Source organism: Capricornis sumatraensis, chromosome 2 (genome assembly GCF_032405125.1).
Source record: "Capricornis sumatraensis isolate serow.1 chromosome 2, serow.2, whole genome shotgun sequence".
In the NCBI taxonomy this organism is placed as follows: Eukaryota; Metazoa; Chordata; class Mammalia; order Artiodactyla; family Bovidae; genus Capricornis; species Capricornis sumatraensis.
The window spans coordinates 113,750,714-113,893,190 of record NC_091070.1 but is presented as its reverse complement, the minus strand read 5'-3'; the positions used below and the strand labels follow the sequence as shown (position 1 = coordinate 113,893,190).

Here is a 142,477-nt window from a genome sequence, read left to right as displayed (position 1 = left end):
CAGCATTTGGAATATTCCCTAGAGAAGGAAAGGGCAACTCACTCCACTAATTCTTGCCTGAAAAATCCCATAGACAGAAGAGACTGGTGGGCCTGAGGTCCATGGGGCCTCAAAGAGTTGGACACAACCAAGCACACACACACGCAGCGCAACACAGCCTGTGGGATATCAGTTCACCAGCCTGGGATCCAATCCACGTCCCCTGCATTGGAAGGCAGATTTTCAACCATTGGGCTACCCCAGGGAAGTCCCTATCTATAACTTATTTGTAATATTGTCTATTCACCCCAAGATAAATGCAGAGGCTTTTGTGGGGAGGGGGTTGATTGGCTAGTTAGCTGGTTTGCTTCCCTAATAGCTCAGTTGGTAAAGAATCCGCCTGCAATGCAGGAGATCCCAATTCGATTCCTGGGTTGGGAAGATCCCCTGGAGAAGAGAAAGGATGCCTACTCCAGTGTTCTGGCCTAAAGAATTCCATGGACTGTATAGTCCATGGGGTCACAAAGAGCTGGACACGACTGAGCAACTTTCACTTTCTTTCACTTTTGTTTTAATCACTGCTGTTTCTCCAATGCTAGTACAATACTTAGGACATAGTAGGTACTCCATAAATATTGGATGACTAAATGAACAGATCTTTGTAACTCTAGCACCTAGACAAACATTTGTGGGACCACTATTATAGCGGTGCTTCTCCATTGGCAGCAAGCACCGCACATTTTCAAAGCATCAGCTGCCACTCCATTCACATGTAAATACAGAAACACAGCCTCAAGCCAAAGAGAAATTACTTTTGTGTTCTCCTGTATGTGTGGATTGCCTATGCCTCTGTCCCATCTTTCAGAGAGGAGGACAGACAGTTGACTGGAATGTAGTTCACTTACACAGAGAAGAAATGACTTGAAAACTAGCTACTTGATGAGTAAAGTTCTGGAAAATGCTCTCTTCAAAAGGAGAGAGGCAGTTTCTCGCTCACCTGGGAGGAAATTTCTGGTTTATTGTGTTTCTCTCCAAAGTTATGGCTTTCCAATCCTGCCAGAAGCCACCAAGGGAACACTGCCTTTCAGAATGGGGCTTCCAATTCTGAAAAATTAATTTTAAATAGAGACACATTACACCTCCCGACAGAGCACTTAACAGAAAAGTGCTACTTAGACTCAACTTGGCTGCCAAGTCTGCTCAGGCTGGGGGACCATTGGTGGGTGACTCTCAGTCCCACTAACCCATCCCTATAGACCAGTCTGGCTCCCAGCCCCTCCTCCCTCCCATAATCACTACAAACAGTCCTGACTTCTCTTTTAAATGGTTGATATTCCTCATCACCCATTTAAATTCCACACAAATTTACTAATGCCTGTTTTTCACCTTGCACTGTACTAGGTACTGGGAGAAAGTATGAAGACAGAATGAATGTTCCATCATTTCATGAATTAAACTTGGAGAAGCTATATCATAGGATCCTTCAAGAACCACTATATTCGTCATTAACTCACACTGATTAATTGCAGCCACAGAGCCAAGAACTGTGTACAAGTCAGCAGACACAATGCATATATTTATTAAACAGATTGGATACTAAGAAAAGGCTTTAAATGCAAAACAAGCCAAGAGGCAGTTTGCTGTAATGGCAATAACATGTCATTGGGATTCTAACAATCTGGGTTCAGGGTCCATCACTGCTGTTTCTATGCTATGGATAAGTTTCCTTGTTTTCCTCCTCTGCAAAATAGAAATAATAACTCTACAGCCTACTTCACAGGGCTATCATTTACAAGGATGGATGTGTCATTATTTAAATTGCTATTGCTTCTAGTACAACTGCTGCTGCTACCAGACACAATCATTATTCCGGGAAGGGTTCCCCAGGAAGGCTTCCTGGGGGAGGTAGAGCTTGGAACCTGGTCTGTTGCCATCTCAGCTTAACCATTCCTATCTACAAACTGACCTCTCCCCACTGCAGGCAGTAAGCTTTCTAACCACAAGCCTGCTGTTTAATGTCCGTATTATGTACTTCCCTGGTGGTCCAGAGGTTAAGAATTCGCCTGCCAATGCTGGGGACATGGTTTGATCCCTGGTCAGGGAAGACACCACTAAGCCAGTAAGCCACAACTTCTGAAGCCCATGTGCCCTAGAGCCTGTCCTCCACAACATGAGAAGCCTCTGCAGTGATAAGCCCGTGTACTGAAACTAGAGAGCAGTTCCCACTTGTTGCAACTAGGGAAAGCCTGTGGGCAACAACAAAGATCCAGAGCAGCCAAATATAAATAAATTATTTAATTTTTAAAATATCCTTATTACAACACAGATCACTCCCCTGCTTCTAGCCTTCTAACTCCCCTTCACCATCAAGAAAATCCAAACACCTCCAATGACTTCTGTGATGCTGGGTAAACCCTCTCCAGTCTCAGTTCCTGCCAAAGCTGTCCTTGTATCTGCATTCTGCTTTTCTCAAGATGCCCCTTGCTCACAGACCTAGGTCAGCCCATGCTCCTCTCCAGATGAAGCCCAGCCAACTGCTCTCTTCACCCATCTCACATCTAGTCAACTTTCAAGACATGGCTCAAGAGCCACCTCCTGCGGAAAGCCTTTCCTGACCCCTAAATTGAGTTCTGCACTCCACCTCTGTTATCCCACTGTGCCCTAGGCTGACATCTGCTGGTAGCTCAGCACTTACCATGGTGCTTTGTTATTACTTGCTCGTCTGCAAACTTCTTGAGGACCTGGAAGATGACTTACACCTCTGAATCCCCAGAGCACTCAGAAGTCTCTTAAAAAAAAAAAAAAAATTACTAAGTGAAAATATTAGCAATGGAAAAGAGCAGAATCAGTGGAGAGACATGGAAGAGGTATTCCAGGCAGTGTGGTCAGGAGAAATAAAGATGTGCAAGCTGGAATGGGCTGATGGGGTGAAGTGGAAGAGGAATAGGCAGGCAAGTGAGTCCGGAGCCTCTGCTCTAAGGGATGATTAAGAAATAGGACTGGGAGGCACGAGAGTGCTGGTCACAGATGCTGTGATCCCATAGGATTTAACGTGGGCCTGACAAGGCAGCACTATTCTTTTTTTTTTTTTTTTTTTTTTTTTGGTAAGGCGAACTGATACACGCTATGCTTTTTTAAATTTTTTATTTATTTTTATAAATAAATACAAATAAATACATTTGATTTATTTATGATAGTTCTGCCGAGGCTTCGTTGCTGCACACAGGCTTTCTCTAGTTGCAGTGAGTGGGGCTGCTCTTCATTGAGCTGTGTGGGCTCCTCACTGCAGTGGGCTCTCCGGCTGCAGCGCATGGGTTTTAGTAGTTGGGCTTAGTTGCTCCGAGGCATGTGGGATCTTCTTGGGATTGAACCAATGTCCCTTGCATTGCAAGGTGGATTCTTAAACCACTGGTACTCACCAGGGAAGCCCCAAGGCAGCAGTATTCTGAGAAATTTAAGGAGAGAAGAGATGGGACCTGGGTGCCTGGCCTGTGTGCAGGAAGGGTATCTGGAGAAGAGACTTGGTTGGTACCAGATTTGGCAGTGAAGAGGGCAGGTTGGACACAAACTTGGTAAAGAGATTTTGTGGATATAATTAAGGTCCCAGATCAGTTGACTTTGAGTTAATTAAAAGGGAGATTATCCTGAGCCTGCTTAATCAGAAAAAAACCCTTAATAAAGGAACTGGGCCCTCACTGGAAAAAGAGATTCAAAGCAGCAGAAACAATCTCCTGCTGGCCTTAAAGAAGAGGACATTCATAGTGTGACTAGCCTATAGAGAGAGCTGGCTTCTAGGAGCTGACTGCCTCAGTCCCACAATCACAAGGAATTGAGCAGAGAACCTCTTCACAGTCTCCATGACAAAGCCCTATAGACTTCCCTACAGTTGGTAAAGAATCCTCCTGCAATGCAGGAGACCCTTGTTCGATTCCTGGGTGAGGAAGATCCCCTGGAAGAAGGGAAAGGCTACCCACTCCAGTATTCTGGCCTAGAGAATTCCATGGACTGTATAATCCATGCAGTGGCAAAGAGTCAGCTTTCACTTTCACAGACTTCCCAGGACACTTTCCCTACATCCTGGACTCTAGACCCCCCTGGGCTAGTAATTACCTACTCCTACTACCCTATTCCAGCTTCATCCTTTTCTTTCTGCCCAGACTTCTGACCTACACAACTGTAAGCAAATAAATGCATGTTGTTTAGAACTGCTAAGTTTGTGGTATTTGATTACATAGCAATATATCACTGATCTAAGGGATCTTGAGTCAGCAATGTAGCATCAAAGAAATGTGTGCAGGGTGAGCTTCTATAGAGTCTTTTTCATAAAGAAGACTCCACAGAGAAGAACAACTACAGCTCTCGTAGTTCACAACATCCCCAAGGGCAGAGACCACGTCTCCTGCCACCCATGGATCCTTTCTGCACACCCCACTGCCTTACCTCCAGGCCCCTACATTTCTCAGGTATTACAAAACTGTCAATTGGTTGAGGTTTCCAAGGCTCTCCTCTCAAGAGAACAGGCACTGGAAACAACCCAAGGGTCTCTCTTTAGAGGATTTGTTAAATAAATTATGTTATATCCACATAAGGAAGTACTATGAAGCTATTAAAGTGGAGTGGGGGAGGAAGCTATCTTTAGAGCTATGGGGAAGATCTTCTGGCTATATTGTTAGGTGGAAAAAGAGAGGGGTAGAACAGTAAACACCAGTGTCTAACAAAAAGTGAAAGTCACTCAGTCATGTCTGACTCTTTGAGACCCCATGGACTATAGTCCATGGAATTCTCCAGGCCAGAATACTGGAGTGGGTAGCCTATCCCTTCTCCAGGGAATCTTCCCAACGGAGGGATCAAACCCAGGTCTCCCACATTACAGGCGGGTTCTTTACCAGCTGAGCCACAAGGGAAGCTGTCTAAGAAAAGAAGACTATAAACGCATGCATTTGTATGGGCTTGTGAAGGCACTGGAAAGCAAACTAATCCAGTTCCCTATAAGAGATGGAATGGGGGGCGGGGTGGAGAGCAGGGATGATGATGGTAAAAATGAGACTCCTCAATACATTCCTTTGTGTTTCATTCTTTAAACCTTTGAACCTATTTAAAATAAATTATTTAAAGGTACTGAGGAAGGAAAAAATATTTTTTTCTACTTCCTTAATGCTGTATCTATATGAGACAATGGATGTTCACTGGAACTCTTGTGGTAACCATTGCGTCATGTACGTAAGTCAAATCATTATGCTGTGCACCTTAAACTTATACAGCACTGTACGTCAATTATATCTCAACAAAACTGTGAAACAAATGAATAAATAAAGGTACTGAATCATTTTGAGGGGAAGAGATTCCTAGAGGACCAAACAAACTGAAGAGCTGTGATTCTGTGACAGGTGCCTCCAAACTGAACAGAAAGACTAGCCAGATATGATTTTGCAACCAGGAAGGTGATATTCCTGTGTGCTAGGTTATATTAACTAGGATCTGGGTGACCAGGTACTTCTGTGAGGTCCTGAATGTGTCAGAGTAAAGTGAGGGAGGTGTTAGGATGTGTTTGTGGGGCTGTGTGTGGGAATGTTACAGGGTCCAGTCTAGGGCAACCTAGATAACCCTGATTTGGCAAGATTTGGTGGTAGACTGGGCTGGACAAGGAGGGTGGTAAGAGCTAGATTGTGTTCTCCAAAATCCATGTTTGAGGGTCCTCAGAATGTGACTATATATGGAAATTAGGTCTTTGAAGAAGCAAATAGGACTTCCCTGGTTATCCAGTGGTTAAGAGTCCACTTGCCAGTGCAGGAGACACAGGTTCAATCCCTAGTCCAGGAAGAGTCCACGTGCTTTAGGGCAACTACTTAAGCCTGCCCCTAGTGCCCAAGCTATGCAGCAAGAGAAGCCCCTGCAATGAGAAGCCAGAGCCCTGCGACTGCACAGTAGTCCTGGATGTAACCACAGAAAGACAGGAAGACCCCGTGTAGCCAAAAATATATTCTAGTAAATATGTAATTAAATTTAAATAAGATATTTATGTGAAAGTGAAGTTGCTCAGTCGTGTCCAACTCTTTGCTTCCCTGGTGGCTCAGAGGTTAAAGTGTCTGCCTCCAATGCGGGAGACCCGGGTGCGATCCCTGGGTCGGGAAGATCCCCTGGAAAAGGAAATGGCAACCCACTCCAGTATTCTTGCCTGGAGAATCCCATGGACTGAGGAGCCTGGTGGGCTGCCGTCCATGGGGTCACAAAGAGCCAGACACGACTGAGTGACTTTACTTACTTACCATCTGAGCCACCAGGGAAGATCCTTACGGTTGGCCCTAATCCAACACGGCCGGTGTCCTTATTTGAAGAGATTAGAACACACACAAGCACTAAGGGAAACCCTAGGATGGCCCCGGGAGCAAAAAGGAGAGCTGCCTCAGAAGAAACCAGTCTTGCTGACACACTGATTTGGGACTTCTAGCCTCCAGAGCTAGGAAGAAGTGTTTACACCACCGGGTCTGTGGCAGCCACTGCAAACGGGTACAGGAGGGAACTGGCCTGCGGGCAGGGAGGACAGCTTTGCTAAGGGGTGAGCTCAGAAGAGAAGCAGGGGCAAGGGGGTGAGGGGGAATGGTGCTGAGGGCGTCACAACTCTGGGGGGTCCTGGGAGAGAAGGAAGAGGGGCAGCGCACTGAAGAGAGGGAGGAGAAGCCCTGCGAGTCTGTGCGTCTTTGCGGGGTGGTGGGCAGTGAGCGGAAGGCACAGTCTCTCATTTCTCTCTCTTAAAATCCCATCTTCCCCGGAGCCAGCCCTTCCCCAGGGCCACACTCTCAATGTCCCTCTGTTCTGCTCGGAGAGCAGAAGGTTTGGCTCCGAGGAGGGCCCAGTGCAGAGCCGCCCGCCCCTCCCCGCCATCTGACGACCCATTGTGCCCACGCAGCTTGAAGGGGTGACTCTGAGGGGCACCTTCCCCCGGCCCGGGAAGGTCTCTGGCTCCCAGAGCTCCCCCGGTGCCGTTGGGAGCAGAGGGGACCGGCTGGCGGGATGGGGCGGGGACGGCGGGCGGGGGCTGGGCAGCCAGGGATTGATTGCAGCCTCAGCTGGCGCGGTCCCCTCCCGCCACCTCCGCCCCTCGCCCCGCGGCAGCTGGGCGCGCGCCCTCTCCTTTCTCCAGGTCTTTGTGGCTCCAGTTTATTTTCCAGTTAATGATGTGGGGAGGAGGCTGCGTGCTGGCTGCTGCCCCTGGAGACGCCGGAGTTCTGAAGGCATCTCCTCCCCGCTGCTGCAGCCTGCGCCCCCACCCCTTCCGCGCCGCCCCCGCCCCAGGCGGCCTGCGGGTCCCACCTGCCGAGCGTCCGCCGCCCGCGGCCTCATCCCGCCCACCCAGGGCCAAGGCCATGGCCAAGGCCGCCGTCGCGGGCTGTCGGAGCGCAGGGAGAAGCATGCGGCCAAAGCCGAACTCTCCTGCCTTCGGTCGGCTGTGTGTCCTCCAGCTTTATACTCAGCCGCTCTGAGTGTAAGACGAGCGGTGGAGTCTGAGAACTTAATTCTCCACTCTGGGGCCAGGAGAGGTGAGGGAGCCAGGGTTCAGATCAGCGAATACAGGAAATAAGTTTCTGTGTTGGACCCAGGCTTTGCAGCCTCCCAGCTGAGCAACTTGGGGCAGCTTGCCTTACATCTCTGGGACTTTAGTTCCTTCATCTGTAAAATGGAGAAAACAAATAGTTTCCGATGGGGGAAACAAGTTGTTATTGAGAGGAGTAAATGAGATAATTTCACAGTAAAGCACTTAGAATAATTCGGGCACATAATAAACTTTAGGAAAAGTGTCGCCATTCAGCATTATCTTAATAAAATACCAATGCTGTAGAAATAGATGGATCCTATTTTATGGGGTCCGGAGGTTGATGCTGTTTTGCTTTTTTGGGGGGGGGGGCGGCTTCATTAATAAAGGAGAAGAATACAAAATTATAAATGCAAAAGTAGGTAAGAAGTGAACATTTGCTTTAAAAATGAATAAAGGATTCATAACGTTACAACTTTTAAAAAGTTGGCAAATCAAAATCATTAAAATCCAGAAAAAAACATAATCATTTTTTATTCATTAACTGCCTGACACACCCATTAATATTTTTTGCTACTTTTTTGGCTGCATACCTTTTGATTGATTCCCCATAATGATTCTGTAATGTTTTTATAGAGAGAGCAGAAGGATAATTCGGTTTTCTTCTGGCATGGTTGATCAAAATTTATCTTTTTATTATCAATAGTCTTTAAAAATGTCTTTCAACTTTAAAATTGCTGTATTGATGTATGCATGCATGCTAAGTTGCTTCAGTCATGTCCAACTCTTTTCCGCTTCATGAACTGTACCTACTAGCCTCCTCTGTCCATAGGATTCTCCAGACAGGAATACTGGAGTGGGTTTCCATGCCCTCCTCCAGAAGATCTTCCCCACCCAGGGACTGAACCCACATCTCTTATGTCTCCTGCACTGGCAGCTGGGTTCTTTACCACTAGCAGCCCCTGGGAAGACCACTATATTGATAATACCATTTATAATTTTAGAATTGTTACTTTTGGAAGACAAAAAATCTGTACACTTTTTAAAAAAATAATTGAGCTGTAAGATATAAGGACAGTTTGAGTTTTTTTATGTTGTTGTTCAGTGGACTCACTGCTGTCCAGTGCTTTGCAACCCATGGACTGCAGCACGCCAGGCTTTTCTGTCCTTCACTATCTCCGGGAGTTTGCTGAAACACATGACCATTGAGTCAGCAATGCCATCCAACCATCTCATGTCATCCTCTGTCTCACCCTTCTCCTCTTGCCCTCAATCTTTCCTAGCATCAGGATCTTTTCCAGTAAGTCAGCTCTTCACATCAAGTCGCCAAAGTATTGTAACTAATCTTAAGTATTTGTTAAAAGTACACCAGTCATTATTAACCAGCTTGTCCTCACTGTAGTGATCTGTTATGTTATCTTTATCAAATCACCAAGAAATTGAAAACTTTCTGCACTGTAATCGTATGTGTTACCCTCTTTATTAACTGGGACATTTTAGAATCCCAGAGCCTTTAGAAAACTATTCTCTTCCTCTTAGTGCAATATCTCTTTGGGGATAAACTGAGTTTTGTGTTACAATTCTCTTCCTAATGTCAGAATAATTTCTATCTGATCATTTCATATAAAATACACAGGAAACAGTTTGGTATGGCATATTTATAATTTATACGCTACATCATTAGGCATATTCCTGACAGGAAAGAACTTCCATTTTGACAGAGCATCAGTGAGAACCGAACCCCTCATTTGCCACCTTACGTGTCAGGTGATTAGAAAATTTTTCCGTGGACTAGCTTCTGCTTTCCGTGCCTCCAGGTCTGGATACTAGAGAACACGTTCTCGCCACCACGACCCTCTTGTTCTGCAGCTACACGTCCCAATGCTGCCTGAGTCAGCTTGGTGACCGCAGGAGCATTCCTAGAATCCCCCCTTATACCAGAGAGGGGGATAACCATACATGCAAGTGATTATGAGCTGTATTGCGTAAACACTTTCATCCAACCCAAATGGACTTCCTACTCAATCTCCCCTTAGCCAGGCCCACAGAATGTTCATGACTCCTCCACCTCCTGACCTGAGGGAAAGTGGAGTGGAGGAAAAGTGAAAGTGAAGTCGCTCAGTCGTGTCCGACTCTGCGACCCCATAGACTGTAGCCCACCAGGCTCCTCCACCCATGGGATTCTCCAGGCAAGAATACTGGAGTGGGTTGCCATTTCCTTCTCCAGGGGATCTTCCCGACCCAGGGATCGAACCCAGGTCTCCCGTGTTGTAGGCAGACGCTTTACCGTCTGAGCCACCAGGGAATGGAAAGGGTGGAGGAAAGTAATAATGAAAAGAAAACAGCAGACTTAATCAACTGTGATTACAGTATCTTACTCTTGCATTTTTTATGCAGAACCACATGAAAGCACTGGAGCATAGACGGGATGCCACCCACGGCCTTAGGAGGTCCTGAGCGTCATTAACCTCATGGGAATTTTCCCTCTGCTTGTAGACTATTGGGTAAGTTGTCATTTCATGGGCTCTAGAAGGTTTCTCTGTAGTACCCCCAAAATGCCTGCTTACCAAGTATACACTGTCAGACATACCTTTTCTTGGTTAAAACATTGCCCCAGGAACTGCCCTGGTGGTCCAGTGGTTACAATTTATATATATTATATAATATCTGGGGTATCGCGGGGAGGACATGGAGTCCTTCACATTTTAGCATAAGCTCATTCACCAGGGAAAGTTTAGAGCAGAAAAAGAACTCTCAAGATTGTGAAATAATGCTTCAAGAAAGATACCGGATCATCAAAGACAAACTTCTTTCACTTCTTTCACTTCACACTTTGTGTGAGGAATGAATGTGCTGGATTCTGCAGCCAAATATGGGGTTGCAAATAGCCTATGTGAGAAGGTGGAGCTGGGGGAAACACTTATAGGAACTCAGCATCATTTGTAATCACTTTTCAATTCTGAGCAATAATAGAAGAGATAAGAATTATTTGTAATATTAATAGAAATTTTTTAGCAAAGTCACTTTGCTTGGTAAATATTTTTTATTTTGCTCGGTGCCTTAAGCCACATGCTGGTGACCTAGCTGAGCATGAGTTGGGAAGACACATCCTTTTTCTGATCTGCTCTGGCTTGCTTCCCCCACAATCACCTGCCCACACTTCCTGGCCTCTGCTTGCCTGAGGTCATGACTCAGATCCCAGCCTGTCTGAACTACACCACCAACACCCTACTCCCCACCCACCTTGGGTAACTTCTAGTTCCCACTTTCCCTGAGGTAAACATTTGATGGTTTGTTTGGGAGAAAGAGAATCTCAGTTCACCATTGCTTTTCTTTCCTTTTTTTTTTTTTTGGCCCTTCTGTTCAGAATGTGGGATCTTAATTCCTACCCTGAGATCAAGCCCATGCCCCCTGCATTGGAAGCATAGTCTTAACCGCTGGACCCCCAAGAAAGTCCCTCTTTCCATTTAGACTCTGAATAGAGGTGGTGGTAAAATCCTCCAAGAAGATTCAGAAGCAGAGGAGGGGAGATGCAGAGGAAAGCCAGGGTCCTGGGCAGTGGGTGGTCTGGCTGCCAGGTGACTGTTTATCTCACAGTCTCTCCCTGACTCTTAGTTTTCCTTCCCCCCACGTAAATGAGGTAGGGAAGGGGTAGGTCCCCAGGACACAAAAAGGCCCTGGGGCTTCTTTCAAAGCAGTGATTTCCTGGCAAGCCCCCTCAAAAGAACACTTCATTTGGTGGTCCAGTAGTTAAGAATCTGCCTCCCAACGCAGGGGACACAGCTTCGATCCCTGCTACAGGAACTAAGATCCCACATGCCAAGGAGCAACTAAGCCCCAGTGCAGCAACTAGAAAGGCCATAAGCAACAAGTCTCAACTAGAGAAAGCCTGTGTGTGGAAATGAAGACTCAATGCAGCCCCCCAAAACACAAACTTCATTCTGATGACTCCAGCACCTGAGTAAGCGATCCTGTAACCAGTTGTGAAGAGGCAGGTTATTAGCTGGCTGTGTGCAGTGCTTTTAAGAAGAGAATGCATATCCTGGAATAGTAGATAGAAAGCAGACTATAGACCAGACAGCCCAAGGTCTCCAGGAATAGGAATAACATGGTAGATTTTGACATACTGATTGAGAATCCTGTGGTCACGCTTACTTGCTGTATACCTTGGGTAAGCTACTTCACCTGTCTCTGCCTCAACCATCTTACACAGAAGACGGGATGCTAACACCTTCCTAGTCATGTGAGGATTGAAAATTGTGCCAGTAGAGCTTCTAACTGGACATGGCTATAGATGTTAAAGGGGGACTAGGTTCACAGAAGGAACAGATATTTGATAGAACAAACATTCTGTTTCTGCCGTGTGGCAGGACCTGGAGCAGACCTTGAGAAAGGAACTAAGATGTGTGGGGCAGGGATTCACCATTTGAGTTGGAAACAAGACGTGTCTGGGTGCACGTTTATCATGGTGAACAGGTGACCTCAAGGCGCAGAGAATGCAGAGTGAGTGGTGTTGGGAGAAGAGAACCAAATGGAAAGAATCTCGCACTGAGCATCTCAGTGAAAATGGTGCATCTACATTGGGCCTAATAGAGGCACAGTTTTGACTGGAGATTTATAGTAGAAAAACAACACATGGAGGGGAAAGCATGAGCAAATATATGGAGAGATGAACACCTAGGAGCTATTTGGGGAAACTCAATGAAGACTGGGGACCCCATGGCGAATGTGAATAAAGCTGTGCTGTGCTCAGTCGTGTTCAACTCTTTGTGACCCCATGGACTATAGTCCGCCAGGTTCCTCTGTCCATGGGATTCTCCAGGCAGGAATACTGGAGTGGGTTGCCATGCCCTCCTCCATGGGTTTTTCCCCACCCAGGGCCATATATGGATCCCAAAGATAAACAAAGGCCAAGGCAGCTTTGCATGTCTTAAGTGTCCACAGTTCAGCAGTAAATGGGGAACTGCGGCAGATTTTTGAATGCATGGTTTTAGAGAGAACTCTCCACGCCTCAGTGCCTCCAGTACCCCCAAAGCAGGGGCCTGGCCCAGCCATCCTGTTTCATGAGAAGAGCAGGACTTTGGCCACCATCGAACAGGAGGACGAGGGAGGGCAGGCAGGCAGGGAGAAGTACTAGTGAGTTACACCGTTATAAATACACTTTAGGGCCGTGTGACTTGCCCATAAATCGCCGCACTGTGCTCAGGTGATGTCACTCGACGCTCGGCTATATTTATAGCTTTGTTCACTGCTCCTTGGGTTGTTTTTTTTTTTTTTTTCTTTTGCACATCCGAGGTAATATGTGTCTCCCACACACACACTCACTCTGAACAAGAGAAGATAAACTAACATGCCATTTTTGCTCTTCTTCTGGTACCTTGCATGGATGATTTCCTGGAACTTGCTAAATGCCTACTTAGTGGGGAAGTTCCTCCTGGAGTCTAACTGCTAGCCCTCTGGCTCTACTTTGTTATGTGGACACTAGCCTCCTCTCTACTCCAAAAAATCCTTTCCCGTATTCAAAATAGGGAACATATCTCTTTCTCAGTTCTAACAGCCTACTATGTGCCAGGCACTATGGTGGCAGCAGTGAACGGTACTGGCAGGCTCCACCTGTACAGGGCTTAGGATCCAATAGGGGAAACAGACTCTGAACACCTAATTACAAGTGTGATTAATGCTGCCAGTGAAAATAGAGGGTGCTTGAGGGCAATAATGAGCTGATCTAACCTGTTTGGAGGAATTAGAGAGGCTTCCCTGGAGAAGTGACATTCAGTGTGAGGTCTGAGAGACGAGCTGGACTTAGTCTAGGCGATGAGGTGGGGGCAAGGGCCAGGGTGGACAAAACATTGCAGGCAAGGGAACAGGGCGTGTGGAGGCCCCGATGATGACCCGTATGTGGCCAGTTCCCAAAGCTCAGAGAAGCCTGTCAGTATAAGGGGTAAGAGGGAGTGTCAGAAGCAGTGAGGCTGGGAGGCAAGGCAGAGGCATCCCAGGCAGGATCTGGTAGCTGATGAGAAGATTCTGGGTCTGATCCATGGTGCTGTAGAGTCACCAGTGAGTTTTAAGCAGGAGAATGAGGTGATCCAGTTTAAGCTTGAGTAAGACCACTGGGGCTGCAGACATACAGAACTGCAGAGAACAGAACTGAGCAGACACCAAGAGGCTGTTGCTAGTGGTCCAGGCAGGAGAGGACCAAGGCAGTGACAGTGGAGGTGGAAGGAACTGGGTATAACTTATAGCAGCCCACGGGAACTGGAGACTGAGCGGGGGTGGATGGGGAGAAAGAAGAAACAGTCAAGTGCAGCAGGTCTTTGGTTTAAACAACAGGATGGAAAAAAAAAAAAAAAAAAACAGGATGGAAGCTGGTGCCCGTCCTTTTTCTTTTTTAATCACATTATTGAAGGATGATTAACATACCAAAAGCTACACACATTTAACGCATACAACTTATTGAGTTTGCATATAAGTATACACCCAGGAAACCACCACTGTATCTGCACCATAAACATATCCATCACCTCCAAAATTTCCTTCTGCCTCTGTCTTTTAAAAAACAGTAACTAATTTGACTATGCCAGGTCTTAGCTGTGGTCCGGGGATCTTCAGTCTTCATAGCGACATTCAGGATCTTTAGTCACGGCATGTGAACCCTCAGTTGTGGCTGCGGGATCGAGTTCCCTGACCGTGGTTTGAACCCAGGCTGCCTGCATTGGGAGTGCAGACTCTCAGCCACTGGACCACCGGGGAAGTTCCCTTCTGCCTCTTTTTATGTATTATTATTGTTTTGAGATAAGAACACTTAACATAAGATTTACTCTCCTAGCAAATGCTTGAGTACAATGTAGCATTGTTAACTCTAGGTACTAAGCTGTACAGCAGCTCTTTAGAATCACTTCCTCTTGTATCTGAAGCTTTGTACCTTTTTGACTAATGCCTCTCCTTTCCCCATCCTCATCCCCTGAAAACAGCATCCTGCTCTCAGGTGGTACCTCTTAAAGCACCACTGACGGAAGAGCCAGGTTTCTGTTGCTTTGTTCTTTTTCATCAATGGCAAACTTTTCACGGGGATTTGCTTTCCCCTAGACCGTGGGGCTTCCCGGGTGGGTCAGTGGTGAAGAATCTGCCTGCAATGCGGGAGACTCAGGTTTGATCCTTAGGTCGGGAACATCCCCTGGAGGTGGAAATAGCAACCCATTCCAACATCCTTGCCTGGGAAATCCCATGGACAGAGGAGCATTGCAGGCTACAGTGCAAAGGATCACAAAAGAGTGGGCCACGATTTAGCAACTCAACAGCAACAACAAAAGACCTATTCCCAGAGCCTGGACTCAGGCTCTGTGTTGAGAGGACCTGGGGATGGGGCTGGAGGAAGCTGGAGGCCCAGGGATGAAGGCTGTTGGAGGAGGGGCACTGCCATGCCTGCCAGAGGAGGACTAGGTGCCAAGGCCTTATTGCTGGCTGTGTCTGGGAAGCGGGAATAGAGGCACTGGAGGGACATTAAATCAACATTCTCCATCTGTCCGTTTAGGAAATACCACCAAAACCAGCAGCCAGACGCTGCCTGGCAGTCACTGCTAGGCCTGTTCATTGGCATAGAAGCTGGGAAGCTAGTGGGATCAGGGAGGAATACTTTGGCCTGGAGCATGGCTGTCTCACCTAGGAAGGCACTCTGTGTTGTATGCAGGGAGTTAGGAGATGGGTCCCTGACCCTGGATCTCAGGAGGAATAGAAGCAGCTCTCAAACAGGGAGCATTTCTAGAACAACTTTATAGATATCCCAATGGAACCTCTCAGCAGGCATCTCTAGGGAACAGCCTTTGCCTCCTTAGTATAAACAAACATTTAACTGTACTGCAGGGCTCTCAGAGCTACAGGACACGAGGCCCAGAGAGGGGATCTATCTTATTTAAGGCCCTGTTTCAGACTTTGAAGATCCTAATTCTCAACTCTAGGAAACTTTACTTGACATCTCCAAGCTAAGTTCAATAATTCATGCTTTGCACTCTCAAGGAAATGGGCATATTTCCATCTCTGCACCTCCCAACTCAGTTGTAGTTATCTGTTGGTCTTTCCCACTAGACTGTGGCTCCAACAAGGGGTGCATTTTACTCATCTTTGTGTCCTAAGTGTTTAGCCTAGTACCTGGGCATAGAGTAAGCTTTTAATACGTGTTTGTGAGATGAAGAGATGGATGAATGGGTGAACAAACTAATTACTAAATAATTAATCTTAACCCAAACCCTTTGCAAGCCTCTGTTGGGGTTATGAGGAGGGCTAGAGTGACTTTATTTTTTTTTTAGTGTTTTAAAATTTGTATTAGTTAAGATTAAATTGTTTAGTGCAATTAATTTTCCCTTTAAGCACAGCTTTGGCTACATCCTGTAAGGTTTTTTTTTTTTTTGGCTGTGTTTGGTCTTTGTTGCTTTGCTCAGGCTTTCTCTAGTTGCAGCAAGTGGGTCCTCATTGTGGTGAGCGGGCTTGTCAGTGTGGTGGTTTCTCTTGTTATGGGGCACAGGTTCCAGGGCACTCGGGCTTCAGAGGTTGTGGCACACAGGCTCACCACTTTCAGCTCTTGGGTTCTAGAGCTCGGGCTCAGTAGTTGTGGTGTATGGACTTAGTCGCTCCAAGGCACGTGGAATCTTCCCTGACCAGGGATGTCCCCTACATTACCAGATGGCTGCTTACCCACTGTGCTACCAGGAAAGTCCAACTTTGTTTTCTTTTTTAATTGAAGTATAGTTTATACACAATGTTGTGTCAATTTCTGCTATACAGCAAAGTGATTCAGTTATACAGATTATATATATATATATATATACACACTATTTTTCATATTCTTTTCCATTCTGGTTTATTACAGGGTATTGAATATAGTTCCCTGTGCCACACAGTAGGATCTTGTTGTGTATCCATTCTATATGTAATAGTCTGTGTCAGCTAATCTCCAACTCCTAATCCTTCCTTCCTAGAGTGACATAGTTAAGGGTTGTGCTTTAAAGTAATAACTCCTCTTGTAATAAAGGTAGGGCTTCCTGATAGCTCAGTTGGTAAAGACTCTGTCTGCAATGCTGGGTTCGATCCCTGGGTCGGGAAGATCCCCTGGAGAAGGGAACAGCTACCCATTCCAGTATTCTGGCCTGAAGAATTCCATGGACTGTATAGCCCTGGGGTTGCAAATAGTCAGACATGACTGAGTGACGTTCACACACACATAATAAGGGCCGGGGCTTCCCTGGTGGCTCAGATGGTAAAGAATCCACCTACAATGCGGGAGACCTGGGTTAGATTCCTACAGGCTACCGTCCATGGGGTCACAAAGAGTTGGATATGACTGAGTGACTAAGCACATAATGAGAGTTAAGTAAGCCTAACTGTATATTTCCACTCGTGTGAACCTTATTCAACTTCACTCTTAAACCTACTATATTGTTCAGTGACCTTAATATAACTTCTGACCATAATCTTAGCTGCCAGCTTGATCTCATGTCTAGCTTGAATGTAAACATAAACCATAATTCTCACAGCCAGTCTTGATACTAAATAGATCTAATGATGGGAAGTTTCAGGTCTTTGAAGAAGCACCAAGGAATGCTAAAAATCTGGAGACTGTGAACTTGGGGACAAGGGCCAAATGTAGATGAGAGAGACACTTCCTTTCTCCTACATAATTCCCCCGTCTGCTTAGTTGAGTCTCTGATTTTCAGATACCTACAGGAGACCAGAGCTACGGAGCTATGATCAGAGCTCTTTGGAGTTATGGGTTGACTTTGCTGATAAAAGCACTTGCAATGGGTCTGGGGTGCAGGGATGGGGAGCTGAAGTTAACAAGATACTCACGAAAGTGAATCCTGGCCTAAGAGGCAAGAGGCTTGGGTTCTGATCCCAGTCTTACCTTACTCTACTATAACTTGCTTTGTCATTTCACCATTTCAAGGGAGAAGGGGCCTCATGTTTTTGAGGCTTCATATAGATCTGAAGCTTGACATCTGAGTCATTAGTTGACATTTCTTTCCATTTTTTCCTAATTAAATCTATTCCCCACTCTCCCCTCCTCAAACCCACACCCCCACCCACTCCCCGCCTCTGTGCTCCTGCCCAGGGCCCCTGAGCCCTGGCTCTCTCCTCTTTCTCTGAGCTGATCTCCTCAACTGGGCTGCTCATTTGAAGCAGGAATCTTCCAATCCCTGTGAGCTGAGGCAATGAAATCCTCATTAAACCTAATAAGAGATAACTGGTCCATTTAGCACAAATTGTCTCCCCATGTTGGAGCTGGGATGTAATGCAGTGAGAAAGAGGGGGCTGAAATGGGTGGGAAGGAACGGATCACAGTTGCTCACAGGCCAGGCTGGTGCGTGGTAAACACACCCTGGGAGCCTGTCTTTGCCAAGGTCATTCTTTCTATGTCCCTGCCTGAGAGCAGCTTCAGCCTATCCAAATCTCTCCTTAAATATTTTGGACACTCCTCCTCAGTAGATGGTCCTTTCTGAAGGCTAGTCTTTAGCCCTTTGCTTCTATAGCAGCAGTGCCCCCTCAGATAACCTCTGACACCCATGCCTCATCCAAGGAGCCCGATTCCTTGGTGCACCCTCCCTCAAGGGACCACTAAGGGTTGGTCAGAGCACTTCAGCTGCTGTTGCTCTTCCTCACACCCCCCGGCCCCCTCCCCCATCCCTCACAGTGCAGATCTGAATCTCTCCCCATCACCATTAAGCCTGTCCTCTGTCTCTGCTCCAGTTTTCAAACATCTCAAAGCCGGGTGACTGCAGCCATGAAATTAAAAGACGCTTGCTCCTTGGAAGAAAAGCTATGACCAATCTAGACAGTATTTTAAAAAGCAGAGACATTACTTTGCTGACAAAGGTCCATCTAGTCAAAGCTATGGTTTTTCCAGTAGTCATGGATGGATGTGAGAGATGGACCATAAAGAAAGCTGAGCACCGAAAAATTGATGCTTTTGAACTCTCGTGTTGGAGAAGACTCTTGAGAGTCCCTTGGATTTCAAGGAGAAACAACCAGTCCATCCTAAAGGAAATAAGTCCTGAATATTCATTGGGAGGCCTGATGCTGAAGCTGAAGCTCTAATACTTTGGCCACCTTATGCAAAGAGCCAACTCATTGGAAAAGACCCCAATGCTGGGAAAGACTGAAGGCAGGAGCAGAAGGGGACGACAGAACATGAGATGATTGGATGGCATCATCGACTCGATGGACGTGAGTTTGAGCAAGCTCTGGGAGATGGTGATGGACAGGGAAGCCTGGCATGCTGCAGTCCATGGGGTTGCAGAGTTGGACACGACTGAGAGACTGAACTGAACAAGGCTGGGAGTCTTAAGGAAAAGGAGAACAAGGGAAAGACTGGTATAGCAGCAGGAAAGCCCAAGGCCTGACATCTGGAAGAACTTACACTATTACCTGGGTTCTAAGACACAGAACTGGAGCAGGAATGAAAGCGAGCCCCTTTGCTGGGGGTGCTTTGGCAGAAGGGGTGCTCCTCTCACTCTTCTGGGCTGCAGTCGCTATAGCAGTGGGAGAGACACGGCGACCTCCAGCAGCTCCTCACTCTCGGGGACTCAGGGTTTCCTTTATGGTCAGGATTATTTTCCAGGCTGAAAATCAGAATCTTGGCCTTTCCCTTTTGAGTTTCTGGTGAGCAGCAGGAACACAATCCTCCACCCCCTCTGGGGGGAAAGAACACAATTTATAGAATTGTTCTGCTGTTCTTAGCCCTCATTGAGACAAAGAATTCATTTCCGTCTCTCAGGGTGGCTTCTGCTGCTGATGGTCATAATTTGCCTTCCTCTCACTCCCTGACCTCTTGATCTCTTTGCTTTTGCGCTCAAAAAATTATTAACATTTCACTTAACTCCATATACAACTTCTGGCTGCTTCTCTCCTTTGTTTTCAGGGTGAAGGAGCATCCTTAGGGATTACTTCCTCTATGTCCACACCAGCACACTTCTCTGTGGGCAGGGCCCTGAGCATGGGGATCAAGACTAATCCAGCAGGAGGAAGACTGGAAAGGTCCCTGCTTTGGGGACCTCCCAAACTGAAATTAATCACAGCTAGCATGCTGCGATTCATGGGGTCGCAAAGAGTCGGACACGACTGAGCGACTGAACAGAACTGAACTGAGCACTTACTTCTCACTGGGCGCTCTGTACTGTCGTAAGAGCTATGTGGATATTGACCCATTTAATCCTCCTAACCACTCCATAAAGTAAGTACTATTATTATCTCTGCTTTCAGATGAAGAAATCAAGGATTAGAAAGGGGAGGTAAATAAGCTACCCAAGGTAACGCGGAAAGTAAGGGGCAGAACCTGGATTAGGATCACCTTGGGTGGTTTCTATGCTCATGTGTCTTGCTTTCAAGTATTTTGCTGCATCTGCTGTGGAGAAGGGTTCCCAGCCTCTTCCTTGCCCCCGGGGAGCTCCAGACTGAGAGGACATGCTTAGGTCTTGCCCCAAATGTCCCAAGTTTGATGAGGAGGCAGATATCCTGACCTGGGGAGGTTATGTCTAGTCTGATGGAAAAGACACAGGCTTTGCTTCCAGGACCATCCATCAGATACTGGAGACTCAGCCCCATGATGTCCCCAGTTTGACGAAAGTTATGGGATTAAATTCCAGTAGACTCAGTTAATCCAATTAGAATTGTGAACATTACCATGTGAGACCGTGAGAGAGATTCAGTTCAGTTCAGTTCAGTCGCTCAGTCGTGTCTGACTCTTTGCGATTCTATGAATCTCAGCACGCCAGGCCTCCCTGTCTATCACCAACTCCCGGAGTTCACCCAAACTCACGTCCATCGAGTAGGTGATGCCATCCAGTCATCTCATCCTCTGTCGTCCCCTTTCCTCCTGCCCCCAATCCCTCCCAGCATCAGAGTCCTTTCCAGTGAGTCAACTCTTCGCATGAGGTGGCCAAAGTACTGGAGTTTCAGCTTTAGCATCATTCCTTCCAAAGAACACCCAGGGCTGATCTCCTTTAGAATAGACTGGTTGGATCTTCTCTCAGTCCAAAGGGCTCTCAAGAGTCTTCTCCAACACCACAGTCGAATGGAGGAGAGTTGTGAGAGCTTGACTGGGGTCCTCCCTACAAGGAGGGGAGGAAGAAGCAGGATTACCAGGAAGCAGAACTGCTGGTGGAGGGAAGAGGGCACAGCACCCCATGGTGTGTGGTCTTGCTGAGGTCAGTGCCTGGAAAGCAGGGGTTTGCTTCCTGGTTCTCAACCCTGGCTGCCCATCAGAATTACCTAGGGAGGTTAAATCCCGATGCTTGGGGATTCACTACAGAACAATTAATTTTGGGGAGTGAGGCCAAAGCACTGGTGTTTTTTAAAGGCCCCTCAGGAGATCTAATACACAGCTGGTGTTGAGGACCCCTGGCTGGAGATGGGGTCTTAAACTCTGGCATCTGGAATGTTGACTGGCTTTTGTAGAGGGGAGTCTGGAGAACTGTGTTTGCTGTGAACAGAGCTGGTAAGAATCAGAGATTAAAGGGAGCAGGCAGGGTGGGAAGTTAAGGGACCAGGAGAGGGGAGTGAGATTACTACTTTGGCTGTTAAGAATCTAGAGAAATTTGGCTTCTCTGTTGCTGGGGTTTTGAGGTGAGATAAAAGGCCAAGGGAAAGGGAAAGCTCTGATAACCCAGTCCCTCGTCACATTGAGAATCACCATCAAACTTGAATAGCAGAAGGTAGACAGGAAGCACTCACTAAGCTAAGAATATTCTCTTCCTTGACCCTGGATTTTTTTCTTCAAAAATTTTCCTAAATCGTATCACCACGGGCCTCCTTTCCATGCAGAATAAAAAAGAGAAAAGGCCATCTCACCGATGTTCCAAGAACATCCTTTCCTCAGGGCCCTTCTATTAACTTGCTGTTTCTACCTACTTGCTACAGTCTCCCCTTAGACCTTACCTGTGTCTCTCAATTTCTTCAGGTACCTGCTTAAATGTTATTTTAGCAGAGCAACTTTCCCTGTCTCTGGAAAGAGTAGCAATTTCTCCTTTCCTTCCACTCCCTATTCATTGTATCCTGTATCATAGCATTTACTACAACCTTGTGTTTTCTATTATTTTTCTGCTGCCTCTTCCTGCTCTCCAGTATAGAATACTCTGAAGGAGGGACTTTGTTAAATAAAAAAAAATATATATATATATATATTTTTGTTTGTTTGTTTGTTTGTTTGTTTTTTCATTGTTATGGCTCCAGGGCCTAAAATTATGACTGGAACATAAGCAAAAACATTGAAGAATGCAAGATGGAAGAATATCTGCAAAATGCAAGATTAATGATGAGTAAATTAAAAGCCCTTATGTGTCTGCATGGTGGTGTGCGGCTGTTTGTATGTATTTGTGATTATATTTATTCCTATTTCTCTGGGTTAGGTATACTCTTTATTTTTAAACTGTGTGTTTGACCGTACACATGTGTTTTAGAACATATGAAGGACCCTCTGGTCTGGGCATAGAATGCTTCTGAATGTGAGTTGGTGTTTCTGTGTCCTCCTATGTGGATGTGCCTGGACCATTCAGCCTAGTGTCAGTTATCTGTGGAAGAAAGAGGCATCATGACTGCCTCAAACCAGCAGAGGGCACCAAAGAGCCATGAACCTTGGCTCCGGGGGCTGAAATTCGGAATCTTGGCGGGTAATGAGGGACCCAGGAGACTTAAAATCTGGGAGGAAAGAAGTGGAGACCTCTCTAGACCAATTTTGTAAAGTTGTGCAATTCACGTGCGATTTCTGTTATGTATCCTCAAGTCATTGCCTAGGACCCAGAGGTTCAGGCACCCCCAGTCCTGTGAGCAGAAGCATCTAGTTAGGGGTTGGGAGAGAGGCTGGTTGTTAAGCTGGTCTCTTTAAGAAAGAGGAGACCCCTATTGAATGCCTTCATCAATCTCACCAGGAATTCCTTCTCCCCAGCACCCAGAACCCTCAACCCCAAAGGATCTCAACCTCTGTGCTTGGTGATCCTCCTGTGGCTGCCCTCCGCTATTTGAAGCCCTCCAGTTGAGTACTTCTCTTCCCGGGGAAGAGAAGATGAACAAACGAAGGAGTCATTTACTCCCGTCCTCCACCAGCTGAGGACTCCAGCACAGCCTGGCCCCACTGTGTGCTGGGTGAGGCCCCCTGGCGGGGGCCTCAGGCCAGCACAGGAAACAGCTGGAATTCTCCAGCTTTGCCTTTAGTAGGTGGGAAGTGGAGTGATTCCTTCCCCACCTCCAGCATTCGTTAGTCAATTGAGAATTCCCAATTTGAGAATCCAGAGGTTAGATTCTGGGTGTGGAATTAACAAGAGAGAGAGGGGGAAAAAAAGAAAAAAGGATTTTAAGCTTTTTGATTCCATGAACCACCGCCTGCCCACCCCCTCCTCTCCCAAACACGCTTACACACACCCAAACACACACAAACACTCACACACCCTTCCCCACCACAGTCATCCCCTGGGCTAAAAGCTGGTCCTCAGCCCATGCCCTGCCTCCCCAGTCCACTGCCTAGTTCGGTAGCCTGGGACCAGGGCTGTGTATATAGATGGGAGGGAGGTGCGGGTGGGCAGGGGTCCCGCCGTCTCTGCCCCAGCGCCTGCGACTCTCACGTTGTTACCCGCTTTGCCCTCCACCGCCTTCTCTCTTGGCGCTCTGTCCATCTCAGTTGCAGCGAGGGGTGTGAGTGTGAGTGCGCGCGCACTGGGGGGGCAAGGGGAGGGCTGTGGAGGGAGGCGCCGTCGGAGGGAGAGTAGACGTCAGGAGGAGGGACGGAGGGAGAGAGGGAAGGAAGACAAGGGGGGAGAAAGGGAGAGCCGAGAGCGAAAGAGACCCGGAGAGATAAAGCTCGAGGCGAGAAATAATAAAAGGGCGAGGGGGAAGAAAGGGGGGCGAGGGAGGGAGAGAGAGACGGGACCGCGAGGAAGGAGAGAGAAAAGAGAAGCGGAGGGAAGGGAAGTGAGTTTGTGCGCGCGAGTGAGTGTGCGTGTGAGTGTGCAGGGGCGGGCGCGGGCGGGCGCGGGCGGGCGGGGGGCGGGCTCCCGGGCTCCCCTCCTCCCCAGCCCGCTCCTCTCGCTCCCTCGCCAACTCCGGGCCCCAGCCGCGGGCGGGCGCACGGCGGAAGGACAGCATGCTGAGCCTCCTCGTCTGGATCCTCACTCTCTCCGACACTTTCTCCCAAGGTAAGCTCCCCACCCCCCTGCTCCGCCCGCTCCTGCCCTTGCTCCCCCTCACGCTTCCCCCCCGGGGGCCGGAGCGTGCGCCCCGACCCGGGGAACGCCGAGGGGCTCGGCCGGCGGCCGGTCCCCGGGGGTCGGGACGCCACGAGGTGGGGGCTGGGTCCCCGCGCGGAGTAACGGGGGCTGGCGAGGAGGAGTTTTCCGTTGATTTGCCCAAGTTGTTTCCTCTGGCTGCGCGGGAGAACCGAGAATCGGGGCTGCAAGGGCCCGGGGGTCGGGGTGAAAAAGGGATCCGATCGCTCAAAGTCTCTTCCGGAGCCTCTGGCAGCTCTACTCACCTCCACCCTCCGAGACCCGGAGTTCGGACGCCTGGGTCCCGGCGGGGGGAAGGCTGGGAAGAGGGTGGGATCTCAGATTCGGGGGGCCGAGGTGCGCGGAAAGCGGGGGACCCAGGCTCCCGAAGATGTAGCTGAGGGAATCCCGGCCCTCCTTCAGCCCAGCCGCTGGCGTGGCTGAGTCTGAGCCGCGGCTCCAGACTGCCTGGGGCTGCCCCCTCCAGAGGAAGGGAGGGGTGCCTCGGGGCCTCTGGTGGGGATTTGAACCCTTGCCCGCGGAGGCTCCCAGTCGGGAGTGGAGTTCCAAAGGCAGCTTCGGGCCCGCTGGGTATGGAAGTGGCCATTCGCGGGGGCGGCGGGACTGGGGGCGGCTAACACGCTGGGGTCAGAAAAGTACCGATGTCGGGGCTTTATTTGGGACCGGCTGGGAAGAGCCTGGGAGATGGAGGAGAGGTTGAGAGATGCGGGAGAGGTCGAAATAGATGAGGATGTTAGTGTTTCCAAGGCTGGGCTGGGGGGCGGCAGGGGAACTGAAGAAACCGAGGGCCCAGACTTCAGCCCCTACTGGGGTCTGTTTGAGTGGATTCTTGTCTCTTGGATCTGACTCTAAGGAAGACTTAACCCTGCTGAACTAGCCGCCCCCCCCCAACTCCACCCCCACCCCCACCCCCAAGATGGAGCTGACACACAGAGATTGACATACAAACACCAAAAACCAGCCCTAGACACTGAGACAGACTATTCACCTACTGAGACAGACATACCCGCGAGCATTCCCCACGCGGAGACAGACACATATACACAAAGACACTGACACATCCGAGGAAGACAGATTCCTCCCCCGTATCGGCGTATTCATGCACCCAAACACACCACAACTCACAGACACAGTACATGTATGCAGTCGGGCATTTGCGAGGACACGACATGTACCCACATACAGAAACCCTTCTGTGAATCCCAACCCTCCAGGAAACAAAGAAACTTGAACAGGCATTCCTATAGGCAGATACCTATGGAGATGTTCAGGCAACAAAATGGAGGAGGTGGTCTCCTCTTGGGTGGTTTTGGGAGGGTGGATCTGAGAAGAGGAAAGTTATGCGCAGGGAGCACCCTCAGGCGCGGCCCTGCTGTCGGTTCCCTTCCTGGCCTGGTGGGTGTGTGTTAAGGGGTGGGATGTTGTATTGGACCCCTCCCCTCTCCCCCTGGCCGGGCCCTCCCTGGCTCTGAAGGCAAATCCTGGCTGAGTTGGTGGGGGCGGGCCTCCAATCATGTCCCCTAAGGCTCCCACCTCCCCGCGTCACACACATGCATACTTAGCATTTGGGTAGGGCCCACGTTCATAGTGTGAGTGGGGTGGAAGTGGTGCTGGGGGAAAAGGAGGCCTGGTCCTGGGGTTGGCAGGCCAAGCCAGCCACTTGGCAGAAAGTTGGGAGGGTGACTTAAGTTCTGACTTTGTTCAGCCAGGCTGCTAGAGGAGGGGGAGGGGAGGAGGGCCCACCGCGGTGAGGGAGGGGTCAGCTGGGTCAGTACTGGTATGTGCTGGGGGCCAGCGTCTGTCTGCCCCTTTCCTGCAGCCTTAATGTGTCAGCAACATGGATTCGAACAAGCTTCAAGGAACAAAAGCTGCAGTTCGCAAACAGGAGAGTCATGTGGACTGATGCAGGATGGAAGGGTCCGAGAGAAGAGTGTTGGTTGCCTTTCTGTCTTGGCGGGGGAGGGGTCAGAGGTTAGCTGAGCTTCCATCACCCATCCTCCCGCAGGGGTGAAAGCAAGACCTGATGAAAGTGTACAAAAGTAGTTGGGGGTGGGAGAGGGGATACCAAAGGGAGCGAAAGGGAGAGGATAGAGCAGAGGGGAGAGGGAGTCACTCCTGAGTGTTCCGGGGAGACTGAGCAGAGACTGGAGGGGAGGCAGGGTTGGAAGGAGTAGGGACCTGGGGAGACGGGGATGCTCACGGGACAGGGCGGGAGAGGAGGGGGGCGGTGACAGGACCTCTCTCCTCGGCCTTCATCCTTAGAAAGAAGGAGTTGTAGGCAGGGACTGGGGCTGTGAGAGGAGAAACTGAGGGGGGTCACCAGACATTTGAGGGAGGGTGATGGGCAAGTGCGGAGAAGATGGGAGGAGAAGGCAGTTGAATTGAGGGGAGCGGAGAGGAGAGAGGAAAGGAACGTTCAGCCTAGGCAGAGAAATAAAAATCGCGTTTTAAAGAATTTCAATGGGCTTCATCAATCTTCATTTTTCACTAAATAATTTTCTGTATCTTATCTAAATGAAAACCATTATCCTTCCCCCCGTTTCCATCATGCGCTGGCTCCTCAGACTGATTGCGCTGAAAATTGAAATATTTATTCATTTTCTGGGAGATTTTCTCGCTCCCCAGTCTCAGGGAGGAGAAATTGAAAAAGAAAGATTATAGCTAATCAAAGCAATGTGGGATGACAGGCCGGCTCGGGGCGGGAGCTGCCTCCAGGGGAGGGTGGAGGTGTGGGTAGGGGGAAAATGTGTCCCTCCAGCTCCTAGATGTCCCCTGGGCATCCCTGCCACCACTTGGCAAGGTGGCGAGGGGTAAAGGGAAGAGGCCCCAGGGCCTCCTAAATTCCCAGTATTCAACTGCCTGAGTACAGCTACATCCAGACAGAGAACAAGAGTCTGGAAAGAAGAGTAGCTGGGAATGGACTCCCTTCTCACCGTGCCCCCTCCCCCCCTCCCCCCCACCCCCCCAGCCCCCCACTCCTCCCCTCCCCACCCCCCCTGCACACACACTTCAGATGGCCCACATTTCTAACCCAAAGCAGGATCTTGAGGCTGGGAAAGAGCAAGGGGAGACATGGCAGAAATCAGGATACCTGGTCCCTCTCCTTGACCTTGATTGGACTTCTGCTCAGACCCCGAGAGAAGGGTGTAAACCCAGTTTTCAGGGCCTAGCATTACCTCCAGTTATTGCTCTGGACCCCAGAAGATCCTGGATCAGGAAGAGGAGGAGAAGGTGTCTCGGCCTCCCACCTTCTGCTGGCTCCCATGGTTTCATGGTTGGTTGTCTCCTCTGCCCTTGGCTGTCTGGTGGGTAGGGATGAAGCAGCCCAGCTTTGTCCCTGGCTCTCACCCCATGTTGACCTGAGAACCAAGTGCTCTGATGGAAGCTCCTGTAGAGCTTTATATCCTCGGGAACTAAGTCCTCATTTCTCTTTTATCCTTTCACTTTCTGACACAGTGCTAAGTGTGCAATAAGTGCCCTTAAATATCTGATCAATTGATTGACTCGGTGAGAGCGCTACGATGTTGGAAGGAGGCAGTATTAAATGGTGGTTAAATCACAGACTCCTGTCCAGCTCCCTGGCTAAACCCCTTTCCTCCCAGGCCACTGGATAGTTGTGTCAGTGTGAACAAGCTGTGTGCTTTCTCTGTGACTCAGTTTGCTCATCTGTACAGTCAGGATAGAAATAACATTTCATAGGGTGGCAATGGCGTGTTAATCCACATAAGGTGCTTGGAGCAGGGTCTGGAGAGACATGCCCTGCCAGTGCTTCTGTTAGGACTTGGTGGCTGGACACGGGCAGCCCAGTTGCTTGCTGCCTTTCCAGCTCCTCCTTCTCTTTTTGTTTTCTCTCTCCAGCTGCCCAGATTCTTGGTCCTGGGCTCCAGCATCTCTGCTTTGTATCTCTTGTGGAGAGAACTGGGTTGTGGAGGACCCAGAAGGGGAGGCTAACCAGCCTTGCTTGGTTGGCGACCTCAGGAAGGGTTTGGGGAAGAAGAGGACCAAATGGAAGAGGCTGGCATTCTAGTGAGAAGGAGCCAAAGCTCTTATGAGAAATGAGGAACACTAGCCCCGAGGTGGCAGCATTTCAGAATCTGGAAATCATACGGATCATTTATGGAGCCCTTGTGCTAACTACTTTATTTGCATTATCTAATTTAATCTGTACAACAGGCCCCTGAGATCGGCTCTGTAATTATCCCCATTTCATGGCTGAGAAATCGAGGTTTAGACAGGTTGGGTAACTTGACGGTATTAATGGTTGGGGAACCAGCTCCCCTCAAGTACTGCCCCCACCTTTCTTTGACTGGGATCCCACATGCCAGCAGGGACAGATGCTGAGCCAGGACAGGGTCCTTCCTGATCCAGAGCTGAAGGAGAACTCAGAGGGAAAAGGAGAGAGTGCTCATAAATGGAAATTCATTCAAATTCCTAAAACCATCCTCTGTTCTGAGATTCTGTCCTACATTTTGGGGTGTTGAACAGGTTTTTCTTTGGTAATATAGCAGTGCCCATAAATGACTTTTAATTTTTTGTTTGTTTATATTTTTGTATTTATCTGATTGCTGCAGGGTCTTAGTTGCAACAAGTAGGGTCTAGTTCCTTGATCTGGGATTGAACTTGGGTCCCTTTCATTGGGAGCATGAAGCCTTAGTCACTGGACCGCCAGGGAAGTCCCGTATAAAGGGCTTTACTTGGCCAATGGAAAGGTTTGCAGCTGCAAATTACATACAACCTTTACAGGTCCATGAGCTGCAAACTTGGAAACTACCCCTGCAACATGCAAGATTGACTTGTGGACAGTCATGCAGGGGGTGGGGTGCTGAGTAGGGGCCTGGGGAGAAAACCAAGACAGTCAGCTTCTAACTCAGCCCAGTCCCTGGCAGACACAGAGGCTGGGGTCTGGTGTTCTCATCTGCTTTGGCAGGCCCTGCCTGCCCTAGGGTAGGGAAAAGTGACTGTAGGAGAGGTGGTCTCCCAACCAAAGCATCAAAGTGACTTCTTGTCGAATCCCTACTGTGCACTCTTCACACTCGTTGTTGTTTATTCCTTATAACAACACCCTTGTGAAGGAAATGTTACCCCCATTTTAAGGATGAGGAAACCAAAGCCAATTTTAATTAACTTGCTCAGGGCCATCCCTGGAGTATTAGATCTCAGATTCAAACTCTTTGTTTTACTACAAAGCCCATGGTCCCCTGGGCACCCTCCATGGCAGAGGCACCTGTGCAGTGGCTGCCCTTCGGTTGAGGTGGCTCTGGAGGGGAAAAAAGGGCGTCTTCCTGCTCTTCTTCCCCACGGTGACCCCGTGCTCCTCCTGGTGCCTGGCTCAGCCTGCTCCCCCAGGGCTCAGCTGGGACGCCTAGCCCACCTGCATCTTGCTGTCTTGCTTGGATGACTATCTGTTTTATTTAGTGGGGAAGGGAACTCCTTGTCTGTCAGGAGCAGGAGGTTTATAAGGCCGCAGATCTCTTCTTCCCACTTGTAGAGTCTTTTTAACTTTGTATTGTTTAGTCACTGAGTTGCATTGGATACTTTTGTGACTCCATGGACTGTGAGCTGCCAGGCTCCTCTGTCCATGGGATTTCCCAAGCAAGAATACTGGAGTGGGTGGCCGTTTCCTTCTCCAGGGGATCTTCCCCACCCAGGGTTCAAAGCTGCATCTACTGCATTGGCAGGCAGATTTTTTCTTTTTTTTTTTTTAGCCACTGAGCCACCAGGGAAGTCCTGTATTTATATAGTGCGTTCCAATTTTAGCAACTTTTTCACATGTACAATCTCATTTGGTAGATATATTACAACTGTCCTATGATATGGGCAGTGTAGTTATTATTTCCCCCATTTAATACATAATAAAACAGTCTTAGAGAGTTGAAATGACTTGCTAAGGGGAGGTTGGGCTGGAGGGAGGGGATAGGGGGCAAATGCCTCCATCATCCCAATTTTGGGGATGGTTTCCAACCAAGGATAGGGACATTCCTGTCCATGCATCCAGAACTGGGAAGGCTATGTCCCTTCCCCACCTACCAGCTCCTGCCTGGTTTCTTCTCAAGGCCTCCAGGCCACTTTACCTGGCCCTGTCCTGGAAGATGCTTTGACCTGGAAAGGGCTGGGATTGGGGGCGGGGGAGCAGCAGGCAGTGGTCAGCAGGAAAGAAGAAAGAGGCTGCCATGTCCTCAATTCTGAAATGTAATGTCAAAGAGAAGCTGTCTCAGGAGTCAGGAAAGAAAATGAGTCCATTCTAAGTGAGAGAGAAGGTGGTTCTCTTCTGTGGAGAGCCTGCTTTGTATTTTGCTTGCATTAGTAACTCATTTAATACCAACAGTAAGGACTTGCCAGGCAGTCTAGTGGTTAAGACACTGTGCTCCCAATACAGGGGGCATGAGTTCAATCCCTGATCGGGGAACTGGGATCCCACATGCCTCCCGGTGCAGCCAAAAATAAAAAATAATTTTAAAAATTTCTTTCAAGTACCAACAGTAACCTGTTAGGAGTTGTCCCCATTTTGTGAGTGGACAAAGAAAAACAAAGAAAGAAGTTAAGCAGATTGGCCAACGTGATCTGTTTAAGTAGTGACAGAGCCAGGACCAGATCCCAAGCAGGGAAGTTGGAGTGGGAGGCAGGAATGATTCCAGAGGGAAGCCCCTGAAGACCGATGGGCACACCCACCCGTTCCACACTACCGCCGCACGTAGCTCTCACTCTGCAGTGTGTGTGTCCACATGCACACGTGTAGATTCCCTCGTGGTCTCCTGCACACTTGCATACACAGCCACTTCTCACCCCCATACACCTATGAACAGGTCTCTCTCCCTTTCCCCCGGCCCATCCATTCACCAGAGAATACAGCCGTGTTCTGTGTCCCATTCCCTTGCCAGCCATGGCCGCCATCCTTTGAAGAGTCTTTGAAGGCACCAGCTTGTGTCTTGTCTTGCTCTGAAGATGCACACACTACAAGGTTAAGAAAGTTAGAAACCTCAGGTTCCCCATTGTGTGATTCTCGTCTCTCTCTATCCTGCAGCCCCAGCTCTTACACCTTCCCACCCACTGATTCACAGACAGTGCAACCTGACTGAGTTCTTTGAGCTCCCGGGATGAAAGCTGACTTTCTTTTTTGCTGAAGATCGCATTTTTCTTTTTCCATCCTGCTCTCCCCCACCCTGTATCAACTCTCTCCAAGCTCCCAATTTCTCCCCCTCCACATTTAATTTCTCCAGCAACTTTTATTAACCTCTGTAGTCTCAGGGAGCTGAAGCCTCATTCCTCTCTGCCCTCCTTGAGTCCATTTAACAAAATTGGGATCATATTGAAATAAATGGGCCTTGTAGCCAGCCAGCTTCCTCAGGATTCAGGGTCTTAAATCCAGGGTGGAACTCTGTAGTACTCCCCAGCAAATCCCATTAGTTTCCCAGGAGATGCTGCTGCTGCTTCATTCCTCCAGGGGCCTGATTCTGGGAAGGTGATGGAAGAATCTCCCAGAAGGCCATGGGGAGTGGGTTTGAGGCAGCAAGGGACAGCAGGTATCAGTGCTCTGTGCTGGCAGGGCTGTTCCCGTAGCCTGCCCCGCTCCAGGCCAGATTAGGAGTCACACATCCCTCTTCCCAACTGGCCATGTGATGCTTTTCTTCTCTGCCTCTTCCATTCTTTCTGAAGCAGTTGCAGGAGTCTATCCTCACTGTGTGGGAAGAGAGTCTGGACTTGGTTCCTTTATCCCACAGAAATGTGTTTTGTGCTTATACTGTGTTCCAGGCACTAGTGTTGCCAAAAGAATAAAATACTACCTTTGCCTTTAAGGGTCTCACTTTGTGATTTAGATGCAAATTACTTAGCTTCCGGAGGTGTCAGTTTACTCTTCCATAAAATGGGGAGAACTAGTTTTTTTCCAAGTCAGCAAATGTACATTACTATATATGAAACATACATTATGTAGGCATTATGGGGAATAAAAAAAAAAAAACCCACAATATCATATGGTCCCTTCCCTTTAAGAAACTAAGATGTACAAATATATGCAAAGGTTCCAGGTAATGCTAAGTGAAGTCGCTCAGTCGTGTCTGACTCTTTGCTACCCCATGGACTGTAGCCTACTAGGCTCCTCTGTCCATGGGATTTTCCAGGCAAGAGTCCTGGAGTGGTTTGCCATTTTCTTCTCCAGGGGATCTTCCCAAGGTAATGCTAGGCTGGGTGCATTTGGTGCCAGGAGAGCAGTGTGCGCAGTCAGAGCTGGGGAGCTTGCTGTGGGCTGAAGAGGCCAGGAAAGGCTTCATGGAGGAAGCCGGTCTAAGGATGGACAGGATGTGGATGTGGCAGGAAGAGGGAGAGCATTACCAGGCCGGCTGAACTTCCCGAATCAAGGTGTGGCTGCCGGAATGCGCAAGGTCCATGGAGGCTGGTGGCAGCTGAGGATTTGGGTTAGGGAGAAATAATGAAGGTGATCCAGAACAGTAGTCTGGGACCTGACCCAAAAAAAGCCTGGAAATGCCAGGCCTGAGACCCTCCTGTAAGAAGGAAGAGACAGGGATTTCTGTTTTTAAAGCAAAGAGAAAGAGAAGTTGCTCAATCGTGTCCGACTCTTTGCAACCCCATGGACTGTTGCCCACCAGGCTCCTTGGTCCATGGGATTTTCCAGGCATGAATACTGGAGTGGGTTACCATTTCCTTCTCTAGGGGAACATTCTGACCCAGGGATTGAACCCAGGTCTCCGGAATTGCAGGCAGACGCTTTACCATCTGAGCCACCAGGGAAGCCCTTTTAAAGCAAAGGAAGTGTTAAAAACTTTGTGATCCCTACTTCATTCTTCACCCAACCCTCCTCTCCTCTTAAACTCCTCGTCTGTTGGAGCCACTATAGAGGTTTGTGTGCCTGTATGCTCAGTCCCTCAGTCATGCCCAGCTCTTTGTGACCCCCATGGACTGTAGCCCGCCAGGCTCCTCTGTCCATGGAATTCTCCAGGCAAGAATACTGGAGTGAGTTGCCATGCCCTCCTTCAGGGGCTCTTCCCGATCCAGGGCTCAAACACCCATCACTTGCGTCTCCTGCAAGGGCAGGCGGATTCTTTACCACTAGTGCCACCTGGGAAGACCACTGTTGAGATTTACAGCCCCTTAAGTTGGCAAAAAAAATGAAATGGGCAGATGGTCGGGTTTGACTGGGTAGAAATGAGCAGAAAAACTTAAAATCAGTTCGCCTTGGGAAGTTTCCGATCTGTGACCAGAGTTGGGGAGGCTTGAAATGATGAGATCTTTTTTCTCTTCGAATCCTCAGGTCTAATAAGATAGAGAGGCAGAGTTCAGTGGTGAGCGCTGCAGCTTGGTGGATACCTAGGTTCTTTGTCCTATGTTCTTTGGGAGCCTGGGCTGGGTCTGCACTGCCCAGAGTCTAGGGGAACCACCTGGTTTCATCAGAGGGCCAATCTGGATTTATTTAGTCCCTGCAGGGTCAATCCTGGGCCATTTCCTCTGGTCAGTGGCCAGAGATGTGTGTGCATTTAGGGGCTGAGCCTAGGAGATTCTTCAAACCTCTTCAAGGAAGCCGGCTCTGGCTTTTCAAATGGAAACCTTTGAAGATTCCCACCATGGGAGTGAGCTATAGGGGTGAGTGCCAGTGTCCCACTAAGCTGGTGTGTTTTTAATGGCTGGGCTGGGCTGGGTATGCATGTAGGCACCAGAAATCCAAGGTAAGTGAGATTTGGTCCTTGTCCTTGAGCTACTCTGGGGCGGGTGTGGGAGATGGATGTATAAACACATATTGACAATACTATAAGATAAACACTGGAAGAGAGGTATGTGAAAAATGCTGAAGTCTAGCTATCGGAGAGTGGGGAGTGGAAGAGGCCGCCTGGCAGGGGGAGGGCACAGCCACAGATGTGAGGCCGGGGCTGCGGCTGGAGCCTCTGGAATGCAGCGCTGTTCAAGATATCCCGGCTCGGACAATCCCTGATTGTGCCCCCTGCTCCGGATGGAAGGAGCTGAGGAATCCGAAGGAGTGAGCGAGGTCCCTCCCGAGGATTATGATTTCCAGGAACAAAGGCAGTTTATATAAAGCGTGCTTTCCCCAGATCTCCCAACCTCTTGTGTCCAGTTCCCTCTTCCCTATCCCTACTCCCACCCTACTGAGCTGATTTCTAAATTAACTTTGTCCTTGGTTGAGTTCCCCCCCCACCCCCCCCCGCCCCCTTCCTGAATTCTCCCAGGAACAGCCTGGGGCCCTGCTCGCTCCATTACCCAGCATTGTCAAGCCATGAGGTGCTTTTAACTGCTTCTTCCCATTCCATTCACTTAACTGGGAGGTTATTAAAAGCAAAGAAGCTGAGATGGGCAGATGGGGGCAGAGAGAGAGAGAGACAAGGGAGCGGAAGCAAGCAGACTGGTTAGGTGAAGCCCCAGAGAGAAGTTGGGGTTTTCTTCATTGTGATTCTCGAGTCGTCCAGTGGACTCCTGGGTTTTAATCCCAGACCCTGAGCAATTGACCTCAAACCCTGTGTGCTGCTCTGAGCCTCAGCCCCTACCTCCTTGGAAACCTATCTGCTTGACCGCACTGTGGGGATGGTTTGAGGGGACTCCCAGAAGCCCCTGAAGCCTGCTCCATCTTTGTCCACCACCTCTCCCATAATCCTGTTGCCAGCGCTGCCGGCTCTCCGGTTTCCATCCCCAGGCGGCTGCTGCCTGGATGATGTTTGATTCTACACTGATGTGCCTATCACCCTGCACACATCTGGGACTTCTTCCCTTACCAGGCCATTGGCGAAGTGAGAATACAAATTCATTTTAATGTCAGTTTGAGCCAAATATAATTAGAAGGGAAAATATGACTTGGCAAAAAAAAAAAAAATTAATGCATTGCAAAGCAAGTTGAAATGACTTCTGGATTATCTGCACTGCTGCTGCTCTCCATTTGTGCAGAAAATTGAGAGAGGAGCCCGTAGAGCCCATAAAGCCCGTATCTAAGGGATTTGGTTTCTGCATGTTGCCTTTGGTTTCATACCAGGGTCGTGTCCTAAGCCTGGTCTCTTTCAACACACCCTTGGAATTGGAAAACGCCTCAAGTGCCCTGGGATCTCCTGACCAGAGGGCCTATGGGAAAGGCAGAGAGGCTGCCACCCGCATGAGCAGGACCAGGTCATTTCAGTAGAGCCTCAGTTTTCTTATCTATAAAATGGAGACAATAAGACCTACGTTAGAAGGTTGCTGTGAGGACTGAATGAAGGAATCGATGTTAAGGAACAGTATTTGGAACACAGTCAGTTTTCAGTGAATCATATTGCACAGTGCCTGTGTTTTTATAGCTCATAGTCCAAGGCAGATCAGTAGGATGAGTGAAGAACAAATAATGGTGCAAATACAGATAAGTCAATGTGAACCAAGCCAGTGATGTTGGTAAATCCCTGAATTTATGGTCTCTGGAGTGCCGTGCAGTGGGAGCTTTGAGATGGCAGCAAATAGAAAGCACCTTGCTTTAGAATTAGGTCTGATCCTGGCTCTGAAATTTCAGTGGGCTCTTCATTTTTGTGAGCCTTAGTTTCCTCATCTGTTAAATGGAGTGATAGCAACCATTTACCTCTACTTTAAGCCCTGGGAAAGCACTCCTTGGGCAATGCACAGTAAGCAGGACCAGAGGTTTAGGTTTAAATCCCTATCTCTCCACAAGGTTTCAACTCAGTATGTTAGAACAGTGATTCTCAAACTTGAACATGCTTGTGAAGCACCTGGGGAATCTGGTTAAAAAGTGCAGATTCTGATTCAGAAGATCTGGGGTCAGGCGGGATTTCTGTGTTGGCACCAGGCTCCCAGGTGATGCCAATGCTGCTGGTCCTCGGACCACACTCTGAAGTGTTAAGAGGATGTGTTTCCTCTAGGGAAATAGAGCTTCAGCTTTCTAATGGGAAGCAAGGAAAAATAGAATTCATTTACCTGAATTCACTTTTCAGCTGGCTTGGTTGTATAACGGAGCCTGGATGGGTCATTGATTCAGGACCATCGATATGTTTGTTTTACAAAGGCAAGCTGTGCGACAGGAGAAGGGGCAGTGCCTGCCATCCTGCCCATCTTCAGCCCCAAGCCTAACCTGCCCAGCCTTATTCCCACCACCTCCCACGCTCCCAGCTACCTCTATTTCACCCCTCCAAGTGCTCACCAGCTGCTGGCTGCAAAGTTGAAAAGCAACTAGCCAGTATGTTGGTGGAGACATGCCTCCATGCCCGAGCCAGTCAGTCCTCAGTCAGCCTTCTCCCTTCTTTTTTTAAATGAGAAGAGTGACTCCTCAATAACCCAGCTCTCATTTGGTGAGGGTTTAGGGGGAAAAACATTTTGACTGAGCTGCTAGCCAGGGCCTAGGCTTTGTTGGCTTTGGCTTGAAGGTTTGATCATGAGCAAAGTGAGATCTGGGTAAGAAGGTGGATTGTAGACCTACTTGGGGTCATGGTTTTCAGGGAGGAATGGAGGACCACCCCTGGGCAGGTCATTTTCTCACACTCATGTAGGCCTAATGGTTGTTCAGGCAACATGATGAGCTGACTCACTCTCTCCCTCCCTTGGTGATCTGGGTGCAGAGTCTCAGGCTGTCGAGACAGGTCCACGGGCCAGAGAAAAGCGCCTCTGCCCTCAGTTTTCTGATATAATGGGGAAAGTTTGCTCCGTATATCTAGGGAATCCTGCCCACTAGGGGAAAGAAGAACCTCCAGAAAACTGACTACACTTTCAGCCACCTCCAAGTGCAAACTACACACATCCATCCTGAGGAGTTTCAGAGTAAACAAAGAAGGAGGTAGGGTCAGTCAGACCAGGCTTCCTAGAACATAGATCCTAGGGTCAGGAGTGAAGGTGGAGGGATGATTCTGCAAGAATCTGAACACCTCTGGACTCTCAAGATCTCTCTCTTTAGGCAGGACCAATTTGGATCAACCTGGATGCATCTGTGTTTGTCCTTTTTCTGAAGAGAAGGGAATTTCATTTGCTCTCTCTGCTTGCTCACCTTCATATCAATTAATCCCTAGCAAGCAGAAAGTTCTTTGTGTCTAACCCCAACCCTTCCTGCTCTTCCATGGAAAAAAAAAAAAGCTGTCTTATTTGAGACTATTATTGAGTAAGAGTCCAGTATTCTTTATGCCTGGAAAAATAACATTTCCCCTTTTTCTCTCAGTGCAAGCCTAGAGAGGCCAGAGGTGACACTGTCTTTGGGGCCTCAGTTGAGGTTGAGCAGCTTGTCTCTAGGGAGCAGGTCTACTTCCCAAAAAACCGCCAAGGCTCTCTATCTTGCCAGTGTCCCCAGTCAGGGCCAGAGCAGTAGTGTTCCCAGGAACCCGGCTGAGCCACCAGGCCATTCCTTGTCCAGTTTCCCATTCTCGGTGGCTCAGAGCAGCTGGAGGCTGTTGGTCTCTGGTGTCCTTTACCGGGCCACTGTCTCTGGTGGATGGCTTGAGGGACCCTCCTCCCCCCTCCTCGGGGGCCAGGCTGAGAGAAGCTCTGGCATCTGGGGCAGCACCGGGTACCTGGAGGAGAGTGGGGCCAGCAGGGGAGATGGCAGAGGTGAGCCTAGCCCACAGTCAGGACCTGATCTAGCTTCAGAGCAGGAATATCTTCCTTTTGGAATCCCATATTGTGTGTGTGTGTGTGTGCATGCTAAGTTGCTTCAGTCGTGTCCGACTCTTTACGACACTATGGACTGTAATCATGAGGCTCCCCTGTCCATGGGATTCTCCAGGAAAGAACACTGGAATGGGTTGCCATGCTCTCGTCCAGGGCATTTCTTGACTCAGGGATCGAACTCATGTCTCCTGCATTGCAGGCGGATTCTTTACCACTGAGCTGCCAGGAAAGCCACACAGGGATGTCCTCAACCAAGCCATCCATGCCTGGGTGGACAGGGTGGATCCCAAGTGACATCAGTGTGGGCAGAGAAAGAAAGGGATAGGGTGTCTGCCTTTGGAGATCTACTAATCTGATGGAGTGTGGACTAGGATACCAGACTGTATTGCTGCTGCTGCTGCTGCTGCTGCTAAGTCGCTTCAGTCGTGTCTGACTCTTTGCGACCCCATGGACTGCAGCCCTCCAGGCGCCTCCGTCCATGGGACTTTCCAGGCAAGAGTACTGGAGTGGGGTGCCATTGCCTTCTCCGACCAGACTGTATTAGATCAGTGCAAACTCTTAGCCCTAAGCTTGAACTTGAGGGCGGAGGCTTGGTTTCTGCTGTCAGATAGCTAGTTGTAATAGAGGAGACAGGTTGCCATCTTCCTCAGGGTCTAAACACACACGATCATCTAAATTAGGGGGGCATTTTGAACCCTGTTGTACATTTGCACAGGAGAAGATGGAAAGAGATACTGGAGCTGTAGGATCAGTCAGGGAAGGTTTCCTGGAGGGGACAAGAAAGGAAAATGGACCCCAGTGGGAAGGACTGGTAGGGCAGGACCCAGTGGGAAAGAAGAGACTGTTCTTACAGGAGGGTTGGGTGGGAGAAGAATGGGAGCCGGGTGGGGGAGGGCTATCCAGCTAGGGCCCTGTGGGCTCCTGGCTCCAGGAGCTATGAGCTGTGGTGTCGCCTTGTCAAGTCGTGGCCCCTGCAGCATTCGCACCGGCCGCGTGACAGACTCCCACATGCCAAGGCGGGGAGAGGAATGGTGTTACAGCAGCTCCTGGTCCCTTGAGGACAGGGGAGATTGTGAGTCCTCAAAGAGGAGGAGCTGACATGTCTGTGGGGAGACAGGCGCCTGGCCCTCTGTTCCTTCTGGAGGAGACAGTGGGGGTGTTCGAGTTGGCTCTGCTGTGGAGCCTGCCTGGGGGGCAGCCTGTCTTTGTCAGGGGTTGCTACCCTGTTTCAAGGGTAGCCACAGCCCGAGGGCCTGGAAGTGCTGCCCGGTGGCCTGGCACGGGACAATCTGTCCACCAGCACAGACGTGCGCTCCACTGCACCGGGCCTCTCCCTGCCCCCAGCTGGATGCTCCCTGGACCCCTTCCTCCCGCTGTCCTTCCCTGTCTGTCGGTCTGTCACTCGGCAGGAGTGAAATGTGCCCTACTCCTGGAGCATTTGGTGCTTGATAATTTGTGGATTATAGCTAACTCTCGATAAAGATTCCCCTAATTGCTTGGCTCACCTCAGGTTCTATCATCAAAGCAAAGCCGTGAGGCCCCCCTCTCGCCCTCCTTTTCTTTTTATTATCTCTTAATTAATCACTCTGGCTTTCACACTTAGCAGATAATTACAGTCTCCTGGGCACGCAGCTCATTTTCATAACCTCCTGCTCCAAGCCCGCAGCAGAGGGGGGAGGGGAGGAAGCGGGAGAGAAGGGGAGAGTGGGAAGAGAGATGCTGGAGGGAGGTGGGGGCAGCTGGCTGCGGGTGCTGAGACCAAGGGAGGGGAAGAAAGGGACGTCAGGCAGCAGCACTGAGCGGGTGCGTGGATTGCTGAGCGGAGCACCGGCCCAGAACCCCTGGTCAGCCCAGCAGGCTGGTGGAGGCTCTGCTGCTGGTGGTCAGGGATATGGTCAAGCTCCCTGGGGGAGGCTCCACCTGGCCCATCAGAGCTGCTGTAGCCAGAGCTGCACATCGCTGGCTCCCTTGGCCTCCCTGGCTGTGTCGGGGGATGAGGTAGGGAGGGATACAGCAGGAGGTGGTGTAGGCTGGTGACCGGAACACTCGATGAGGAGCAAGAGATGGTCCCAGTGAAATTCACCGACCCTATGCGGGGAAGTGAAGTCTGCAGCGGTGAGAAAGGATGACAGGGAAAGACTGGGCAGGGCCACCACCCAGTTAGGACCCACGACTTGGCCGGGGAACATTTTCTGGGGAGAGTGGGACACACATTCTGGGGCTGAATCCCAGGGCCATGTGCGCTAAGCCACTTCAGTTGTGTCCAGCTCTTTGCAGCCCTATGGGCCGTAGCCCATGAGGCTCCTCTGTCCATGGGATTCTCCAGGCGAGAGTACTGGAGTGGGTTGCTATGCCCTCCCCCAGGGGATCTTCCCCACCCAGGGATCAAACCTGCCTCCCTTAAGTCTTCTGGGCTAGCACGTGGGTTCTTTATCAATAGCGCCACCTGGGAAGCCACTCAGGGAATAACCACTCCATAATGGTGATTGGATGAAGAAAGGGAAGGCCTAGCTCTTAGACTCACACCTTGCAGGTGCTGTGCCAGGAGCTGACAACATGCTCCATCTCACAGATGAGGAAAACTGTGACCCAGGAAGAAGAGGTAAGGGAGGGAGAGAGCACTGTTCCTGCTGGGCCCTCAGCCCTGGCATAACCACAAACCTTGGGGCTTTCCTTGGGCTTCCAACCTGAAGATAAACAGCAAGGAGGATGTCCAGATGATGCATTTGAGAAGACTGAGAGATAGTAGAGTTTACCCAGAGGGTTAGACGCAGAGCGGGACTGGAACCCAAAGTTCCGGCAACTCACCACCGTTCCCCACTGCTGTTCATCTCGTCTCTGAGGGCAGGGCTCCTGGTCTGCAGGACGTGGTGGAGAATGGGGGACGTCCATTCTTTCACTCTCCGTATGGAATTTTCTTTCTTCACCCTAGCACAATGCTTGGTCTTGAGAAAGAAAAGAATTGGGTCCTATCAACCTTTTTGCCATTAACTAGCCATGAGACCTTGGAATTGTCATATATCTGAGTCTCAGGTTCTCTGTTGGTCAACGGGAACCTTGGAAAGACTGCAGACGGTATATGTAAACAGAGTTCCTGGCATATGACAGGTGCTTAACAAATGGGAGCTGTGACTGCTATTGCTATTCCTATTGTTATTGCCACATGGCAGCACCTAGCCCATGACCTTAGAAACCACATCAAACAAGTTAATTTTTTAAAAAGCTGATGAAGGAGAGAGAGTGCTTTGTTCACCTTCCTCAGTAAGGGAGGGCACAAAATTTCTACACTGGGCTACTTCTGGGATGTACTGTTGAGCAGGGACAACCCAGGTCACTCTGTCCCAGTGCAGTTTTTCTTTCCACAAAGAAGTTGTCTGTTTCGGCCAGGGCTACTTCCAGCTCACAGCTTATCGGCATCCAGCTCCAGGTAGGGTTGGCATCCTCCCTTTGCTGACCTCTACGCCTCAGGCTGCCCACTGGACCTGCAGCAGCTGTGCCAGAGGGTTAAATGTGTCCAGTCTCACTCAGACGGTTTGTAGCTTCTGTCTCGGCTCCTGGTTTCCCAGGCTCTACTGTAGGAAAGTCTACATTCAGGAGGCAATATGGAAGGAGCACTGGGTTGCTAGTCTAGCGGTGAATTTTAGCTCCATTTGTGGTTGTCGGGACGTGTGCCTTATGCGGTGACCTGAGCCTGTTTTCTTATCATAAAATGAGAAGGGTAATAATCTCCAAAATTCTGGCTGCACTGTTTTCTGACTGTTTGCCATCCGGGGGGAGTTCACATAAAGGGCTGCTTCTTCCTGAATGAGGCCCTGGATCTCTCTGATTTGGTTTTTGAGCCAAAACCAGAGGGATTGATTTCAGAGAGCCAGTGTTGGGGTGCCGCTGGAGAAGCATGGTTTGTTTAGGAACCAGGGTGGAAGCAAACTTTTTATACATTTTTCAGATCTGATCTGGACTCTGGGTAAGGACAGCAGAAGTACCCTTCTCCCTGCAAACACACACACACAGACACACACACACAGACACACACACACACACACACAGACACAGACACACACACACACACACAGACACACAGACACACACACACACACACACACACACACACACACACACAGAGTCTGCTGTCCTGGGAATGGAGATGATCCAGCCTGCTCTGGGAAGGTTGAGGACCCTGAATCAAGGATGTGGGTGCTCGTGTATGCCTGTTGATAAGAGTTTGTTCCTTAAGAAACGTGCTCTGATCTCACCCTCAACTTTAGCTTTGGTCTGTGAAAAGGTTTCGCAGAGTCTTGTGGGAACATAAACATTTGGCAGATTTCTTTCCCTGAAAGCTATTTCTTCTTTCTTTTTCTGGGAACTTTCGCCAGCAAGATCAAGGCCCCTCCACCCTCCCCTCCTCCCTCCCTTCTGCCTGAGACACCCTACCCCCTCTCTCCTCCTCCCCGCAATGAAAACAAAGTCATCTGGTGGGTACTGGGGATCATCGCAGAGCAAACTCAGCCAGAAGAAAAGAGTGAGGCAAACAGCTAGCTCTCCCAAGAGAAGAAATTATAAGAAGGGAGGGGAGAGAGAGAAAATAAGCAAATGGCATCAGTGGTGAAAAGTGAATTCCAGGCATTTAAAATTCTTTTGGTTTTAATCATCTCAGAGGCCGACCAGAGCTGAGCTGTTGGGGGGAAGGGAAAAAATGAAAACCAGGGCCCTCTCCTAGGAGCAAGAGCCCAGGAATTTCAGTCTGTAAAGACCTAAGGCCTGCGCTATGTAAGCTTCTCCATCCTCACCCTCCACCTCCCGCATCTGATTCTCAAAAGGGTTACCTCCTCCAAGGGCCTTTTCTGACTAACCTTCCCTTTATCTCATTTCACAGGCTTAGTTTATACTCAGTTTTAAAGCACTGACCTTTCAGTTTTCTACCAGATTGCAAGTTCCCCAAGGCCCTGGATTCTGTTTTGTTCAAAACAAAACAAAAATAACAAACAACAAACCCCAGCCTCTTTCATAAGTCATGCCTGGGCCTTCTCAGTGAGGGTCAGGGCCCCCAGAGAAGCTTCTGGGCCTGTTTTCCTCATTTGTAAAATGGATTTGAAGAGAGGAGCTGAGCCTGGAAGAATCTCCAGGTGGAATTGGGAAGCTGGGAGGGAGCCTGGCAGGTCCCGGCGCCTCCTGTGTGCTGAGTTCTGTGTTGGGTGCTTCGGTCTCAAGGCCTGTCCTTTCTTCTTGCCCCCCTCCCTTAGGGCTGGGGCTGGTTGTTAGGAAAAGCAGCAAGTGAAGCCCCTGGACACCGGGGTTGGGGATTTGGGGGGTGGGTCACAGATTCTAAGTTCTTCTTGTTCCCTGGCCAGAGGGACAGGGTTGTTTAAAGGGTCTGGATATCTTGACAGCCTAGTCAGCTGATAGGTGGCGAGGCATGGAGAGGAGCCCACCCGAGGTTTCAGAAAAGTGTTAGTTGCTCAGTAGTGTTTGACTCTTTGCGACCCCATGGATCGTAGCCCGCCAGGCTTCCCTGGCGATAGGATTTTCCAAGCAAGAATACTGGAGTAGGTACCCATTCCCTTCTCCAGGGAGTCTTCCTGACCCAGGGATTGAACCCAGGTCTCCTGCACTGGAGGCAGATTCTTCACCCTCTGAGCCGCCAGGGCCTCCTCCTCTCCTAGCCTGGCCCCTCCCTGTGTGCTCAGCATCTTGCTTCTTTCTGAGCGCCCTCCCTCTCCTCCCCCTCCTCCGCTATCTCCTTCACCATCTGGAGGCGGCTCTTTCCTTTCTCCTGACCACTAGGTGTTTCTCCCACTTTTCCACGTCCTCTTTCCCTTTCCCTTTCTGACTTTGTTTCTTATAATGCACCTCCCACTGTCTTCCCCCAACAGGACTATAGACATTGAGAGCTCGAGGGTATATTTGAGCTGATCTTAGATTGAGTGACCTGGATTTTCATCCTGACTCTTCTTGGGCAAGTGATATGCTATTTTGGAGCCTTGGTTTTTTCATCTATAAAACAAGGAGTCACTAGCTTCCCGGGTGGTACTAGTGGTAAAGGACCCGCCTGCCAATGCAGGAGACATAAGAGACACGGGTTCAGTCCCTGGGTCAGGAAGATCCCCTGGAGGAGGGCATGGCAACCCACTCCAGTATTCTTGCCTGGAGAATCCCTATGGACAGAGGAGCCTGGCAGGTTACAGCCCATAGTGTTGCAAAGAGTTGGACACGACTGAAGTGACTTGGCACTCACAGATGATGCCCTGGAAGTACGCTTGAGCTTCTGAGCAAAAGGGCAGGATCTGGAGTTCAGCCTGGGTTCAGATCCAGAACCTGCTGCCATCATGACCCGGTGCAGGTCCCTCTACTTTGGTATAGAAGAATAGCAGCATCTGCTTCGTAGAGTGGTGATAAAGATTGAATTAAATAATCCGTGTAGAATGCTTCGAAGAGGTATCTGAGATGCTTTAAGTGGTTTGGATAGCTCCTATTGCTGAATTGAATCCTAATATTTTGTGGTGTGGAATGATGAGAAGAGCCCTTGGATTTGTAGTCTGAAGACCTGGGTTCAGATTCCAGCTTCCTTCCCGATTTTCTGTGTGACCTTGTGCAATTTCATTTCAAGTTGTGAAGATAAGTTAATGAAAAGTCTCTGGGGACAAGGGGACCTTCTCTCTTGATCTTGCACCTGCTCCACCCTCTGTGCCTAGAAAGATGCCTGACATGGGCACTCAGGAAATGTGTGTGACCTAAATCATTGAGTATAAGATACTAATCTATGAACGAGGACATTGAGGCTCTGAATGGGAAAATGAATTGATTGAGATAGATACAGCTAATGTTTGGTGTGTTTGCATGTGTGGGTGTGTTTGTGTGTGCGTGCATGCAGGGAGAGGGGGTGCTGTTGTGTACTGTAGGATGTCTAGCAGGGTCCCTGGCTTCTACTCACTAGAGCCAATAGCAACACACTCTCCATTCACTGGTGTGACAATAAAAGATGTCTCTTTACATTTCCAAGTGCCCCCGGGATAAAATCACGCTGAGAAAAAGTGAAAGTGAAAGCTGCTCAGTCATGTCCGACTCTTTGTGTCCCCATGGATTGTAGCCTTCCAGGCTCCTCTGTCCATGAAATTCTCCAGGCCAGAAGATGAATGGGTAGCCATTCCCTTCTCCAGGGGTTCTTCCCAACCCAGGGATCGAACCCATGTCTCCTGAATTGCAGGCAGATTCTTTAGCATCTCAGCCACTGGGGAAACCCAAGAATACTGGAGTGGGTAGCCTATCCCTTCTCCAAGGGATCTTCCTAACTCAGAAATTGAACCAGGGTCTCCTGCATTGCAGGTAGATTCTTTGCCAGCTGGAAGCCCTGGAAATCAAGTCTTCTGACCCCCAATCCATAGCTTTCTCTAAAATGCCAGATTGTTGTTTATGTCTCCGTTTACCCAAGTATTTAACCTTGACCTGTATCATACAATTAAGAGAGAATGGTTTGTGTTGTTGAGGAGTAAGTAGAATATTTCAATCTCTAGACCATTTTAGGAATGATTAAGTCTCCACTTAAACCATAACTTACCAACAGAGGGGCCAGGGAATGATCGGGTAGCTGGCAAAGACAGCCACTTGGACAGTCCGTTCATGGGGAGTGAGTGGAGGCCCTGACTTTCCTTAGAAACATGTGATGAGGATTTCTGGGAGGTCTACCCCACCTCTGCCTTGAGCAGATAAAAGCAGACCCCTGTGGTGCCAGACCGTAGGACTAGCTCTTTTGGGTCTCAGGCACCTGATTCACCTCCCACTTCCCTCAAATACCCCCCTCCTCAACCTGGCCCCTACCCCCAACAGCTATCGCTGCTGAGACTTCTCTGATGTCCTTGGGCACCTTAAAGTACAGAAAAATCAAAGATTTAATCCAGCCCTTGAAAGTTGCCAATGAAAACCAAGACTCAGGAGTATAAGTGACTCACTGCCCCAGAGCAGATAGTAGAAGTTCTGCCTTCACCCTGCCCTGCCCCCCATGCAACACACACACACACACACACACACACACACACACACACACACACACACGCCACCCAGCAGTTTGGAAAACTACTGCTTTATCTCCACAGACCTCCCTGTCTCCTCCCCCACCATTCCCAATTGCACAGATTAAGAAGCCCTTTCTTGGTGCCTGGGGGGTGGGGGGATGGGGAATAGATAAGGAATCTGTTGCCCATTAATTGCTAGAAGAGTTGAGGCCCATAGAGGAAGGTGGTGGTCCCCAGAGAATCTTGGGTAACGCTGGTCCTGGGACTACCAACAGATCACCTCCCCGCAACCTGCCACCACCACCCCCACCACCACCAACTTCCCTTATCCTTCGACCTCTGCCCCTGTCTCTCCTAGAGGGCCTTGTCTTGCTGTCATGGCAACCAGGGGATTAGGGCCATCTAGGAAGCCCAATGACAGGGGCGAGGGCTTAGAGGAGAGGCAGGTGAAAGGAGGAAAGGAGAGAATGAGGTGATGATACGGAAACGGAGTCGGGTGGGGGGATAGCAGGGCAGAGAGGAAGGTGAAAGGAAGGGAGGGGATGAGAGAAACCTCATCCATCCTAAGAGAGAGAAGGAGGGAGGGGCGGGGAGGGAAGAGAGAGAGAGAAACCTCAACTTTTATTTAAAATCAGAGAGCAGTTGTACGCCTGGAGTCGTTGCCATGGCAACGGCAAAGAAAAGGAGATAGAGAGCTTGTGAAGCCGTGAAAACCCAATAGGGGTAAATGTTTAAAGCCAGGAACAAAAACCATTCAGAGATAATTAAGTAACAGGCTGCAGGTTCCAGACTCCTGCCCATTGTCAGGGGACTTGGCCTGAGATGCCAGCTTGCTCTACCTCTCCTTCTCCCCCGCCTTTATCCTTGTCCTCACTCACCAAGAGGATTTCCAAGCAGCAGCTACCCTCCTTCCAACCTTATTCCCTTTAACTGGGGACTGCCCCTCTCGCTCCAGTGCCAGCTCCCTGGACCAAGGCTGGACAAGCTTTCTGTCCTCCACTATTAGGAAAAATACAGTCTTTGTAGGGAAAAAAACGCTTTGGTCAGATAGAAGAACTTGTGGATGCTAAATTGCTAGATGGACAGTTAAGTTGCGGACTTTCTTCCCTTGGAGGACTTCGAGGTTAAGGGGTGCAGATGTCGCAAGCAGGCTGACCTCTGTGCTGACTGTCACCCTCTGGGTCTCTGAAATGCTGGGGCGCCTGGGCTCTTCCTTCAGAGGTGGAAGTCTGGGAGCTTTGCTGGGGCTGTTTAACTGTGTTTAATTCTACCTCTAATTCCTCTTTGAATGCTCCTTAGGATTTTTTTTCCCAGCAGGCTTAATCTCCCCAAGCTTCAAGATGGCCAAAAGCTAAGCTGATATTTTGAGGGTTAGGTATACTCGGCAGAAATAAAAAAGAAAGAAAATGCCAAAGTACTTTTTTGTATTTTAAATGAGTCTCACTCAGTCACCTCACTCCCACCCTAGACATCACAACAACTGGCTGGCCCCTTGCCCCGTCTCCTCAGGGAAATAATCTTTTGAGTTCTGCCTCCCCCTACCTTCAGATGCCTCCCAAGAAATCCTGGATATCAGAGAAGGCTGTGATGTTCTTTCCTTCCTCTCATCTCGGGATGCAGTTCTGAACTGAAGGCCAAAATAGCTAAGTTGCAAGAGTCCTGTTTTATATCTATAGCCTTCCCCCACCCTGCCACCCACTGTTATCACCCACCTCCAGTCCATTCCTCCAGATACTCTCAATTTTATCCTTAGACTAAGCCAGCCGGTCAGAGAGTGGCAAACCGAGAATGAATGGTTTGGGCCCCTCGAAGAACTGCTTTTACTGAGCTGAGCCTTTGGCACTGTGCCATCAGCCTGCACTGAGGAATGTTCTAAGGGGCAGCCCTGTGCAATTCCTTATTTTATTTATGGTAGGGACGTTACCCAGGACATGGTTCTACACAACACAGTGAACCTTGTATGGGGATCCACAGAAGAAAGTTCTGTAGTGGTACTTTTCCTAAGGTACCGGTTAGTGTTTATTTATGGGTACTGTAAATTGCATCACTAATTCTGAATTTTTTCCTCTGCACATGCTGCTTGGAAGCTAAAGGCTAATCTTGCAGGTCCTCTCTGATGAGGGACTGAGGATCTTGTGGCAAATATTTAGTATATAACTTTACCTGTCCCTCAGTTTATTTCTCCAGTGCTTACTCTCTTTCCCTGTTTGCCTAAGCATCACCATCTGCCACAGTGTCTCATGTCATCTCTTCATTTTACTGTTTTTTTAAAAGAAATATTTACTTATTATTTGGCTGCACTGGATCTTAGTTGCAGTTGGGGGCACTTGGAAATGTAAAGAGACATCAGTGGGAACTCTTAGTTGCGGCATGTGGGATCTAGTTCCCTGACCAGGGATCGAACCTGGGGCCCCTGCATTGGGAATGCTGAGTCTTAGCCACTGGACCACTGGGGAAGTCCCAATTTATTGTTTACATAATTGACCCTGTGTGCGCTGCCTCGAGTCTTTTTTGTAATGAATAAATGCAATGAGTTAAAATATATGAAACGTGTAGCATAGTGCCTGGCGCACAATAAGCTAGCAGCTACTGAAATGTCAGCTACTATTTTAAGTAACAAATAATATAAGTTGTCTGTAATCTTCCTTTTAGAGGTGCTATAAAGATGGAGCAGAGGCTGTGTAGAGCTGAGTCCCCCAGATTAAAGTCCGTCTGTAAATACAGTTAACTCCCAATTGACCCAGTAGCGGGAGAGCCTTGACAGAGATAACACTCAGCCACTGTTTCTTTTTAATCTTTTTTTATTTTTTTAACTTTGGGATGCATCATGGTGGTGCTCATGATGATAATAATCAGATTTGCTTTGCTTATTAGAGTTGACTTGGACGGCTATTTAAATGAGTTTCTAATTCCCTGCTCACACCAAGACTGACAACCGAGACATTCTGGGTGGCAAAAGGAATCAACCTGCCTGGGATTAAGATTTTTCCATGGATAATTCCCAGAGTGAGAAGCCTATATGCGAGTAATGGAGAGCTGATAGCGTTTCGTTGGATGTGTGACGCCCAGCCAGAAGACAAAACGTGACCTCTGCTTCCGAGCTTGGCGCAACCTGATCTCTGTCATGTGAGGCTGGCCCTTTTTTTTCCCAGGCAACCTTTCATTTAGTCCTGGAGGAAGAAGAAAGCACAGACACAAGCAACAAAAAACAGTCACCCATAACCAACTTGTTTTGTCCAGCCCTGCATTTACTGAGCATTTACTATATGCTAGGCACTGCGAAGTACGTGGTATGCCAGGAGAGGAGAGTTCTCTTTATGGCCTCAGGGCGGGCTTCTGGTCTTTCTGTTGGAGAAACTGTCCAATGAGTTCACAGTCCTGAAATGAGCACCTCCAGTCACTCGTCATATTCCTCTTTTCCCCCTTCTGCGCGTGCATTGCTTAAGTCCCTTTTAAGCTCTTCTTTCTCAGGTTCCTCTCCAGCCCTCCCTCCTTTTCTATTACCGTTCCAGGGTCCTTTTCTCTTCAAAGTTCTTTTCACACTTTTCAAGATCTTTCTCTTTTGTTTCTATTAAAATAATTATTTTAAGAAAGAAAATAGCTTTGTATTGTTTTTTTCTCTACCTTCTCTTCTTTAAAAACAAAAACAAAAAACTCTTTCCCAATTACTTACAAGAGGAAAAAAAAAAACCCAGCAGCCCTCCCAGTCTCTCAGTTCTTTTGCTCAAAAGACAAAAGATCCTTCAGAATTAGAGAGAAAGGGGGGAAAGGAAAAAAAAAAAGGATTCCAGTTAAAAATCTTCGTCAGGGTCAAAAACCTGACAGAAAAGCTTTGTTTGAAGGGAATGTGAAGGGGGGGAGGAGGGAATTGGCAACTAGCAACTCTCAACCTCAAAAGGCAAATATCTTGAGGGTTGAAGGGAATCTGGAGATAGTGAGCATTCCCACTGAAGTATTGGAATAGCTTTGATTTCCTTTTTAACCAGAGAGTCTTCTCTTTCTGAGGCTACTAGAATATGCTGAGAAGAACTCAGCATATTGGGAAGGAAAGAGAAGATGGAAACTACCGTTTTAATGTCATCTGGTTGAGAATTGTCAAGAGTCAGAGTTGGGATGAATGGAAAGAAAATCCAGGCCTTGAAATCTCAGGCCCCAAAGGGCTACACTGCTGTTCCTGGACTTAATACTTTCTGAGAGCGAGAACAGGGAGAGAGTAAGCAGGGTATAGGCACTGGGGGGGACCAGGGGAACTTACACCGTGAAACCCTAGGAGAGATCTGTGGGCCGGGGGACAGTCACAGGGCAGGGTTGTCCTGCAGCTAGGATGGAGAGAGACGGCTGCCCACCTGGGAATGAAACCTGAGAGGGTGTGTGCTATATGGAAAGAGATGGAGGTGGGGAAGCAAAGTTCCAACTGATCATAGCTTCTCCAGGACTTACGGGCATTAAAGATTCAGAAATGTCCTTTGAATTGAGGAACAGTGAAAGCAGGGTGACATGGGGCATTACTGAAGGAGTGTCACAAATGAGAAGACTAGAATGAGGAAGAAACCACAAAGCTGGACACCTAGACAAAAACGAAGTGCAGAAAAAGGACAGGCTCCCATATAAATGCCTACCTTCCCAGGAGGCCATGCTGATGCTGGTAGATGGGGCAACTTGAGAACTATTTGTAGCCAGTGTTTAAATCCTAGGCTGCTTTTGCCCTAGCACCTGGTATCCAGCCATCGATTGATGTGTGACAAGGGAATATGAACCCATTTTAATATTAGCCTGAACAAAACATGATTAGGAAGAGAAATTTGCTTCAGCAGTTCTGGCTGCTGCAGCAAAGAAGTTACATAAGGTTTACATAAATGACTTGAGACCATCTTCCCCATCCCATTCCCAGGTCTCTGACTTGAACAAAGGAGTAGAGGCCCAGAGCCTCCACCCTTGCCTTCTGAAAGTTCCAGAGACAGACATGCTGCCTGGGAGCAGAGCTAAGACCTTCAGCCTATAAAAGGACATTGAACAAGGGCACAGATCAAATAATTCAGTACATAATGACATACAGGCAAAGGGGAAAAGGGGGAGAGGAGGGCAGGGAGGGGCAGATTGGAAGGGGAAGGAAAAATTGCTGAGGCAAAGTGTGGCTCCTGACTCCTCTCCTGTAATGGGGGAAAGCAAAAAAAAAAAAAAAGAAGGAGCAGAGTTACCCTGGGACAGTTGCCGAAGAACAGGATGGATTTAGGAAGGAATTAACTCTATATGTCCTGTGTTATTGTGGCTACAATTTAAGGTGGTCCAAGGAAAGGAGGTGGAACATTTTGGCAGGGACTCTTTAGGTGATTGGGAAGGACTGAGGGAGTCGGTGGCAATGGGGGTGACTCTCGGGATGACGTTCCTGTGGTACTGAGACGTCCCAGACTGAGCTCCACGTGGCCCCCTTAGAGCGAGCTCTTCAATCAGGGTACTTCATCTGGGTGGAGGAAGGCAGGAGTGGAAACTCCAGGCCTAATTGCTAGGTCTCTCTCAGCTCTTCCAGGGAGCACAGGGCAGGAAATTCCTCAAATTCCAGGCTTGTAGGATCATTGCTGAGCGTAACCGCAGAGCAAGGGAAAGAGGCAGAGAGGGCGTCCTCTCCATCTTTTTTCCTCCCCAGTTTTAAAGCAGCAGCAAATTAGAAGGATTTAGCGGGGCTGATGGCTAACAGAGAGGTCCCAAACATTAACAGTCTCCTGTAAGCAAAGTTCCAGATCTGGGAGTCCCAGAGAAGCTAGACCTGGATTGAGTAAGTCTGAGGTTGAAAATAGATTGCTGTGGACTGGGAGAGGAATTTTTCCCAGGGTGATTTTTTTTTTTTTTTTCTTTTTAAAGCTCTAAGGAGTAACTAGTGGAAAGGAACTTGCTTTCGTAGGGCATGAGCAAGAACTATCTTGTTGAAATAAATGATGGTGGAGCAGGGAGAACATTGAAAGAGATCTTGGGGGTTTACAGCATTTCGTTTTGCTCAAAGGAGGAGATCAGTCAGGTCTCCTCCCACAGCACTGGGTGGGGAGGGGAGAACCAGTGCCGTTCCTCACGCTGTTCCCTGCAGTGCTCATACGGCTCCTCAGCCTCCATGCTCATTCAGACCAGTGGCCCCTCTTCCCGCCCCAGGCTCTCTGAAATCTGGATTTGCCTCCAAGATGTACTTTTAGTGCCTCTCTCTTAAGTAGTCTTCTCTGCTCCCTCCAAAAATCTGTTCTTTGAGCTTCTAAATTGCTTGAATTTCTTGATTTGGCAGTTATATTCTGCCTTAATCATAGTGAGTTGTTTACCTCTGCCTGTCTCACCAGACTGGAGGATAGAGTGTGTCTTGTTCCTATTTGTAATTTCCCTCTTCTCTCCAGCACCAAACAGAGTGCCTCCTGCACAAGTCCACACACACACACACAGCTGTTGAATGAATATTCTGGTCATTGGCAGGTCCCCATAATGAAATTTTAATTCAAAATCTGGTTCCTCTTCCAACTAACCACTTCTGTTCCTCCCTATCACTTAATATGTGCTCAGAGAATGCAAACACTTTTTTAATATTATCTTCAGTAGAACATAATTAGGTGCCACTAAAAATTCATTATCATGCTTTCCAAAGCCAAAAAGAAATGACTTTTCATTATCCACACCACCGGTCTTCCTCAGTGGTACCAGTAACTGAGATGCGAGTGTTTACACCAGTACTGATGGTGGGACCCCAGCGGAGGGCAGTGGCGCTCACGGGGGTGGAGGGGGCAGGGGCATGGCCCTCGGCCTCTGTACGCCTTGCTTCTCAGTGGCTGTGCATTCTGGGATCTGTCCAGGGCAATTAGTGTTGGTGCTCTCCCCTCAGCAGCAACCTAAAAATGGCCAAAGTGGGCTGGCATCAAGGAAGTAGCTCCACCAAAACCTCAAAAATTCAGTCCAAAGTGTTGTACCCTGGATTTCATTCTAGGGCTGTTGCAGTCTTTCTTGGGACAGAAATAAGGAGCCTTTTTGGTTCTTCAGACCCACATGTCCCCTTTTGTTATCGGATCTCTTTCCTGGGCAGCAAGTGCAGATTTTTCACTGCCCTTGAGTGTGGGTTCTCCACCAAACAGTTCAGCTGGCTGCATGGTGTCAGAATGACCCCTTGGTTTGGATACTTCGTTCAGCTGGCACAAGGATCGCAGTGCACATGACATTGTCTTGGTCTCCTTCCTGATTACTGAATGAGCTGTGTGACTTTGAACAAGTTGCTTAACCTCCCTGGGTCTCAGTCTCCCCTAGTGAGGAAGCTGGGCTAGGTGAAAGCAGAGGCTCTTTTTAGCTGTTGTTTTCATGTCTATATATAAAGTTATTATGTTTTTCACTTTCTTCCCTTACCTGTGGGAAGACTGAGAGAGGGGTCTTTATGAAGGGAGTTTTCTTTAGTCTGTTCTGTGCCGTTGTCAGGCTTCAGGGGTAAATTATACCTCTACTCACCAGGAGAGATGTATATATAAGAAGCTGCAGATAAATATAACGTAACCTGAGGCGTTAAATACTGAAGGGACTGCACGTAATGCTGGCTGTGGTTATAGACGGTGTGGTTTGGCCAACCTTCCTTAAAAAGGTAAGTCTGGAGCAGGGCGCAGAAGGAAGAGACACGGCTCGGATTGCAAGGCGAGAAAGAAATCCAGTCCAGGTGTGTGGGCGGAGGCGTTGGGGGTGGGTCTTGGGCAGCTATTAAAGCCTTGTGCACCTGGATTCTCATAGGCAGCTATTGTGGGTTCTTGAGAAGTGGGTCAAGATAATGAAGTTTGAGAGGCTGCAGTCAGATCTCTGGGTGAATGGAAGTGGGGTAAGTCAGAAGCAGGGAGGATGCTGAAGGGGCCATTATCATCCAAATGAGATCAGTGGGATGCCAGCAGTGTGGAAAACTTTGTAAGGATCTGGAGGAAGGGAGTCTCAGAATTATATCGGTTCAGTCATTTAGCTTGTGGTAAACACCTCCATGTGTTCTGGCATGTCAGTTCTGGAGGTGCCTAGTCCGTGGATGAGGATACTGAAGATCAAATAAGGGATGGGGCTAGTCCAGTGCCACGAAGTTGATTCTGCTGAAACCAGGGCTGGAAATCTCACATGCTGATTCCCATTCCAGTGCTCTTTCTATGACAGCTAAGTACCACCCAAATTCCTTGAACTCAGTTTCCCTGTTAACTTCGAGATAGCTTCTGAGGAGTTCCTCTAAATTTAGACTCTGTGACCTTAACACACCCGGGGAGCTCTGCAAACGATGGGCTGTCCCCAACAGTCAAAAGTCAGGACTTGCCCCAGATGCTTTGCCAGCTGCCAGAATCCCAGGCTCTGAGATTTAAACTCCCCACACAGCTTCCAGCACTGATTGCCCAATAACTTGATCGGAAGGGAGGAAGGGGATCCAAGTGTTCAGGCAAGTACTGCTCTGCTGGGCTCCTCTCCTGCCTGTCCACATCTGTATCCCTTTGAAGAAAGTGAGAACATCTGCGAGCCTTCTGCTGAAGTGCCGTGGGCCCTGTTTCCAGGCTGCTGCTTCCTTCTGTGGATTCTAATCCGGGTGTGCCCAGTGCGGGTGCAAGTGAGGGGAGACCTAGGACTTGGTCCAGCAGGATCCAGGAGTGACCACCCTAGATGATGCTAGGGTCCACAGGTGTCTTCTGGAGTTCTTTTTTGGAGCCCTGTGTGGCTCCCACCATTTCCTCTCCACAGCTTTGGCCTGCAGCCAGGAAGTGGGCCGAGCAATTGCTAAGTTCCTGGCCTGGGAGTCCATGCCGTTCTCTTTTGGCCTCGGAAAACAGTAGAAGGTGCGAGTTGTACCCCTAAGTGATTGTTTTACATCCCCATTGTCTTTTGTGAGTGATAGGGAGTGACAGGAGGGGGCTGACCCCAAATGGACATGGCTGCGCTTTATCATCTTTGTCAACAAAAGCCTCCATCACCTTACTGAGGGTGAGGGCTCCGCTGCTTCAGAGGGTCAATAGTGTGTTTTCATTTCAGTTAGTTTCAGTTCGTCAAGCAATTATTGAGTGCCAGGCACTGTTTGGTGCTGAGGAAACAGAGATAAATACAGTATGGTTGCTTGCCTTCAAGGCACACAGTTGAGTCAATTTTTATTTAAGACCAACAACACATCGGAGAAAGCAGTGGCACCCCACTCCAGTACTCCTGCCTGGAAAATTCCGTGGACGGAGGAGCCTGGTAGGCTGCAGTCCATGGGGTCGCGAAGAGTCGGACACGACTAAGCGACTTCACTTTCACTTTTCACTTTCATACATTGGAGAAGGAAATGGCAACCCACTCCAGTGTTCTTGCCTGGAGAATGCCAGGGACCGGGGAGCTTGGTGGGCTGCCATCCATGGGGTCGCACAGAGTCGGACACGACTGAAGTGACTTAGCAGCTTAGCAGCAACAACACATATCTCAGACAGAGCAGAGACTGACTACAGGGAAAGGTATTTGGGGATAGAAAACAAGGGACAGTTATGGAAATCCCCTGCTAGCAGCCCAGGCCAGCTATTCTGCCTTCTCTGAGGGGACGGCAGCTTCAGGACAGTGGAAGAGTATAAGAGGAGGAGTTGGGAAACGTGGGTGTCTTCTCCTTGCATTGCCATACTGTATGCACCAGGCAAATCATGTAACTGCTCTGGCACTGTGTCCTCATTCTAAATTGTGTGTGTGTATTAAGTCTCTTCAGTCATATCAGATTCTTTTCAACCCTATGGGCTGTACCCCACCAGGCTCCTCTGTCCATTGGATTCTCCAGGCAAGAATACTCGGGTGGGTTGCCATTTCCTCCTCCAGGGGATCTTCCCAATCCAGGGATCAAACCCATGTCTTTCGTCTCCTGCACTGGCATGTGAGTTCTTTACCAATTCTAAACTGAAGGGCAATTAAATAATTTCTTAGATAGCTTCCATCTTTAAGAGTCAATCCAGGAAGACTTCCTGGAAGAAGTGCAATGTCTCTGTTTGAAAAATGGGGGAGGGAGGAGGAATATTAAGTTACTGTTCTGGAAAAGGTATCCGTGCTGTGTAGTATCATCTGGAAAAAATAGGTGGGAAAGGGTGGAGGGAGGGAGAGAATGGAGACAACAGATTTTTTTTTTAATATATCTTTTTAAAATATTTATTTATTTGGCTGCACAAGAGACTTAGTTGTGGCATGCAAGATCTTCAGTTGAGGCATGTGGGATCTAGTTCCCTGGCCAGGGATTGAACCTGGTCCCCCTGCATTGGGAGTGCAGAATCTGAGCCACTGGACCATCGGGCAAGTCCTGAGACAACATGTTTTGAAAAGATACTGTGAATAAGTAGCAAGGGAACTGGCAGATCTGGAGGATGAGTGTGGAAAGGCTTTTGGACCCAGTGCTTAGATCATACGGGTTTGTAGAGAGAAACTTGAAACAGACATAGCAGATGCAATCCGGATGTTTTCCTTAAGCAAGTATCCCCTCCAAGGCTCTGCAGGGTCCGCCCTGACCCCAGAATAAAGGCAGCTCACCACCAGCTGTATTTTTAGGAGAGAGGGCGGTGTGGCGAAAACTATGACAGTGATTCCTCAAAGGCTGGAATGGCTTGCCCTCAGCTGAGGAAACAAGACCAAGAAAAAGCGGTCCTCCCAGCAGCTGTGGGCAGCCCAGGTGTGGCTGGCCGATACCCTGTCACCAAGGCGGCCATGGCAACTGCTCCAGAAAGCCCCTTTGTATCTGCCTCCTCTGGGTGGAGAAGCCATCGTGGCTTCTTCTCCGTGGTCCTGACTCCACAAGCTCTTCCCTGCCACTGTGTTTCACACTGGGAACTCACTAGTGGGTTGTGAATGGAACAGAGCACTTAGGATGAGACAGGTCATGAGTGTCCTCCCCCAAGAATCCCCCCATTCTCTCCCTCCCACCAGAAAAAGGACAGAACGTGCACAGATTCCTCAAAACGCACCTTTCTTTCAGTGTGGTGGGCGCACTGAGTGGGAGAGAGTGAGAGCCAGAATGGAGGGGACACAGTAAGAAAAGGCGAAAGAGAGAAATAGGAGAAGTGGACCGAGAAAGAAAACATGGGTTTCCTTGGTGGTTCAATGGCTAAGACCCTGCACTCCCAAAGCAGGGGTCCCAGGTTTGGTCCCTGGTCAGGGAACTAGGTCCCTCGTGCTGCAATGAAGATCGAAGATTCCGAGTACCCCAGCTAAGACCTGAGGCAGCCAGATAAAGAAAAGAAAAGAAAGCAGAAGAAAGAAATGGAGCAAAAGCACAAGTGAAGTGAAGTCAAAGTCACTCAGTTGTGTCCAACTCTTTGTGACCCCCATGGACTACACAGTCCGTAGAATTCTCCAGGCCAGAATACTGGAGTGGGTTGCTATGCCCTCCCTCCTCTAGGGGATCTTCTCAACCCAGGGATCGAACCCAGGTCTCCCTCATTGTAGGAGAATTCTTTACCAGCTGAGCCACCAGGGAAGCCCCAAAGAACAAAAGAGGCAAGGAAATAAGGCTTCTGAGGTTGAGCATGTAGCAGGAAGGGCAGGTGGCCCAGAGAAATTGGCTGAGACCGGAAGCTGGGAGGCCAGAATCAAGAGAAGATGGTCTTGGGGGATGGGAGGAAGGAAAGGTCCGGAGGCAAAATAGGCAAAGAAAGAAGAGGAGAAACAGTGAGATGAGGAAGGAGAGGTACAGCCAAGAGTGGTGCAGAAGAGAAAAAGGAGCAAAAAGGTTAATGAAGAGGGGAGGCCAGAGGGGTGAGGGGACCGAAGAGGGAACCAGGAGCAGAGAGGAGAGGGCAGGGAGGGAGTGGAGTCACCGAAGAGGCACGCCTGGCTGGGTTAATGAGCCACTCTGCCTCTCCCACTCCCCAGGAGAAGTGCACTAATTATGCCTCCATCCTCCCCGACAGGAGGAGGTTGGAAATGCCCTCACCCAGCTGAATGGCCGGTGGAGTGAAGGGTGGGAGGAGGCCAGGCTGGGGTCAGGGGCAGGATGGCAGATGGCGCCCCTGGCCCGGATTAATCAGGCCTCCCCCGGGCTGGTGGTGGCCAGGCACGTTGCCAGACACGGGTGGTGCGGTAGGAGGAGGCACACCTATCTCAGTTGGCCTTGTGGACTGCTGTCTTCTTGGGCATGTGCTAAGAAAGCCAAAGAGCTCATGAGAAGCGGGGAGGAAGGAACTGCGGGCAGGGGTTTCTTCTCCCCAGCATGGGATATTTTCCCCTGCCCAGGATCACTGCTGGTACTGATGCCCTGCCTCAAATCTCAAAGGCACTAAAGTGAATCAGAGGCAGGTGAAACTCTAGCCTCAGGCTGCCCCAGTGTACCCCCTACACTGTTGTGCTGGATATCAGAGGAGCCGAGTTTCATATAATGACACCTGGACTCAATTATCTGCACTCATGTATCATACACCCTCTAGGTGCCGTGGAGGATGAGGGGCAAATGGGAGCCTATCAATGTCCCATGAGTGGTTTATAACCTAAACCAGGGAGAGATGGGGACAGTATACTTAGGGAAATCCAAGGGAGTGAAGCACTCTATGGAATTCCAGCTGTGTAGCTTTTAAGGTCTAGAGCAAATTTCCGAGCATCCGTTACCTTGTGCATGAACCATGTGCCAGGCACCTTTCTGAGCAACATTAGTACATTTATGCATTAATGATCTTTGGTTGTCCAGGTATTTTTCATCCCCATTGGACTGAAGAGGAATCTGAGGCACAGAGAAGTTAAGTGACTTGTCCAAAGTCTCACAGCTAAGACATGACAGAGTAGCTGCGATTGCAGTGTGTCTGGCCTGAAGGTCCTGCTGCCAACTACCTGCCCTGCTCTAAGGCCTTTCTCTGAGATGGAGATAATGAACTGAGTGCAGGGCTGCGGGGAGGAGTGGATCAGTTGGAAGCATCTAGCACATGCTAGGTTTTTAATACCTTTGTGTCCTATTGGAGCAAGGCAGTAAATGCTATATTGCCCTGTGAGTAGCAGAGCCAGAAAGCTCAGAGCAAGGACAACTGACTTCGTTTTAGGGTGCTCTGGGAAAGCTTGACCATCAAAGAGAATTAATAGGAGCTCAATTGTAGGGGCAGGGCAGGGGTAGCCCCCAGGGAAGAAATGATAATCCAGAGACCACTTCAAAAAGGGCCAATACTCCTGCCTTCTCACTCCACCCTCTTGCTGGTTTTACTAATTCAATTTCTTCCGACTCCCCTACACAACCCCACCCCCAACCATTGCCAAGTCCGTAACAGAAGGCCAGCTCACTCTTGCCTCTAGGCTTGGAACAAGCCACCGTTATCACTACCTGGAATGCCCTCTCTCACTCTACTGCCTACCCTCGACCTTCACTGCGTGCAAAACCAGCCCCAGCACTCCAGGAAGAACTGTGACTTGATTTGTCTGCTGATCGGAGTCTCTCCCACCTGGGCCCCTCAGAGTGTCTGCACTAGTCGGTTTATTGTATTGTATTGTATTTATTTATTTATTTGGCTGTGTCAGATCTTCATTGCATCATGTGAGACCTTTCATGTGGTGATTGTTTAGTTGGGGTGCGTGGGCTCAGTTGCTCTGAGGCATGTGGGATCTTAGTTCCCCGACCAGGGATTGAACCAGCATCCCCTGCATTGCAAGGTGGGTTCCCAGCCACTGGACCACCAGCGAAGTCCGCTAGTTGGTCTATTGCTTGAACAATCCCTCCCTACCACTGGGGAATGTGTAGATAACCGTGTGTATGTATGTCCCATCCAGAATGAGTAGAAATGGGTTGTTGTTGGTAGTTTAGTCTCTAAGTCATGTCCGGCTTTTGCGACCCACCCCATGGACTGTAGCCCAATGCAGCTTAAATGAATTGAGGGTTAATTTGGGCTATTTCTTTTAGCTGTTGCAAAGGTGGATAAAAGTCCAACTTATCATTCTAGCAACTAGCTATCGCAAAGATCTCTGGTGTATTCCATTTGCCAGTAATGTGCCAGGCCTTCAGCCAGCATAGGGAAGCCAGTGAACAAGAGGGTTTCCATCGCTGGGGGGCAGAAAGCATGGGAGGCGGTTTCCCCTGAGAAACCTCAGGGTCAGCTCAGATGACATTTTTTTTCATTAATTTTTCTCTGTTTCTTCCTAAATAGCAGATATATAACACCTTTTGGTTTACTGTTTCACAAACCCTTCTTTCCGTTTTCATTACAGACCCATGAAGTAGGTATCATCTCCATTTTATAGGTGGACAAACTGTTACCAAGAGAGGATATTTACCTTCTCCGGAGCCAGGTAGAGCCAGGATGCAGACGGTGCTCTCTCTCCAGGTACTAGCGCATGTTCCCCTGCACAGCACCGTGTCATAAAAATTACCCTACCTGGAGGCTTCATTTCTCCTTAAGTTAGAATAAATGACCTTTATCTCTGTGGTCATCTGCTCAAACCTTTATGAAGCACATAATTGTATCTGGCTCGGAGTGGATGCAGTACAAAGGGATACATATGGCCCAGCCTCTGCCCTGTGGGGCCTGCAGTCTCAGCCAAGGCACTGACATGGATAAGCCTGTACAGGGCATGTAGGCAGCAGAATAAAAACAATAACCTAACATGAATCGACAGCAAAGTATTTAAAGACTGTGCGAGGCAAGGATGAGTACGTTTTAGGGGTGGGACAGGATGAACAGCTCTTGCCAAGCTGCCTGGGCAGTACTCCACAGTGCCAGACCATGGGAGTGCCTTTTCAATCCCCATCCTAATTCTCTCTCCTCTTGCTATAACAAAGTGTGTGTGTGTGTGTCTGTGTGTCTGCACATGTATAATTCTTCAGGCCGCCAGTGCACAATTTGGGTTGGTTGTAAGGCAAGTAGTTATGGGAGTCCTATATTTAGATAATGATGGGGAAACTTTGAGCCCTCCTGTAGCAATATAGTAAAATTTACTCTCCTTCAATATACATCAAGTTTATCTCTTAACACGGGCGCTTTTATGAGATGGAGTGAGCACCTGTAATGTAGGGAACAGAGAGAGAGAGAGAGGGAAGGAGGGAAACTGAAATCAGAAAGATATGAATTTTAATCCTCGACCTGCTAATATTTAGTCACATTCATGACACTGGACAATTTATCTGAGCTGGCTGAGCCTCAGTTGCCTTGTGTGCAATTGGGAAAATTATCTCTGCCTTGCAGGGCTGTGGAGAGAAATAAGTGACATTGTGTGTATAAAGCACTCTATAACCTGAAGGCCAAACGTATTTTTGTTAAATTTTTTAATATGTTTTTAGCAGATAATGCACATGGCACAACAATTTTTTAATGTGAGAAGGTAAACTGAAAATCTCTTTCCCATTGTTGCCTTCTAGCCACCATTTCCCTTTTCCTTGTGTAGTTTGATCCTCAAAATTTCTGTATAGTTGGCAGGACAGGGTTTTTTATCCCTATTTTTTAGGAATGGAAACTGAAGCCCAGAGAGGTTAAACAGTTTGAAAACGGTGGAATTAGAACCCAGGTCCTCCTGTTAATAACCCAGCTCGTTGTTCTCTGTATGTCACACCAGAAGGCTTGGTCAGAGATGCCCCTTCAAGGTGCTGACCCTTGTGATTTTGGATCAGAGACTTTCAAGAATCTTATGAAAGTTGTTGACCTCCCCTGCAATGCCATTCAGATTCTCCCATATAATTTTATGTGATTTCTGTAGAAGCCCTCCCCATAATGCCTTCCTTATATCCTCAACAAGGTGTTAGCTTCATGGGACTTCTCTGGAGAGCGATGGCACATGCCCAGTAATCTGCAAGCAGAGACTGCTCCCCACGAAGCCCAGGGTTCTGGTCTTGGAAGATCTGGGTTCAACTCCTGGCCATATATGCCTTAGTGACCTTAGACAAGTCTGTTAATTTCTCTGAGCCTCACTCTCCTCAACTATTAGATGAAGTTGGTATTCTCTGCTCCCAGTGAGTTGGTTACTAACACTTATAAAGTCATTTTGAAAACTGTGAAATTATACACAAATCTAAGTATTATTTCTCCTCGCAAAGCCTGGAGGAACTGCCACAACCAAAAAGTAGAGTCATACTTGGAACTTCAACAACTGACTTGGAAAGTGCCCGTTCTGCTTGGTGGAGGCTGTCTAGCTATACTGCCCTCTCTGGAGTTGGCACTCAGAATCGAGGTCCTCAGAACTAGGTGTGAGTTCTGACTCATATAGCTCTGAGCATCCCATCATCAAATTTCAGCTCCATCTGCTTGTCCTGGTCCAGAATGAGTGATAATCCCACTATTAAGACATCTGTAAGATGGAGCCGCAAACAGCCTGGTAGACGCAAGGCTGCTGCCTAGGAAAGCTTCCCCTCCCCTCCCCCCATTCATTAATGATTATGTCAGGTTTTATTCCCCCCAACAAAAGTGTTAATTAGATATCATTCTGAACAGGGATATTACACAAATGAATTAAACTCAAACCAATCAACAAGCCAGTTCTGTGCTTCAGGTCTCCTGAATGCAAAGGGAATTGAAGGCAGTAATGGGAAACAAACAGTAGGATGTCTCCCGTAATATAATATGTAGGAAGGTTCCCTTTGCTTCCAGCGCCACGCCTTTGACAGCAGAAACTTTTCCTCCTGCTTCTTTTGCCTTCATATTCCTTCCTCTTTATTTCTTTCTTTCTCCTCCACTCGATGTGCACACACACATACACCATCCTGGACTGCCCAGTGGACCGCGGTACTTCCCAGGTAGTCTTTAGGCTTGGGGCCAGGGTGGGGATGAGAAGAGACTCTGCCTGACCCCAATCCTAATCCTTTCTGTCACTCAGCATGTTTCAATGTGGATTAGTTGATAAATCTTTTAGAGCCATTAGTTTTCTTATTAGAAGATAGAGTACAGAATATTTGAGTCCCATGGGTATGCAGTAGGTACTCAATAGATAGTCTGTTGAGTCGAAAGGACTCAACGCCTGGAAGCATTTTGTGGCCTTGCAGTGGTTACTGGTTACTGGTTACTCCCTGTGGGCAGAGAGGAAAGAACCAGAGGGGAGAGTCCCATTTTGAGGGCTCCCGTTTGATTGGGCCTCCCTGGTGTCTCAGATGGTAAAGAATCTGCCTGAAATGCTGGAGACCTGGGTTCGAGCCCTGGGCTGGGAAGATCCCCTGAAGAAGGGAATGGCAACCCACTCCAGTATTCTTGCATGGAGAATTCCATGGACAGAGGAGCCTGGCAGGCTACAGTCCACAGAGTCACAAACAGTCGAATATGACTGAATGACTTAACACTGTTTGATTGGAGGAATGATTAGAGAAGCCTGAAAAGTCTTAAGAACATGCAAATGAGAACAAGACAGGGTAAAAGTGAGTATTAAATACTTGGCTTGTAGTGGCAGCTGGGGAACTAGGGTAGGAAGGAGAAGTCAGGGGAGGGGGCAGGTTTTTTTCACCATGGGAAGAAAGCCCATTACACAAGCCTGGAGAGGATGGGGTGGAGGCTGGGTCTGTGTGGCTGAAGAAGCAAGTGGGGACCAGGAACAGCGAGATGAGGTTGGTATAGCCAGGGGGCTGGTTGTGTAATGGAGGCTCTCTGAGGGCACCATTGACTTTCCTCTAGCACCCCAGTGCCTGATGAATAGTAGGTACTCGAATGAGTGTATGAAGTTGGATTTGGTGTGATGAACTGTTAGGGAATTAGGACTCCACCCATTATTCTCTGGGATCAGTAGGAGTCAGAAGGGTACTGAAGACAGAATTTTTAAATTGCTTTCCTTAGGGATGGGATGCAAAGGATGGAGTGTGGAAAAGGAAGTCCATTCAGAGCCTTCCCATAATGTCTGAGGAGAGATGAACTCTGGCTATCCCTTTCTCTTTCCCCCAATATTTATTTATTTATTTGGCTCCTCTGGGTATTAGTGTGGGATCTGTAGTTGCAGCATAAAATAAGAAAGTGAAAGTGTTAGTTGCTTAGCCCTGTCCGGCTCTTTGCAACTCATGGACTGTAGGCCCCCAGGCTCCTCTGTCCATGGAATTCTCCAGGCAAGAATACTGGAGTGGGCTGCCATTCCCGTCTTGGGGGATCTTTCCGACCCAGGGATTGAACCCAGGTTTCCTGTATTGCAGGCAGATTCGTTACCGTCTGAGCCACCAGGGAGGTCCAGCATGCAAATTCTTAATTGTGGCAATGAGATCTACCTCCCTGACCAGAGGTCAAACCCAGGCCCCCTGCATTGGGAGCACAGTCTTAGCCACTGGACCACCAGGGAAGTCCCTGGATATCCCTTTCTTTAACTCCAGATCCATCTGCTCTACCAAGTGCAAGGGCCCCCCAGCCCCAACCAAGCACCCTTTCACTGGTTGTCCACAATCTCTTTACAAATCATCCCAGCCAAGGATAGGAGGTTGGGGCCAGGGGGGTTCTCTGCTCCCTTTTTGGAGTGCCCCATCCCTGTTCCTGTAACTCCGCTTTACAGGAAGCATCATGGTTCTTTCTGAGTGGTCACCTGCCTTCTCTCACATCACCCCCCGGTTCCAGGCCAGACGGTGAGCTTTTTGGTCTCATTATTCCACCGTACCTTCTCTTTCTTGCTTTGCAGCTCACTTTATTGCTGATCCCTACCACCACCCCAATCAGCAAGTTGTTTGATCGTTGTCTAAAAGCCTGCTGTTGCAGAAAGAATCCAGTTTCTCTTGTTTGGCCCTTGAAAAATGGTCACTAGGACTGTGGAGCTGATGCTCCAGGGACAGAATATGAAGTTTTTCTTCATCCTTCTCTTCTCTGTTTCTTGGAGCCTCAGATTCCCATAGGTTTTTCCTCTCCCAATTTCCATTCTATTTCATAGCCAAGTGGTTGGCATTCTTCATGTCCGTGAACCCCCGGGCTCTAATAGGATCCTGAGCAATGCCTCAAATAGAAGAGTTGTTGTCAGATCTCTGTTACCTAGCTACTTGGATGTTTTACATTGTGGTACACATGAGTGTAAGCATGTAAGTGTTATGAGTGCATGTCTTGGGAGTCAGGATATGTGGGTTCAAATTCATCGTCTCCTCTTACTAACTGTAAGGCCTCGGGGCATCACCTTGAGCCTCAGCTTCCCAGGGCTGAGTTTTTGTGATTCAAAAGTAAAAAGAAAGTGATTTATGAATTATAAAGCTGTTCATCAAATGGAAGGGATTTTTATTTCTTGGTAACTTTATGTTAGTCTCGTTGCCCCTTATCCAGTCCATAGGGGTCAAGAGACCAGAGGCCTTTATGGGTCATCCATAAGTTGGGTAGTTAAAGAGTAGACATGTTTTAGATAATGCGGGGCTGCTTAGTTATTACTGCAGATCACCCATTTGTTTCTCATGCTACCAGATATAAATGAGTATAATTTTTCATTGAAGAAATTGAGGCATGTTAGGGTAAGTCAACATTAGATTCTGTGTTTTCTTCCTAGCGAACATTTATATTGAACTGTGTGTGTTTTATATTTAATTTTGCCTTTGTGTTGTTTTTCTTGCATCCTTTCCTTCTATCCCTTTATGTATCACCTCTTAGAATCTACGAACTGTAGCCATCACCCCTGCCTCTTGGCTAGGTAGCTATTCAGGCACCCTCCCTACCTCTTGTAAGGGATCAATTACTTACTTTCCGGCAGTTTCTTTTTTTTTATGGAAGGAAATCTGTTTAGAGCAGCCCCCTTCAGCCAGGAGCCCCGGGCAGTGTGTGTCACAGAGAAGGGAGGTCTGTGTGGCCGATGTCCCATTTGTGACTTCACGCACACATGCTTAACTGCAGGGAGTTTGGCCCCCACCTCTGACATCCCTCTTCCATCAGTGGAGGGCCGAGGATATCAGGAGGGAGACCAGAAGACCCTGACCTTCACCCTAGGTGGGTAGATACAGAGGAAGCAAGGGAATCAGAAAGAGAGAATGAATGCATAATGAGTACCTACTCTGCACCAGACAATCTGCTAAATATTCTGCTTAGCCATTTCATTTAATTCTCGTGGAACCCTGTTAAGTAACTTTATTTTCTGGGTGAGGTGGTAAGGCCCAGTTAGGTGAGAATGGAGCTGGTCAAACCCAGACCTATCTGAGCCCAGGGTTCCTAGTTCTTTTGAGCTGGTCCATCCTCTCTCAGGGCTTCTCTGATGAAGGAGACAGGCCCTGTCCCTGCTAGATGGAGACTGGCTGATAACTGGAATGGGGTATTTGGATGCTTTAGCCACAATCTGTATCCTGAAGCAATAGTGCTAATAATTTGGTAAGAACACACTTCTAGCCCTCAAAAAGACATTTTACTACCCCAGTGTCCCAGGAATCTACACAGCCCTACAGAATCACACACCGCCAAGGAGATCTGGTTTCCAGGGACAGATTTATGCTTTGACAGAGTGTACACATGCACAAACACACACTGCCAGCCTGTGCAAAAATTTCAGAGACCCGAGGTGTCGGGAGGTACTTCCCTGAAAGTGTTAGTTGCTCAGTCATGTCTGTAACAGCTAACAGGACTGTAACCCCCCAGGCTCCTCTGTCCATGGAATGGCCAAGAATACTGGAGTGGGTAGGCATTCCTCTTTTCTAAGGGAACTTTCTGACCCAGGGATCAAACCCAGATCTCCTACATTTCAGGTGGATTCTTTACCTCCAGAGCCAACAGGGAAGCCCTTTCTCTGTATAACCAAGTATAACCAAGGGATACTGGGATAATCCAAAAATGTTGTGGTTGGTTTGTTCATTTTTATTGAAATATACAGATGATTTATAGTGTGTTAGTTTCAGGATTATAGCAAAGTAATTCAGATATATTTATATATTCTTTTTCAGACTCGAAGTTTGTTGGGTTTTTTTTTGATAGAGAAGAAATCTTGGGCCTTGACACTGCAAGACAAGGGTCACCAATAACATAGACTGCAATGCAGAGGGCTCCCCCTGGAGCACAGAATTGGAGTGCAGAATGTCAAAATATGTGTTCATTCACTCATGAATCATTGTTCCAGACTTCTTTTCTGGTTTGACTCATTGAGGCGGATGCAGTGTTGAACTTGTAGTGCTGAGTGTACATATCAGCTGGGGGTGTTGAGAGGCAGTGGCAGATAGTTTAGGCGGTTTAAGGAGCCGCGTTAGGATGAAAAACGCACAGCTCCCTTGCAGACCTGGGCACGATGAAACATGCTTGATGCTTAGGTAACAAGGTCATCTGTTGGGTAACCCGTACTTACAAATGGTGAAGGGGTATAATAGTGAGCTAGAGATGCCGTAACAAAATACCTCCGACTGGGTGGCTTTCACAAGAGAAATTCATTTTCTCACAGTCGTGGAGGCTGGGAGTCCAAGGTCAAGGTGTCAGCAGGGTGGGTTTCTCTGCCTGGCTTGCCGAAGGCTGCCTCCTTGCTATGTCCTCACGTGGTCCTTCCTTGTGGGCACATCCCTGGCATAGCTTTTGCATATCCAAAATCCCTCTTCTCATGGGGACACCACTCAGATTAGATCAAAGCCCACCCTCATGGTCTCATTTTAACTTCATTACCCTTTTAAAGGCCCTGTCTTCAGCAGCAGTCACATGCTGAGGTCCTGTTAGGGCTTCAACAGGAAATGTTGCTGTTGTTCAGTCGCTCAGTCATGTCTGAGTCTTTGCAACCCCATGGACTACAGCATGCCAGGCTTCCCTGTTCTTCACCATCTGCCGGGCTTTGCTCAAACTCATGTCCATTGAGTCAGTGGTGCTATCCAACCATCTCACCTGTCGCCTCCTTCCCTTCTTGCCCTCAATCTTTTCCAGCATCAGGGTCTTTTCCAATGAGTCGGCTCTTCCCATCAGGTGGGGAAATTCGGGGGATATAATTCAGCCGATAACAGGGGCACAGAGAATGGAAACTTGCAAGAAAGAAAGAGGGTGCGTGGAGCAGAAAATGGTAAGTTCTCCCACAGGAAGTGCAGCTTGTGTGAAGGAGATGAGTTCATGGAGCCTGGTGTAAACTTGGTCGGCCTGCAAGGGCAGATGTCCTCCAGGTCCAGTGAGGGCTTTGTCTCATGATGCCAAGGACTCCTTCCTGATGGCTTTCATGTGCCCTGGTCTAAGGCTGAAAGGGAAGAGAGAGGGCAATTTGAGGTGGAGAGCAGGCTGACTGGACGAGAAAGACTGGAAGAGCAGACCCATGAAGGAGTCAAACAAGCGCAAGGACGCCGGGGGTGAGGGTGGTGAAGGCCCTCAGGCTAGATGGTGTGGCTTTGATCTGTCTTGCATCTGAGGAGCCTTGGCAGGTCTGCAGGGGACCTCTGTGAGCACTGGACATTAATGGGTCCTGGGGAGGTACAGTCTCAGTTCTGCCCTTGAGAGTTGGCTTTCCTATAATAGAAAAGTCCCAAAAGATGCCACGGGGCCACTGAAGCATAAGAGACCCCCTGGGGCCGTGAAGCCTGCTAATGACTTGGGGCCTTCTGGTGACATGAGGTCTTCTGATGACAAGAAGCAATGAATTCACATTTGAAGTCCCTGACACCTGGGTTCAAATTCTGGTTGGCCCTTAGCCAAGTTACTTCATCTCTCTAAGCTCTGTTTCTCCACTTGCGAAAGGAGTTAATCATACCTCCTTCTCAGGGTGGTGTGAGCCTTAAATGAATCGGTGCCTATAAAGTGGTTAGCAGAGTGCCCAGCATACGTCAGTGTTAAATTGGACATTAGTTTAAATTGTTAGCTGTCAAGCCCCTTTGCTCCTTCCTTGTTTGCAGTACTCCTCCTCCAGGAAGGGCTCTCTGACTAGATGCACAGGACTCATGTGCTCTTGGAGGCTGAACCTGGGAACTTTGGCTTCCCAGGTAGCTGTTGGCTTGTTGTCCTAAGTGTCCTAGAAACATGGTCTCCAGAGCAAGGGCCTAGCTCCTCTTCTCCCCACCCCTCTCTTCGAGGCCCAGAGCAGATTCCTGCCTGCGGGATGCAGGGCTGAGCCTGGGGGTGCCTGACTGATTGGCCCCCTGTGACTCACTCCCATTTCCTCTCCAGGAAATCATCCCAAGCTCTGTGTCAGCTAGACGCCAGGTCGGACCAGCAAGCCAGCCGCTGGCAGCTCTGCTTGAATTGGGGGCTGACTCTGTGGCTGCAGACCTTCCTGGGAGGCTCTCCTGGGGCTGGCCTCTCCTCTGCCTGGCTGACTGGGTGGGAGGCCGCTGTTTCTTCCTCAGGAAGGTGATGCTGCCTGAGTGGGTAGAGATCTGGGCATGAGTCTCTGCTGAGTGCCTGGTGCTGTTCTGGGCCTTGGTGATCAGCAGTGATGAGGTGAGTGAGGCTCTGCCCTGGTGTGTCTGGAATGAGCTGGTTCATGGCTTGAGAGTGAGTCCAATAAGTAAATTAACAAGAACATATCAACTAATAATAAACATCATGATGAAGAAAATTAATAGGGTGACATGAAAAAGGCTGACATCTTCTAGTCCTTTTCTGACATTCCTCATTCAAGGAGTGCTTCTTGTGTAATAGGAGAAACTGTGCTCTTTCTTTTTTTTTTGGCTGTAAGTGGCCTGTAGGATCTTAGTTCCCTGACCAGGGATCAAACCACATGCCCTTTGGTGGAAGCATGGAGGCCTAACTGCCAGACTTCCAAGGAATTCCCAGGAGAAATTGCTCTTAGCTCTCAGAGAACTCACAAACTGAAAATTGAACACAAATAGGGTTCCACAGGGTCTGAGGAGAAGGGAAAAATCCTGTGTCACGTGGAGCAAACAGTTAACTGGCCCACTTGATTTAAATACTCCAAGGAACTTTGTTTCCTTCATTGCTTTAACATCACAGTCTAGAGACATAGGATGCAGGGGGTTCTCAGGAAACACTGTCTGGCTTCAGGGGGCTGAGCCGGGATTTATGGAAGTGGACATTACAGGGAGGAAGAGCTTCATGTTCAGTTGCAATGTCATGTCTGACTCTGCGACCCTGTAAGCTGCAGCCAGGCTTCACTTTACTGTCTCCCAGAGTTTGCTCAAACTCATGTCCATTGAGTCAGTGATGCCCATCTCGTCCTTTGTCATCCCCTTGTCCTCCTGCCCTCAATCTTTCCCAGCATCAGGGGCTTTTCCAGTGAGTCAGCTCTTTGCATCAGGTGGCCAAACAGTTGGAGCTTCAGCATCAGTCCTTCCAATGAATATTCAGGGTTGACTTCCGTTTGGATTGACTGGCTTGATCTTGCTGTCCAAAGAACTCTCAAGAGTCTTCTCTAGCACCACAGTTAGAAAGAGCTTCATAGACTGGTTTTTTTAAAAAGAGTTTATGGCCAGAGCTGTCCAGCAAACAAAAAAAGGGCTGCTTCAGGAGGCAGAGAGCCCCGCAGCCCAGGAGGGTTCAGGATGAGCCAGGCTGACCACACGCTGGGCACACCAGACTGGGAACTTCGGACTGAGAAGCGGGGGGCAGAGCGACCTCCACTGTCCCAGCACCGAGACTCTGCCATGCTGTCACCACCTCTCTCCAGGCCCAGCCTGCCCTGTCGTGCATCGTAAATGTTTGAACTGTGATGACAGTGCCTGTGCCTTGCTTGCAGTGGATTTGCCCACAAAGAGGAGCCCTGCCTGCTCCACATGATGAGGGAAAATCTCCTGAAAATAGACTTCCCTTCCCCGACCCTGTGGCTCTGTCCCTGTTTTATTTTTTCTGCATCAAACTGCCAGCAGTAAAATTGCTGGACGCACGGCATGTGCTGTTTGCTTCCTTTATGGCTTCTCATTGCCACCAGTTGGCCAGTGGAGAAAACAATTAGCGGCGTTGGCCCGAGACACGGGCTGCAGGACAGGAAAGCAGCCAGTGCTGAGCGGGCTGCGGGAGCCAGCCAGGCTGGGGAGGTGAGGGTGGGACGAGCGTGCACTCACATCACCATATGCCTACAACCGTCCATCCCGTGCCCACACCACGTCATCAAGCTGCTTTTCCTCCGACCACTCCGATTGTTCCTGAGCCCGCTGTCTTTGTGCTTGTGCCTGAGCGCCGTGCTCCCCTGCCTCCCCGCTCCTTCACGTCTCCTAACGGGCCAGTGATGTAAATACAGTCTGGCTATGTACTGATTTTCTATTTCTAGGCCTCCTTTCCAAATGGCCTAGATGTTGCTACCTGTGTTGGTGTGTTGGTCTCAGAGGGAGGTCCCAGAAGGCAATGGATGTGTCTGTCTTTATCCTTTATAGGGAGCCGTGCTTGTCACCTCTGGGTGTTGTTGTTATGTTTTTTGGTTTGTTTTGATGTGTTTGGCGCTTTGTTTTTTGGCAACCATGCCATCTCCTTGAGCGCTGATGACTCGCTCATAGAGCAGAACTCCGAAGAGAGGAGGCAGGTGATGCACAAGGGGCCCTCCTGCTCAGAGCATGAGAATGGGTGTCCCTCGTGTTGCTCGTACCCTGGACAGTTCCTCCATGGCTACTCCTGCCTGGGGGAGTGATGTAATCCTCAGCTCATTCATTCACTCACTTACTTACTTCTTCAGTTAGCCATGTTAATGAAGATCTAGGAAACCACTCCTGGGCTGGCAGAGAGTGAATGTAAATGTAAGACCCAACCTCTAACTGGATGTCTAGAGGGAGAGACAGAATTGTAGGCAGAGTATGCTATAAAGCATAGGACGGAGACCCCGCAGCAGAAGTCAGAGGTGGTGGTATGGAGAGGACCAGAGACGGGGACTCAGACCTTGGCTCCAGCGTTTACTGGTTTTCTGACCTTCTTGAGCCCATGTTCAGTGAAGTGATAATGTCTACTCTCTAAGATTGTTGTGAGGGAGAATTAAGCTGGATGAAGAATCTGCCTGCCAATGCAGGAGACATGGGTTCGATCTTCTGGAGAAGGAAGGGAAGATCTCCTAGAGAAGGGAACAGCAACCCACTCCAGTATTCCTGCCTGGAGAATCCCATGGATGGAGGAGCCCAGCAGACTACAATCCATGGAAGAGCAAAAGAGCTGGGCATGGTTGAGTAACTAAACAGCAAACAAACAAATATGTAGTCAGCACCCTGTCATTAGGGATCCCTCTTTTCCATGTCTGGGAAGAATATAAAAGGAATGTCTTGCTTTGCCTGGGAAGTTAGGAGAGCTTCACAGAGGAGGTGGTTATTGAGCTTGATCTTACAGCACAGAGAGCAGTTGCCCAGGTGGAGATGGAGGGGAAAAACATTCCAGAAGTGGGAACTGCCATTTCCTTAACTCGACCCTAGTAAGGAAAAGGCCTGGGGAATTCCCTGGCCATCCAGTGGTTAGGATTCTGCGCTTTTACTGCCAAGGGCCCACGTTCAGGCCCTGGTCTGAGAGCTAAGATCCCACAGGCTGTGTGGCATACCCCCGTCCCGCCCCACCCCCCACCCCCCCAAACAAATAAAGGCCTGGCCTCTTCAAAGAAGGAGGGCCAGAATGTGCTGTGGGATCATGGCAGAGATAAGATGGGGAGGAGAAGAGGAATCTGGTTTTGGATGGCCCTGGGTGTCCAGCAAAAGATTTTGGATTATATTGCAAAGAGCAGGGACATGATAGAGGTATTTAAGCAATACAGGAGTCGATTTCATGTCTAGGGTAATAAACTTTAGGGGGCAGTATGGAAGTGGGGTGAGTGTGGGCCTGGGAGAGAATACAGAATATATTAATAGTCATTCAGCAAACATTTCCTGAGCAGCTGTTATGTGCCAGGCACTCTATGAGCACTGGGATACAAAAGTAGAGAGATTCCTGAAGGTGACAGGTAGATGGTAACACACACTGTGTTGTGTGGTGTGGTGTTGTGTTGTAAGTTGTGGTGAGGGTTTTACTGGAGAGCAGCCCTGGCCCTGTGGAGGCCTGAAGGAGGGACAGCTAATCCAAAAAGCTGTGGACAAGGCCCCTCATTCACCCGCACGGATGTGCACACGTGGCACAGTGCCCACGGGTATCATGTACACAGACAACCACACCAGGTGGTCCTGGTATTGAGCTTGTCCACGAGAGCGAGACTATGAGTTGGAACCAAGGGAGTAACAGCTCAGGAAAGGAGGCCCTTACCTCCAAAACAGTGTTCTGGAGTTGGAATTGACCATCAAATTGAGGTAAGGATTGAGGGAGAGGGAGGAACCCAGCCTCTCTAGGGAGCAGTCCCTCAGGAAGGTCGCGAGGCTCGAATCTAAGGGGCAGGAAGGGTGGTAGAGCCCCTGGTGGGAGTGACTAGAGAAGACTCCCCTTGGGCAGGAGCTGCAGTGTCGGGGCTGGCCCCGGGGAATGGAGGCTGGCTGCTCTCTACCTCCCTCTCCTTCTGCTTCAGATTCCCCTTGTTAATCCTCTCCCAGAAGAACCGGATTCCTAACCATGTGCAGGACAGCGAACCAGTCAGCCTCCTACTGTGCTTTTTGTACGTTATGAAGCCCTAGGCTGGTGTTAGGATTTTAGCCATCATCCTTGTGGGCAGCAGGCTGAAGGGATGGTTGGAGGGATTGGGTTTGGAGAGCTGGAGATGGGATGGTTTAGGCAGTCAGTCAGTTTCAGAGCTTCTTTCAGGGGAAGGAAAGTGAGAACAAAGTTCAAGGGCCTTCACAGAAGCTCAGAGAATTTGCTGTACTACCCAGCACTCCCAGAGCTCCGGCTGCCAGCAGGGTGGCGTGGGATGAGGACCAGGAAGAGGAAGAAAGCTCTTCAGAAACCAGAGACCAGAGGCAAGCCCAGGGCTGCGAGCGGATGTGTGATGGTGTGGCCCTTCCACAAGGGACAAGTGTGTGTGTGTGTGAACATGAAAAAATAAAAATAGTGAGAAGGGAGGGATAAATTGGGAGATTGGGATTGACATATACCCACTATATAAAACTGATAACTGATAAGCACAGGGAACTCTACTCAGTACTCTGTAATGGACTGTATGAGAAAAGAATCTTAAAAAAGAGCAGATATATGTATAAGTGACTCATTTTGCTGTACACCTGGAACTAACGACATTGTAAATCAATTACACTATGCTCCAAAAGGATTTCTAAATAAATAAAATAAACATGGGGACACAACTGCAAGGTGTCCTAGTGCCCAACTGGCATCTCATCTGCCCTCTCGTAGCAGGAGGAAGAGGAACACTGTTTCCAGGCCAGCCCTCCCCCCACGCCATGCTCCTGTTTACCTCCACCCTTTGCCTGGCCCCTTCTGCACTCCTCCCTTCCCCCAACCTGTGGCCTCCACCCCAGCCGGGATCAGATATGGCCTTTGTCTTTCTGCCTGGCTGCTCCCTTTCAGGGCATAAAGGCCTCTGTGTCTGCGATCTGGGAACACCGATAGTTCAGGGGAGCCCGAGGGGCAGCTTTGGGAAGTCAGACGGGGCTCCCCAAATACACGCCTCCTCTCTCCACCCACTGCCCCTTCTCCTCACGCTCTTTGCCTGGCCTGGATACCCCATGGCTGTGCTGTTCCCAAAGCTGTGGAGGAGGCTTCCGCTTTCCTGGGTCCTTGCTTAGGGAGGGGGGAGAGGGGGAAACAGAGCAGAAAATGTGTCTTCTGGAGAGCACTGAGGAGCTGGGGCTGGGAGCCACAGTACGGAGGGGAGGCGTCTCCCCCTGCACCCCCCCACCCCGGCCCATACTTCTGCCAGTACCAGCTCTGGGGGCACCTAGGGGGCTGGGGCTTCTGACAGCCCATGCTTGTTGGCCAGTGGGGGCTTCCTGTGAGGACACCTTGTAGTCACTCCCAGGTAAGGGAAGGCGCCCATGACTAACTAGCTTAAGGTGAATGGAGAGCCATGGTGTGGATGACGAAAGGGCTAAGGCAACTTCACATCACTGTAGAGTCATAATTGTTACTAATAGCTACCATCTACATAGCAGTTGTATGGTTAAGCTCTTTACATATTTTCAGTTCCTCTAATCTTTGCAGTCGTATTTTGCAGATAAAAGAAACTGAGATTCAGAGGGTGGCTTCACTTGTTTACAGTTACACAACCACTGAGACAGTATAGCACTGAGGTTGGGCTCCTTGCCCTTCGATGCCAAAAAGAGCCAGTGTTTAAGCTTATTTTTCCATTCTAGCACTGCAGATTCCTAGACAAGTTAGGAATTAGACCAGTTACTTAAGTTCGCTTAGACTCCACATTTCTGTCTGTAAAATGGGGTTAATAATATGTTTCATAATGGTGGCCGTTGAGGATTCAGTGAGACAATCCCCGCAAAAGGACACGCTCGATGGCTTGAATATTCATTCGTTCATTTAGCAGATGTGAACTGGGTGCCAGTCTGATGCCAGGGATGTCCTACATGCTCGACTTATAAAAGTGAGCACGGTAACCACGGACCCTGGCTTTTTGGAAACAAGCAACGTCTGCAAGGCCTGAGAAGTGCCGTATAGAGGAAGCATGATGTAAAAGGCAGGTATAAAAAAAAGTGGCAGAACAGGAGGTAAACCCACTTCTGCCTGCCTTGAAAGGCAGGGAGGTAATACCCCAGCCTACTGCTTCAGGGCTTACTGTCACATCTTCCGTGGAGGAGGGGACAGTCCCCTGCATGCACTGGGAAGTCCATGCCAGAAGAGCTTCCATCCTTTCTGGACACCCACTTAGTAGGAAGTGGACATACTGGGCTTCCCTAAGGGACAGTGGTAAAGCTTCTAGAAGTCATAACAGATTCATTTATCCGTTCAGTGTTTTTTAAAGTACCAAGCACTTTTTCTAAAGGGTGAGGATACAGCAATGATCACAGCAGAGGCAAAAATTCCTGTCTTCAGGCCTTTTATAAGGTTCATGCAGGAAGAGAGACAATAAATAAGTTAGTAGGTAAAATACATTGTAAGTTAGATATTGATATGTGCTATGGGGATAATAAAGCAAGAGAAAGGGAATCCAGAATGTGCTGGGCTAGTGGTGCAAATTTAAGTAGAATTTTAAGGGAAGAACTTACTCAGAAGGTGATAATTGAGAAAGATCTAAAAGAAGTGATAGAACGCCCATACTTTTGACCAACTGGCTATAAATTCACGGGTTCCCACAGCTCCTTCAGTTTCAATAATTTGATAGAGCTCACAGAATTCAAGAAAGTGCCATACTTAGTTAGAGTTTGGGGTTTTGTTTATTTATTGGCCACAGCAGGTAGGCGCTTAGTTCCCAGACAAGGGATCAACCCTGCACCCCCTGCAGTGGACGTGTGGAGTCTTAACTACTGGACCACCAGGGAAGTCCCCAGTTTTATTTTTAAAGGATACAAATCAGGGCCAACCAAAGGAAGAGACACACGGGGCAAGGCCTGAGAGGGTCCCAGGTGCAGACCTGTGTCTTCCCGCTGTGGAATGAGGCCATCACCCTCCTGGCAGAAGATAGGACACCCTCCCATCAAGGTATTCCCCAACCAGGAAGCTCCCCAGTGCCCAGAGTTTTTTGTTTGTTTGTTTGTTTACTATTGCTCCAGTCTCCAGCCTCACCCTCTCCTTGGAGGTGAGCAGGTCAGGTCTGGCTGATATCAGTGGCCCAAAGCCCCAGCCCAAAGCCCCACATGGTTGGTCTTGCCAGCAAGACCAGCCCCATCCAGAATCAGTCACTTCATCAGCATAAAGCCAGGTAGGGTCCAAATGCCCACTATGAATAACAAAGACTCTCCTATCATTTGGGGAAATCCCAAGAATTTAGAATCCCTGTCCCAGGAACCCAAGACAAAGACCAGACAGGTTATTACAGAACAAGAACCTTGAAGGAATCCCAAGGATTTGGGTTCTTACTTTGAATAAGATGGAAAGTCAGGTTTTGGGCTGAAGTGACATGATATAATTTCTGTTTCAACAGGGTCACGATGTGAGGAGTGGAGAAGGGAATGGCAATCCACTCCAGTATATTGCCTGGAAAATCCCATGGACAGAGGAGCCTGGAAGGCTACAGTCCACGGGGTCGCAAAGAGTCGGACACGACTGAGCGACTTCACTTCTTCACTATGTGAGGAAAGGGTGGAGGCAGGAGACCCTTCAGGAGGCTATCGCAGTAATCCAGACACAAGATGATGGCTTGGGCAACTGTGGTACCAGTGGAGGCCTCGTGGAGTGGTCCTTCTCTGGAATTAGCAGGACTCGCGGCTGGATTGGGTGCAGGGGGGAGAGAGAAGAAGCAGAGTGCAGGGTGACTCTTGAAATATGTCTTGAGAACCCAGAGGAATGAAGTTGTCATTTACTGAGAGGATTGGGTTTGGGAGTGGAAGATCAGGAGCTCAGTCTTGGACATGTTAAGTCTGAGATGCCAATTTCACATCCAGTTGGAGATGTTAAATAAGCAGATTTGACAGGTGTGGCTGGAGTGTGAAGGAGAGATCAGAGCTGGGCAGAACTGCTAGAATACCAGTGTAGAGATGGTATTTTAAATTATATAACTGGATGAATTCACTGAGGGAGGTGAATGGAGCGGGAAGACAGCCAAGGACATACCCGTGGGACCTTTGGTGACTCCCAGTGAGAGATGAGGAGTTACAAGCCAAGGAGGCTATGGATGGGGCCAGGGAACAGGAAGGGAACCAGGAGAGTGTGGGGTTCTGCAAGCTAAGGGAGGGATTGCTGACTGTAATAATTGCTGCTGATCCATCAAGCAAGATAAGGACTAAGAGGAAGATAAATGTTGGATGTAGCAACTTGGAGGTTGCTGGTGACCTTGACCAGAACAGTTCTGATGTGAGTTCGTGACAGAGTGGGAGAAGTGTGCATTACAGGTACCCTAAAGGAGAGCAGAAAAAGGGAGCTGGGTGTGGGATCCAAAGAGTTTTAAAAGGGGAGAAAATGTAGCCCATTTGTATGCTGATGCCCGTGGAGAGGAAATAGCAGTTTAAGAAACTGGGGATGTTTGGTCCTGAGAAGAGGAGACTCTGGAGCATGTCATAACTCTTCACGTGCTTAAAGGACTGTCATATGGAAGAGAATCAGATTCATTTTATGTGACTCCAGAGAGAAGAGCTGAGGGTTAGAAGCTGCAAAGAGGATTGTAGCATAGCCTCAATAAGAATTCTGTGTCCCCATTTATTTACTCATTCAAGAAATCAATGTTGAGCCTATAAGGGAAGTAAATTCAAAAAAGAGAGGATATACGTATATCTGATATAGGTATAGCTGATTTACTTTGCTGTACAGCAAATAAACATTTTACTTTGTAACACTGTAAAGCAACTATACTCCAATAAAAATTTTAAAAATTAAAAAATCTGAAAAAAGAAAATCAGGGTTGAATGCTTGCTTTGTGACAGGCACTGGCGTAGGCACCAGGGAGGGTATGAGGAAGACTCAGCTCCTTTGGCCAGTGGATGAGAACAACACAGGCTGACAGCTGTAATAATATGTGTGGAAAGTGCTGACAAGGGCCCCTGTACCTGACTGGGGAGGGGTCCGGAGTAGGGAATAGGGGTTCAGGGAAAGGTCAGGCTGGGCAGAGGAGTCGTAAATGTTCGCCGAGGATCTTCTGTCTCCTGATAACTGAGAACCTATTTGGCCTAAATAAATGAGGCTTAAAAAGGTACTTGAGCCTCAGTTATCAGGTACATTTTCTGGATGACTAGGCCATGTAGATACAGCCTTAATAAAAATGATGGCTGATAGGTGGGTGGTGCTTTATCATTTACAGAGCACATTTAATCCTCAAAACAGCTCTGCCAACATCGTTCTGTTATCCCTGTTTTATCGTCAGGCTGACTGAGGCTCAGAGATGTGAGCCTTGCCTCAGGTTGCATAATTATTCTAAGAATGGAGTTGGGGCCAGAACGAAGTTCACAAGTCCCCTGTCCAGTGTGCACACCCTTCCCGGGGCTGCCAAAGGCTCAGCCATGCTGATTATAACCTGCTCTGACCCACGCAGGGAAGGGCTCTGGTGCCAGAGTTTGGGTCTCTTGTGAAATGTCTCATAATCCATGCCTCCTCCCCTTATTTCTTGGAGCTTTCCACAGTCTGTTTCCCACAGAAAATAATCTGCTCTGGTTACGCCAGTGTCCTGGCCTGTGCCCAGGACTTTCTCTCCTGCTGCTCCCCTCTGGCCCTGACCCGTCCCCTTTTCTTGTCTTGCATCATCATTCTCTTACTTCCAGGAGATCTCTGGAACTCAAGAGTTTGGCTTAAAGCAAGATTCTTTTGACTTCCTGGATCAGCAGTCCTTGGGTTCCTCTGGTGTTGATGAGACCTATAGCATCCAACTCAATGGACTTGAACTTGGGCAAATTCCAGGAGGTAGTGAGGGACTGTTGTGCTGCAGTCCATGGGGTCCAAAGAGCTGGACACGACTTAGCAAATGAACAACACTAACAATAGCATCCAAACAATTAAAGAGGGTGAGAGATCCAAAAAAATGTTGGGATGGAAGGAAGAAGGATAGGGTAAGGATAATAGAAATAACGGTGATGATGATGATAATAACAACAGCTTACCTTGGGCTTACTACCTATGAGGAAATACTAGTATTATCTCTGTTTTACAAGGGGGGAAACTGAGGCACAGAGAAGGCAAGCCAGCTGCCCCAGGTTAAGCAGCAGAGTCCATTACTGAGTCAACATGTTGACCAGATGTGCCATACGGCCTCCCTTAACAGGAAAAAGGAGGAGAAAAACAAAGACCCAAGGATGCTTTCATTCAGCAGGATTTTTTTGAGCCTTCGTGGTGCTGAAGCTGTGACGGAAGAAATAGGTCTAGTTCCTGCCTTCAGTGAACTCACAGCTCCAGCATCACAGAGCTTCAAAGTGGGGAGGATCTCAGAGATGCTGTCCAAACTGGGACACGGGGAGGTGAAGCAAAACACCTCCGAAGGAAAAGAGAACATGCTCCTTTGCCCACATACAAAAATAACATAAAGCATACAAGTTGGCAGTTCAACACAGGCCCTTGACAACTGTAGCCAAGTACCTGTTGTCGGAAATTTGTGGCCAGGTGCTGCCACAGGCAGGGCTCAATGTCCTTGCCACCCTCAGCTGGAGGGGAGTTGCAAGGCTCAGAAATAGTATGATGTTGGCCAAGAGCGTGTAAAGTGTTAAACTGGGAGGAAGAACAAGCAGTCCAGTTTGGAAGGGGTAGAGCTTACTTTTAAGGGACAAGTAGAAAGTAAGGGAAAGAGTGTGGCCCAAGCTGAGTTCTGAGATACCAAGAGAAGCAAAGCAGTCAGGTGGGACTCCTCCAGAAAGGCTTCCTAGAGGAGGGGACCTTCGGGTTGCATTTGAAAGGAAGAAACACTTGGATTAGCAAGGGATGGGGAAGAATGAATAAAATATTTGTAGGACAGGGTGGTGTGGGAAGTGGAAAGGGAGAAGAAACTTAGCTTTTGAATTCAACAGCTGTTAGTTGAGCATCTGAGAGCCAGACTTCCATGATCATAGTTAGGATGAACTAAAAAACACAGCATCCTTGGACTTCCCTGGTGGTTAAGTGGTTAAGAATCTACTTGCTGATGCAGGGGATATGAGTTTGATCCCTGGTCCGGGAAGATCTCACATGCTGCGGAGCAAGCCCACAGGCTCTAGGGCTCTGCTCCGCAACAAGAGAAGCCATCCCAATGAGAAGACCACGCACCACAATTAGAGAGTAGCCCCCACTCTCCACAGCTAGAAAAAAGCCCACACAGCAACGAAGACTCAGCACAGTCAAAAATAAAGTAAATAAATAAATACAGCAGAGAAGATCCGAAAGATAACATCAACCACCCCAAAGAAACTGACAATTATAAAACAGTACACCTAATAACTGAAGAATAAAAGTTCATTAAAATAAATTAAAATGCAGTATCCTCAAGGAGCTTATACTTCAGTGCTTCATGGAGTCATATGATGCACAAGCAATATGGGAGCTCGGGGTGGGGTCTAGGCCCAGGCTTCTCGAGGAGTTAGAGTAAGTTCCTGGGGGCATGAAGCCTGAACTGCCTCCTGAAGGTTGCCGAAGAGTGAGGCAAGTGGTGTAGGGGAGGGGAGTGTGCAAAGGTGGAGGGCTGGAGTGGGAGGCAGCTCAATGTGCAGAAACCTCTGACATCTGAGATTTCTAGAAAGTAAAGTGCACATTGGAGAGAGCAGGAGATGAGGCTAAAGTAAATAGCAGCTAGGTCAGGCAGGACCTAACCTAATTTGAACTTCATCTGAAGTCACTGGGGAGTCGCTGAAGGGGTTTACACAGGGTGATGATACCAGATTTGTCTTCTGGAAAGATCATTCTAGCAACTGTGTGGAGAACGGATTTAAGGGGAGCAAGCTGGAAGCAGAGGAGCCAATTAGGAGGTTATTGCAATAGTCCTGGGGAGCAAAGACAAAGACTTCAGCCAAGGGAGTTGGCATGGAGAGGGAGGGATCAGATTGAGACCTAAGCAGGTGGAGTGTTCACGGTACCTGTTATGAGCTAAGAGAGAAGAAAATGCCTGGGGTGAGTGCCTGGGGAAATTGCAGGGTCGGTGAGCAGAAGGCCTAAGGAAATGAGGTTGATGATGCCGAGATCACGGCAGTCACTACTCGCTTGTGACCCAGGGTCGGAGTCCACGGCTTATGTGGACTGAACCGGTCTCAAGTGCCAGTGAATAATTCCTAGAAATCCCTGGATGAAGACCAAGGGCTTGGCAGTTTTTCAGGTTTAAAGCCACAAATCATTGTCTGGAGGTGGATATTGGGTTGGGGGATCGTCTCTGTGTGTGAATGGTTGGAGAGCGTTTCTAGAACATTCGACCAGGGATTCCTGAGTTTTAAGGACTTCCGCACCGCTCATGTGTTTCTGCACCTCAGGCTGTAGCACTGCCCTCCAAGGCACTGGCAGCCTCCTGGTGAGAACAGAGGGTCAGTCCCAGCTCCCTCCATCCCAGGCTTTTGCCAGAAGTCAGAAATACCAGATAGAGGACTTGGAGGTCCACAGAAATACAGAATAATATTGCTTATGAAAGCAAGGACTCACTTAAATCTTGAGAGGCCACTCAGCACTGCAGTACAGAGTGTTCAGTGCTCAAGGAATCTTTATGGTGGCAGGGAACTGGGGAGGGTAGAGGTGGAGACGGCACCTGATTAGGAGTCTAGAGAGACCGGAGTTTATGTCCTGGCTTTGCTGTTGACTTTGGAGGATTCACTTCACTTCTTCGGGTCTTAGGTTTTTCATCTGTGAAATAAGAGGATTGGATTAGATCAGCTCATATGGGTTTTTTTCCAGCTCTAAAATTCTGTGATTCTGAAGAATGCAGTCAGATAACTGCTGCCCATTTGATCCCTCCCCGGTCTCACTAGCTACACTTTTTCCAAAATCTTGCCTCTTCTTGATTCTTGAAAACTCAAGAGCAGGAAGTCCTTCGTCATGTCTGCCCTCCGTTTCTCCTGCTTCAGCATAAACCTTGTTGGGGAGAATGAACATCTCACTGTTGCTCAGAACAAAGGCTCCCTCCTCTCAGCCTTCAGTGTGGGCTGAAGAGTGTCCTCATCTATTCTGCTGATGGAAGGCTCTGGCGAGTGGAGAGCAAGGAGCACGTGGGCAGCCCCTGGCAGCTGTAAAGTTCGCTCACACACTAAGTGCCTTCTCGATCCTTCCACCCCGTGCCCGTGCTTATTCTGTTTTCTCCCCTTCCCGCGGCCTTTCCTGAAGCCAGGGGAGATGTGAGAACCTGGCTTTCAGCTCCTGGTTTCAGCTCTGGTCATCTACGGTCACAGACGATGGGCTTCTACTATTACTCGTTCATGGCCACTCAACAAATATCCATGGATGACAGAGTTGATGTTAACGAAATAACAATGACTAGTATTTTAAAGTACTTACTGTGTGTATACTTCATACAGGGGCTTCCCTGGTGGATCAGCAGTAAAGAATCTGCCTGCAGTGCAGAAGACACAGGTTTGATCTGGGTCAGGAAGGTCCCCTGGAGGAGGGCATGGCAACCCGCTCCGGTATTCTTGCCTAGAGAATCCCAAGGACAGAAAAGCTTGGGTGGCTATAGTCCAAAGGGTCATAAAGAGTCAGACATGACTGAAGCGACTGAGCACGCATGCATACCTCGTATAATCCTCACAACTATTGACACTACCAATAAACAAATCATAGCCACAATATTGCCAACAGCTAGGGTGACTGTCGCTCCACTTGACTTCTGCTCATCTCCTCTTTGGAGGGACGTAGAGTGGAGGCCGACTCTACTCTCCCTCCCTTCTCCTAACTCAGTCTCCTCTCTTGCTTACTCTTCCCCTGGAGTGGATGCAGGAGTCACTTCCCTAAAATCCACCCTTCAGTGGCTCCCCATCATCAACAGGGTCAGATTCATTCTCCTTAGAATGACCTTGGAGGGCTGCCAAGCTATCCCCACCACCACCACCAGGATTCCCATAATTGCCCTCACCCGCTGTCTGGTTCCCCAAGCTGACCATGGTTTCCCTTCCCCTTCCTTAGTTACCACATCTTCCCAACCATTAAGTCCCGTTGATGCTAGCTCTTTCCTGTATTCCATGTATTTCCGATCTGTTCCATTTCTCTTTATCCACTGTCTTGGTTTTACATCCTTATAATTTCTCTCCAGGAACAGGGCTGCAGCTCCCTGCTGTGCCACCCTCCCCTATGACTGGCAGAGTATTTTATCTAATTCTTCATTTGCTCCTCTCAACCACTGTGTTAAAATCCAAAGTCTTGGTCCCACAGGTAAATCTCTTTATGATCTGGCCCCAGCCTGCCTCCCTTGCCCCATTTCTCTTTCTCTCTTTGTCTCCCTTCCTCATCAGAACCACTTGCAGAGGGACTTCCCTGGTGGTCCAGTGGTTAAGAGTCCATGTTTCCACTGCAGGGGGGCATGGGTTCGATCCCTGGTCAGGGAACGAAGATCCTTCAGTCATGCAGTGTGGTCAAAAAGAAAAAAAGGACCACTTGCAGATCAGAGTTCACCAAAAATCCTTGCCTCTGAGCCCTTGCTCACCTTTACATCCTGCCTGGAGGAGTTCCTCCACCCTCACCCTAGTGCCCCTCTTAGCTACTTTTAAGTGAAAGTCACTCAGCTGTGTCTGACTCTTTGTGACCCCATGCACTATACAGTCCATGAAATTCTCCAGGCCCAGAATACTGGAGTGAGTAGCCTTTCCCTTCTCCAAGGGATCTTCCCAACCCATGGATCGAACCCGGGTCTCCCACACTGCAAGTGGGTTCTTTACCAGCTGAGCCGCAAGAGAACCCGTGAACACTGGAGTGGGCAGCCTATCCCTTCTTCAGCGGATCTTTCGGATCTGCTTGTAAACACCTCCCCTTTTTCAAATCTAAGTGATATCTAAGTAATATCACCTCTGATAGTATTCCTGATCGCCAAACTCCACCCCTCCTCATCCAGTCATGTCCAGCTCTTTGTGACCCCATGGACTGTCAAAGTGTTGGGAATGGGTTGGAGCTGAGGGTGAGTGAGGGTGAAACCAGGGGCAGACAGCTTCAAGTTGACAGAAATTCTTCCACAGAAGTTATCGGCAGGATTTCTCACCAACAAGTCGCCCGTGGATGCCTTTGGAAGAAACATCATTATTGCTATTATTTAATTTTTGCTTATTCCAAACTGCATGCTGAGTGCTGAGCAGTGTGCCAATGGCCAACCCAGGCCCGTGCCAGGAACTCCTCGTGACATCTCCTTAAGGTGGTTCTCAAGCCCACTCCCCATCCTCCTACCATCTCAGGGTTGGAGGTCTTCTCACGGATCTTCTGTCCAACACCTGCTCTTTGCAGATGAGGATTTGGGGGCCTGGACAGGAGTGCTGGCTCCACCATCATCTCCCTGGTTGTAAATGGCAGAGCTGGAGTTCAAGCCAGTTCTTCTGATTTCCAGCTGATGCACTTTTTGCTACCCTCTCTACTAAAACCTGCTCCCACCAAACTGCTGTGAGAGTTCCTCGTTCATCTATCTTCCTCCATTCTGTTCAATTCAACAAATATTTATTTTATTGAATTTCCACTCCTGCAGAGCAGACCGTGCCAGGGAATATTGAAACGAGAGAGAGAGATGGGGAAGATGAAGTTCCTCGTGCTGACAAGTTTACTGCCTAAACGGTGGGTGGAGGTGGGGTGTGAGGGAGGTGGATATACAGAGGGAGCTTCCTGCTGCCCCCTTTCCTGGTCCATCCACTATCCCTGTTTGACCACTGATGAAACAGGGGCTCTGAGCTGGCACTCAGTGCAACCAAAGCCCCAAGGACTTGCCACTGTGCCGTCTGCCTCTCCCTCTGATGAATGAGAAGGAGGGAGGGGGAAGAGGCTGGGAGTCTATTGCTGGCCCACCTGAAGAAGCAGGGAGCTGAGGAACGGACCACACTCGGAGGGAGGGAACCGTTCCTGAACTGTGAGAGCCTGACATTTGCTGTCATCCCCAGCAGCTGTTCACAGCACTGCAGCGCCTCTCGCCTCACCCCCTCAGGCGCTTGTCCACTTCCTTCTGGAAGAAACACAACTTAAATCCTTTACGTTTGCGGCCCTAACAGACCTGGTGGGGGGGGGGGGTTCCAAGAGAGAGAAACTGGCCAGTCTGGGGGACCTGAAGAGTGGTCAGCTTTGACGAAGGACCGAGGAGGGGATCTGTGTCAGCAACTTCGGCTCCTCCAACCTCCTAGGCAGGAGCAGCAGCCCCTCCCGGTGCCCTGGCCGTCCAAGCACTGTCTTGGGAATGCCAACATGCCATTAATTTGTGTGCCTTGCAAATACTTTATTGGCATATCATGGTGTTGAAAGTCATGTAATTATGAGCAGAATTTATATGTTGCCAGGGCTGCCTGGGCACCCTCCCTTTGTCTCCTTCCAGGCACTGCAAATATTGAAGGCTGCCTTAGAAAAGAATCAACCCCACCCGGCTTTATATCTTTGCACCCCATAGATAAGGTTTTAATTGAAAATCGGTTTGTCTGTTCCCCATGCCTAATGACGAGCCTCGTGCATGGCTAATGGAGCACACGGGCAGGAGCCCAGCACCCTCAAGGAAGACCAGGGTGGGTCCTGGGATGGGGGAATGGCACTCACTTTGACATCTTCTCCCCTCCCACACTCACTTTGGGAGGTCCTCTGGTTTCTTACTGATGAGTAGGTGCTGGTCTTTGCAGTCAGGATTCCCCTCACCCCCCTCCTCCCTCCCCATGTCATGGCCCGTGATTCTCCAATAAGGACAGGATGCAGCTCACTGCCTGCTTCCTCCCTTCTGCCCAGGACACACTCCTCCCACCCCCCATCCTGCCCACTCCTTTCCTTCCAGCCCAATTGGGCGAAACACCTCCCTGTTTGTCATCACGGCTCTCTTTTTCACCTCTGGGACTGCCGGGAGGCCTCTCACCCCACCCAGGACACTCGTCCTAAACTCCTCATTGCACTCCTTCCCCCACCTGCCCTGAGCCCTCTTGTTCCGTGAAGCCCCCGCAGTGGTGACTTAGGGCCCATCATCCTTCTAGATCTGCCCCTGTGTGTCCATCCTGAGTGCTTGCCTTATCATCGGACTGGAGCGTCCTCCACCCTCTGTAACCCCTCCTGCATCTGAGGAGGTGCTCAGCATGTCCTGGGGTGAGGGGCTGGGTCACAGGCTCTGCCTTCTGCCAGGGACTCCTGGCAGAGTGGTTGATCTGAAAGGTTGATCAAGTGGGAGAGGGAAGGGTCAGCTTGATTGCCTTGCCTGGGGTAGAGTGTTTAGTTTGAGGCTCCAGGTGGAAGAAGAGCCCCCAGGACCTGCTGGGCATGGGCGCCCATGGCCTCGACCCCCCGCTGCCCTCTCTTGGCCCCTAGTCACATGTCACTGCTGTCACATTTGGCTCCAAAGATCATTCCCCTGCCAGAGACCAGGAAGAAGAATTCATTTCCCAGCTTCAGCCAGGCGACTGTGAAATATGATTTCTAAAGTGTTAATAATGCATCACGTTTAGATAGCACTTTACATCTTGCAGAACGGCTGGCTGGGCAGGGGGGGCTGGCAGCCTGGGCTTGGGGCTGTGGGGCTGGCTGCTGGCTTTCATTTCAGGACTTCTCATCTGGAACGCATGTCTACTCCTTGGGTGCCTTAGTTTCTCTTTCTAGAAGAGTCTTGGCCTTCTTCAAGGGTGTGGAGGTGCCCTCGCCCTGCCACACCCCACCCCCTGCTTCCAGACCTTTTTTTAATCATCTCAGCAAAAGCCCCCAGCACTTCTTTCTTCATCCATCAAACCCTGGTTAAATGACTGTTGTGTGCCCCGTCTGGGGATGAAGAGATGTTGCAGTCCCCAGGGCTCTTGGGATTGGATGGGATAGACGTGTGAGTCCCCCAACCCCAGCACTGTGGCCTACAGTGAAGGCAACTGAGGGTTTGACACCCACCCACCCTTCTGCTGGATTTTAGGGTTGAGGGAAGTGTGGGGTGCTCTCTGCAGAATGCCAGGGCTTCCAGCTTCCAGGGGAGCCCAGCTAGCTCACCACTATGGACTTGGAGGGGAAACCTTGCCTTGTCTTTGGTGGTCTGCTCAGAGCCAATAAACTTTTAGGGTCCTTGACCTCCTAAGGGCTGGAACCGTTCTGAGCTCTCACACATCAGCCCCTGTGCCTTTCACATGTGTTTAAGTACGCTCATCTTTTCATTCCTTTCCAAGGCATTTTATAGACCTCGAATATTCCCCTCTATCTATGTCACTAAACCCTTTTGTACCTATCACTGCAAGGGCTTGAGAAATCTCTCCAATTCCCAGCCCACACCCATAGCCACTGCTTCCAGGAAGACTTCCTAGAATGATCTGAGGAGAAGAGAAGGCATATAATTGTTATGATGGGTTGCCCCAAGTTCCCCCATGGCTCCCACCTCAGAAGCCTTTCCCTTGACACACTGGAGTCCCAGGGTACTGCCCTCTCTGTAGCAGTTGGCCCTGGAAAAGTATACGGAAATTCTATTTTTATAGAATCATATTTATTTTTTTGGAGACCCGGATCTCTCATTTCAAGGAGTCCTGCCCAGCCACCAACTGTCTTTGCAACCTCTTTGGACCTCCGTGTCCTCATCTGAAAAATGAGGGGAAGATGGTCACCAGGGCTTTCGCCAGCAGTGTCTTTGATGGCAGTCCTACTTCAAACAATTCCTTAGTGAATTATTAGGTAAAGAGAAGGAGCCCTTTGATAAGTGTGTAATTGCCTTCCAGCTGATTGGCTTCAGAAATTAAGCTGGGGGCTGTGTTTTCCTGGAGGGTGGCTTGCCTGCACTCTGCGGTGATGTCATAGACTGCTCCTGTCCTCAGCCCTGGCTGTGACCCACGGGTCTGGCCCAGAGTGGAAGCTCCCAGAGGGCCAGGCCTGGGGCTTTGTGACTGTTTGCCCTTCACCCTGTACCACCGCACTGGCTGGATACTAACTCAAAGCTCTGTGCGGCAGGGGATGACGAGGATGATTCTCGCCCTCAGCCCTTGTGACTCCTCCACTTCCCAGGAAGACAATTCCTCACAAAGTTTTCCCAACGGGTTGTGCTGCCACTGCTGTTGAGCTGACACCATAGCTGACGAGTTATTAAAAATCCTTCATTATTATTCTGTACCATCGCTCTCCCTCCTCCCTGCCTGCCCTGCCCCAGGCTTCCAAGGCCCATGGCTGTCACTGAGAAATGCCTGGAGGCCCCAGCCGTGCAGAGGCAGGCTTTTCCACTCCCTCCCTCAAAGTGGCCCCCGCAGAGGCGGCAGCTGGCCGGAGGCACTGAGTCTCACCCAGGGCTGGGGATTCTCGCACCGGAGTTCCCCACCCGGCTTTCGGCAGAGCCCAGGGAGCTGGTGCAGGTGTTTCAGTCAGAGGTCTCTCTGTCAAGAAGTGGTTGGAGATGGATCTCCCAGGAATCTTGGTTAGGGAGACATCTCAGAGGTGTGCACATCCCAGACGACATCAGGGACTGATGCTTCATCCCCTGGGGAGAATGACAGGCTAACTGCATCCTCCCACTCCCTGAGCTGGGGGGTCCAAACCCAGCTCATCCATCACACTTCCCCATAATCAGGTTTGGCTGCAACAAGAGCAGAGTACTCAGCTCCTCTCCCAGGCACTGCGATCACGGGTCCTGAGAGATGGAGGAAGCCTTGCTCCTTGGAGGAAGGATAGACCAGAGGGACCTGTTCCCTGTTCCAGAGTCAGGGGGCCAATAGGCAAAGTCTCTGGGGCATCCTTGCACCCTCCCAGCACCTTCCCTGTTGTGAGGCTTCCCATAGACACCCCATGAAGGCTTCCTGTGCCCTGTGTCCTGGCAAGTGACCCCAGGGTTGGAGCTGTGAGCAGGAGATAGATGTAGGGTCTCTGCTTCCTGACCTGGAGCCCATTCACTTATTCTCTGTCATATTTCTCTCTGCTCACGCTGCCTCTTCAGATCTGACTCACTCTTCCTGGGGTCTCAACCATTAGGCTCCTTTGGCTAGAACCTCACAGTTGTGTTCCATCCCACTTTGTAGGACCCTGGGGCAGAAAGTTCCAAGCAGAGAAGAAAACATCCACGATTAACCTGAGAATTCAGGGCTACCTTCCCACCTTGTTTTGGCCTCCAGGTGGAGTTGTTGTCTTTTGTTTGTCTCTACCCTTGATTCCCCAGATGAATTTGAACCACCTACCCAGAGGTGGAGGGAGATAAAAAAAAGAAAGCAGATTATAGTTAATGAAGTGAAATTGTAGTTAAGAACATGGCCTTTAGGATTGTGGTAGGAAGAGAGTGAGAGCTGGGGCCTGGAGTAGACCAGTGCACAGCAGGGCACTGGGGTAGGCAGGAGGGGTCAGGCTTGAAACAGGGGCGACTGTTAAGGGCGAGGGTAAAGATTTGGTTTCTGTGTTCCTATATTCAATAAACATCTGTTGATCACTTCTGCTGACCAGACTCTGAGGGAATCTGAGATGCGTTACCTTCTAAAAGCTCATGTTCTAGTTCAGATATGGGGTTAGAATGATTGTTAGGACAGGTTCATATTGGTATGAATGTTTGGGTTGATGCTGGGTAGGGGTTCCTGCTTGAGGTTAGTGTGGAAGGAGGACTCAGGAGGGTTGATGTGGGTAGATGTGTTATCGGTACAAGTCGGTGTGGGGCTTCCTCCAAGGCTCTGCTCCTTGATTCCCCCCTCCCACTGCTTACCCGAGCCTGTCTCTGCTGTCTGAGGCATCCTGGACTTACTGGAATCCGTTTAATGACAGCAGCCATCTGCTCTCCCTCCTGGCGATCAGCCCCTTCCTCCTTCCTCTTCGGCACCTCCTTCCGCCTCTCCTGGCAGGTGTCCTGCATCTTGCCTGATACTCCTGTCCCCTCGCGGCTCATGTCCTGGGCATCTTCGTCCTTTGCCCTGCCTTCTCCATCTCCCCGCCACATGCTCCCACTCCACTCCTTTCCCCTGCACACGGCCCACCTAGCTCAGGCTCTCTCACTTCTGTGGGCCCACGTACGGGGCCCTCTGTCTCCAGCGGGGTTCTCCTGGTTCTCTGGCCTCCCCTCGTTCCCCCTCTTACCCTGAAGCAATATTTCCTCATGACTCCCCTCCCCGCTTCTCTTTTGATCCATTTTCTGGGGTCCTGTCAGAAGTCTCCTGTGGCTCTGATTTCAGCCTGCCCTTCCTTCTCCGTAGATTCCTTTCAGAGAATCTCCCACCCCATCCTTCCAACTCACTGCCTCTTGGGCTGGAGAAATTTCTTTTCATCTCCCCTCATCAGTCATGTGGGGCAGATCTCAGCCGGGAGCAAATGATTTTGTTCAGGAAAGTCATTTCCATGGGACACAAGGGGTTGAGGAATGCTGGAGTGGGGGCCCTGGGGTCCAGAAGTGATTCTTCGTCCCTTGTTTCATTCCAAGGAGAAATAGAGTGACTCCAGGGCATCCTTTTCCTCCTTCCATTAGCCCCACACCAAGATCTAGAGGGTGGCTGGATGAAATGCCAGGGTCTCAGGCGTGGCTTAGGAAGGAAGTTCCAGAATCATCTGAGTCAAGGTCACACCACTCCCATCCCCATCTCAGAGAAGCTGCACATAAGCTGCTGAGAGTCAGGTTTCCAGAGGCTTCTATTTATTCCCCATCATCCTCCTCGTCTTTTTCTTGCTCTTGGAGCTCTCCTGTGCTCCCATGGGAACCTTCTCCCACCCCACCCTTCCATCCTTCCTTCCAGAGCTGTGAGCTTGATTGACTCTGATACCCGGGCAAGGCATAAGCTACTCGTTGGAATGCACGGCACCCTGTCCCCCTCACAGGGAGATAATCGAGGAGGAATATTGGCTCGTCCAGGAAACGAGGTGCTAAATTTGTTGTGAGATTGGTGTCACAAGCAATCAAAGGGCGCCTCTCCCCATCGAGGGCTAGGCAGCTAAATGAGAAATCATTAGGTTATTGCAGAGACTGGGGACAACAGAGGTGGAGGAAGGAGAGGACTCCCCCCGCTTCCAACTCTCCATTTCCCTGGGGGGCAACACAGGAGATCAAAAAGGGAAGAATCAGAGATGCAGAGAGAAAGCATGAAGGGAGAGGCAGGCTGCTTTCTCCAGGGTTTCTCCTGTATCTGAATGGAGGTCTGTGCATCCATCAGGCATGTTCCTGGCTTCTCCTCTGGCATCTGGGCTGTCCTGAGGCCGACACAGAACGCAGGACAGAGAGACAAGTGAGCAGGGCTGGGTGTCTCCAGGTCAGTGAAATTCTTATAGAAATTTTGTAGCAGAAAAGTTGAAAAGGGCACGAGCACATGGGAGAAGCTGATGAGGGCACAGGCCAGAGGGGCTGGTTTGGAAAGGATGAGAGAGGAAGATCAATACTTGCTTCATAACCCCTCTGGGAAGACTGCCTGGAGAATAGGAATTTGAAAGATTTGTAGCAGACACTGAGTGGGAGCAGGTGTTGACCTGCTAGATGTTGGGGTGGCTGCACATGTAGGGTGCTCTCCCCTTTCTGCTAAATTCCTGCCTCCTTCATGGGAATAAGAAAGAGCTGCTCTGGCTTCCACATGCTTTGGGGAGCAGTCCCCAGTGATCATGGCCTAGAAGAGAAGATCTCTCCATGGAGTCTTGCCTCGGTCATCAGCACCGGGTCTTCCCATCGATATTCTGTAAACTTCCAACAGTTGTTAGATGAATGATTTGGTTTTCCTGGGTTTCTCTGTTCTTGGGGCATTTGTGTTTCATTTGGCAGGCAAACTGAGTCAGGCAGAACAAGAAAGATCAGGAGCAGACAGAGAGACCAGTGTTCATCAGCACTGAAGACCTACCTGTGGGTGCTCCCTCCCCTGTGCTGGCTGCTGCAATTGGATGCCACCATATTGAGACCTGCTCCTCCAGCTGTTAATTACAGAGCCTCCACTGCTGGGCTCCCTCAGCTCCCTGCAGCAAATTAACATTCCGTGCCCCTTGCACGTGTAGAATGAACCAAGTTAGATAGATCGATTGAGCTGCCGGTTGGAGCTGCTTTTACTTTATGCAGGATTGATCCAGATGACCCCAACTTGGGGCCTCTAGAAGCGCCTTTGCGGGAAATCTTTTTAATGGAGATTAATTGGAAAAGCCCCGAATGTCCTAGTTATAGGCAGAAAGTGCCCCATTCTCCATTTGGGTGGCTACGTACCAACACTTGTGTGTAGATGTGCACTAACACACACACGCTCACTAGACACGTGAATGCAGTCAAGGACACACCGAGCACACAGTCTCACACACACCATCCACCTTCAAATAGCCACCTTGGTCCTTTGGATCCTTCTAAGCCCATCCCCACATCTTACCAGGTAGACGTAGGGTGAGTCTGTGCAGCCTGAATCAGCCCCAGCTTCTACTTCTGCCTTCCTGAATCTGGACCTCTTTCCATGTCATGCCCCTAGTCTTTCTCAACAGCCTAGAAGTTTCCGGAGGGCAGAGACAGGAATGCCCAGAAGGAGAAACTGTTTAATTTTTAAAGAGATATGACCTTGGTTCTAATCTCTTTATCTGCTTAAATTCCCGCCACTTCCAACTGCTTGCTGGTCTTTTATGTCTCCATGACTTGGCTCACGCTGTTCCTTTTGTCTGGAATGCCCTTCCCCCAGCTCTCTGGCTGTTGAAATCCATCTTGTCCTCAAGACTCAAGGCAGTTCTAATCAGTAAATGAGTGTTTACTGGATACTTACCGTGTGCCAAGCAAGGTCTACAATGTTTAACCAGTACGATGCAGAAAGGACTGAGAACTAACAAAGGGCAACAAGACAGGGGTCTCAGCCCAAGGGCAGACCGGGGTGGAAGTCAGACATGGGAAGCATTCACTGATGTAGTGCTCTTTCCTTGACGTCCCTCCATCAGGCCCCTCATCGTGCCATCTTGCCCGGATATTCGAGTAGAAGCTAGGTGGCAGCAGGAATAGGCCTGTCGTCTTGTTCCCTTTGCATCCCAGAGCCCAGGGCCGGTTGGTAGTAGACACTCCTAAAATGCTTGCTACATGAATGAATGTCGAATTGAGTTGACGTCCTCTGGGTGCAGGTGCTTTATCCATTAATTCAGGTAATCATATGATAAACATTTATTGAGCACCTATTGTTTGCAAAGCATATTCTGGGACAAACACAACCAACATCATATGTGTCACTTTAAGGAGTTTGCAATCTCTTCATGTGAAAAAGGAGCGAGAGTAAAATACAATATAGTTAGTTACAGAATAAACTGCAGGTCTCAAGCTACACGAAACATTGAAGTTTCATGGTTATTTGCCATGGGACCAAAGTCTTGCTTAATCCTTGACTGCCAGCCTAGATGGTTTTTTTGAACTGTGTGTTTTTTTTTTTTCTTTCCCCTGCAAATGGCTCTGTTTAGAATTCCTTCTTTAAAACTTCAGTTCTGCGAATCATTTAAGTCCACCTTGATCGAACTGTTACAAATTGATTATTTGATAGGTGTGTGTCCAAGGTAAGATATGAGGTGTGTGAATAGAATCATAAAGAACCAGAATTGAAAGGGATCTTAAATATTATCCAGAGCCCTCTGGAACACTGCTGTCTGGTAGTCATCCACCCTTATCTTGAATACTTCTAGTGACAAGGAGCTCATTGCCAAGTGCTACTAGAAAGTTCTTATGTGAATTAAAAAAATCTGCTCCCCTGGGAGCCACAGTCATTAATGTCCATTTTAGGGGTTTGTAAGGAAGATTCAGTGATGGAGCCTGGGGATGCGCCTTTGTTATGGGTGTGACGCATGTCTGCCAAGGCAGCCTTTCTCAGAGGCACTAGTACAGAGCCAGAGCCAAGGTCAAGGCCACTCGTCAGAGCCCCATGCTGTCCCAGGTTAGTTGCTCATCTGGCTCTCAGAGTCAGGTAGTCCGTCTGGAAGTGCTGGAGAATCTGCAGAGTCCCCTGTCCTGAAGGGTTCCTGATTAAGATCTAACACCTGGATCTGACCTGCTGCTATTTCTTTATTTCTTTTTTATTCTTTAATTTTGAGGTGGGTGGAGTATGAGTTGATGCAAAAATATAACAAAGGTTGTTAAACTTAGCAATGGAGAAGTGTCTGCAAGAGGTCCTGTCTGGTGTCTGTGCTGTGCTTAGTCACTCAGTCTTTGCGACCCCCTGTAGCCCGCCAGGCTCCTCTGTCCATAGGGATTCTCCAGGCAAGAATACTGGAGTGGGTTGCCATGCCTTTCGTCCTCCAGGGGATCTTCCCTACCCAGGGATCAAACCCAGGTCTCCCACATTGCAGGCAGATTCTTTACCATCCGAGCCACAAGGGAACCCGTGAATACTGGAGTGGGTGGCCTATCCCTTCTCCAGGAGATCTTTCCAACCCAGGAATTGAACTGGGGCTCAGAAGACCCATATTTCCTTCTGGCTCTTTTGGTTTCCGGTTAAAGAGGAGAATGCCCTCCATTCTGCTGCCCCAGCCCTCACGTTTCTGGATTTCCCAGAGTTAAGGCTATTTATTCTGGCAACTTGTTGGCTCAGATGGTAAAGAATCTGCCTGCAATGCAGGAGACCTGAGTTTGATCCCTGGGTCAGGAAGATCCCCTAAAGAACGGCATGGCAGCTCATTCTAGTATTCTTGTCTGGAGAATCCCATGGAACCTGGGATGCTACAGTCCGTGGTGGTCACAGTCCATGGCGGTCGCAACGAGTCGGACGCAGCTGAGTGACTAACACTTTCACTTCCATTCTGGTGACTGTTCCTAAAAGTGCTGGGAGACTTCTGTGGAGTCTGTCTGGGGGCTAGCCTGCATTTCTTCCTGGGCTTCAAGCTGGCCAGGGGGCCTCAGGGGCACAATCCTCGCTACTCTCAGATTGTATTCTGAAGCCGTATTCATAACATGGTAACTAAAAATGTTAAAGCAAGCCAGGGCACTTTCAGAGTGGAACTTGAAGGGGCCCCTGTGCCTCCCTGCCTGAGGGGGGAGCCAGAGGGAAGTGGTTCATGGTGGGAGGAGGGAATGGGGTCAGACCCCAGGATGGCCTTCTTGTTTCCCCGGGGTTGGTAGGTGGCTGACAGGAGACACGCTGGCTTCCCTCCTGGTGGGCACACTGCTGCCCAGGACAAGTATGCACTAGCCCCCTGGGGGCTCCTATGGGAGGGGGAGCACTGACTCGGGCCCCCTTTCGTTTGTGGGTAGACACCAGGGCCTTCTGTGAGCTGCCTTAGGAATTACCTCAGATCCAGCCCACCTCATCCTCTCCTCCTCCCCGACCTTGGCTAATCCTGTCCAAAATCCCTTCCATTTCTCAAGGATTTCACTCCTTTACTTTGACCTAAATGCTCAAGACCTTCAGTTGAGGCCAGAGGGTGGTAATCCGCCCCAGATCTCCCCGCCCATCTGCCTGCACAGGCCCCAGGGGCCTCTGCTGCCCCCGCCCCTTCTCCGATTTCCTGTCTCCATCCCCGACTCCCTCTCCCAGATGGTCCATTACACCTTTCCTGACTCTCACTCCCCACTTACAAATGGTGTCTTCCCACCTTCTCCAGTTTCTCCCTTGCTGCTTCCCCAACTTCCTTTAGGGAAGGCAGGGTGCCCAGGTAAAGATTCCTGACCACCCCCCCGCCATCTTGCCCCCATCATCATCGCAGGATGAGGAGATCTGGGGCTGCACCCTGACCCTGGGGAGAGGAGCCCTCTGTAACTTGGAGGCTGCCACCAGAAGTTTGGGGGGCATGCTTCCCCCAGATACCTTTTTCCTTTTACCAACCCCAAGCTTCTTCAAACTAAAGGTTCTGAACTGGTGATTAAGGTCCTTTCCAGCACCAGCCTTCAGATTCTCTTTCTAATTTAACATTCTCTTTTTCTGTTCTGTGTCTTTGTCTTGTCCTCTGTCCCTTCTCTGACTTTGTGACTGTCCTCTTCGGCTCTCTCTTCTGCTTCCCTCTCTCTCCCTGCCTTTTGCTGTCTTTCTCCATCTTACCCTCCGTCTTCTCTCTGAGCGAAGTCCTTGTCGGCCACCTGCCTCCTCTCTCCTGCACTGCCCTTCCCTCGCCCACTGAAGCCAGATTGAAATTCAGTTTTTCAGTAGACCATCCACCACCCCTGCCACCCTCCCCACTTTCTCCTCCCGCCTGTCATACCTGCTCCAGCCAACCTCACTTGGGCTTGCAACGCTGTTGTCCTTCCCATAGAACATTCTCAGGGTCCCCTGCCAGGGCGTATTTGCATAAAGTTGTCAGATCAGGTCTGGCCCATGTGCCTCAGGCTGGCAGGGCAGAGGGGGCTGGTCAGCCAAATACAGCAGGGCTGGGGGAGTGTTCCCTGCCGCACCTGCCCGTCTTTTTTAGTTCAGGAGCTCAACATCCTTGTGAGTGGGTCTGGGCTGGCAGGTCACTTTGGAGACCCAGGATTGCCTGCCCTCTTATCCTTTCTTTTTTTTTTTCCCCACCATGAACCTGCTGGAAGGGAAGGGAACCGAAGACTGGCCTTTCTCAGCTGCTGTCTTGATGTCATAAACTTGCAGCCTTCCTTCCACATGCCTGCTGGACGGAAAGGCCAGGATGGCCCCAGGTGTGCCGACTCTCTCACAGTCCGGAGCACTGGGCTGAGTCCTTAGAAATGTCAGCAAGGTCCACCTGAGGCCCCAGAAGAGCAGGGGATGCAGTAGAATCTTAGAACCTCAGAGCAAGAGAGGTCCTTCAGAGCCTAGTACTTTACCCCCTGCTCGTTACAAAGAGCTGAGACCCAGAGAAGGGAAGCGACCCCTCCTCCCCACCCCCAAAAGTCCTGCTGCTGGGTGGGGTGGAGTCAAGCCCGGAAAGCCCCTGCCTCCTGACTTCTGACCCATTGTACGCTGTCCCTCCCGGCAGGCAGCGCTGGGCCAGTTCCCCTGGCCTCTTTCAAGGTTCTGTTCTTGCCTCTTGCAGTGACTAACATGCTGGCCCAGACCAATAAACTCCTGTGTCCTGTCGCCATGAATACCAGCCCTGCGGCCAGTCTCTCTGGTCTGTTCAATGCAAGGAAACCAGGCCAGATTGTGGCCACTTGTAAAAGCCCATCTGGTCCCTGGAAAGATTCCCCTTCAGCTGTCCCTACCAAATCCCAGCCTTGGAGATAGACATCAGGGTGGCTTGGCCAAGCTGGTTGAAGGGAGGGAAGGGAAACTGGTTCTTCTGCCTCTGGCTTTGACCTTGTGGGGTGAGAAAGGACCAAACATGGGAAGAGGGTGAAGTTGGAGTTGAGGCGTCTGTTCCTTAGGCCCGTGCTGCCCACTGGGTCTTTTCCACTCCAAACTGTGAAGTGCAGGCAAAGTAGTTTGGTATGGTAAATGCTGGTGGGCAGCAGGGTCGGGGCGATGATAGTCTTTGAATGCTTAGTAACTTGTCATGGGGCATCCTTCTGATATCTATATCACCAGACCTCTACTCACAGCCAAGCCCGAGATTATCTGCTGGAAGCAAGTCAGTGCAGCTTTCTGACCCCTGACCCCTGACTTATCCAAGAAGGGGCTTATAGTCACTGGGTCACATCACATTTGGACACTTGGATTCTAGGCTGGGCCCTGTATAAAGCAGAGTCTACAGACCCACACCCCTCATGCCAGTCAGCTAGATGGCGTGGTACTTCCCTCCTGGCAACTTCTCTTCCAAGGGTCCCGAACCTGCTTCTCTCTCTGCCTCTACGTCTCCACTGTGGGGCAGCCAGGATCTCTGTCTTTTCTGCTAGGTTCCATGTCTTTGCCCCGCCAGCGCTTGCTCTTGCTTGCATTTTCTCTCTCTGCAACCCCCCTTCCTCCCTTCTCCCCCCTGCCTTCTCGCCTCTATCAAAAGTGCAAATCTCTCTTTCTTCTCTCCTCTCCCTTTTGCTGGCCTAGCCCAGAGAATCGCAATCCTCTTTTCTCCATGAGAGAATCCAACCAAGGGGAGGGGCCCTGTCTGGCTGTTGTATTTTTCATAGAGAGGGAGAGGGGATGGCTGGGGAGGGGGAGAGAGCCTGAGGGAGTGGGGGAGAGCAAAGATGTGAGGGCAGAGGGAGGGTGGCCGGAGGAAGAGTGGAGTGTGGAGAGATTTAGTTCCATCTGAAAGCTGTCGGTGCGAATCAAAGGCTTCCCTTTGAACCAGCAGCGATCTGGAGTGGTGAGCATGGGGACTGCTCCGGCCCAGGGGGTTCATTACTGCTCGTTTGATAAATCCGGGGAGACAGGGCTTGGCCTCCGCCACCCCCATCTCCTGCAGCCCGGCTTCCTTGGAGGCTCCTGTGCTTGGCCCCAACTCCCTCTCTGGTTCCCAGCTGGCCTGGCGGGCAAGGCTCCAGGAACATGACCACCAAGGTCCATGCGCCAAGACACGAGTGCAGAAAGGCGCCCGTGCAGTGAACTTGAATGCAGAGGTGCAAGAAGGTGTGTGTGTGTGTGAGCACCAGTGAACATATGTACCTATTTGTACATGTGTGCACAAGAAGTACACAACTGTGTCTGAGAATCCGTCAGCATTTCCAGCCTCTCTGCGGTAGATGTAGAGGTCACTTCCTAGTTTTCAGTCAAAAATGGGATTCAGGGACTTCCCTGGTGATCCAGTGGCTAAGACCCCGAGCTCCCAGTGCAGGGGGCCTGGGCTCGACCCCTGGTCAGGGAACTAGATCTCACCAGTGCAGACAAATATCGATATTTTTAAAATGGGATTCAAGGACTTCTCCAGTGGTTCAGACTCCTCACTATCAAGGCAGGGGGCACAGAGTTAGATCCTTGGCCAGGCAACCGAGATCTCACATGCCACATGGGGTGGCCAAAAAGAAAATTTCTTTTAAAGGGATGGAAATCTCACTGTCTTCACCAGGCCTTTGTGGAAGCCTGGTCCCCAGTCTCGGGAACACACCCAGTGGGAGCAAATGTGTTCACACGCAGAGGTCGGGACACGTGGCCTCTTCTGTGCTGTGCGGAGGAGGGAGGTGGAGAGCCAGCTGAGCTGGACAGCAGTGTCGCCCCAGGATGCTCAGGGTGGGGAAGGAGGGGTGGCATGGTGCTGAGAGACAGGAGAGGGTGTCCTAGTGAGGGAACCCTGACAAGGGGAGACGGAGAGGCCCCAGTCTGCACAGTGGCCAGAGTCTGAGCTGAGAGGCCCAGGGGATGGTGAGAGACCAGGCTGGAGAGATGGCATTCTAAGGGAGCCGGGTGTTCTGGCCCCTCACTAAGCTTGCTGGCCCAGACTCTTCCCAGCTGTGTGCCTGGAAGGAAGTTGCTTATCTCTTTGAAGCTTGTGCCCTTGTTAGGCTAATAATGGTTCCTACCACATCAAGTTGTCAGGGGCATTGAGTAAACTAGTCTCAGTGCGGTGCCTGGTACAGTGACTGGCACGCCATAAGCAGGGCCTGTATGAGCCCCACGACTCCTACTGCAGGGTGTTGGTGGCTTCATGGATGGCGTTTTGTGATCGACTGAAACCTCTAGGTGCTGGTAACGGGCCTTCCAGGCTTTGGACCCACTCTCTGTTCACGTAGGAACATTTACACCAAGGCTTCTCTGATGGATGGTGGCTGCAAGTGGGGGCAAAGCCTGAGTGGTTACAGAGTACAGGCCAGATCTGAGGAGGGGGCATTGCGCTTCCAGGAGGTAAACACAGTTAAGATGGAGGTCTGAGTGTAGAGTGGAGATCAGAATAGTACATGAGTGTAGAGGTCGGGGGCACCAGAATTTCTCTGGGGTGGTTGTGGCGGGTGGGTGGGGGGGTGGCCTGAGTCCCATACATTCAGGAAATGCTTCTTGGATATTCTTATGGCACAGCGTGGTACCCAGAGCAGGGTGTGTGTGTGTTAGTCATTCAGTCTTGTCCGACTCTTTGCAATCCCATGGACTGTAGCCCACCAGGCTCCTCTGTCCATGGAATTCTCCAGGCAAGAGTACTGGAGTAGGTTGCCATTCTCTTCTCCAGGGGATCTTCCTGACCCTGGGATTGAACCAGGGTCTGCACATTGCGGGCAGATCCTTTACCATCTGAACCACCAGGGAAGCCCCAGGGAGTATACTGCCTAAAAGCCCTGAGTTCATCCTCATCTCTGCCGCTTCCTTATTTCCCTTTACTCTAACATGGAGACCATAACCTTCGTTGTGCTGGGAACAGTGTCTCTGAGGCATGTGCAGCGGCGCCCAGTACATAGAGCCTTCTAATCGGGAGTTGGCATTACTAAGGAACGTTGCTAGCTCTGAAGGCACAAGAAAGGAAAATTCAAGCATCTCTGTTCTCCAGGGGCTCCCAGGAGAGTGGGAGAGGCAGAAACGCACACACATGAGTAACTTTTAATCCAAAGCAGGCTGTGATAAGTGCTAAAACGAGAAGCTCAAACAATGGGGAGGAAGAAGAGGGGAGGAATCATCCCAAGATGAAGGCCAGGGGTGCTTTGAGCTGTGGGGTAGGGTGGTGAGGCCCAGGGTTAACTCAGAAGGAAGAAGGGCTGGGGGGACATGAGGGAGGAGCCCAGCGGCCTCTGCCCCATGGCACCCCTCTTTTGCTCTTCTCATTTCTCCCCAAGGTCCCTCTGTGCTCCCCTTGCCCTCCCCATACTGTTCAGCTCTTCACCTGCCTGCAATCCCTGCCTGAGCCTCCTTGGAATCTCCTGTCCTAGTGACAATGCTGGGGCAGGGGCACCTGGAGTCTGAGATGCCCCAGCCTCGTGGGAACATGTCTAAAGGATGGAACCAGTCTGGAGATGAGGCCCTGGCCCCCTGTGACCACACTCACCATCTCCTCCCTGCCCTGCTGTCCTTGTCTTTCCCTGCGTCCCCATCTGCCTGCCATCCTCAGCCTGCCTGCTCTCCTGCCTTGGGTTTCTGTGGCTCCCTGGGTCTTTGTATCACTAGATCTTTGCTGGTGCTTGTCTCTCTGTGACTCTGCCCTGGACGCGTGTCTTCTTTTTTCCTGGGCTTTTTCCAACCAAGATCTCTTCTTCTTCTCTTCCTGCTTCTCCTCCATTCTCCTTTCTCTCTCCCTCTGCCGGGTGGGTGTCTGTCTTTGTCTCTGCTTCCCAGCGTCACCAGTGCCCCTGCCAGGCTCCCCGTTGGTCTGTGAGTGTGCGAGCTCCCGTGCATCCGTGTGCAGCACACTTCTTCTCTGCCTGCCTTCACAACGGCTGCTTCAGAGCTCACCAACATCTGCCAGGGTCTGAAGACAGGGAAGCAGCAGACTGAAAGCAGAAGGGAATTCACTTGGACACACACAAGGGGCTTTGCAGTTGCCCCAGACTGGAGCTGCCAGGCAGGAGAGGCTGCTTATTCGAGGGCACTGCTTTTGCTTCTGAGGCTAGGCTGTCGTCAGCATTCTGTTTGTGTTCAGGCCCTTCTTGATCCCCCTCCCACCTGGCTCCCCATGCCACATGAGACCATTCCCCTGCATTTTTAGAATTTCCTGGAAGTAGCGTGTAGATGTGGCAATGGGGCTGGCATTTCACCCCCACGCCCACTCCCAGTCCAATGCAGACTCCGTTCTGTGTCACATGTCACAGCCGGTGGAAGACCCAGGCCACCAGGACTTCCGAGGCATGTGTGTGTTCTCTGATTTGTGTGTATGCTTGTGAGGCTGCTGGTACCAGTTCCTGGTGCCTTCTTGACATACACCCAAGTACCTCCTTTTCGGTTGTAAAGCGACCTCTCCCCTTCCTATTGTGCCTGTTGATGCCTTTATCTCTCTGCTCACTTTCTAGGCTTTTTTCTCAGCAGTCCCATATCCCCTCTTCACTCACCCCCATCATTGCACCAGAACCTTCCAGAGTTCTGTTCCCCTTCCCATCCCAGCTCTGCCCCACATTCCCTGCTTCAGGGAGAAGCCTGTCCTGCCCTCCCACTCTCCTGCCCTGCCTGCCTTTGCTGCAGTCCATGAGCCTGACCAGGAGAATGGGGTATCTGCCTCCTTCCCTGATGGGGTTGCACGGGCAGGACTGTTTATTCAGGCATTTGCTCATTCTCACTCCATCAATCAACAGACTTATTCACAACACCTTTGTGTGCCTGGCAGTCAGGCCCTGTGCTGGGTGATGGGGCAGACGCTCTGAGTGACACAGTCCAGATGCAAGGAGTTCTCCCTGGGCAGGGCAGGCGTGGGTAGTGCAGCATGGACTCGCCCACTAGCAGAGGTGGGGAGTGGGTACAGAGGGCTCTGAGGCCATTTGGGCAAGCAGGGAGGACTTCACAGGGGAGGTGATTATTCGAATTCCAAGGGAAGGGGAGGGAGCAGTGTTCTGCCCAGGAAAGGCCTGTATAAGGATGTGGAGACAAGGACAGAAGCCGGGGGTGTGCAAAGAAGAGTGAGTGGGCCTTGGCCGTGGCGCAGCAAGCTTAGGGCTTTCTCCTAATCGTGATCCAGGTCAGGACAACCCACGGGCATCTGGACTGTGGCTTAGATACTGTCTTGGCTGCAGAGGCTGTGTGAGGGTCAGCCAACACTGCCTGTCACTTTTGCAGGCTCAGGATCCACAGGACCTTTCCACTGAGTTAAACTCCTGAGACCCTTTGTTTCTCTTCCTCTCGACTCTCTTGGGAGTCATTACTTCCATCCCCCTGTCTCCAGACTAAATTGCTTCAACCAAGCCTACGCCAAGAGGGAACTGTATTTCAAAACCCCAGAATGACAGATGTCGTCTTTGTCATGTCACAGCTCAGGTTTCCATCCGTCCCTCTGATTATCTAACTGCCCAGGATAAATAAGCTCATAGCTACCATTCAGAGAGCACACGCCAGGGAAGGTACCAGGCAAATCATCCACCTCTTCCCATTTAACTCTCCAGCAGTCCGAGGTAGGTGTCATTGTTCCCCAGTTCACCAGTAAAGAGAATGAGGCTCAGAATAACTTGGCCACAGTCACACTGGTAGGAAGTTCGTGGCAGAGGCACTACGCAAACCTAAGTGCTTCCGACACCTCTACTCTTCAAAGGGACTTTGCAGTCCTTGGCCCAGACTTGTCACTGTATAGGTGAGCACACGGAGGAGGCCGGGAAGGGGCAGTGACAAGGCCAAGGTCACACCACTCCTTCTGGCGAGACACCCACCCATCTCTGACTCACACTCCTAGGGCCTCCCGCCTCCATCTTGCTTCCTCCTTGACCTACCAGTGGACAAGGAACCAGCTTCTCACTGTCCTCAGGGGAGTTCAACAGGAGACTAGGGTGTCCAGGCCCCATGCAGGAAAGCTGTGAATATAAATCCCATCTCTGAGTCAGGGTGCACAGGCGAGCCCTTGACTTGGGTTCCGGGGGCCATGGAAAGGAGAAACGTGAGTGTGGAGAATTTGCAGCCTGTAGCTGCACTAGAGAAATGCGCAATGATATGAATAAATTTGAATAATAATGAGGGCAATGCCTGAATTAATAATACGGGCTGCTCACCTGACCCACCTCTCCCCCAGGATATCAGCACCTGCCACCCTAATCCCAGGAAATATGGTTGAGCCTTTTCCTTTCTCCTTAGAAGATATAGATGGGATGTCAGATCAAGAGAGTTGGGGAGCTGATGTTTCTAACTTCCTGACACCCTGCAGACCCAGAAAACTGGATTTACACACTTAACCAAGAGAGGCTGCCCGGTCATAATAAATCATATGCTGGCCATCAGTCCACTCCTAGCTCTGCCCCTTTCTCACTTGGTCTCCTTAATATGCAACAACTGATGTGGATGCCGAATGTCCAGGGAGATTCAGAGAGAAGAGACAGTGTGGGCCTCGGCCTTGCGGAGAGGTTCCCATTCTAATGGAACAGGTAGGGGGGCAAAGACTGCCACCCACAGCCGCCCTCTACCCACAAACAAAAGCATGGACTTAGACTCTGATAGCTTGGGAGAGAAAATTCCATGGCTAGAGCTGTGACAGCAGGGCTGAAAGGTGGGACAAGCTGTGTTTGCCCAGGGAACTGAAAGATCAGTCTAGGAGGACTTCCTGGAAGAAGCAGGAGGGTGAGGCAGTTTTGGAAAGGTGAGAAATGGAGCTGGAGGAGCAAAAAGAAGAAGGGAGGGATGAGAAGATGAGAGTCCTGTTCCTGGTGAATAACAGGGAGGTCTTGGAATGGGCGCAGGACCATTCTTTTGCATACTCAGTAGGAGTGATGGAGGATCAGAGAGATTTTGGAAAGCTGGGTTAGGAAAGAGTTGAATCTGAAGACTGTGGTCTCTAAAAGACTTGGAAGCTGGGGAGGGAAAGAGGGGGAGGAGTCCCCAGAGTTCCGGGGGAAAACTGATTTGGGTTACCGAGTGTGACAGATCGGGGACGTGCGTGGGAAGCCCCAGACCTCTCGCTGGGCTGTCCCGCAGCCCTTCCATCTCCTGGGGCCCAGTGCGGGAAGCTGACAGTCACAGTGCAGTGCCCAGGACTGCCGACCAGCGGTGGCTGGAGTGGGTGGGTGGGAGCAGTGGGGGGGGGGCGGGGCAGAGGGGAGAAGAAACCCGAAATCCAATTCCCTGCTCCATTTAGGCTCCGCAATTAAAGGCAATTACTCTGCAGTTCTCTAATCAAATGCTCCCGGCCGAGCTGCCAGCCGGGCAGCCATGTGTAGCTCCGGCAGCCAGAGGGAGAGTGGAACGAAGTCACGTGGCCCTGTCAGCTCCCACGGGGCGGGAGGCTGGGCGTGTGCTGGTGTGTCCATCGTGTGTATGCACTCATGCCTCCAGAGCTCGGGGGCAAGGGGTGAACACAGGGGACCGGACAAGCGTACGGGAAGTGGGTTCAGAGCTCCTTTGTCTGGGATCTGCCACCAGCCACCCAGGAAGCTTATTTATACACATACAGGTGGACGTGACTATCCCACAGGATGTGCCGTTGTGTACTCGCTGGGTGCGTCCAAGGGGGAATTGCGGTTGGCGTAGTTGCACACGCGTGTCCCCTTACATTGGCTCATGTACACAGATCCAAGCGGGGATATGGTAGGATATTCACCTCTCAGGGATTGCAGGCAACCATGGTATCAGCAGCAGCGTGTGCTCTGGATTCGTCACCCAGTGATGTGGGTGTGGGGACGGGGGAGCCCTGGTCGAGGTGGTTGAGGAGGAGCCCAGGCTTAGGCTCAGGTTTGCGTCCTGCTCTGTCCTTAACTCGCTGGGTGCCCTTGGGAAAGTGACTCTCCTCTCTCCTCAGTGTCCTCGTCTGAACAAGGAGAGGCTTGGACTAGCCTGGTCTCTGAGGCCTTTACATAACACTGCACCACTTTCTATGCTTGCTGAGCGCCTCAGCTTCTGAAACCCAGTCCCATGGGCCGTGGAGGGAAGGAAGAATCTAGGGCCAGCACATGGCTTCTTGGAGGGAAGGGTTTGGGGCTGACATGGGGTGGGGACCAGAGGGTCCAGCTTCCTGGCCTGCGGCTCTCTCTCGGGCCACTGCGGGGTGGGAGCGGAAGGCTGGGAGGCACGGCCTCTTGTGCAGCCCTCTCCTCACTCACCTCCTGACCCTGTGCCAACTTTGGCTTTAACAGGGACCCAGACCCGCTTCAGCCAGGAGCCAGCCGACCAGACGGTGGTGGCCGGACAGCGGGCCGTGCTCCCCTGCGTGCTGCTCAACTACTCGGGGATCGTGCAGTGGACCAAGGATGGTCTGGCACTGGGCATGGGGCAGGGCCTCAAAGGTGAGTGGGGCAGCCCAGCGCCTAGCCTACCCCATCTTGGCCTCCCTCCCCTCACCAACAAAGAGTACTGGACTCAACATCCTTTCGTTCCCCACCACGTTCCTTCTCTGGGCTCTCCTCCCCTCTCACACGTCTGTGTGAGTCGGTCTCTCTGCCTGCCCCTCCCTCGCTCTCTACTGCTGTCCAAGCTCCACAGCTCTGCCTTTCCTCCTGGGTTGCAGACTGGCTCACAAAGGGCCAACGGGAAGCCCAAGGAATCAGTGGAAACCAAAAGACCTTTACGTAGGACAGCTTTAGACAGACAGATACCACGAGAGGAGCTGCAGGCAGCCAGGCCAAGCAGGAGGGGCTGGGAGGCTCCAGAGCCCCCTGCAAGAGCCAACAGAGGACATAGCAGCTTCTAGGTCCTGCAAGTGTTTCCTGCCAGCTTGGCTTTGCTCCAGCGTCTCTCTTGCCCCCTGCCCAGGCAGTGTCTGTTCTGTGGCCACAGATTCATTTTAATTTCAGCCTAAGCGCTTATTTATTCATTTAACAAGCACTATGGAGCCATTTCGGAAACAAACATAATGTGTCAAGGTGGGGACAGGGGGAACCCTCCTTTATTCCAAAGCAAGTAGAGATACTTCTGGAAAGGCCACCTGGCAGAGTGGATGGGGAGTCAGAACGCGCCTCTGCTGCCTTCCAGCTAGGTAACCTCAGGAAAGCCACTTCACCTCTCTGGGCCTTAGTTTACCACTGTGTAAAATAGGCATAGTAGCTGCAGGTCTGCCAGCTTTATAAAAGTGTTTGTGAGTTTTGAACCAAATGAGAGAATATGTGAAAACACACTGCTCGCTGTCAAGCAGTGTAATGGTAAAAGCATGGGAGGGATTATGCATTTTTTTATTCTTACTGTTATCCAGGGCTGGAGACTATTTGCTGCGGGTTCTGTGCATTAGAGCAGGTAGGAGAAATTTGTCTGTATGGAGCAATCTCAATGAAGGAAGGAGAGGGGCTGGCGGATCTATTGATGATGGAAAGAGAAAGAAACTGGGAGAGAGAGAGGAATCAATAGACATGGAGTGAGAAGAATCGATAGCCTCTGAACAGAGGGAGGGAGTGGGAGGGAGCTGAGGGTAGGGACCACGTAAGCCGACAGAATGTGAGGGGTGGACAAGAGCCTGGAGGCAGGAGGGAGAAGCAGGCTGGACTGGAGAAGCACAGAGGTGCCCCTGCCACAGCCGGGCAAGGCTCTTGCAGGTGAGGGGCTCCTTGGGGCGCAGGCAGGACCCTGCTTCTTGCATCCCTCCCTTGGTGAGTGAGGGTGAGACCTTCACCCGCCTTGGGCTTCCCTCTGGCCCCAGTGAGCTCATGTCTGAGCTGCAATGGCCTATATTTCCTAGCGCCCACACACCCTCCCCTCTTCCTCTCCTTTTCTCCCTGCTGTCTGCCTTTTTTTTTTTTTTTTTTTTTGCCTTTTCTTTCCTATTATTATGAGAGACATTTGTCTGCAAACAGCTTCGGAGATTTCATCTGCTCCTGCAAAGCTCCCCCTTCTGCTCTCCCCCATCTCGTCCTGCTTTGTGGCTCCCCGCCTCAGCGGAGGAGGCTGTGACATCGCAGTGCCTGCACGGGGACCTCATCCCCGTCAAGGGCCCCCTGGGCCCCAGGAGAGGGTGGAGGGAGGGGTGCTGGCTCCCAGTGGGACCCCTGGGCCCTGATGTGGGGAGAGGATGAGCCCTTCGGAGCAGGGCGGTCCAGGCGAGCCCCAGACTTGGGCTGGGCTCACCTAGGCTAGCCCTTTCTCTTCCTGCAGCCTGGCCACGGTACCGCGTCGTGGGCTCTGCAGAGGCCGGGCAGTACAACCTGGAGATCACAGACGCCGAGCTCTCTGATGATGCCTCTTACGAGTGCCAGGCCACGGAGGCCGCCCTGCGCTCCCGGCGAGCAAAACTCACCGTGCTCAGTAATAACCCCAAACATCCCGCATGCACCACCGCCCCCACCCACCACTGCCCTGCCACTTCCTCCTGTCTCTTTTTCTTGGTGTCCTGGCTGTCCCCCACTTCCCCAACATCCTCTTGCATTTCCCAGCTTCTCTGTCTCTGATCCTGGCCTCATGTCCTGTCCTGACTATCTCCCTTGCTTTCCCTCCCCTAATCCTTTAAACTCCTTCCAAAGCCAAGTTCAGATAGAAGAGAAAAAAGTGGGCACGTGGGCACCCATTCTGGACACGTGGGCTGTGTGAGCTCTGGCATCCTCTCTGCCCCCGCCTGTGCCCAGGCCTCCCGGGGACTGGGCTCCGCCTTCAGGACATAAACTGCCCCTGCCAGAGTCGGGGCATGGCGGGGCAATGAGACCAGGCCTCTCCTGGCAGATGGGCTTGTTGGAAGCTTCTCCCTTCCTCTCCCTCGCAGCTGCCCCAGAAACTGCTCCCTTCGCTCCTTTCCCTCCACTCAGCCCCTCTTCCCTTCTTGGCCTCTGTTCCTGCCCTCAGCACTCACCCAACCTTCTCCACTTCACCTCCAGGCCTCCTCAGGGGACTGGGGAGCAGAACTGGAAGGATCAGGCCTTGAGGGCTGAGAAACGGGGAGGGGGTGGGGCAGGGGTCCTGGCTGAGTCTGCAGGAGCCGCGGGAGCGTGGCTTGTCTCTGAAGCCTGCTGGCTGCCGCCCACAGGGCACAGAGCAGATGTCCCTCTGTGGGAACACCCGGGGCCATTTGCATAATGAGGGGATCCTCTCCTGCACGCACGCAGGACCCAGGATGGAATGAGGCCAGCTCCGACACGCCCTCGCCCCCCACCCCCCACCCCACTCCCCCTCTCTGGCGGCACCCCCAGCTCCATCCATCTTTCTGTCTCCCTCAAGCTCTGGTGCTCTGCCTGGGCCTCTGACTCTGCTCCTCTGGTCTCCGGCTTGGCTCTGTCTGCCTGTGACCTTCTTCCTTACCTTTTGTCATCTGCTCCATCTCTTCCTCTTTGCTGTTCCCATCTGATCTGTCCTGCCCTCTCTCTTTTCTCTCCCCAACCCCGAAATCGTTGAAGTGGGGGATCCCCCCAGGAGGGACGGGAGGAAGGAGCGGGGAGCTGAGCTAAGTGAGTCTGCACACAAGGAAGATTCTTAGCTGGGGGAGAAGGGTGGGGACGCAACAAGTCATCCGAGCATGGCGGGAAGAGGCCTGGGCTGGGAGTCAGGAGACCTGGGCCATTCTGGCACCGTGACCCTGAAGAGGTCATGACCTCTGGTCATCTGTTTTCTCATCAGTAACATGGCATAATGGTGCCGGCCTTTTCTTAGCAACTGCCGCTTTGCTGCTCCCTGAGTGGGGAGTTGTAAACTGTGAAGGTCTGGGCAGATGTGAGGTGTCAGAATAAGTGAGCACCAGAGGGACCCGGCAGTCTGTTTCTCTGGATGTAAAGGCCCTGAAGGACCAGGACTCCAGGCTGGTAGATGACTCACTTTTCCTCTCTAGTGAAGACACATGGGGAGAGGTAGCATCGAGCAGGATGGAGGCTAGGGGGCAGGAGTTAGCTGACCACCAGGGGTAGGCGTGGAGTGCTAAGGCATTAACTTCCCCTCCTCACTGGAGAGGGTATGAGCCCCCATGCTGGACCAGGCATTCCAAGGGAACACGAGATACTTACGAGGCCTTATCTCTTCTGTTTTCCTCCCTAACTGCCTCTGCTTAAGTCCTGGAAGGTGCTACTTCCAGACTGGAGACTGCCATTTGAATGAGGGGGTCCTGATACTGTTCCTTCCCTCTCCTGCCCCAGCACAGAGAGGGAGAAATAGAGAAAGATGGGTAAAGGCCAGCCAAGACCCTAGATACATAGCAGGAACTTAGTAATGACATCCTGCAACTTGGTTCATTCAAGGAAGGCTTCCTGGCAGAGGAGAGTATCAGTGGGAACCCTTGGTGGAGAAGTGTCTTGTCTAAAATGCTTTCAAGTCAATGAGGGAGGTAGGTCTACACGAGCAGGGAGCTGGCTGGCTTATCTGGAGGGTGTTGACGATGTGGATCTCTGTAGCCTATCTGGGTGTTTCAGGTGGCTGAGGCCCCAAGAGTGAAATAGATGGAAGATGCACCCCTATACTCCTTTCCCCTCACTCTGTCCCCTCCTCGTCTCTCTGGAACTCTCACACCCCCTGCCTCCTGCAGCCACGTGGAGGCGGTGAGGAGGCAGGACAGTTTGTGCACTGCCTGTGCACAGCTTTTGTTCATTCAGGGCTCAGAGACTGGGCAGGACCGAGTGGAGAGCGTGCTGTGTTCGGTGTGTGGAATTGGCCTCCCTGCACATGGCCAGCCTCGTCACCTCCCCTCTCCTGCAGCTATACCCCTTGGTGGTCAACCCCCCACCCCAGACCAGCCCAGGCCACAGAATGGCCTTGCAGAACTCTGAGCAGCTGCCTCCCACTCCCTGGCAGACAGACAAAGACATAATACAGACCCACGGCTCCCTCATTATTCACAGCAATAACCTCGAGTGCAGTGGTGATGAGCACAGCTCTGGGTCGGCAGTCCTAGTCCTCGTCCCAGCCCTGCCGCTGAGCTCTGAGCACACTGGCCTGACCTGTCTGGACCTCAGCGCCTTGTCTGTAAATGGGGGGTAGGAGGCAGTCAATGGTATTTACCATGAAAGGATTAATGAAATATACTCTGTGGTGAGGATGCAATGAAATCCTATGCACAAGGCGCTTGAGCTGACACCTGGTGAGCAGTCAGTGAGTGGTGGAGATGTTGTCGATCATGTTACAATTTACAGTCAGTTTCACACCCTTGATCTCTCCTTTCATTCTCCCAATAGGAACTCTGGGGAACAGATGTCAAAGCTTTTTGAAAATTTACAAACAAGGAAACTGAGGCCTCAGTCACGTAACAGATGTCAATGCTTTTTGAAATTTTACAAACGGGGAAACTGAGGCCTCAGCCACGTAAATATTGATATACAAATTTAAGTTTCAAATCCTAAAAATGTGCTCACAAACACACTCATGGGGACTTCCCTGGTGGTTCAGTGGCTAAGACTCCAAACTCCCAGTGCAGGGGGCCCTGGGTCCTATCCCTGGTCAGGGAACTAGATCCTGCCTGCCACAACTAAGGCCTCACTCACTGGAAAAGACTGAAGGCAAAAGGAGAAGGGGGTGGCAGAGGATCAGATAGGTGAATGGCATCACCATGTCAATGGACATGAGCCGGAGCAAACTCCAGGAGATAGTGAAGGACAGGCGAGCCTGGTGTGCTGCAGTCCATGGGATCACAAAGAGTCGGACATGACATACAGACTGAAAAACAACAGCCAGATTAAAAAAAAAGAAAGAACCACCTGGACACATGCCGTCTAACCAAGCTTAGTAGACACCTCAATGGCCATATTTTCTCCTCCCCATTTACTAAGGTGGGCTAGTGACGAAGGTGGCAGGTGGGCGGTCTTTCCCTAAATAAAGGGTGAGGACCAGTGTTACAAGGGAAGGGAAAGCTGACGGGAGAAGAAGCTTTCCCCTCTTCTGCCCAACTAGGACTGTCCTCCTGGGATATGATAGCACTGTGTGACTCAGAGGGCCCCACACAGACCAAGAGAGCCTGAGTGGCAGCTCCCTTTCTCTCTGCCTTTCTCTCCTTCCCACCCCATTTGCCAATCTGCATCCCTCTGCCACTGGAACCATGTATACTAGCGAGCAAAGAGGAAGAGCCCAGGATGCAGCAAGCAGATCACTGGCCAGCCAGGAGCTGGAGGCGCTGCTGGCTCTTGTCCGAGCACTAACATGGACACATTGCTCATGTCACACGTGACGGCCCCTCTACCGCCCTGGTCCAGCCTGCACGAGGACCCTGGGGGGATGGGCATCGTATGTCCCTGTTGAAGAAACTGACCTGGCAGCCTCACCCGAGGTCACTTGACAGACGAATAAAGGCGCCAGGACTTGAAACCAGGGCAGCCTGCCTCTAGATCCTGGGCTGGCCCCACCCTCCCACTCTGCGTGCACCAGTTGAGCAAAGTGCTGGGATGGGCTGCAAGAGGTTCCTCTCCCTGGAAACCCCCAAAATGGAGACCATCATCTCATAAACTCCAGGACAGCCCTGCCTACGACTGGCCTCATGGGCACCCCAGGGTCTCCTCTCGAGGGCTCCCTTCAAAAGCACCTTCTGCGTTTCTCTGGTCTTCCTGGCAAAAAAGCAAACGAAACCCTTTCACGTTGCTGGCTGATGAACACGAGGTAACCAAATATCAAAATTAGAATCAAAACCCTCCGTCTTTATCCCATCAACTACTTATTCCGCTAGTAGCCCCAAGGATGCGTTATCTACCAGCCTCTGCACTAGATCGTAGGGCTTTAAGAGAAAAAAGAAGCAGCCCCTGCTCCCAGGGAACTTGCAGTCTGGTTCATCTGAGTGTTTCCAAGCCTGTGGGTATAGGACAGAGAACTATTTCCTGTTAATATTTCAGACATCTGACTGGTTTGATTCCTTCGGCATTTAGCCAGAGCCTGCTCTGGTCATGTTCTAAGCACCGGAGACTATAGATAGTCATGTGATGGGGTTCCTGCTTTTCCAGGGAGAATGGTTTTGTTGGAGAGGGGACATGGATAACCCTCATAAGTAACCCAAAGACAAGCTATTGATAGATGGTGCTTGGAGCTTCGAGTGACTGGCTGGGAAGCACAGAGGCGGTGGTTGAGGAGGGCGATGTGGCATGGAAGGCCCTGTGCAGCAGCTGGGATGTGAACAGGATGGACACAGAAGCTGTGAGGGAAGGGAGCAGAAACAAGAAGAGGAGGTGGGGAAGTGCAGGACCTGACCTGGGGAACACTGGTCGCAGGTCGAGAGGCTTGCAACTCATGCCCGTGGCAGCTGGTAGACACGGAAGGTGGTTGAACAGGGAAGTGGTACAGACTTGGCTGGTCTGTAGAAAAAATAACCTGCCAGCCATGATGGATGGGTTGAGGCCAGCAGGGGCTGGAGGCAGGGAGTCCGTTTGGGAGGTGGCTGTGATAGAGCCACTCACCCAGCTACGCCAGCGTGGAGGAGCAGACAGGACGGAATGGATCTAAGCAGCTACGCTGGAGGTAGCCAGCTTTCTGTGCCAGGTCCCCCAGGCCACAGGAGCAGCAGGTTCAGTGATCGTGAGTTAGGGCGTAAGGATGGCACTGCCCGACCAAGGGCTGGATGTGCGGTAGGAGAGATGACTCCAGGGCTGGGCTTTCGGTCATCAGGGCACTGTTGGCCACATCCTGCACTGACTGCTCTGCTCTTCCCCACAGTCCCCCCAGAGGACACCAGGATTGATGGCGGTCCTGTGATTCTGCTGCAGGCGGGCACCCCCCACAACCTCACATGCCGCGCCTTCAACGCCAAGCCCGCCGCCACCATCATCTGGTTCCGGGACGGGACGCAGCAGGAGGGTGCTGTAGCCAGCACGGTGAGACCCTGCCTGCTCCCCCAGCTCCTCGAAGGCCACCCTCTAGGCCACCTTTCCTTTCCCACATGAATCTGACCACAGTCTAGGGGGGACAGTCTAGGGATGTGGAAAGGGGCCTTAGAAGTCATGCGGTCCAATCCTCTTATTAAATAGCTGGGCAAATTGAGGTCTAGACAAGAGAATTCTCAGGGCCATTCAGTAGTTAGCAGAGACTAAGAATAATAATGAGAATAGCTACATTAATTAAGCACCTATAGTGTAGCAGGCACTGTGCATGCTAAGGTCTATGGACAGTCTCTCTTAATCCTCACAGGAGTTTCATAAATTAGCTGTTAACTTCCAACTCAGAAAGAGTGAACTGATGTTTAGAGAGGTTGGGTGACTTGCCCAGGGTCTGGATTGGAATGTAGTCTTTTGCTAACGAGCCTCTCAGACTCTCTTCCCCCAGCCTCTAGTTGGTGCATGTTCCCAGTCGGCACAACTAAGAGCTTGGGGAAGCAGAGATTATGTAGACGTTTTACAGATGAGTAACCTGTTGCCGAGAAGGACATCAAATGACTTGCCCAGGATCACACGGCGAAGTTGAGGTGCAGCTGGAGTTAGAACCCAGATCTCCTCTTTGGAACTCCTCTTGCCAGCTGGGGACAGGCACAGGTGTACACAGCCGCTTGCTAGATGCTGCAGGAGACACTTCTCATTGAGGGGAGAGACCTTCCACCGTGTGGCCCCAGGGACTGCCTGGATTTGCTCTGCCCTCGACACTCTGTGTCACCTCGGACAATTCACATCTCTCTGGCCTTCAGTTCACCATTTGACAAGCAGTTTGGCTTCGGTGGTGCTTAACTTTCTTACCACCAAGAACCCTGTCATTTTTCCCCTCTATGGTTACATGTTTTGAAATATTTTGGCAACCAAACAAGCCGATTGGTCAGTGGCCATCTGTCATCTACTGCCCCTTCCTTTTTTTACATTTATTGAAGATGCAGCTTTGAAGCAGCCCGAGGAAGCCATGTTGCTGCACTGGACTGGTGCTGCCCCAGTACCACATCAGGCCCAGTGAGATGCTTGTACTGCTGTCAAACTGTGGGCTGCCACCTTGCCTAATGTTATGGTTTCCCCTAGGCAGTGTGCAAACAGCCTTGGAAAACAGCCCAAGGGTCCTATGATCTTGTCTGGGGACCTCAGGTTGGGTATCATGGAACCATTATGAGACTTTGAGCCTGTGAGTCCCTTCCCTGCCCTCAAGGAATTTATGGTCTAGCAGGAGAGAGCCATGCACAGCACAGTGCCTAAGAGGTAAGGCAGATGTGACCAGAGCAGTGTGGCGGACAGGTTGCCTGTGAGAGCCACACGTTCAGTCTTGGCGAGAGTCCTGAGAGCTGGGATTAGCAAAGGAAGACTTTCCAGGAAAGGACGGGCTTGGGTTGGACTCAGGGAATTCCAGGAACGAGACTTAAAACGATGGAGAAAACTATACAACACACAGAGTGAACTCTAATGTAAACTGTGGCCTCAGTTAGGAACAGGGTATCAACGTCGGGTCATTACTTGTATTATGTATCAGATGTAACATGTATCACACTAGTGCATCATGCTAATAATAGAGGAAACTGGGGTTGGGGAGGAGGTAGGGGCTGGGGGAAGGGCAGAGCTTCAGGTTAAATGCCCCCCCAGCAAACCTAGCTCTGTGCGTCACCCCAAGAGCAGAGGAAGGGGCTTTTAGCTTGACCTTGTCTCCCACCCTTATTCCCTACCTCATCCTCCCGCCCCAGGAACTGCTGAAGGATGGGAAGAGGGAGACCACTGTTAGCCAGCTGCTCATCAACCCTACAGACCTGGACATTGGGCGTGTCTTCACCTGCCGCAGCGTGAACGAGGCCATCCCCAGTGGCAAGGAGACGTCCATTGAGCTCGACGTGCACCGTGAGTAGGGCCCCGGGGAGGGGGGTGGGGCGGGGCGGGTCAACGTGTACCCTGGGGGGTGGCACCCTTTGGAAAGCACAGAAGAATCCCCCAGGGGCCCCGGGACAGATGCTCCGTTCCTTTGACCTCTTCGAGTTCCTGCTTTGAACCGTAGGCTTTGAGAGCTGGCACAAGAGGCATCAGCTGTGAGCCAGGCAGTTCCCGGGTTTAAACCGTGTGACTTTGGGCAATGACGTAATCTCTCTGAGCCGTAGTTTCTAATTCTGAATATGTGCAAAAAATAAAACGCAGGCCTACAGCTCCTTATCGGAAATTCCAAACCAAAAGTGATTGGGTGGCAAAACCTGAACGGAAGCTCTTTGTAGTCTTTTATTTAATAACTCAGTTGGAATAGCCATACATTTCACTATTAATGTGTGTTTCTATGGGATGTTGCCCAGATTCTGCTGGGGGTCTTACACAGTAAATGGTCTGTGGTCACCATAACCTTTCTAGCATTTGAAAAATTCCAAATTCTGAAACACATCTCATTCCAGGGGTTTCAGATAAGGGATTGTGATGACCTATACCTGCTTCTCAGGGTTGTGAGCGTTAAGTGAGATATATAGTGTAAGAGCATCTCACATGGAGTATGCTACTGGGTAAGTGCTCAATAAATTCCCACTGCCCAAGAGTGGAAGTGTGGGCAGCAACTGGAGAGACGCCCCACCCCCATCCTGGCTTGTGAGCCTAGCGAACCCACACTGACGCCTAGTGGTCATAGTTGGTCACTACACCATCTGACTAATTTGTCCCTTTGGTATCATCCTTGGTCCTCACCCTAGCCGGCCCCTAGAGGCTCCTGGAATAAAAGTGAGGAAAGGTTATTTACTGGAGCTGGTACACTGCAAACTCAAATTCCCAGATCACCACACGGGTGAGGTCTCAGTGTATGTGCTAGAGAGAGAAGAAGAAACTTGAGGGACAGAAAAGATCCTGACCTGCCGTCCTCTGCTTTGCAGACCCTCCCACGGTGACTCTGTCTATTGAGCCCCAGACGGTGCAGGAGGGCGAGCGCGTCATCTTTACGTGTCAGGCCACAGCCAACCCAGAGATCCTGGGCTACAGGTAGGAGGGGAGAGGCGGGGCGGGGGCACACCCTGGGGAGGGATACTGGGAGGCCCTTGAGGTCCGGAGTGGGGGACTGGGGAAGACAGGCTGCTGGATGTCGGGGAGAGGGCTCCAAGAGGGCTCCAAGGCCTGACCCTGCTGTGTTGCCTCCTCCAGGTGGGCCAAGGGGGGCTTCCTGATTGAAGATGCCCATGAGAGTCGCTATGAAACCAATGTCGATTATTCCTTCTTCACGGAGCCCGTGTCCTGTGAGGTTCACAACAAAGTGGGGAGCACCAATGTCAGCACTCTAGTCAATGTCCACTGTGAGTAGCTGCAGGGGCAAGGGCTTTAAGGGACCTGGGATGGGGTGGGGGAGGTTCTGTGGGGCTGAGAGACAAGGCAGGAGGAGGATTGGAATTGCCCCCCCCCCCACCCCCACCTACCCGATGAGCTCAGGACCCTGATGATCTGTTTCTCCCTTTCTACCTCAGTTGCCCCTCGGATTGTAGTTGACCCTAAACCCACGACCACAGATATTGGCTCTGATGTGACCCTCACCTGTGTCTGGGTTGGGAATCCCCCCCTCACCCTCACCTGGACCAAAAAGGACTCAAACATGGTAAGAAGCTCTCCGCCTCTCCTGAACCCTGGGCGGTAGAAGCCTGGCCACAGGTTGGGAAGAGAGGGGCTCAGGGGCCACAGCATTCTTTTTCAAGTTGAACCTGGGATATTTCCAAGTTCTCTGGATTTGGAAGAGAAGGACGGTGCTTGCAGTCAACCCCACCCTTCATTGGCAGGCAGCTGGCTGCTTCAGTGGCAGTGAGAGGGACAGTGACCTGTGGGTGGGATGGGGAAAGGGGGCCGGACTGGAGCTGCTGCTGTGGCAAGATACCTGGTCAGGGAATGCTGCATAGGAGGGTGGAGTGGCCAGGGTGATGCGCTAGAGAAGGCTGAATTCTACACCTCTGCAGAGACCTATTGGAGAAGGCACTGGCACCCCACTCCAGTACTCTTGCCGGGAAAATCCCCATGGACGGAGGAGCCTGGTAGGCTACAGTCCACGAGGTCGCAAAGAGTGGGACATGACTGAGTAACTTAGCAGCAGCAGCAGAGACCTATATGGGACAGTTTGGGCCAGAGTTGCAGAAAGAGGGATTTTAGAGGGAAACTTCCTCATTTGGCAAGAGAAACACTAAGAGAGGCCACCAGCAGTGGCTGCATCCTCTTAAAAATCACGGCAGCTTCACCTGCCCTCATGCACCTCCACCCAGGTCTGCCCACTCTTACAGAGATGCTGTGTCTAAATGCTAACCTCTTTAGAGTCAAGGGATGGACCAGATAAGATTCGGGACTCTGCTTCCCTTCTGGGAATTCACTTGTGGCCCTTCCTGCTTTCTTTCCAATGCCTCCAATGTGGGGGCCCACACGGATCTAGGGGCCCAGGCCTCCTGGCTCCCCACCCGAGGCTGCTCTCTCTGCCCAGGTCCTGAGTAACAGCAACCAGCTGCTGCTGAAGTCGGTGACCCAGGCTGATGCCGGCACCTATACCTGCCGGGCCATTGTGCCTCGGATCGGAGTGGCCGAGCGGGAGGTGCCACTTTACGTGAATGGTGAGGGGCCTGAGGAAGGCGGGGGGCGGGGGGGTGCCCGGGGGCGGGCTGCTGGAGGTTCCAGCTGGCCCTGACCCTGTCCTCTTGCTTGCAGGGCCCCCCATCATCTCCAGCGAGGCCGTGCAGTACGCCGTCAGGGGCGACGGCGGCAAGGTGGAGTGTTTCATTGGGAGTACGCCACCACCAGACCGCATTGTGAGTGGGCCAGGCCTCGGGCCAGCCGCTTATTTCCCTACCTGCCTCAGCCTCCCCTCCGGCTTTCCCAGGCCCTTCCTATGCCCTGCGCTTCTCATCCCCTGACTCTGTCCCTCTCCCTGCTCACACGCCACCTCCTCTCTTCCTTGTTGTGTGACCCTGAGCCAGTTACTTGGTCTTTGGAACCTCAGTTTCCTCATCCGTAAAGTGGGGGCAGTGATCCCTACGGAACAGGGTTGCTGTTGCCTTAGTGTGAAAGGCCTGGTGAAGTCTCCTTGGATGCGCTGCTCGTTCCCCTGGGCTTTCACTCCTGCTCGCTCCTCTCCCTCATCTCCTCCTCCTTCCTCAGCCTTCCCATCTCTTCCTTGCCCCCTCCCCTGCCCTCCGCCCCAGCCCTGCCCCATCAGTTCCATCCCACCCAGCTGCCTACTCCCCTCGCTTCTCCCGCCTTCCTCCTCCTACCAGCACCCCGCCCGCCGCTCTCCACCCCCTCCCTCTCCCCCACACCACGAGCCATTAATTCCTTCCGTGACCATTAACCGTCAAACCCCTCATCACATTTAATGACCATTTGGCTAACTCCAGGGCTGCCCAGGGACACTTCATTACCACGGCCGCCTGGGCAGCGGGCGGCTCGGCTCCCGGGGGGCCTCGCTTTCAGAGCTAGGAGGACTGATCCCTGGAAAAGAGCCAGTTCTCGGAGGCTCCCTCTCCCTGGGGCTCCACTCTGAGGGAAGGGACACAATGGAGGGGGCATGCCCCAGCCTGGAGTACGAGGGATGGAGGAGCCCGGGGGAGACCCCGCCCAGTGATAGTTCCCTCTCATTTATACGGGCCTGTGGATGGGTCTCCAGAGCTGGTGGGTGGGTTCATGCGGGGCTGGCTGTGGGGTGGTTAAAGGCGAGGCCGAAGATATGTTTAGTTAAGAGCCTCAGACTATCAGAGCTGGAGGGAAGCTGGAGCACTATCTACTCTATCTAGCCTGGTCCTCTCCTTTCATAGGTGAAGGAAACTGAGGCCCAGAGATGGGAGGGGGAGGCCGCCAGGGCTCAAAGGGAGGATCAGGCCAGGAGCCCGGAGTTCTTGGCTGTCCGTCCAGGACTTGTTCCCACATGTCGGTTCATTGGATCAGCTGGGGTTGTTACGAAAATAGAGATTCCCAATAAGAGAAGCCTGAATTCTAACTTGGGAATGATGTGTCTTTGGGACACTGGTCTACCATCTTCCAGGTCTGCTGGCTTCCTGAATCAAATTGCTCTCCCTTGCCTCAACAACAACCACCACTAAATAAGAGAGATTCCTGGGCCTGTACCCTAGACAGTCATATTTAGGAGCGAAGCCCCAGGCATCCTCATGTTAAAGCATGTCCCTACGCTTATCTGAATGGTCACAGCATGTGTCTCGAGCATGTTTGGAAGCTGCTGCTCCTCTTAGATGGGAGGTTTGATGCAGCAAGTGTGGCTTGGGCTTGTTGTAGGGTGAGTATGGGTCTGGGCTGAAGGGCACATGGGATGAGGATATGGCTGTGGCTTGTGGTGGGTCAGGTGTTTCCACCACTTGCCTCTTCCTCATCCCATCCTGCCCTTCCCACCCCAGGCCTGGGCATGGAAGGAGAACTTCCTGGAGGTGGGGACCCTGGAACGCTACACGGTGGAGAGGACCAACTCGGGCAGTGGGGTCCTGTCCACGCTCACCATCAACAACGTCATGGAGGCCGACTTTCAGACCCACTACAACTGCACTGCCTGGAACAGCTTCGGCCCGGGAACAGCCATCATCCAGCTGGAAGAGCGAGGTAACCGCAGCGCTGGCTGTGTCTCCAGGGCACAGGGCAGCCTGGGGACTCCGCTCCCTCTTCTCCAGGGGCATGGCTCAGAGACACTGCTCTGTTTTGGGCCCACCACAGCCTGGTCTTGTGCTCAGCTGGGAAACCTACTCACTTTTTTAAACATTCGTTGAGCATCTGCTATGTGCCAGATCCCGCACTAGGAGCCGCAGGGACAGATGTAAATGAACACAGTCCTTGCCATCTGGGAACTTTCAGTTTAGTGGAGGACCTAGAGGGTGGCAGGAAATGACTTCAGATGCAGAAAAATGAAATGATCTGTAAAGGCAGTAACACTCCATACTTCTCTAGGTTGGTATGAGGATTAAATGAGATGATATTCGTGGAGTACTTGGCATAGAATAGGAAGCTTTGGTTCCCCAACCTCTTCCCAGGAGGTGCTAGTGGTAAAAAAATCTGCCTGCCAATGCAGGAGACACAGGTTTGATTGCATTGGGCAGATCCCCTGGAGAAGGAAATGGCAACCCACTCCAGTATTCTTGCCTGGAAAATTCCACAGACAGAACCACCTGGCAGGCTATAGCCATGGGGTTGCAAGAGTTGGACATGACTGAATGCACGCACACACACACACACACACACACACACACACATATGCACGCACGCACCTTTTCATAAATCCTTAGTCTGATAGGAGACACATATTCTCTCCCTTAAGGCATTTCTAGCCTGATAAAAGAGACATAATGCTTTTGAGTTTCTTGGAAGCTCCCGACTCTGATGAGGAAGAGAGGTTTTTTTTAGTAAGAACTAGCTATTGATGTGGGAGATGGGGAGAAGTAACCGCGGCGGGGGCGGGGCGGGGATGCAGAGGAGGAGGTCTGTCTTAGCTAAGGGCACCAGCAAGAGCAAGCAGTTGGTGGGAAAGAAGAGAGTAGACGAGTAAGGACCGCTCTGCAGGAAACACTTCTGAAAGGGAAGAGCCCTACATGGATCTGATCCATCCAGGACAGACAGGAAGGGAGAGAAAACTAGAGGCAGGATTTCTGGGTCCTTCTCATCTCCAAGGAGCAGGGGGATCCAGCCAGAACTGCCTGAGCCCTGGGAGGATAGGTGCAGATGGTGCAGTCACAATGGTGTGGATGAGCAAGGCAGTGAAAGAGGTGGAAACACAGGTGCCGATGGGGAAGTCTGGGGAAAGCCAACCTCAGACAAGACCCAGCCCAGGAAGGAGGGACAAGTCTCCCAGGCAGGTGGGCTGCAAGAGAGGGACAGACAGACCGCCACGGCCAGGGTCAGGTCGACCCCAACTCTGATGAAGTTGAAGTGAAGGTCTAAATCCAAACACAAGGCAGACTTCCTCTCAAATCCCACCTTGACTGTAACTGAACTCAGCTGAAACGCAACCCTGTGCAAAGTCCAGGGGGCCTGGAGCTCGGCTGTTGTGAGCTTCAGCCATCGCTGAGCTCAGATCCCCAGTGTGACCTCATCCTCACCCTCCTCCCTTCTTTCCCACATCTGAAGAGGTGTTACCCGTGGGCATCATCGCCGGGGCCACCATCGGTGCAGGCATCCTGCTCATCTTCTTCTTCATCGCCTTGGTGTTCTTTCTCTACCGGCGCCGCAAAGGCAGTGAGTATGGGCCCTGCTGGGGCCACAGCCCTCCTGAGGGTCTCTGACAGGCAGGGCTTGGGAGGGGCGAGGAGGGATTGGCAGCTGCATTCTCCAGGCCAGGTGGGTCCAGGTTGCGGCCCTTGTCCCCAGGTCGCAAAGACGTGACCCTGAGGAAGCTGGACATCAAAGTGGAGACCGTGAACCGGGAGCCACTCACGATGCATTCTGACCGGGAGGACGATACTGCCAGCGTCTCCACGGCGACCCGTGTCATGAAGGCCATCTACTCGGTGAGCATCAGCTCCTGCCTGGCCTACCCTCTTCTTCACACTTTTGGGACCAGCCCCACCCCTTGTCACTGAAACTGCCACTCTCTGCTCCCTCAGTTGACCTACTTTGGTCCCGTCCCCTCCCTGCCACACACTCTCATACATACAGACACGTAAACATGCACACGCTCCCCAGGCTAATTTTCTCCCAGCAGAGGACAGGGAGGTGGGACCTACACGCAACAGCGTGTCAAGAGTTTTTTGACCCAACTGGAAGTTCTCTGGCCCAACTGCCTCAGTGCTCGGATGAAGAACAGCCCCAGAGAGAGGCAGGGACATACTCAAGCACTGCACATTATCACAGAATTGGTGCTAGAACCCATATCTGTGGCCACTACACTCCAGAGTCTCTGCGGGGAGAGGACGCAGGGTTCAAGTCTGCCGCTGCCCCAGACCCTTCCTCTTAACAGGTGGCCTCTGGGTGTGGGGATGGGGTGGGCAAGGCGGGCGAGAGCAGGCGTCCATCTCCTGACGCCCAGCTCCTGCTCCTCTGCAGTCCTTCAAGGATGACGTGGACCTAAAGCAGGATCTGCGCTGTGACACCATCGACACCCGGGAGGAGTATGAGATGAAGGTGCGGACTGGGGGAGGGCCCGCACGCAAGGGTCCCCTGGAAGGGCGCGGGACATGGATCGCAGGCCCCAGGGGTGGCCAGAGCGGAGGTGAGGGCAGGTGTGCGGAGGAAGGGTCAGGAGATTACTGAGGGAACAGAGGAAATGGAGAATTTATTGGCTGAGAACCTGGGCAGAGCCAGAGGAGGCCCAGAAGGCCTCGATGAGACTCCACACCCCTCCCCAAGAGGGACCCACCTTCTCATCCTCTTCTCTCATTGCCACCCAGGACCCCACCAATGGCTACTACAATGTGCGTGCCCACGAAGACCGCCCATCTTCCAGGGCAGTGCTCTATGCTGACTACCGTGCCCCCGGCCCTGCCCGCTTCGACGGCCGCCCCTCCTCCCGCCTCTCCCACTCCAGCGGCTACGCCCAGCTCAACACCTACAGCCGGGCCCCGGCCCCCGACTACGGCCCTGAGCCCACGCCCCCTGGTCCTGCTGCCCCCGCTGGCAACGACACTGCCAGCCAGCTGTCCTACGAGAACTATGAGAAGTTCAATTCCCATCCCTTCCCCGGGGCAGCAGGGTACCCCACCTACCGGCTGGGCTACCCCCAGGCCCCACCGTCCGGCCTGGAGCGGACCCCATATGAGGCATACGACCCCATCGGCAAGTACGCCACCGCCACGCGATTCTCCTACACCTCCCAGCACTCGGACTACGGCCAGAGATTCCAGCAGCGCATGCAGACGCATGTGTAGGGCGGCGCCTGGCCGGGGCATCTCTGCGGGGCAGAGGAGAAGGCTCTCACAGCTGTTCCCTGATATTCAGGGACATTGCCCGTTGTTGCTCCCGTCCTGGACCCGCCGCCTTCCTCCTCCCACCGCGGCAGGCAGGGAGCAGGTCTCCCGGAAACACCCCGTCCCGAGGATGGTGCTCTGCGCATGCCCCAGCCTCCTGGGCCTGCCCTTCCCTCTTCTTCGGGAGGATGTGTCTCTTCTGACCTGCACTCTTGCCTGGCCCTAGTCTGGGGACTGGGAAAGTGAAGGTTGCGGAGAGCAGAGGGGCCACTTTTTAGCATTTCCTTTCTATGCCGCCCCTCTGGTCTCACGTAAGCGGACAGGGGGCGTCCTGTGGAGAGGAGCAAGCTTTGGCCCAGGGGACACGGAGTGTCGGGGTGGGTGGCTCTGGTACAGACAGATTGCCTGGCCCGCCCCATCTGTTGTCCGCGTCACACCTTGGGTGCGTCTCTCCCTCCTCGGGACTGCAGAAGGGACCTTGGATTTGTTTTTTTTAATCCCTGGCACCGAGTTCAGATCCAGCCCTCATTCAGCTGGGATTAAAATGCCAAATCATCTTGGCTGCCCACTTTGGACCCCTGTCCCTCTGCCTGCAGAGGGATCCAGGTATCTCCCCTAACGCTGCCCTTTCCTCCTCCTCCTCTGTGCTGGGCCAGCCGGATAGGTCAGGGGGGTCGTGATGGAGAAGGATAGGTCAGGAACCACGTCCTGAGTCACCAGCAAGACAGCAGCGTGCTACATAGCAGTTGCCAGAACTCACGCTAGAGGGAGCCCATCCGAGCCCCCTCTCCTCCCCAGCAGGCCCCACTTCCTGCTTTAATGAGCCTGCCTGGGGAGTGGTGGTGAAAGTGGGCATGCTATAGGCTATTTTTCAAAGACAACAAAACACAATTAAAAAACAAAACAAAACAAAAAACCCCTTACTTGGGGTAAAAAAAATAAAAAGAAGCTGTAGGGAGCTCCCCACCCAAATACAAGTCCCAGTGGAAAGGAAAGGGGGAACCTGTTCTCTATCAGATTTCCAGTACCTTCCATTACTCTTTCAATCTCGAAGCACTTTGAATCCATTTTTAAACATTCAGGTGGTGAGACCTGTCACCCGATGGGCTCTATAGGACCAGAAGAGGGCCTGGCTGTCAGGCTCTGCTGTCCTTCCCCAGAGCTGACCAGCTGGTTAGAGAGGCTGCCTTCTGGGGGACATCTGTGGGAGATGTTCTCTTAAGACGGGTTTTCGTTTGTTACGTATCTTCCCCCCTCACCCAGCCCACCCTGGACCAATCAGATTATTTCCTCCACTTTCAGTGCCTTGAGTGTCCGGCTTTGGTTGACCGGCCCTGTGTGGGTGGCTGCACAGGGATCCGGTACGGTCAGCGCAAACTCACTGCCACGTTTTGCAGAGTTTAGGGGACAGACGGGCGAGGGGACCTAGTAAGAGAGAGGGCTGACCCGGTGAGGTCACGCGGAAAGGCACTGCAGGCAGCCGCGGCCCACGAGGCCTCCCACGCCCACCCTCACCTCCATACACACACCGCGCCACGCCCACATACGCATTCCACATTCTCAGCCGCCACCTCCTGACCAAAGAGAACGGGCGCTCCAAAGAGAACTCACTCCTCTGCCCCGGCCTTCCCTTCCCAAGAAGTGTGGTCTGCGCTTCCCTTAGCTCAGCCCTGACGGGAGGGTCCTCTTACAATTCCCAGAATGCGTTTTGCCCTATCTCGTGGTCGCCATTCATTAGTCATGTTCGCTTTAATGAGTTACATGCTCATCAGCCACGGGCCATCGCCACCTTTGCAGATGGGTCTGTGGGGTGACATTCCTCGCTATCCCCTGGCAGTAAGGACAGCGCATACCCTGTAGCTCCAGTTCTGGCCTCTCAGGCTGCGTCAGCATCCTCCTCCACTTCAGCACGGGCAAGTCCCACGGACCGGCCCTTTCAGAGGCCTCATAGGTTCACAGCATTATTCCATCCTTATCCCTGGAAGCTGACTCCTTCCTGCACAGTCCTTTTCTGTGAGTTTGGTGACATGGTCCCATAAGGATGCAGGTACCTGTGCAAATTCAGGCATATTTTGATGATTTTCACAGAAGCCACGGGGTAATCTAAACAGTTAAAATCTAAAGATATGGTGGCTTTTAAAACAGAAGCATTCCAAATGATTTCTGTTTGGGGTTTGGCCACGTTCTCTTGTTTCCTCCTTTTTGGTTACAGTACTGGGTCCATTTTGTTGGTGGAGAGGAGGAGGCCCTGAGGTCACAGTAACTCAGCTGATACTGCAGGGACCATGGGTGTTGGAAGCCAGATAGAGTTACTTCCCTGTTCCCTTACTTCCCTGTGAACACCGTGCAAGGCACAGGGAAATGTCAGCGTTCAGGACTGCCTCTACCCCGTGCAGTGTTTACTCTGGGCTGATCAGAGTGGGGACCGACCTGTTAAGCCAGTGGAATTGCCTTCCTGGGGCGTGGCAGATGCCCTTGAGCTTGGGCGGTTTTTACCCAAGGCTGGAATCCTCCAGCACGGGGCCTTGGCCCTTGATGTGGTCACTTCGGTGATCCTGACTGCCTTAGACATTCTAGTGTTGGTGGGAAGAGCAAGGCATCCAGAGACGTGCGACTCGGTTCTGAAGCTGCCATTTACTGAGTGACCTTGGCTTAACCTCTAGGTTCATTGCCCACTATTTTCTAGTCTTCAAGATGAAGAGGGAGAATTGGACAAACCTCAGATTGTCTGACTCTTGCGTATTTTCATTTGGTGAGGTGGAAGGGCCTGCCGTTCCTGACAAGGATTTGGTAACAGCAGGTGGATGGGTAGGGGGAAGTTGAAAGGTTCTCCTCTTGAAAGTAGCTTTCACTGTGGACTTCATCCTCTTGTCAGAAGTGTTGTGAATGAGTTTCCAGTAAAAACCCCTTGATCTCAAACAGCAGCAAAAAGAATATCCTAAACCTCGGTGAAATTGATGTGGGAGTATCCTTTGGACATTGTGCTGTTCCCCACTCAGAAGCCTGATGGGTTTGCAAAGGTGTCTCCAGCCAAGGCAGGGCATTGTGAGTTTCCTTCACTGTGCCCCCAGGTTCCAGGTAACCTCTGTGGGGAAAAATGGAAGCAGCCACACTCTGCCCGCATCCTCTGGAGCACTCCCATGGCCCAGAAAGCTGGTCTCACTGAGCAAGGGTAAGCCTGCCGGGTCAGGTGTCTTGAGCTAGAGGGCAAGGTGTGAGAACAGCTGACCTGTCTGTTCAGGAGCAGTTCAGAAGGGAGGTGGTAGTGAGGAGGGAGTCCAGCAGTTATTGACTTCAGTTCTGTGTCTTGAAGAGGTTCTGGTAATTCTGGATGACCCACAGTCTCCTTGTGGAGGGTCCAGCTTGCATCCTAAATCTGGAATCCCCCACCAAAGTCTAGCTACAATATTTGCATGGAGCAAAGTCCAACGTAAGTCAGAAAGGAAAGCAGCGCTATGCTGTCACAGATACCTTGCCTGCTTGGGATGAAAGAGGTTAGTTTGATCTCACCCCAACCCTTCTCCTCTCCAAGCACTGCACGCCCTCCTTGTCCAGGTACTGCTTTTCTGGTAATTTTGAGGGCAGCCTCTTCTGCTTGACAAGATGGAGCACACTGCCCTGGAGTCTCTTTTGCCCTAGTACCCTGTCATTAAATGAGTGGTTGTCTGTTAGGATCCACAGTTCCTGGGCTTTCTCAGATGAAATCAGATGGCGTCTTAGTGTATTTGGCTCATGTGCACTGCCATTGTACACAGGCCACTCGGGTTTGGAGAAAGCCGTGTTGAAGCCGAGACCTCCCCCAGCTGTGCTGAACTGGCTCAGTGGCAACGCTTCCTCACTCTTTGCTAAGAGAGTGATTCTGTCCCTACTGTATGCCAAGCGCCCAAGCCTCAGAAACCCTGTCTTCTCTGCCAGTTTGGTGCTGCATGTCATGAGCCAGGTCACCCGCTCTGTGCCTCTCCAGGCCCTTCTGCATGGCGGGCAGTCACTTGAAAGGCATTAGTGAAGTGTCTGACTCTGGTGGGACCAGTGAGGGGGTGATAACAGACCACTGAAGTGCACAGACCAAGGGATGTAATTGGAAAGGCATTTATTTTTGTGAAGACGCTATAAAATTAGCATTTAAATATCCCGTCCCCTTCTCCTGGCCTTCCCCTTACCACTGCGGCTCCCTTCCTGGAGGCCAGCCTCTTTCTGAAAGGCACTGGACTCACTTATCAGCTGGGTCCTGACACGCCACCTCTGGGCTTCTGGAGAGGATGGAAGGATGTGTGGCTCAGGATGTTTCAGAATTAAGGAGATGGGGTGGGGAGGGAGGATCACATTTTCTTGCATCACTGTGAGGGAGCTCCAGGCCCTGTCCCTGGAGGAATAATTGCTGCGCAGAAGTCACAGGCCATACTGGGCGATTCTGGTACAAGCTTGCCCTTAAAAATAATAACAGTAATGGTAATAACTCCGTTTGCATAGAGCTGTCTGTCACTCATTCCTACCAATCTCCTGTCCCCTAATCCTGGCTTTTTGCTGTCCCCAACCACTGGCCTTTGCAAGTGTTGGTGGGCCAGTGGGGGCCTTCTTCATCTGGAGATTTTTAGATGCTGTCTCCTGGGAGTACCCCTGACTCTGGGGAAGAGAGCAGCCAAGTTGCCAATACAATCAAACTCTGACACAGTCTTGCTAGCAATAGTGACCCAGGAGATTTGGCTGCCTCCAATCACACCAGAATGAGGTTCAGGGCTCCCCGTGGTCACGTTTTCCAACCCCACTCTTCTTGGGATTACAACCTCCATTTCTGGCTCCAGTGAAATTTTCTCCACCAAGCCCCGATAATAAATGGATCCATGATGATAATTAAGAGAAAAAAATATTATTTTTGTTAGGACAAACCATCGTAGATTTTTAGCAATGTGTATTTCTGTCCCTCACACCTTTTCCTATTCTGCCTTTTTTCATTTTCCTTTTTTTTAAATATTATGTACTATATTTTTAGTCTCAAACACACTATATATTATATATATTTAATTTTTTTATATATATAAATATAAATGTTTTAAAAAGTACCATGTTTTGTGGTGTTTAATGTACAAGCAGCTCTAGTTACTTAAAAGCTTGGCTGATTTGGGGTGAAATGATCTGAATTGGAGGAGAAGATTGATTTTGGGATTGAGATGGCAGAGACTGTCTATGTGTGTCACCTCCAGGCCGCAGGGCAAACACGTTTTATTCACCAGTTTGTGAGTGTCACAAAAGCCTAAGGCCAATTGTGGCAGTTCAGGGACAAACAGCCAGAGGCTCCCTGCTTTTGGAACACAGCATCCAAATGTTCAGTGCCAAATTTGATTATGGGGATAGGAAGGGGAGACTGAATCTGGGATCCAAATCCCAAAGGATTTGGGAGTGTGAGGGTGAACAGGACTGATTTCATTTATTTTAAAATGCAGTGGTTTGAGTAAAAATTCAAAATTGCCGGGTCACCAGCCCTTTGAACTTGAAGTGAGACAGAATGAAAAAGCAGATGGCGCAGCAGTACACACACACAGGCCATCCTGCTGAGAAATTCTGGATTCCCCAAGTTTAGTAGAATTTGCAGAGATTTTACTTTGCTCTTTTCACAGCAGTGTTAGAGGATAACTGGCAAAAAAAGAAAAAAAAAAAAAGCTGCTTTCAGATAATGTTTTTGAAAACTATAAATCACAAAAGAAATACAAGGGTTTATTTCCTTCATCCAGGCTTCCCTGGTGGCTCAGACAGTAGAGACTCTGCCTGCAATGCGGGAGACCTGGGTTCGATCCCTGGGTCGTGAAGATGCCCTGGAGGAGGACATGGGAACCCACTCTAATCTTCTTGCCTAGAGAATCCCATGGACAGAGGAGTCTGGTGGGTTGCAGTCCATAGGGTCTCAAAGAGTCGAATATGACTGAGCAGCTAACATACACATTTCCCTCATCTGGTTAAGAGTTCAGCAAACCAAAGATGATCCACAGCAGCCTATTTGTCCACAAGGGACATGAGACAGTCATAGACAGATAGGGACATAGGAGCTGAAAAAAATACTTGAGAGAGAATGCAGCCCATTTCCAAGAAGATTGTAGAGCACGACCAAGAGCTACTGCGGAGGGAGGGGCAGGATGCCGTGGGGACTGCAGTGTGTGTCCTGGACCACGAGCCTGTAGGTAGTCCATGGGGCGTTCAGTGATGAACGCCTGGATGAGGATGAGAGTCCCATGCGGTGTGAATCTTGAGTCTGCAGCCAGGTAAGTTGAACTGGCACAGATAAAATATGGCATGATAGTTGAGATTCAGATATAAACAGAAGAACTGAAAAAAAAAACAGAAGCAAGTTTATGCAATCATGAAGGCCCAAGTGCGTTCTGTGAGGCCAAGTAGTGTTAGGCAGGGTATCTCCTGTGCTGTGTATGTGCTTGGGATATACTTTATTTGTCTCTGCATCCCCAGAGTCCAACCCCAGGGTCAGCAGGCACGTGGGGACAAGTCTGTGAGCTGTATAGGGCGCCACATGCTGCTTGTCACACCAAAGTTCGTGTGCTCTAGGTCCAAACTGAAACACTGGAGTTTGGAGCAGAGAAAGAAGACACCAACCAAGAAGATGGGAGACGTAGGTTTGTCTCAGGTTCATCTTACTAGCCGGCTGAGGCGTAAGATTTGGGGGGAATGAGGGTGGTAGGGGGCATGACCTTCTCTTTGGTTGGTGGTGGATCACAGTGTGGTGTTTCAGGAATCTTAATCATCAGCCTCCTGGTTCCATCCAGTCTGGGGTCTATGGATTTGTGGTCAGCATGTAGCCATCCTCCTCCACCTGGGTGGGGAGTCTTAGTTCCCACAGAACAACTCAAAGAAGTGTGTCCGATTAGCTATGTCCCTCAAGAGGAACTAGGACTCCTGTTTCATTACTAAACTATTGTTTCTTGACTGCTTTCCCTGTGTTTGTACGTCCCCTCACTTCCCTCATTAGTAACTGCTGGAGTCTGCCCTTCAGAACTCAGAGAAGGCCTAGGACAAATAAGAAATGGGGGACACAGGCCCCTAGGAGGGTCCTGCAGGGTCCTCTTCAGTTTCAAGTCCCCGTTTTCTTTGATATTCCTCAATCCTTAAGGGAACAGGGGTGGGTGGGACAAGAAATAAGGTTTTAGATGGTGAGATTAATGATAAGCTTGGCAGGGGGACTCAGTTTTAGAGAGAATCCATTCATATCTAGGCCACAGGAGCCTGTCTCCTGTATTAGACCTATTCCTGTGCAGGGGCCCAGGCCCTTCTTCAAGTCACTCCCAGCCTGAGGGCAAGTAGTAATGTCACCAACAGCTGCTTTACCACCACTGTCTGCAGAGTTTAACAAGCTACTCTCTCCTTGAGAGTTCTCCTGCCTTACAACAGGAGCTCTTGTCCTTGGTACAAACCTGCTCCTGTCTGTACTTTCACACCGAAAGTGTGAACTTCAAAGTCCTCCAAGATCACCTTAGATCACTCAGCCCTCTCCTTCACTCACCCAACATTTCAACACAGTCTAACGGAATCATGCCTTGTTTGGAGTAACCCCTGCACTTTGCTGCCTCTATGCTTTTGTCCAGGCTCCTTTTTTGCCTGGAATGCCCATGTCCTTTGACTTTCTTATTGCAAATTTTACCCATATTTATGGCCCAGCTCAAAGGCCATCTCTCCCAGGAAGCCCTGCCTGATTTATCACGTACTCACCTTCTCTCCCTCCTGGGAAGTCTTAGGACAGGTGGCTACAACTCACCGATTTCATTTGTGACTGATTGCTTTGATCACAGGGTTTTGTGTATAACACATCAGTGTTTTCCTCTTAAAATAAGGGCATTTGAAGGCAGGGATCCTATATCTTTTTGTTTGTTTGTTTAGTATGCTCATCACCCAACAGAGTCCCTGGCATATAGTTGCTCAATATGTGCTAAAGGAATACAGGGATGGAGAGAAGGGAATCAAGCTCACCAACATAATGCATAAAGGAAATTTACTATGGAGGAGTCCATCCTTGATGAAGTGGGATAGCATGGTGATTAAAACATGGGCTCTCAAGTCAGTCCGCCAGGCTGACAGACATTACCAGTACTCACTAATATTGAGTCCTCTCTTTGAGTCCCCTGGCTATTGGGCAAGGCCAGCCTGACTAGTTTCGGCCAGTGTTCTGTAAACAGAAGTGACATGTCACTTCCAGACCAAAGCATTTAATTGCTAGTGAGACCCTCCAGCTCTTTCTTTGCCTGCCATAGCAACGGGAGCTCATTTATTCCAGATGGTATAACTTCAGTGGAAGTCCCTCTCAGCCTGGGTCCCTGAGTGGTAATGTGAAACAGAACCCTTTTGCCAACCCACGATGAACATGCAGTTTGAAGGAGAAGTGAATCTTTGTTTTGTTAAGATACTGACGTTTTGGAGCTGTTTGTTACTGTGACGTTGTGTGTCCTATCCTGATTGATACACAGCTTCACTGTTTGCTCCTGCTTCATCTTGGATAATGTTGGGGATGAAGAAGTTTTCTTCTACCCTTCTAGGTTCTTCAAACTTGTTTAAGAATTAAATTGACATGAGGCAGGTTGATAACAGCAAATCACCCAGAAATTAGTAGCACGTATACAGGGTAAAGATCCAGGAAAACTGAGTAGCTTACTTGACCAAAGCCCTTTCCTTAAATACCATCCTCAGCTAAAGACAAAAGAGGAGGTTGGGGGTGGGGGGAGAGTCCGTTATGGAAAGTTATAGTCACCCAGCAAACCAGGGTGATTATGATACAGGTTTAAGTTTTTGTCTTCTTCCTTGGCAAGAACTTCTAGAGATTTGGTCATCCTATTCTTCCCAGTACAGGGAGGGAGACTCTCTGGCAAGTGGAGGTTTCCCTTATAGGTGTAAATGTTTCTTGTTGTTCAGTTGCCCAATCATGTCGGACTCTTTGCGACCCCATGGACTGTTTCTTACAACAGGGCAATTCCTACTTCCTTTAGAGCCCGTCCCAAGTCTACTGTTTCACAGAAAATACCCAGATTAAAACAATAGGCCAAAAACATATTTTAGGGTGGCAAATTCTGTTCCCCTACAGTAAGTTACTTATCTCTCTGCATCTCACTCTCCTCCCTGTGAAATGGACTAGTAGTTCTTTTTCCCATATAAAGTACTTAGCAGAGTTCCCAGCAAGTGAGTATTCAGTAAACGTTAGCTTGTATTAGCCTGGAGAAAGGGGAGCAGGGAGCATACACCCCTTTCTCCTCTGCCTTTTTCCTTAAGAGACATCACAAAAGATGTCAACAATTGCCAAAGGGTAAATGACCATGGCCTCTGGAATGAGAAGATTTAGGTTAACATCCCAGCAATGTCTCTTGATGGAGAAGGAAATGGCAACCCACTCCAGTGTTCTTGCCTGGAGAATCCCAGGGACGGTAGAGCCGGGTGGGCTGCTGTCTACGCAGTCGCAGAGTCGGACATGACTGAAGCGACTTAACAGCAGCAGCAGCAGTGTCTCCTGAAACTCTGATTCAGGGAAAGTCAGCACGTCTTTCTGAACTGCCTTTTTTTATCTGTACCATGTTGTGAACACTCAATGAGATGAGGTACACAAAAACCCTTTGTAAATTGCTAAAAGCTATTCAAATGTGAGTTGATTACTTGGGTCTATTAACACTCTGGCATTCCACTCCCACCCATCACCACTCTCTGCAGCATGCATGCCACACACCTTGCTCCTACAACCATACCCCAACCCCTACCCTTGTATGCAAGATCCTGGCAGCTCTAACAGCAGCCTGTATTGATACAATGTTCCCATCCGGCTGGGATGACAGAGACCGACTTAATGGTCCCCAAGGTTCTGAAACCAAAAGACCCACTCTGCAAAGCAGAAACCTGGGGGAGGAGCGAGATCACTTCATGGCACTCACTTTCCCATTTCCTTTACTCATTGTAATTAACTACACAGAGGCGACCTCCTGGGGAGAGCAGCGCCATCAGCTCCCAGAACTGAACCAAGAGCTTTGTCTTTTTGTTCCTCTCCACATAATACTGCTCTCTTGGTGGTCGCTATGCAAACACATCCTGCATTCATTTGCAAACTGGGGAATATTTCATATTTTGAGACTCAGATAAATGCTCCATATCCCCAGAAGAGACACCGGTTGGGACTTCTTTGCAAATAGTCTCATGTCAGTCCTCCTAGTCTGGCTGCTAGTGATATTGTAGCCTGAGGGATGACCAAAACCTTGCTCTTCTCAGAGCCCTCACAAAAATACATGCTTACCTGTGGAGAAGAGAATCTCAAAAATTGAAGGCATCTCTGGAGCCAACTACTGACCCAAAGGAGGAGGTGCTATTCTGCCTCAGAGACAAGCAGGCTTTGCGTCAAGGCCGTCAGGAGACTGGAAAACAGGGTGGCTTTTTATGGAGTCTGGGCTTTGGAATCTGAATGTTTGGGCTTCCCTCCAGCTTTCCCAGGCACCAGCTCAATGCCTTTGGGAAAATCATTTGACCTCTTTGGGCCTCGGTTTTCTCGCTGATAAAAATTATTCCTTCATTCATGCAAAAATATTTATCGAACATTCCCCATATGTCTGGCATTATTTCAGACCCTGGGGACTACAGCATGGAACATTGCAAAGTCCCTGCTCTTGTGGCACTTATGTTATAATGATGTGAGAGGGACAATAAACAGATAAGTGTGTGTCAGATAATGGTAAGTACTTGGGAGAGACACAGAGCTGGTACAGGGGATCATGAGGGATGGATTTTGTCGGGTGGTCAGAGAAAGCCTCTGTAAGAGGACAGGTAAACTTGGAAAAAGAATATTCCAGGCAGAAGGAACAGCAGCTGTGAAGATCCTGAGGCAAGAAATGACTTTAAATGATTTAAGGCTCAGCAAGGAATCTGTCCAGGGAAAGTAGAAAGAGGTGGTAGGAGCTCCTATTAGAGAGAAAGATGGAGGCAAACAGATCCATGAGAACTTGTAGACCATTGAAAGGACTTTGGAAATTATTCTGAGATGGGAAAATGAAGTAAATCAAGCCATATATGATTGCTGTTTTCACAGATCAGAAATGGTCGAACATCAGCAATTTTATATGGTTCAACCTAATAGATGTAAACATTGCTGTTGCCGTTTAGTTGCTAAACCATGTCCAGCTCTTTTCAACCCCATGAACTGTAGCCTGCCAGGCTCCTCATGCAGTATTGTTAATTTATTATTACTACTTTTTTAAGAAACCAACTTTTTCTATTATTTCAGCAGGATTAATTAAAAGACATTTCTTCCTTCCACTGAGCACGAATCTGCCTCCTTGCAGTTTTCTCCCAAAGCTGTAATTCTGCCTTCAGGGCACTGCTGGCCGTAGTCACCACCCCCTTTTCCCAAACAACTCTTTTGATATTGAAATGCAGTTGTCAAGATGTCATGCTTCTTCAGAGATACCTCTTTTCCAAGTTAAATATTTCTGATTCTTCATATTCTCTTATGATATGGTTTCCTGACTCTTCCACATCTGCCCTTTCGAGTGAGTTTTGACCAACTGCTAGAAAACAACCTTACCCACTTCACCCCACTAGTCTGAAGGACCATTCCCAACCTCAACCCAGTAAGGTTCTCTATGTTCCTTCACTTTCTTACAGTCAATAAGTACAGACAGTATCTTCTGACTCTTCCCCAAAAGAAAGTGGAGGCCCCTTAACCTTCCAGTGACCCTGAGACTACCCCTTCCACTGCAGTGAGAATACCAGATTCTCAGACAATAATCCCTAGAAGATGGAATAAGAGGAGTTCCCAGGTCTGGCACCTCAACCTAGATTCTCCAGGGTCCTCCAAGACTTGGAATGCTCTGTGTGGAATGGCCTCGTTGGAATTTTTTAATGGCTAGCATCACAGTGTTTCAGACTTGGCTTCTAGGATTTAAGATCTGTTAGCTGTCTGGTTTTGAAACCCTGAAACTCACATTGGGGCTTGAATCCATGGCCTCTTAACTGAGATCACACACCTGGTCTCAGGAATTAATAAAGCACAGATTCTTGATGTCTTCTTACAGAAAGAATTCAGAGGCAAAGTGATAGGTAAGAAGTGGGTTTATTTAGAAACACTCCGCAGACAGCGTGTGGGCCAGACCAGAAGGTGAGAGCAGCGCCAGGCCATGGGCTTGTGTTTTCATAGGGATGGGTAATTTCATAGGCTAATGAGTGGGAGGAGCATTCTAGCTATTTGGGGGAAGGGGTGCAGGCAGATTCTTCATTGTCTCAGCCACCAGGGTAGGAAAGAAGCTAACATTTATTAAGTCAATGTGCCAAGCACTTTCATAAATGTGATTATGTGCAACGTTCAGAAGAATGGGCCTTGGAAGCCAAGCCTTACAGGGAATTCCCCATTCTCCATCCCAGGTCCCACGGGGCCAGCTCAGAAAAGCTCAGCAAATAAACCCAAGAAACTTTCAGCTTCAGAGCCCCCAGGCTTCCAGCTCTTTCCTTCTAATAACCTAAAGTACTATTAACAATCTCTTCACTTATTAAAGCAATATTTTCTTTTTTTTTGATGCCTGTCCCTTTGGTCTGACCACATGTCACAGAATGAAGCTGGAATGCCAGATCATCCTTTAAAAGAGCAGCCCCTCCCTAGGGTAGGAAAAGAGAGACAGACCTCATTGTTCAAAACTGCCCCTTTCTTTCTCTTAAAAAAAAATATTCATTTATTTGGTGGTACCAGGTCTTAGCTGCAGTGTGAGGGATCTTTGATCTTCACTGTTGCTTGCTGAATTTTTAGTTGAAGCAATGGAACTCCTAGTTGCGATGTGTGGGGTATCATTCCCTGACCAGGGAGCAAACCTGCGCCCCTGCATTGGAACACCAGGAAAGTCCCAAGAATTGTCCCTTTCTTATGGGAGGGCATAGCCCCCCAGTGCTGGGCACAGGTTTGCCTTGGATTAGAAACTCCATGGGGAGGAGGAGAATTCCCTGGTGGTCCAGCGGTTAGGACTCTTCACTGTCACTGCCAAGAGCCCAGGGTTCAATCCCTGGTCAGGAAACTAAAATCCCACAAGCCATGTGGCCCCCCAAAAAAAAAAAAAGAAAAGAAAAGAGAGAGAGAGAGAAAGAGAAAGAAAAAAGAAAATTCCATGGAGGTAGAAAAACCTTAGGGCCAATGTAGATACTTTGGGAATTCTGGTAGTTTGAGGACAAAAAGTCTAATATTTGAGTTCAACCATGTGGGCTGGTTGTGCTCTGAATCAGGGAACTGGGATCTGTCAATGATGATGAACTCCCTGAGGACAGGGAAACATCTTCACACTTTTTATCTGTCAAAAATCAGGGAGAATTTGGACCACTGAATTGTGAGTTTGCTTCTAAGCACTAACAACTAGGATTCCATGATTCTGATATCTTCTAGGGATACCAACCTAGTGGCAATGAAGCAACATGGATTTGCAGGACAGTACATTTCCAAATGCTCCTCGCCAATTTTCCATTCAGAACACTTGGCTTCTGAGTAATATTTATGGCAAACCAATAGCAAGAGGAAGAATGGAAGTTTTTTGACCCTAAGTCTTTCCCGCCAGAACTTGTTTCCTTCATGCTTGGCATGGACTGAGTGCAACATCTCTGACTCCTGGGCCTCCATAATTACAGGAAAGAAAAAGAAAAAAACAAAAAATCAACTCACTTCTATTTAAAGACTCAAATCAGGAGTTATCTCTTCTGGGAAGACCTCCACTCCTATGACAGATAAGTGACAACTTGCTCGTCATCCTGAAGCATCCCCCTAATACACTCCCCTCAATTTGTGCCTCTGTCATTGTTATTATACCCAGCACAGCTTACCAAAGTATTGACACTTTAAAAAGGAATTGTGGTGCCAGCTGTAAAATTAAAAAAAAAAAAAAACTTCTTCCTTTCCATAATATGGTGCCCTCCAGCTAATAGCCAAACTCTTTCCTTCCATTCCCAGCTAAGTTTCTGGAAATCCAAGGCCTGTACTTTCCCGCTTTTATCATTTCACCCTCTGAACACACTACAGTCTATCTTCTGATCCTGCCAAACCTTCCAAATGGATCTTGCTCTAGTCTTCAGATCCAGTGATCACTTTTCAGTTCTTTTCTTCTGTTACAGTGTCACTTTAAAAGTTTTATTTATTTGGGAGCCCTGGGTCTTTTCTGCAGCATTTGGGATCTAGTTCCCTGACTAGGGATCAAACCCCAGCACATTGCATTGAGAATGCAAAGTCTTAGCAATTGGGCCATCAGGGCAGTCCCTAGGATCATTTTTTTTCAACGTGGCTGCCTTGGATCCTAGTTGCAGCTCCTGAGTTCTTCCTTGTGTCATGTGGGAGTTTTTCATGCCACTCTCCAGTTGTGGCTTACAGACTCAAGTGGTTGCAGCACTTGGGCTCAGTTGCTTCAAGGCACGTGGGATCTTAGTTCCCCAACCAGGGATTGGATCCACTCCTGCATAGCAAGGGGGATCCTTAACTACTGGACTAGCAGGGCAATCTCACTAGAATCATTTTTTTAAAACAAAAATTAATCATGATTTTCATACAAATACAAAATAAATGTGTCAAAAACTGTATTTAATCATTCATGAGAGAGATACAGTTAGATGTTTCAACTGGTTTAAAGGAAAATTCAAAATATCACACTTAGATAGGTCAACCAGGACTTCTGAAATGAATCTTTGTCCACGAGGCACTAATCAGCTGCACTCTGCCATACACAACTCATTTGCATTTCGATGGACAAGAATCATTTGCATTATTAGTTTTCCACAGCTTAGAGGGTATAAAACAGCAAATAGACAGTGAAGAACAGAGAAAACCTTGATGGGGAAGTTAAGCAGGACATCCATCCATCTTTTTTTCTCCCTTTTAAAGCCTTTCCCAGTACCTCCTTGACCTGTCTACTAACGACCATGCCTAAAACCCTCCCGTTTGCTCTGCAGTGTCACCTCAGATTCTCCTATACCTGCCTACTCTTTCTCAGCAGAAGTAGGCTCTTCCTCTATCTGTCCCTTAAATGCAGGTAGTATCCAGTGTATTGTCTTGGACCCTCTTCTCCCTCTACTCGGGCTTTTGAAGTTAATCTCATCTATTCTTTTGTCTTTAAGTCACTAGAGTTACACTGATGACTCTCAACTTTCTATCTCCAGCATAGCTTCCTTCAGAGTCACAGGCCCTACATTTTAAAAATACTTTCCCAGAACCTCAAATACAACATGCTTTACCTATAAATCCACCTTTTCTTCCTTGGATAAAGTCACCTTTTATCCACTTACTTAATCTAAAACCTTGGGAAGCAAGCTTATCTTTTCCCCCTTCCTTCTGCCTCATATCCAGTCAGTCACCAAGACCTGCAGATCCTGCTTCCTTGCTGGTGCTGAGTCTTGCTCCCCATTCCCATTATGCTTGCCTTGGTTCAGACTTTCTTCACTTGCCTGGCTTAATACAGAAGACATCCATCTGATCTTTCTGTCTCCAGCCTGATTCCATCTAATCCATATTTGACTTGGTTGCTAAACAACCGTCTAAAATGCAAATCTGATGTGATACTCTTGTCCCTGAAGTCATCCCATGCATGGCCCCCTGTCAAGGTCAGAACAAAATTAAGCCCATTAACAAGTCAGTCGAGGGCTCCATGAACTGGCCCTCTCTGTCAAGCCTCATGTCTGGTTCAGTCCATTTCTAGGATTTTAGGAGAACACTTGTGAGTCTACTTACAGTTCCCCATCATGTGGGGCATGCCATTTCCTGCCTCCTTTGAATGGGTTCTCTCCTTGGAAGAGAGAGAGAACTCTCTTGTTCATCCCCCTTTACCTTTTGTAAGCTAACCCCTGGGCTTTGCCTCCTGCCTGGAGATTTTCTCACCTCCTGCACTGTCTCGATATGGGTTCCTCATGGGTGCTCTTTTCCTGTGCCCCTATCTCTGGACGCAGAGTCACAGACAGGTTTGTGATTGTTGGCCTATCTCAGGAAAAACTCAGGCTCCCCTGCTTTTTTTCTTTCTATGCACTCGGCACACTGGCTTGTCACTGTTTACTTGCGTGGCTTCCTCATGAGACTGGGAGCTCCTTGCAGGCAAGGACTAGGCTCCATATGTACCCCCTTTCCCCACTCATGTCTTCTTCCTACACAATTTCTGAGGATGGCTAATCTCCCCTGAGGAGGTTTTGAAATCATGTAACTCAGATTGGGACTTGAATCCACAGTCTTTTAACTGAGATCACACACCTCATCTCAGGACCTATTGAAACTAGGTTCTTGATGTCTCATCCCAGAAAGAGTTCAGTGAGAGACAAGTGATAGGTAGAAGTCAATCTGTTTAGAGAGAGTCATTTCAAAAGGTGAGAGGCTCCCAAATACAGGGTGGTTAGTTTTTATGAGCTGGGTAATTTCATAGGCTGGGCTTTCCAGGTGGCACTAGTGGTAAAGAACCTGCCTGCTAATGCAGGAGACATAAGAGCTACAGGTTCGATCCCTGTGTTGAAAAGATCCCTGGAGGAGGGCATGATAACTCAGTCCAATATTCTTGCCTGGAGAATCCCATGGACAGAAGAGCCTGGTGGGCTACAGTCCATAGGGTCGCAAAGAGTCAGACATGACTGAAACGACTTAGCACGCACATAATTTCATAGGCTAATAATAGGTGGGAGGATTATTCCAACTATTTCGAGGAAGGGGCAGAGATTTCCAGGAATTGGGCCACTACTCATGTTTTGATCTTTGATGGTCCTCCTGGTAACTGTCATGGGTGGGTGTATCACTTAGCATGCTAATGTATGACAATGAGCATGTGATGAGGCTCAAGGTCCACTGGAAGTCAAATCTTCTACCATCTTGGACCTAGTTGGTTCCAACCAGTTTTTGTCATGTTCTGTGGCTATGTCATTCTCCCAAAGATTGTGCCCTGCCCCCTTCCCTCCTGTCTCAGGTTCACCCAATATGTAACATCTATGTATAGTTCCTCTGCCCTATATAGAATCTCAAGGTAGAACAGGAATTGCAGGAAGCCAATAGTAAGTGGAAGAAAAGAACCTGTGATGAATTGATTCGGATCTCTAGTTTCATTTTTTACACCCATTCATTTTTTCATTCAGTGCTAAGTCTCTGGGGTATACAGATAAGTAAGTAAAGCTTTCAGCCCTTCAGAAATGTGCAGTCAAATAGCAGAGACCTGTATGCACGTAAATGTAATATGTGATGTAACTGCTAGATACCAGGAATCTGAACACAGTGCCACCTTAGCAAAAAGAAGAAAGCCATTGCTTGTAACTGTTGGGGGTTCACAGTTAGAACTGCTGCCCTCTGACAGGGACTGGAAGTATGAGAAAGCCTGCTTTTTCGAAAGCAGAAAGGCATTCCAGGCAGCAGCAAGTGACTCGACAAAGACAGAAGCTCTTGGTGTCGTTTTTCCTGGGATCAGCCAACAGTCAAAAACTTGTCTGTGGACTGGATGCAGATCGGCATACGGGTGCAAACCGGTGTTGAGAGTTTGGAGATTCTCCCAGACCTATCCCCATGCGCCTTTGACCTCCCGGGCACCCGGTGCAGCCACCCGCGCCGGGACAGGGACTCTAGGCTCCGGGAGCGGTGCGGGCGGGCGGCGCTGCGGACCCGGCGGGCACCGCGGGGCTGCCTCTGCCCGCCGGCAGCCGGGGCCTCTCGGTGCGCCTCTCCACGCCTGGTTTATTATGCACGAGGCAGGCAATTTGCCTTTCGCCCCGGGGACCCATCTCGGAGACAAGAAGGTAGTTTGTTCTCTGTAATGGCTTCTGCTGGAGTGTGGCGGGGCCGAGGCGCGAGGCGGGAGCAGGAAGTTCGAGAGGGCGGGCGGGGAGCCGGGAGTAGAGGGAGAGGAGAGCGGGGTGCGCAGGGCGCCTCCCAGCGGCCGCTCGGAGCCCGAAGCCAGAGCGGAGGAAGCCAACTCGTTTTCTCTACCCTTCTTTCTGCTGCCTTTTTGCTTCTTAAGCGGTTTCCTTTTTCTCCCATTTCCCTCTGTCTTTCGGCTTCATTTTCCTTGGAGCCTCACTTAGTGTTTCCTTCCCTCTCCCTGGATTCCTCCCTATCACTCTCTTCTGTGTGCTGGGACCGGAGATGAGAGGGGTAAGAGGGATACAGGGATGATTAAAACAGTCATCTCTCCCCGCGTTGAATTGAGCCTCGCCCGGTGAATTTGGCTCCCTTCTTTCCTGGTCTCGGCCACCTCTGCCGCGCTTTTCCCCTTTGGCATATTCCTTTTCAGTTTCGTAGTCAGTTCTAATCTCTGCCCCTATGCCCACAGGAAGACACCCTCAGTACCCTGCCTATCATTTCTACGGGGTGAAAAATCAAGATTGATCCCAAGGAACTTCCCTGGTGTTCCAGTGGCTAAGACTGGGGCTCCCAATGCAGGAGTCCCAGTTTCAATCCCTGGTCAGAGAACTAGATACCACGTGGTGCAACTAAATGTGTGCGCTGCAACTAAAGATTCCGAATGCCAGAGCAAAGATCCGGAGTGCCCCAAACTAAGACCCCATGCAGCAACCCCCCCCCCCCCCCAAAAAAAAAGGACTGATTCCAAGAATGAGCATTTCCTCCTGATTCACCTGAAGTGTTTCCTTCCTGAAGCCAAAAGTCTTCTAGGACAGAGAGAAAGAGAGAGAGTAAAGAGAGATTGAAATCCAGAGACTGCCAGGCTGGCATCTCTTGGGATTATCTTCTCCCAGTGAGGGTTGACTAAATCAGCCACTTGACCATCTTCTCAACTGTAAGTTTCATTCGCAAGTCTCAGAAAGAAGGTGGAAGTTGCCTGTCTCTTTCAGAATTATTCCCCGAGATTTCATCACCCCGGACCTCTTTACTGCGCCATCAACACCACCAGTTCAGGCAATGGAACTTGTGTCCATGCGGGCATCTGCATAGCAGGATATGAGCGCTGAGTGAGCGCTGAGTGCTTGCTGTTTACATTCAGGTGGATGAGCTGTATGCTCCTGATCCTCTCCTCCTCTCTGAACCTCAGTTCTCTCATCTGTAAAAAATAAAAAGGTTGCATTGGATGGGCTTGGCAATCCACAAACTGTGCTAATCCATGACTCTCTGTTAGAGGTAGAGACTGTCCCTAATATCCCAGGTAGGAGACTGTCCTCTATGGTCATAGATTCAGGAAGGTTCTCTGTACAAGGGGAGCCTGTGAATGGAAGGGAGTGTCAGGGTAGGAGGGGCAGGGAAGAAGGAGCAGGAGTCATCTGGGGCAGATGTGTCTGAAAGAAGCAGGGGATGAGGAGCTGGGCTGGGATGCAAGTGTATCCTCAGGAAGAGAGTGTGGGGACTGGGAAGGTTGGAAAGTGAAGGGGTGGGAGTTGAAGCCCAGAGCTTGAGGACACCTTAGTTGATGTCTTCAGTGTGGAGGAAGTTGAAGGGCTCTCAGGGAGCGAGGAGGGAGTGGCAGGAGGAGCCAGAAGGGCCCCAGCAGGCCTGGAGGAAGAGAACAAGAGACACCCTGGACCAGGGGTTGAGCAGGGACAGTGGTCTATGAGCCTCAAGGACATGTGATTTGGAGAGTCAGGAGGAGCTGTGTTGTGGAGGACCTGAACCTTCCTGCTGAATCCCTTCCAAGCCTGCTGTCATCTGAGGACCCTGTGCCCCGAGGTTTACTGGACTTTCTTCTTCCAAAGAACTTGTGGTTTATGCCCAAGAGGTCTCCTCCTCCTTCTCAGGAAAGGATAAGTGGTTTCTTGTGGAAAGGCAGGAAGACCCTGGGTGTGTGTGTTTGTGTGGGGGCCGGTGTATGTACAGCAAGGTCTGTGTAGGGAATGGGGATGCACGTATGTACTGGGCTGTGCCTGGATCAGGGCGTGGATGTGTGTGTGTGCACGTGCGCCCACAGGAATGGGGATGCTGCTGGGGCTGCGTGGGGCTTAAAAGCACCTGCCAGAGCCCAGCCACAGCTCTGGGAAAAGAGGGAGGAGCCAAGGGAAGGTTGAGAACCGGAGACGAGTGATATAAACGGAGCAGGCCCAGGCTGCATGGCGGAAGGAGAATGAATGGGCCTGACAAGGAGGAGGAACCTTTCCTCAGTTACCGATCTTAGGAAAGAGAACAAAGGAACAGGGAGGAGGCACAGCACAGAGGGAGATAGGAGCCAAATGGAGGAGGAGGAC

General features: G+C 50.1%; 1 protein-coding gene across 1 annotated transcript; it reads left to right on the top strand.

Annotated features, from left to right (window-relative positions):
- The first annotated feature begins 23,573 nt into the window (after positions 1–23,573).
- On the top strand, positions 23,574–122,334 carry KIRREL1 (kirre like nephrin family adhesion molecule 1). The gene is made up of 15 exons (XM_068965029.1): positions 23,574–23,682; positions 104,901–105,050; positions 106,846–106,995; positions 112,291–112,448; positions 114,221–114,371; positions 115,373–115,478; positions 115,638–115,786; positions 115,955–116,082; positions 116,947–117,073; positions 117,168–117,268; positions 118,865–119,063; positions 120,579–120,686; positions 120,819–120,958; positions 121,494–121,571; positions 121,838–122,334. The coding sequence occupies exons 1-15, from the start codon at positions 23,631–23,633 to the stop codon at positions 122,312–122,314; spliced, it is 2,274 nt and encodes a 757-aa protein (XP_068821130.1). The 5' UTR covers positions 23,574–23,630; the 3' UTR covers positions 122,315–122,334.
- The last annotated feature ends 20,143 nt before the right edge of the window (positions 122,335–142,477 follow it).

Excerpts from the sequence above, each read along its gene's own strand:
- KIRREL1 (XM_068965029.1), top strand. The coding sequence starts at position 23,631 with ATGCTGAGCCTCCTCGTCTGGATCCTCACTCTCTCCGACACTTTCTCC. Across the intron at positions 112,449-114,220 it reads AGGGTGCTGTAGCCAGCACG|GAACTGCTGAAGGATGGGAA; the intron begins GTGAGACCCTGC and ends CTCCCGCCCCAG. Across the intron at positions 117,074-117,167 it reads GGTGCCACTTTACGTGAATG|GGCCCCCCATCATCTCCAGC; the intron begins GTGAGGGGCCTG and ends TCTTGCTTGCAG.